This window comes from Tamandua tetradactyla, chromosome 9, assembly GCF_023851605.1.
Source record: "Tamandua tetradactyla isolate mTamTet1 chromosome 9, mTamTet1.pri, whole genome shotgun sequence".
In the NCBI taxonomy this organism is placed as follows: Eukaryota; Metazoa; Chordata; class Mammalia; order Pilosa; family Myrmecophagidae; genus Tamandua; species Tamandua tetradactyla.
The window spans coordinates 114,082,135-114,226,313 of record NC_135335.1 but is presented as its reverse complement, the minus strand read 5'-3'; the positions used below and the strand labels follow the sequence as shown (position 1 = coordinate 114,226,313).

At 38.3% G+C, this 144,179-nt stretch overlaps 1 protein-coding gene and 1 long non-coding RNA gene across 11 annotated transcripts; one reads left to right on the top strand and one right to left on the bottom strand.

Moving 5' to 3' along the window:
• Positions 1 to 45,543: 45,543 nt before the first annotated feature.
• Positions 45,544 to 103,182, bottom strand: SREK1 (splicing regulatory glutamic acid and lysine rich protein 1). 8 transcript variants are annotated; one of them, XM_077117350.1, is made up of 12 exons: positions 102,881 to 103,182; positions 96,641 to 96,774; positions 90,993 to 91,108; positions 73,134 to 73,298; positions 72,818 to 72,996; positions 71,548 to 71,678; positions 70,547 to 70,661; positions 65,657 to 65,776; positions 64,943 to 65,299; positions 60,258 to 60,353; positions 50,148 to 50,289; positions 45,544 to 48,034 (listed from the first exon to the last, which is right to left on the bottom strand). In XM_077117350.1, the coding sequence occupies exons 1-12, from the start codon at positions 103,039 to 103,041 to the stop codon at positions 47,885 to 47,887; spliced, it is 1,866 nt and encodes a 621-aa protein (XP_076973465.1). In that variant the 5' UTR covers positions 103,042 to 103,182; the 3' UTR covers positions 45,544 to 47,884. The 8 variants fall into 8 exon arrangements, with proteins under 8 accessions (XP_076973465.1, XP_076973464.1, XP_076973472.1 ...); XM_077117349.1 differs by having other exon boundaries at positions 50,148 to 50,292; positions 102,881 to 103,181; XM_077117357.1 differs by lacking the exon at positions 102,881 to 103,182 and adding an exon at positions 102,591 to 102,806 and having other exon boundaries at positions 50,148 to 50,292.
• A 30-nt stretch (positions 103,183 to 103,212) lies between these two features.
• LOC143647389 (uncharacterized) lies at positions 103,213 to 111,599 on the top strand. 3 transcript variants are annotated; one of them, XR_013158025.1, is made up of 5 exons: positions 103,213 to 103,287; positions 106,466 to 106,528; positions 107,145 to 107,236; positions 110,346 to 110,513; positions 110,816 to 111,599. It is a non-coding gene; the product is annotated as an uncharacterized LOC143647389 (long non-coding RNA). The 3 variants fall into 3 exon arrangements; XR_013158023.1 differs by having other exon boundaries at positions 106,466 to 106,573; XR_013158024.1 differs by lacking the exon at positions 106,466 to 106,528 and having other exon boundaries at positions 103,228 to 103,287.
• The last annotated feature ends 32,580 nt before the right edge of the window (positions 111,600 to 144,179 follow it).

The window sequence follows — 144,179 nt, the reverse complement described above, 5'->3', positions numbered from 1 at the left end:
GTTTCTAAAAGACTTTACCATATGAGGATTAAGGACATGTGTTTTTTAAATTATGATGATAATAATGTTGGGGGAACATTAAATCAGTGTGGTTTCAACCTTTTTCTCCCGGTCGCCCGTTGTTCTGAGCTGGATATTGTAGGTTATCTCAGGCATCCCCATTCCAACTCCCTGGAGTATGCTGTCCTGCGCATAAGAGGCTGGAAAACTGAAGTCCATGTTTCCCAGATCCCTTAAAGCTCAGAAGCCACTGGGTGAGGTGGCTCTGCTGGAAGCAAGTACAGGATTGGAGGGGTTCGGTTTTTCTGTGGCAGTTCTAATAAAAGTTCTAGTTCACGTCTCGAGCTTTGGGGGTACCAAGAGGCAGCACACAGGGTGTGCATTTGGCCAGTCTGGCTGCTGGCTGAGATGCTGAGGTCCTGCAGTTACGGGCGAAGTTTCCTGATGACCCAGAAGAGGCCGCAGCAGCCTTGGTGGGCCAATTCTGCTGCGTTGGTCTGGGAGACGTTTCTGGAAGCTCAGCCTGGAGTCTCCTCCTCTAGCCCATCCAACAACATGAATTCAATTCCTTTACGTTTAAACTAGCCAGAGTGATGGCAGGCGTCTGAAACTGAACCTGGACAAAAACTGCTCCTTTCTGAGGATCGTAGCCTACCAGTGCAGATCAAGATTCCTCCATAAGTGAAGAAGGGACTTGGAATATGACCTCAGACTAGTTCCTAGAGAACAAGGAAGAAGAGAAAATCTTGTCCTTTCCCACCGAGTGAAGTGAGAAAACAAGGAGAGAGAGTTGGTTGGAGAAGCAGGTCATAAGGCATGTGCGTTCTAACTTGCCTTTCTGCAGCAGGATACTGGGAAAGAAGGCATGTTAGGCAGACTGCAGCCAAGCCGAAACAAGGAAGCCTTTGTGTCCTGCTCCCCATGAGGAACACAGAATGGGGCACACCCCCTTGCAGGTACCCCTACATCAGCAGGAGGTGATTACAGAGCTGGCTCTAGAGTGGCTTTGAGGTTTGCAGAAGTTTCCATGCATCTGAGGATGAGGGCAAAGGGCAGTGAACAAGTTAGAGAGCAATTGCAAGGGTAGTTCAGTGGTAGAATTCTCACCTGCCATGTGGGAGACCTGGGTTTGATCCCAGGTCCATACACTTCTCCCCCCCACCCCCCCCCACCCCCGCAAACAAACAAACAAAAATTCAACAAATGGTGCTGCAATGACAGGATACGCACATGGAAAAATAATGAAATGTGACCCTACCACACAGCAAAAAAAAAAAAGGAAAAAGGTACTATCATTTTTGTATTTATAAACAGGCTCTCTATATATGTGACTTTCTGTACAACCTTTTAATTGTGCAAAGAATAGGTCTGATGACACAGATCAAATTGTGAGCAGGGGTGACCATCCAGAGGAAAGAGGAAGTGAAGGACAGGAGAGGACCTTTGCTTCTTCCATTATAACATTCGGCGTTGTACAATTTTTTTAAAGTGAACATGCACTTTTGTTTGTTGTTTACTACCTCTTCTTTCTACACAGCTGTTAGCCAAATGGAACAGGCAGGTAGGGGCAGCTGGCATCAGGACGTGTTACACAGCCATATGCTCCAGGAACTTTCTATTCAAACTTGGCTGCTACACAATGCATTAATATTCTAAAAGTTTTCCCTCTCTTGCTTCTGAGAAAAAGAACATTAGTAGCATAGGGAAGGTAGCGTGAGCCTGTGCCCTAAAACAGGGGTTCTCAACATTGTGGGGGCATCAGAACCACCTGGAAGTCTTGTTGAAATGCGGACTCTGATTTTGGAAACTGGGGAGGGGCCGTGCATTTGCGCCTCTAAAAGTTCCCGGGTGTGGCCCTTGCTGCTGACCTGGGCTCCCACTGTGAGACCCTCCGCTGTGACTCCCGCTACTCGCCGTCCAGTCCCCCAACCAGCAGCAGCAGCACCGGGCCCCGTGAGAAGTGCAGACCTGCTGAATCAGAACCTGCGTTTGAACGAGAACCCAGGATGTTCACGGGCACAGGAAAGCTGGGGAACACCTCTGCAGACAGTCCAGAGCCCGCGGCCCGGAGCACTTCTAGCTGTTTCCCCTGAGCCCCAGGCCTCCCACCAGCTCCCCCTCCAAGGCCTGGCCCTGTGGCGCTAGACAAGGCGGTGCCTGTCCGTGCTCAGGCCTCGGGGACAGGGGTGGAGGGGAGCGGGATGGAAATCCTGACCATGACAAGAGGGACCTCAGCCACATGGCAGGGGGACACCTGCTCTCCTCAGGCACATGTCCAAGGCACGTGGACTGCCTCTCCACAGGGCTGCTGAGTTGCAGCCTCCCGAGGGCGCAGAGAGGTGCAAGGTGGAGCTCAAGTGAGGCCCTAGCAGCAGGCTGGAGACTCCACCTTTAGCCCCCACACACAGAAATGCACAGTCTGCAAAGCTACTGCTCAGGCAAAATAAAAGCCTACCATGCTAAAGGCCGTCTGCACATTTCAGAGACAAAACAAGCATGATTTCTCCATTTAACTTCATCCCAGGGCCCACTAGATGAGACTGATTCTGCAGGCCACACTCCAAACGCAGTCCCATTGCTGTCTGGTGGTGAAGCCGGCCACAGTCTGGACCTTCAACGCCACTGAATAGGCCAACCAGTCTGCTCACACACACGCTTTGTTCCTCTGGTCCAGTGAGACTCAGAGAAGAGTAACTGGTCCCCACTCTCTGCGCAGACTTCCTGCCTCCAGGGGACCATCCAGCACACAGCATCCCATGCAACACCCCACGGCTGAGACCACACTACCACGTCTGCCCTTTACACCACCCAGGAGAGGTAAATGAAAATTACAAACAAACAAAAATGCTTTTAGCTAAGTAGATCGCTGTTTTCCTCTGCTAATGGACAAAGATGTGCATCTCCATAATTCATTTGAAAGGATCGATGTCATCTTGCAGAGAAACAGAGGGGTGCTGACTGTTCTCCAAAATGTGGTGCTAAGAATTCGATGATGGAAAATGTGGGCAAAGAACAAAAAAGTATTTGCAAAGTCCACTTGAGGGACTGGGAAGAAAGGAGGAAATATTCAACTTCCCCATCTGGGGAATTCCTGATATTCTCACCAGCAGTGGGGACAGCCACATCAGTGGGGGGTTGGGGGGGTGCAAGGAGAGATAGTTCAGTGGGAGAATTCTTGCCTGCCATACAGGAGACCTGGGTTTGATTTCTGGTCCATGCACTTCTCCAAAAAAAAAAAAAAATCAATAGGCTGAGCCCTCAATCTTGGGGCTATGAAGCTTATTTCTACAAAGGAGAAGCTAAGCCTACTGATAATTATGCCTAAGAGTCACCCCCAGAGAACCTCTTTTGTTGCTCAGATGTGGCCTCTCCAAGCCAACTCTACAAATAGACTCACTACCCTCCCCCCTACATAGAACATGACTCCCAGGGGTGTAAACCTCCCTGGCATCATGGGACAGAAGTCCCGGGATGAGCCAGGACCTGGCATCATCAGAATGAGAAAGCCTTCTTGACCAAAAGCAGGAAGAGAGAAATGATACCAAAGAAATTCTCAGTGGCTGAGAGATTTCAAACAAAGTTGGGAGGTTATCCTGGAAATTATTCTTACGTATTATATAGATATCCCTTTGTAGTTTATGGTGTATTGTAGAGGCTGGAGGGAAGTACTTGAAACAGTTGAACTGTATTCCAGTAGCCTAGATTCTTGAAGATGACTTTATATAGCTTTTATAATGTGACTGTGTGATTGTGAAAACCTTACATCTGATGCTCCTTTTATCCAGGGTATAGACAGATGAATAAAAATAAACAAGTAAATAATAAGGGGAAATAAAGGGAAAAATTGGGTAGATTGAAATACTGTGAGTCAATAAAAGGGAGGGGTAAGGGGTAGGGGATGTGTGAGCTCTACCTTTTTTTCTTTTTATTTGTTTTTCTGGAGTGATGCAATGCTCTAAAAATGATCATGGTGAAGAATATGCAACTATGTGATGATATTGTGGGCCACGGATTGTATAATATGGTTGGACTGAGTATGTGTGGCTATTTCTCAATAAAAACATTTTTAAAAGAAGAATTGGATGATGGAGGTGCATGGATAGTTCAGTGGTAGGATCCTCGCCTGCCATACGGGAGACCCGAGTTCTATTCTTGGACCACGCACCAAAAAAGAAAAAGTTGGGAACGAAATTCGCTATGATGTACATACTACATATTTACTTCTGTATATATATAGAGAGAGAGAGAGGGAGAGGGAGAGAGAGAGAAAGAGGCATTTAAAAAAAAAAAGAAAGGGATGATGTGCTGAATGTTTGAATAAAAATAAACTTAGGGATTTGGAAAAATGAAATCAAACAATAATTTCCCAGTAAGTTAAGCAGGTATAAGCTTTCCATATATTGTTCTGTGATTTTTTAAATCCTAACACTGTTCAGTACAACCACTGTTGACTATTTTACTGTGGGCCAGGCAACATGCTAGACGCTTTCTAGGATCACCTAATTTACTTTCACAGCAAACCTCTGCGGTGGGTATTGCTCTCTTTTATATACAGATGGGAAAATGGAAGCCTAGGGAGGTTAAGTAACTTGTCAATTTCATGCAGCTTATAACCCGACTAGGCTGACTTGGGTCTGAAGGCTTAATCTTTTGTCTATATTGGCTTCCAATTTTTGTTGCTTAATTGGCACCTTCCTTGAGGAGTAACAGAAAACCCAGTGAGGGAAGGGAGATGCAAATGCCTCTGAAAATATTGGAGGCACCATGTTGAATTTGTGCAATGGTTGCTGTGCTGGTTTGAAGCTGAGTACCCCAAAAAGGCCATATTCTTTGGATCCATTCCTGTGGGTATGGTCCTACTGTGGGTGGGACCTTTTAATTAGGCTGTTTCAACTGGATGTGCCCCACCCAACTGAAGGTAGGTCTTGATCTTTTATTGGAGTCCTTTATGAGAGGATAAAGGACACAGAAAAAGCCCAGAGAGCTTGGAGAGAAACACCCAGGGAGAGAGTTCACAGAGGATAAAAGCCCAGGAGATGCTAAGAGAGGACACACAGACACTCAGAGATAAAGCACTGTAATCAGAAGCTTTATCTGGGAGCAATGGAACCTGGGAGCAAAGGACCAGTAGATGCCAGCCATGTGCATTTCCATGTGACAGAGGTGTCCCAGACGCCAGCAGCCTTTCTTCAGAGTCCAGGCATCCTGTTAATGCCTTAATTGGGACATTTTCATGGCCTAAGAACTTTAAATTGTAAGTTAATAAAGCCCCATTGTAAAAGCCTACCCATTTCTGGTATCTTATATTCTGACAGTTTTGGCAAACCGAAACAGTAACCCAAGAATAGCAATCACTACTTCTACCTACGGTGTGGCATGCTTTGGAGTGTGGGAAGGAGAATGACTCATGTATTTCTTTGATAAATGGGAAGGCAGTCACTCCCATCATTGGACGGGAAAGCCAAGTTTTGCCTCAACTGCTGATCATCTCATCATCGCTGCCGGCTGAAGAAACCCTTCATTTGGTCATGACCCAAGCGTTAGAGCTAAATGCCTTGATGTGTGAGGAGACCCCAGGTCACCAGCCTAGACCAAGGGCACAGAAAGCTTTCTGCATCTCAGCCCTTCTATCTGTGAGACTCATTCCTCATTGCCAGAATGACAGATGGCCCTGTGTCAGGCTGAGGGAAAACCACGCGTGCGTGCACATTCAGGCAATGCCTGAAAAAGTCTCAGCTTCATTTGGAAAGCATGAGGTAATATAAATTAAAGAACTCTGCTTGCTTATAATTTTGAATGGGGAAAGATGGTTGGTTTTTATTAACTTCACTGCAGACAGAGTTACCTTTTTGTAAATGCTGGTCCTCAAAACCTTAAATCAGACATCACGTTGAGGAAAAGAAAGCAATGCCAATCAGGCATCAAATGCAGAAAACACCCAAAGTCGTAAGAGTACAAATGAAGTAGAAGGGCGACTGAAGGATAAGCAAGAGTGTTGTTCTAGTTTGCAAAAGCTGTCAGAATACGATATACCAGAAATGGAATGGCTTTTTAAAAAAGGGAATTTAACAAGTTGCAAGTTCACAGTTCTAAGGCCATAAAAATGCCCAAATTAAGGTTAGCCTATAAAAATGTCCAAATTAAGGCATCCAGAAAAAGATATCTCTGTTCAAGGAGGCCGATGATGTTCAGGGTTTCTCTCAGCTGGAAAGGCATATGGAGATGTCTGCTAGCTTTCTCTCCCAGCTTCTTGCTTCATGAAGCTTCCCTGGGGGCGTTTTCCTTCTTCATCTCCACAGGTCTCTGGCTGTGTGGACTCTGATGGTTCTGGTCACTCTAAAGCTTTTTTCAAAATGGTTCCTTCTTAAAAGGCTCCAGTAAGCAACCCCACCTTGAATGGGTAGAGGCACATCTCTATGAAAACCATCTAATTAAAAGTTACCACCCACAATTGAGTGGGTCGCATCTCCATGGAAATAATCAAAAAGGTCCCACCCAGCAATACTGAATGAGGATTAAAGGGCATGGTTTTTTTGGGGTACATAATAACTTCAAACTGGCACAGTATGGTTAGAAGGAAAAACCACATTGTGATCCATTGATTGTATAAAATGGTTGAACTGTATATGTGTTGATATTTCTCAATAAAAATATTTTTTACAAAAGAAAGAAAGAAAATCCAATTGTTTAACATTGGCCTCAAAGCAAATAATATATAGCAGAAAAATCACAAATTGACTTAAACATCTTGTGACAATACAGAGCTAAGGGAATTAAAACAATGAGCTGATTTATGAGTAGTCATACTGATAAATACCATTTATTGAGGATCTACTACATACCAAAAAATTATTGTTGGATGAACATAATTCCATTTTATGGGTGGGAAATAGAGGTTTAAAGAGGTTGAACAGCCTGCACCAGATGCACAGATGATAAATAGCAGAGTTTGGATTCAAATCAAGATTGAGCTGAATCCAAAGCATAAGAGTTTTTTTAAACGGGAAATGGCATCAAATTTGAGGTATGCCTAGCAGGGCCGGGAGTGAATGTTTCTGGTGACCTATCCAGCATCCATTTCTGCTTTCCTCCGTACCTTCAAAACTTCAATTATATTTAACCATTCAGTTTCCAGTTTCCAAAGGGGAGTCCTGATTCATGTAAAAAAGTCCTTCTTGCTGTATGGTTATACTCCTTTCAGTGGAAAAGCTGGAGAACCAGGCCTGGAAACTAGAAACCCAGGAAGATGAGGCTGCAAAGTAACAGTGAGAGCCAGAGTGCTCCAGCTCTCTAATTAGGGTGCATGCTTGCACTTCTGGTGCTGCCATGAATTATAGCTCACTAAAGACTCAAGTCTCGGTCATGTACCTGTGTTCTAGTACCAGTACTCTAGCAGAGTGTTTCAGTTTGCTAAAGCTGCTAGAATGCAATACACCAGAAATGGGTTGACTTTTACAATGAGATTTATTAGATTACAGATTTACGGTTCTAAGACTGTGAAAATGTCCCAATTAAGACATCAATACGATGATAACCTTTTCTGGAGAAAGGCTGCTGGCATCTGGGATGCCCCGTCACAAGAGAAGGCACCTGGCTGGCAGCTGCTGGTCCTTCTTTCCCAGGTTTCGTTGCTTTCAGGTTCTGGCTTCAGTGGCCTCTTCTCTTGCTCTTCTGGGGGCTTTTACTCTCCAAACTTCTCTGGGTGTTTCTCGGAGCTCTCTGTCCTTTATCATCTCAAATAACTCCAGTGAAAGGATTAAGACCCACCTTGAATGGTCTGCGTCACATCTCAACTGAAATAACCTAATCAGAGGTTTCACCCACAACAGATCTACCCTCACAGTAATGGGCTAAAAGAATACAGCCAGAAAAAAAAAAAAGTACAGACTTCTATTTGGAGATGTTTTGTCAATGGATGGTAGTGATGGTAGCATGACATAGCGAACATAATGAACAGCACTGAAGTACATACCTGAATGGGGTTAAAAGGGAAATGTTATATTGTATATATGGTAAAAGGATAAAAATTTTTAAAAAAACCATGTAACTACTATACAGTGAAATTGTAAGTTAAATCATGGTCAATAGTTAATAGTACAATTATAGAAGATGCTTTCTCTGGTCGTAGCAAATGTATCACACCAATGCAAGGTGTTAATAGGGTGATATATGCGAATCCTGCATTTTATGCATGATTTGTCTATAAGGCCACAATTTCTGTAATAAAAAGTTTTTTAAAAAGAGAAAAAAAAAAAGTCCTTCTTGGCATTCTTGAGCTGCTGACTCAACCAATTTTGAAATTATCATACTTATTTTAGTTGGCAAGCTGCCAGAATGCAATATGCCAGAAACAGAGTGGCTTTTAAAAAGGGGAACTTATTAAGCTGCTAGTTTATAGTTCTAAGGCCATGAAAATGCCCAAATTAAAGCAAGTCTGTAAAAATGTTCAATTTAAGGCATCCAGGGAAAGATGCCTTGGTCCAAGAACTGGTGATGGTCAAGGTTTCTCTCTCAGCTGGAAAGGCACATGGTAACGTCTGCTAGCTTTTGTTCCAGGAATCTCTGATGGCTTGCAGGGGTCTCTGTCCATTCTATTGCTGTTGGTTCTGGTGGCTTTCTCCAAAATGGTTCCCTCTTAAAAGGCTCCAGTAAACAAAAGTAAACTCCCACAATTGGGTGGGTCACATTTCCATGGAAACAGTCAAAAAAGATTCCACCCAGCAATGTTGATTAGGATTAAAGGACATGGCTTTTCTGGGGTACATAACAGCTTCAAATCGGCACACTTGTTACAGGAAATAATATGTCTTTATTTTTAGCTAATTTGAGGCAGAGTTTCTATCATGTGCATATGAAAATATCTGATACTGGCACCCTGCCCAAATTATCTTCTTTACTGGCCTACCAAATCCCATATTCCACCATTAGAGATTTATTACTTTGAATCTCTACTTTGAATAGTAGAAATAACTATATAATCTCGGGTAGGGTACTAATTGCTTTAGCATTGCACCAAAGATATGACTTGTAAAGGAAAATATATTAACACACTTAACTACATAAAAAGTTAAAACTTCTGCATATAATAATGCCTTAAATATTATTTGAAGGTAAATAGCAAGTTGATGAACAAATTTTCTGCATACAATATTAAGAGTTAATATCCTTTCTACACAAAAATTCTGCAAGCAGATGAATACCCCAAGAAAGATGCAAAGGACATGACAAGCAATGGCCACTAAATTTTTTTTTAATATTAACTTTTACTAGTAATCAAAAAAAAAAAAACTGGGCGGGCCGCGGTGGCTCAGCGGGCAAAGTGCTTGCCTGCTATGCCGGAGGACCTCGGTTCGATTCCCGGCCCCAGCCCATGTAACAAAAACGGAGAAACAGAATACAATAAAACAAGAAAATGTTTAAAGATGTTTCCCTTTCTTCCTTCCTTCCTTCCTTCTATCCTTCCTTCCTTCTCTCTGTCTTTCCTAAAAAAAAAAAAAAAAAAAAAAAAAAAAAAAAAAAAAAAAAAAAAAAAAAAAAAACTAAAATCCAGTATTGTGTTGGTCTACCAAATGTTCATTTTTTAAATAAGGACATGTTGGCTATCAGCTGGAGTGCCTCAGCTCTCCTCATTCTACATCAGGCTACCCGGGGCTTATTATCATGGCAAATCAGGGGTCCAAGAGAGAGTGTGGAAGCACGCAAAGTCTCTTGGGCTCAGAACTGGCCAACTACCACTTCCACTGGATTCTACTGGCCAGAGCAAGTCATAAGCTAGCATAGATTTAAGGGAAATAAACTCCACCTCTTCATGGGAGAATTTGCAAAATGATATTACAAATGTTGTGAATACAGAGGAATGGAGAATTGGGGCCAATATTCAATCAATCTACCACAAGTATCTATTGTACAATCCCAATCGTGATCTATAAAAAAATTTATATCTATTTAATACCTATACATGTATATATATATCATGTTTGTAGATAGATAAGACAGACATCCATAGAAATCTATCCCAACTGAACAACCACTATACAAAAGTGAATATCAATCAATAAATCTATGAAAACATGCTCGATAGCACCAGTCACCATGGCAATGCAAATTAAAACCACAATGAGATAATGCTACCTACTCACCAGAATAATTTTAAAAAACTTAAAAACTTTGTCAAACAGTTACTTTCATGTGTCAACTTGGCTAAGTTATGGTGTCCAGTTGTTTGGTCAAGCAAGCACTGGCCTGATTTTTACTGTAAGGGTATTTTACGGATTTAAATTATCAGTCAGTTGATTACATCTATACCTGACTATATCCACAATCAACAAAGAACATGCCTTCAGCAATAAGAGAAGTCTCATCCAATCAGTTGAAGATCTTAAAGGGAGAACTGATGATTTCAGCAGTCAGAAAGAAGAATTACTATCTCTACTTCAGTCAGCCAGCTTCTCTTAGGGAATTCATCAAACCTTCATCGGGGTTTCCCAGCTTGCAGCCTGCCCTTCAGAATTCAGACTTGTCAAGCCCCACAGTCCCATGAGCCAACCCTATAATAAGTCTCATAATATTACACACACACACATATATATTATATATCTCCTATTGGTTCTGCTTCCTGGAGAACACTAAGACACACCTTGTGCTGGTAGGGAGTGGTTGGGATTCTCATACACTGCTGGTAGGAATTTAAATTGGCAGAACTTTGGAACTTATCCGTATCTAGTCAAGTTGAAGAAATGGACACCATATGGCCCAGCAATACCATTCCCAGGTATATACCCAAAACACATGAACATACAAGGCATGTGCATTAAAGGATTCATTTAAGAATATTCATAATAGGCAAAATCTAGAAACAACCCAAATAACCATCATCAATGGAATGGATAAATAAATTGATATGAACACATATGTACATATTTTTCACAAAATATAATACTACACAGCAGTGAAGAAGAACAAATGCTGATAATAGCAAAAGCACTGATAGCCCTAGCAGACATCATATTGGGCAAAATAAACCAGATCCATCAAAGTATTATGATGCATTGATATAAAGTTCAAACGCAGATAAAACTAATCTATCATAACAGAAGTCAGAAAAGTAGCTAGCGGCAGAGGGGGTGATTCAGAAGTAGCCCAAGGGAGACCTCTACAGGTTGCTGATAACATGTACATATAAGATTTGGGTGCTTTGCTATATGTCTGTTATACATCATTAGCAATATTTATAAAATAATAGTAAGAATCAGAATTGTTTGCATGGCCCCCATTCATGGGCAAGTGCCTCTCAGAGAGATTCCTCCTTCTAACCCAGCACAGAGCTCTCCTGAAGAGGGATTGGCTGGGCACGAGCTGAATAAGCCTGCAGGGCGGCCGGAGCTGAGACGCAGCCTCTGCGGAAGCACAAGGAGAGGCGCGCCCAGGAAAGCGATCCGCACGGGCGCTTGGTAGCAGCAATGGACGAGTATGTCTGCAAAGAGCCAGCACTGATTTATAGCAAAGCCGGTGTCAGTGTTCCCTGCTCGAGACAGCTCTCGGTTACCCAGCTCCTTCCGGCCCTCCTCCCCATCCGCGGAGCATGCCGCTTGACTTTCTTTCCTGGCCGTCGGGACTCTTCTAAATCATGCAGCGTACAGCAAAGCAGAGCCCACAATGCCCGTTTCTAGAGAGGGTCAGTGCATGAGAAGTGACGGCAGGTTTTAAGGGACCCAGAGGTATCCAGCAGAAAGAGCTCTTTCTTATAGCTCTTTTCATTTTTCCTCTCCTCTTCAATTCCAATTTTCCCCGTCTAATCCCTCACTGTCAACAAGTTTAGGATTTTCTCTTTGATAAAAATGAGATCTGCGTTCCCTAGGCTTGGGACTGCCTGTTGGGCATTTGGGACGAGGTGTCAGGACACAAGGAAGGATATAAGAGATAGAACTCATTTGGGAAGACTGCCATTAGGCAGGTTATTAATATAAATTGTTGCATTTGCATAACACCTGGGGACATTCATCATTCCATTTACCCAGACTTTGGTCCAAAATATTTCAAATGGGCCACAATTTGGCCGTACAAATGTCTTATAACACATACGATTTTAACCAGTGTAATATTCGAATATGTCTAGCCCCAATCGAGGTTGATAATACATATGATTTACTAAAATAAAGCAAAGTAGGTCACTGTTGTCTACCAACATAGCTCACAATAATCAAGGGCACATAGAAAATGACAGGAAAAACAGTAATTTTCAAGGTGGACTATCAAAGATTATAGTTTTCCTAGACCGATCAAACCTGCTGTGAAAGCACAATACTGATTTGCTCTGCAGTCCCGAGGGCCTCTTCTCCCTGTAAACACCACAGAGTCCTAGGATAAGGTAAATAAAGTCAGAAACCATCAGGGGGAGCAAGGGTAGTTCAATAGTAGAATTCTCGCCTGCCATGCGGGAGACCTGGGTTGGATTCCCAGCCCGTGCATGCCCCAAAAACAAAACAAATAAACAAAAACTCCACAAATGGTGCTGCGATAACAGGATGCTCACATGGAAAAAGAATGAAATGTGACCCCTGCTATAAAAAAAAATGGCACATAGAAAGTAAGAAGAGTATATTGACCTTGTTGTTTGTCCCCTACTATGTAAGCCAAGTAACATCCCACCTGAATACTAATCTGAGTAGACAGGGGAGTATCCAAAGATTTCATAAGCCAAAGCCACAATATCTTCCCAAGTTCACCCCGAGGCATCCTACCCACCTCCCAACACAACGTCTCTTGGGGAAGTCAAGGATGCATTCAGCAGCCATCTCCCAGCCCTCCCCTAACCCTTCCTTTCCCTTCTTGCTCGTTTACGTGCAGGTGTTTGTTATGTTTCCATTTGTGCTTGTTGGCATCCAGGAGTTCATATGTTTCCAGTTTGCAAAAGAGACAGGTGGGGGAGGGGCACATGAAATCTTAACCAGTCCCAGCTACTGGTCAGCCCGTGAATGCTGCTCATTGGCAGAGACCCCACCACCTGGAGTGCATAAAAGCTCAGCACGCAGTCAAGGGCAGGCGTCTCTCATCTCCACCGAGAGGCATGCAGAGCTGCCATCCACCAACCCTGACCCTGCCCTGAGCAGTTGGCCTCCCTGGGGGACCAGCCAAGTTGGAATCTTTTCCCCTGCTCTTCTGGACCCTTTGTTCAGTGCAAGCAATAAAGCGGTAACTTATTTTTTTATTTTTTGCATGGACAGGTTCTAGGAATCAAACCCGTGTCTCCGGCACAGCAGGCGAGGATTCTGCCACGGAGCCACCATCGCACAGCCCCAGTAGAGCAGTAATTTGCCGGGAGCCTCTTTGGTGCCTGAGCCACCGTGTAGCGCCTGCCTCCATGGCACCACGTCTACCCACAGGGCAAAGGAGGGACCGTTGTCAGGAGGCCCTGCCACCTCACTGTGATCCTAGGGGAGCTGATTTCCCAAACAGGCAGCAAAACCCACCTCCTTGGTATCCCCTCGGGCACCTCAAAGACACTAAACTCATTTTACCTGCCAGGTAGGGACACATGGATTCTCCTACCCACTGTCATGTTCTAGATGGTGGAATCTAGGCCCAAGGCCTGGGCCGAGCAGCTCGTTTCAGGGCATGGGGCCGGGGGTCTGATGCAGAGGACGACAGTGAGACAGAAAAGAAACAAGTGAAGCCACGGTGCAGGTATGTGAGCATGCCAGTCCCATTTTAATTTTCATGATTAATAAGTCCTAAATAATAGCTGAGTTACAAACTCGGCTCCATGAATCTTCATTCCTTCACCCCTTCAATTTGTCCTGACCCACAGTTGTGAGCCAAGAACAGCACTGGGGGAAGGAAGCCTAAAGCAGTGATTACTCATCAGATAAAATCCTGGCTTTGACGAGCTCACCTTAGTGGGGAGAGCTGTGGGTGAGCACGGCTACCCGCAAACAGGTCATTATTATGGAGTGTTTTAAGTCCTACGGCTGAGGAGGACGCTCTGCCAGGACGCACATTTATTAGGGCATCTGACAAAGTGTGGTAGGTTGAATAGCGGCCACCCAAAATTAGGTCCCAGTCCCTTGAACCTGTAAATATCCCCCATAAGGGAAAAAGGGTGTTTGTAGATGTGATTAAACTAAGGCTCATGACCCAGGGAGATTATTGTGGGTTATGGGGGGGGAGGGGCCCAAGTCCAATCACAAGTGTTCATATGAGGGAGAGGAAGAGGAAGACTTGGCACATACATACTGTGGTAGTTAGGTTCAGGTGTCAACTTGGCCAGGTGAAGGTGCCTAGATCTGTTGCTGTGGACATGAGCCAATGATATGTGAACCTCATCTGTCACTGATTACATCTGCAGTTGGCTAGGAGGTGTACCTGCTGCAATGAATAATGCTTGATTTAATTGGCTGGTGCTTAAATAAGAGTAGCACAGCCCAAGCAGCTCAGCATACCTCATCTCAGCACTTGCAGCTCAGCCCAGGCCTTTGGAGATGCAGAAAGAAATCACCCCGGGGAATGTTGTTGGAACCTAGAGGCCTGGAGAGAAGACCAGCAGAGACCATCCTGTGCCTTCCCACGTAAGAAAGAACCTCAGTGGAAAGTTAGCTGCCTTTCCTCTGAAGAACTATATGTTTTTAACTAAACAGATCCCCTTTTATGAAAAGCCAATCCATCTCTGGCATGTTGCCTCTGGCAGCTTTGGTAAACTAGAACATACACACCCAGAGGAGGCAGAAATCGGAGCAATGCAGCCAGAAGCCAAGGATGCCAGCAGCCACCAGAAGCTGGAAGAGACAAGGGATGCTTCTCCCCCAGGGGCTCCTGAGTAAGCCCCTCTACCCTTCATTTCAGGCTTCTCGGTTCCAGCACTGTGAGAGAATAAATTCCTATTGTTTTAAGCCACAAGTGTGTGGTGATTTATAACAACAACCACAGGAGGAAACTAATACACCCAGACTTCCCAGGAAAAAAATGCCTAAGCTGAGTTTTAGGGGGTGTGAGAGTAGAAGGCAAGAAACCAGGAGCCACTGTTTGATTCTGACTGGCATGTAAAATGCAAGAGGGAAAGACATGAGACCAGCTAAAGGCTAAATGGTGGGTAGACCAGTATGTTTTTGTTAAAGTTTTGTATTGTTTGATGTTGATTCATGGTGAATGAAACAGAGCTATTGCAGGATATTAAGCCATTTGCATTTTAGATTGACATTTTAGGAAATGGACTCCACCAAGGAAGGTTTCCCTAACTGCCATACCTTGTCCATCAGGAAATTCTATGTGCTGTACATTTTAATAAATCCAGATTCTTACTTCTCTTCCCGCAGTCTCTGCTGCTGTCCTGTCCCACGTCACCACCATCTCTTCTACATTTTGAAGTAGGGTTCCTCCTCGTCCTCTCCTTTACTGCTTGCTTACAAAGCTTACGTTGGATCACGGTGCTCCTCTGCTCCCTGTTTCAGAGTAGAAACCGACGCCTGAGAATGACCCTCTGTGTGGTCCACCAGCTATACCTCTGCCCTCTACACTTCTGGTGTGACCCCCTCCATCCCTCGCTCACTCTGCTGCAGCCACCGTGGCCTTCTTCCTACGTGTCCTTGAAACACCAACACAGACCTGCCCCAGGGCCTTTTCACGACTGCTCCTTTTGTCTGGAATGATCTGTCCTCCAGATATTCACAAGGCCAACTCCTTCGCCTCCTTCAAGTCTTTGCCGAGATGTCATCTCCCCCTCAATGAGGCCCACACTGGCCACCCTATTTTAAGTTGTAACTCCTCCTCAAGAAACTTCTCACCCTCTTATCCTGATTTTCTTCTCTTTCCTTAGAACTCATCACCTTCTAGAATACTGTGATTAAATTATAGTGCACCCATTGTTTGTTTATTGTTTTTTTGTCCATCTCCTTCACTAAAATATAAGCTCCACAAGTAATCTTTGCTTTGTTCACTGCTATAACCCAAACTTCTAGCAAACAGAAGGTGCTGGCACATACGAGGTGCTCAGTAAATGTTGGATGAATGAGTAAATGTAGGAATGAATGGAGAATGGACTAGAGCAGAGGTCAGCGTGAAGGCTGGAAGGACAGATAAACTCAGGGAGAGATTGGGAAAGTATTCCTAACAACACTAAAATCGTATGTTGTAAAATTATATGATCGATGATGGGTCTTTGAAATGCAGTTTGGAAGGATGGGGAGAAGATGTCTGTAGTTCTGAAAGTAAACTAGCCCAAGGGAGGATTTGCCAAATTTCAAATAAATTTTCATAAGCATTCCAAGCATTAAGTCATTCAAAATTCATTCAACAAATATTTATTAATTTATTAAGGTGTTCTAGGATATCCAAATAGCAAATCTCAAGAACTTTGCAGTTTGAAAGGGGAGATATTGTATATAAAAGATTGTCCACATATTCAAAGGGTCTTTTAAAGTAGGCTGCTTTAATTTGCTAAAGTTGCCAAGTTGCAAAATACCAGAACTGACTCGGCTTTTACAATGGGGATTTATTAACGTACACACTTACAGTTCTGAGGCCGTGAAAATATCCAAATCTAGGCATCATCAGGACAATACCTTTTTCCTGTAGACAGGCTACTGGCGAGCCTCTGTCACATGACAAGGCACGTGGCGGTGCCTGCCGGTCTCTCCCTTCTCTTCCAGGTTTCACTGCTTCCAGGTTCTGACTTCAGTGGCTTCTTCTGTGTTTCTGTGGCTTTCTCTCTCAGTTTCTGTTATGTTTCTCGCTGTATTTCATCCTCTTATAAAGGACTCCAGTAAAAGGATTGAATGAGGTGGGTCACATCTCAGATTAATGTCCTATTCACCAAAACTCCTATTTACAATGGGTTCATACCTATGGGAATGAATTAACTTTAAGAACATACTTTCCTGGGGTACATACACCTTCAAACCATCACAGCTGTTAAAAGGATGGTCATAAAAATACAATAACTAAAAAGCAAAGAAACATTGCTGAGAAAGCCATTCTCATATACTATTTGATCATAAATTGAAGCAACATTTCTGAAAGGCATTTTGGGAATAAATACCAAGGGCTTTTAAAAAATTCATTCCCTGATCTAAGGAGAGAAAACAGAAAAAAAAATACAAAGAAAAAAATGAGAAAAAATACAGCAAAATGTTAGCAATCATTCTTTCTGAAGAATGAATCATGAATATCAGAGACTAACCTAATAAAGGTTTCTATTCTATTTATGTAACCCAGGGTTTCTGGTTAGCAGGTAGCTCTCTCTCCTCCATGCAGTGATACAGGGAGCTGGCCTCCTTCCACCTTGCAGCTCCTCACATACCCTATGGCAAAATTGCTCTAGTTTGCTAGTGGCTGGAATTTAATCCCCTTTTAAAAGGGGAATTTAATAAGTTGCCAGTTTACAGTTCTAAGGCTGTGAAAATCTCCCAGTTAAAGCAAGTCTATAAAAATGTCCAAATTAAGGCACCAACAAGAGGTTACCTTCACTTAAGAAAGGCCGATGAAGTTCAGGGTTTCGCTCTCACCTGGAGAGGCATGCAGCAAAGATGGCGACGTCTGCTGGATTCTTCTCCAGGCTTCCTGTTTCATGAAGCTCCCCCGGGGACATATTCCTTTTTCATCTCCAGAGGTCTCTGGCTGTGCCAGCACTCGGCCTTATGGCTCTCCCGGGCTTTGTTGTGACTTTCTTGCTGCCCTAAAAAGGGACTCTCTTCAAAATGTTTCCTCTTTTAAGGATTCCCGTCAAGGCCCACCTGGAATGGGCAGAGTCACTCTCCCCCTAACCAAAAGTTAACACCCACAATCGGGTGGGTCACATCTCCATGGGAACAATCAAAAAGTTCCCAGCCAGTGTTACTGAATGAGGATTAAAGGACATGGCTTTTCTGGGGTCCACCACAGATGCAAACCGGCACAGGCTATCTATGGCATCTGAGTCCTGTCAGCCGGAAGACGAAAAGATCATGACGAAAGGATACCTTTTCCTTCAAAGTCTTGGCCCGCTCTCTCTCTAAGCCAACTCCACAGGTAAACTCACTGCCCTCCCCGCTAGGTGGGACAGGACTCCCAGGAGGAGCCTGGCCCTGGCATCATGGAATTCAGAGAGCCTTCGTGACCAAAAGGGAGAAGAGAAATGAAACAAAATAAAGTTTCAGTAGCTGAGAGATTTCAAATAGAGTCAAGAGGTCATTCTGGAGGTTATTCTTATGCATAATACAGATATCCCTTTTAGTTTATGGTGTATTGGAGTAGCTAGAGGGAAGTACCTGAAATCGTGGAACTGCAATCCAATAGCCTTGATTCTTGAAGATGTTTGTATAACTAAAGAGCTTTTACAGTGTGACCATGTGATTGAGAAAACCTTGTGACTAACAATCCCTTTATCCAGTGTGTGGGCAGATGAATAAGAAAATAAAGATTAAAAATACATGCATAATACATGGGGGATAAGGGTTATGGAATGTTTTATGTGTTCTTTTTTTACTTTTATTTTTATTCTTATTTTTATGTTTATGGAGTAATGAAAATGTTCAAACATCGATTGATGAACACACAGCTATATGATGATACTGTGAACCACTGAGTACTTTGGATGATTGTATGGTATGTGAATATATATCAATAAAATCACATTAAAAAACAATCGGCCTAATTTCCTAATATAACTTATGTAGATAGTTTGATTGAACACCATACGTACTTGGAATCTCAGGTAGGACATGAGATTTTGTTGGTTTGTCCGGAGTGATGCCCCAATGAATCCCAGATTCATCATCAAATTTGATCAGTGAGTGGAAAAGTATTTGCAAAGTCCCCTTTGGGAAATGGTGAGAACGGGGAGAAATTCAACTTCCCCAAATTGAATTCTTGATATTCTCACAAGTAGTGTGGACAACCAAAGCTACAGGCTGAGCCCCCAGTCTTGGGGTTCGTTCATATGAAACTTAACCCCACAAAGGATAGGTCAAGTCACTTAAAATTTAGGCCTAAGAGTCACCCCCAAGAGAGCCTCTTTTGTTGCTCAGATGTGGCCTCTCTCTCCAGCCAACACAACAAGCAAACTCACCACCCTCCCCCTGTCTATGTGGGACATGACTCCCAGGAGTGTGGACCTCCCTGGCAATGTGGGACAGAAATCCTAGAATGAGCTGAGACCCAGCATCAAGGGATTGAGAAAACCTTCTCGACCAAAAGGGGGAAGAGTGAAATAAGACAAAGTGTCAATGGCTGAGAGATTCCAGAGTCGAGAGGTTATCCTGGAGGTTATTCTTACCCATTAAGTAGATATCACCTTGTTATTCAAGATGTAATGGAGAGGCTGGAGGGAACTGCCTGAAAATGTAGAGCTGTGTTCCAGTAGCCATGTTTCTTGGTGATGATTAAATAATGATACAGCTTTCACAATGTGACTGTGTGATTGTGAAAACCTTGTGTCTGATGCTGCTTTTATCTACCTTGTCAACAGACGAGTAGAACATATGGAATAAAAATAAATAATAGGGGGAACAAATGTTAAAATAGATTTAGTTTGAAATGCTAATGAAAGCAAGGGGTAAGGGGTATAGTATGTATAATCTTTTTTTTCTGTTTTCATTTTATTTCTTTTTCTGTTGTCTTTTTATTTCTTTTTCTGAATGGATGCAAATGTTCTAAGAAATGATGAATATGCAACTAAGTGATGATATTGTGAATTACTGATTATATATGTTAATGTTTTAGTTCGTTTGTTAAATTTTTTTTAATTAATAAATAAATTTTTAAAAAATTGACCTAAAAATGTCCTGCCACACTCCACTGGCCACACCTGGATGCAGGGTGTGAAGGTGAGGGCAAGGAAATATATCCCTAGACAAACTCTGAAAAAAAGAACAAGGATTTTAGTACACAGGAAACTATCTCTTTCAGAGGGTGATTTTCTTCTTTATTCTTAACTTAATTTTCTGAATGTTCTATAACTTACAAGTACTACACAGTAATCACAAATGTGCACACCTGTGTATATGCTCACATGTTATTATATATGATCTTTTTGGAAAAGGAGCAAAGACAGTGATCTTTAATTCGCTAACTCCAGTCTATGAATCTACAGTAAAGAAAGACTTTTCCGTAAAAAGGTAAGGTAGAACTTGTTGAAGAGTGCTTTGAAAACTATTGGTTTTTTATTTCTTTGCTTTGTATACATATTATACTATACAATAAAAAAAGTTAAAAAAAATTTTTAAGAAGGCAAGGTAGAGTGGTTCAGTGGTAGAAAGCTCACCTTACATGTGGGAGACCTGGTTCAATTCCTGAACCATGCACCCAAAAAAAAAGAAATGGTAAGGTAGATTGATGAATAGACAGAGAGATACATTTATGGCAGATTTATGTATAATAGCACAAAAATGTTCAATAATAAAAGAATTTTCCACCCATATTGTGAATCATTATTCAATTATTAAGTATTTTAGTAGTATGCAAAAATAGTAATAGATGAATTTTAATGACCTATTTTAATCTATAAAATTAGAAAATATACTTTAAATGATGATATCTAATTCGACAAAAGTGCAGAGATATGTTAATATTCTAAATAAATACACTCTCTCTCAAGGGGAATTTGGTACCAAGTATAAAATATTTTTGTTCCAACAATTATGTGTAGGGTTTATCCTAAGAATAAAAATAGGGATGCACAGAAACAGTCACTTTTACAAATGCTAAGAATGTTGACTTCATTTTTCCCTATAAAAGAAAAAATATGAGTAACAAATGTCCAACAACTTCTGATTATTTAAATATATTCTAGTACATTCATGTGATGAAATACAGTGGCAATCTTTAAAAATGTGTTGTAGAAGATTACTAAATGGTATGAAAAATACTCACAAAGTATCAAGTGAAAAAACACAAGTTTCAAAGTAGTAATTCATACACAGACATTTTTTTAAAGGCTCAGGGAGCATACATGAAGATATTAAGAATGGAACTATACATCCTTTTCCTTTTATCCCCTATCATTTTCTCCCTTTTCCAACATTTTGACAATAAGTAGGTAACACTTTTAAATCAGATTAAGATATTTTTCTATTTTAACAATATTTGGTGAAATTTTCATAATGATATTGAAAAAGTAGACTACTCAATTGTACATAGAGTGTGATTCCAAATGTGTGTGTATGTTCACAAATAAAATATACTGGAAAAAAATAGAAAATATTATCAATGTTTATTTTTGAGTGGTAGGATTACAGATTATTTTTATTTTCATTTTTATAATTTTCTTTACACAATTAGGACATAATTGTAAAGATCTTTTTAAATACTATGTTTTATCTTTAAAGATACAATTTTTTCAATTTTTATTCTGTTAACAGTTTATATAAATTAACAATTCCCCTTTTAACTTCATTAAGACGTATATTTCGGTACAGTTACTTAGGTTCACAAAGTAGCTAATGGCACCATTATAAAAATGAGCTATTATCAATTTTAACAAATGTCCCACACCCCTGAAGTTATTAGTGGTGGAGTGGTGTGTGGGGGTCCTGTATTTTGTGCATGACTGTTCTGTAATAATAAAAGTATTTAGGTAAGTTTAACTTTGCCTGTCTATTAGCACCTCCTTCCATCTCATTTGTAAATTTTTGGTAAAGATATAATCTTAAGGAAGAAAAACACTTAGACAATCCTATCAGTTATCTATTGCCAGGTAACAAACCATGCCAAAACTAATTTGACAGTTAAAAAAAAAAAATCAGGATTCCTGTTCTGGGTAAAATGGTGTAAACATAGTCTACCCTGTCTCTTTTACTGAATGTACGTATAAAACCTGGAAAGCATGCTAGGAGTAGCTATTTAAGGACTCCAAACAGTAAAGAGTAGCAGAAGGATTGGGAAAGATCAGAATTTAGGTACCACCCCACCAGAAGCTCACCATCTTTTAAAACTCCATCATTACCCTTGCCTGGACTGTGGGGAAATGAGTCCAGTGCTCTGGACTCAGTACCAAGCCAGCTCTACCAACCCTCCAATTCTGGCTGAAAGAACAATCAAGTCTCCTGTAGTGGCAACGGTGGTGTTGGGGACTGCAGTCACCTAACGGTCTTGGGAGGGGAATCTTCTTCTCTAAGCTGTGGAGCTCCATTCCCAAAGGAGTGGGGACAGATCCCCACGGCTTTTTTCTCTTCTGTCCGCTAGCTGTTTGGACCCGAATGCAAATGCACTTGCCAGAATTACAGGGAAAATAAAGCCCCAGCTTTCTGTGTGGAGAACCAGAAAAGAAGGAAATGGGGAAGTAGTAAGGAAATCACAGAGAAACAGGAGTTTAGAAAATATTCCCCATAAAGTTGCTCATGAAAATCTCGGGCTCACTGCCAAGCGGTGAGTAAAGGATCTGATCCTAATCAGCATATGAAGGATTTCAAGAGCTCTGCTGACAGGTAAGCTGCAGATCGGGCGCTGGATGGCACACGCGGAGCAGATCTGCACAGTACCACCAACACTTTGAGGACAACATTGAAACCACAACCCACAGAAGGCTGCCAGAACTTGCCACCTGAATTCAAGCTGGTCATTTGCCTGCCAAAAATAAAAAAGGCAACATACTCTATGAAAGTTAAACAATACACATGGCCTCATAACATAATAGTCAAACGTCCAGCATACAATACAAAATAACTTGGTTTATGAAGAAGCAGGAAAATTGCAACTTGCCTGGGAAAAGACAAGCAACAGATGATAATACCGAAATAACACATTGTTAGAATTATCTGATAGATTTTGAGGTAGCCATTACAAAATTCCTCCACCAAATAAGGAAAAATATTCTTGAAATGAATTGAAAGAAAGTCTCATCAATGGAATACAAGATATAAAGAACCAAGTGTGAAAATTTCAAACAAAGAAACACAATAACTGAAATTGTAAATTCTCTGAAGGGACTCAGTAGCAGAATGGAGATGACAGAAGAAAGAGTCAGTAAACATGATAGATCAATATAAATTATACGCAACCAAAAAAAAAAAGGAAAGGAATGATCACAGGGGTTCACACAGAGACCTGTGTGACAATACCAAAATGTTTAACATTTGTGTCATCTCAGTCCCAGAGGGGAAAAGAATATGGTGTAAAAAAGAAAAAAAAAAGGAAGAAATAATGGTTGAAATTTCCGGGATGTGGTGAAAGGCACAAACTTGCTGATTCAAGAAGCTCAGCAACCCCAAATCGGATAAACTCAAGCAATCCACACTCAGTCGTTCATATTCAAACCATTGAAAACCAAAAAGGAAAAAATCTTGAAAGCAGCCAGAGAACAAAGAGACCAACAATTTGAATAACTGCAGATTTCTCCTCAGAAACCATGAGAACAAAGGGAAAAAGAACACTTAATAAGTGTTGGGAAAAAAACTGTCAAAATTTTATGTCCAGTGAAAATATCCCTCAGTACCGAAGGTGAAATGCAGACATATTGACTGAAGGAAAACTAAAGTAGTTCATTGCTAGCAGACCTGGTCTAAAAGAATTGGTAAAGGGCACTCTTCAGGCAGAAGGGAAATAATGCCAGAAGGAAGCTTGGATCTTCAAGAACAAAGGAAGAGTAACAGACTATTATTCTCCTCTTAAATTCTTTAAAATATTTATGAGAGTTGAAAAAATTATAAAATTGTTTGATGTGGTTTTCATTGTCCATAAACGTAATTTATAACATGACTGTAGGATAAACCGAAGATGGTGAAAAGCACCTACATGGTGGTCAGATTAGAATAAAAAATGAATTAATGGGAAAGACAATCAGTCTCTAGAGATCTCCCAAAGAAGAGTGTTCTCCAAAACAGAGCAAGTTCTGTAACCAAAAGGCCTGTCCCCATTTCACTAGCCCCATATTCACCAACTAAAATCCAATTTTCTCCATTCTCGAAAGCCTAGAAGCCTTTCATGAAACTTTTCTCAGATCCTTCCAGGCACCCTGGGGCGGTTTAGAGCTGTAGGCACCCCCAGAAAAGCATGTTCTTAACTTTAATCCATTCCTGTGAGTGTGTTGTAAATAGGACTTTTTAATGTGGCTGCTCATGTTGTGATTCACCTCAATCAGGATGGGTCCTAATCTCATTACTACAGTCCTTTTTAAGAGGATGAAATGCAGACAAAGAGAGAGAAGGTCACTGAATCAAGGAGCTGAGAGCAACGAAACCCAGAAGTGACGGGAGAGACCAGCGGACACCACCTTGCCGTGTGCTAAGGAGCCAATATCTCTAGCGCTGGTCTTTAGGAAGAAAGCATGACCTTGATGATGTCTTGATTTGGTCATTTTCCTGGCCTCATAACCATGATCAAATAAATTCCCATTGTTTAATCTGACCCATTTCACGCTTCGAGCAGCCTAGGTAATTAAAACAAACCCCTTAGCATTTTGTTTATAACTCTTAAAAGCCCTTATAATGGACAATAATAGGTAATATTACCAACAATATTAGCAACCATTTATTAAGTATCTCTGTCTACCAGACACTCTGCTAAGTACTTTACAAATATTATTTCTAATTCTTAAAATAATGCTGTAAGGTAGGTCATATGATCCCCACTTGATAAAAGAAGAAACAGGCTCACTATCTCATAATGATTTTTAGACTTGCTTTATCCAATATAAATATAATCGGTTATGCTAAGTTTTATCTACCCTGGAGCACCTCCAGGCACAGAATCTGAGCTGCACTGACCTTAGAAACGTGTTTCTACTTTAATTGTCTAATTCCACAACTGAACAAATTGAACTTGGCTTGGTTTATTTCAAAATTGAACTCAGTTAGTAAGCCCTAAGGAAGGACAGGCCAGTAAGAGGTGTGTTAGCTGGTAGGTGCTGCCATGGCTTTCCTTTGTTGTTACTTGCTTGGGCAGGAAACTGGGAGCTGAACCCAGGTTCAGCAGGCGAGAACTCTACCTGATGAGCCACCGTGGCCCACCCTTGGCCATGGCTTTTAAGCCTCCTCTTGGATCCCAAAGAAGTTTGAGAGGTTTGCACAAACAGCAGAGCCATTTTTTATTCTCCCTGAGACCAGAGTGAAACAATTTATGTTTCTGAGCATCAGTGCCTTGGCCTGACCTTGCTGCTGAATGCTTACTGTGATTTTTGTGCTGAAGCACATTCCAAGTTCAAAGTAAGATGAATACATCTTAGTAAAAACATGTTGGAGAAAAATCAATTTCTATGATAAATGGTGTGATTCTTGTCTTTTCTTGGGGGAAGACTTGGCAGCCCTGTAGAAACACACTTCCATTGCTAAAGTCCACATGGAATGCACCATAGAACACTTGTTACCTTAGAAAGTTTTAGGCTGGGCTGCAGTGTCCAGGGAAAGAAACAGTATCTAAACATCCAATTACAATACCTGTTCTAGTTTGCTAGCTGCCAGAATGCAATATACCAGAAATGGATCGACTTTTAAAAGGGGGAATTTAATAAATTGCTAGATTATAGTTCTAAGGCCGAGAAAATGTCTCAATTAAAGCAAGTCTATAGAAATGTCCAATCAAAGGCATCCAGGGAAAGATACTTTGGTTCCAGAAGGCCGATGAAGTTCAGGGTTTCTCTCTCAAGTGGAAGGGCACATGGCAAACACAGCATTATATGCTAGCTTCGTCTCTAGCTCTCTGGGAGGCATTTTCCTTCTTCATCTCCAAAGGTCACTGGCAGATGGACTTTCTGTTTTGTGGTTCTGTTGCATTCTGTCGTCCTTCTCTGCTCTCTCTGATTCTCTCTTTTATAGGATTCCAGTAAACTAATCAAGACCCACCTGGAATGGATGGAGACACATCTCCACTTAATCTAGTTTAACAACCACTCTTGATTGAGTCACATCTCCAGGGAGATGATCTAATTAAAGTTTCAAACATACAGTACTGAATAGGGATTAGAAGAAACGGCTGCCTTTACAAAATGGGATTAGGATTAAAACATGGCTTTTCTAGGGCACATCCTTTCAAACCAGCACAATCAATACCTGAGGGAATTTTCCATGGAGAAGGCCTGTGTGTTGGGGCTTGAAGGAGAAGTGGAATTTGGACTTGTGAAAATGGGGCTGAGGAGCAAAAAAAGCAGATGGCATTCTAGGTTGAGAAATCAAGGGCAAGAAAGGGGCAACATAGTAGGAATTGAGTTGCACTCGAGCACAGATCGTATAACCAAAGGAGCAAAAAGGAATGCAGGCTTGGGAAGATTGATTGGGCCTGTGGTAGGTAGGACCTTTCAATTGAAGTAAATGAAGCCTGGTTCAAATTAGAGGAATTGGGGGTGGGGGTGGGGACAAAGAAAAGAAATTCAGATTTATGGCTAAATAAGATGGTGGTGGTAGATGCACCAGGGTGCTGTTTCCCTACAGAATCTTTGAACGTCTAGCAAAATCTGTCGGAGCCATTTCCCTCAAAATTCTGGGAAACACTGAAACTTTGGCTATGTGACACCTGAGACTCAGGGTTGGAGCTCTGAAGCCATGGAAGTCAGCAGTATCCCACACAGCAACTGTTACAAAGCTGGAAAAGTGATCAGACTTTGACTAGAGATACGATCTGGATAGGACTAAGATAAATCAAAATACGGGGTAAAAGATAATAAAAAAATACAGTCCACATTTTAAAACCTCAACATCAGTGTGAGAACAAAGGAAGAGATGTTTATTTGGTGCAAAATTTCTATTTTGGGTGGCGCATTAGCTAATTTAACTTATAATGTCAGTTTATTCGAACACCATAATTACATGGAATCTTGAATAGGGAGTGAGGTCTTATTGGTTTGTACAGGTTGGTGTGATGCCGCAGTGCATTCCAGAATGATTTGGGCAGAGAACAAAAGGGTGTTTGCAGAATCCCCTTGGGGAGCTGGGGAGAAAGGAGGAAATGTTAAACTTCCTCATCTAGGGAATTCCTGCCATTCTCACACGCAATGGGAACAACCCATTCAATGGACTGAGCCCTCGATCATTGGGCTCACACCTATGAAACTTATTCCTGCAAAGGATAGGCTAAGCTTATTTAAAATTAGGCCAAGAGTCACCCCAAGAGAACCTCTTTTGTTGTTCAGATGTGGCCTCTCTCTCCCAAGCCAACTCAGCAGACGAACTCACTGTCCTCCCAGGGGTGTAAATTTCCCCGGCAATGTGGGGCAGGGCTCTGGGCATGAGCTGGGACCCAGAATCATGGGACTGAGAAAGCCTTCTTGACCAAAAGGGGGAGGAGAGAAATGAAACAAAATTAAGTGTCAGTGGCTGAAAGATTTCAAACAGTCAAGAGGTTTTCCTGGAAATTATTTTTAAGCATTATATAGATATCCCTTTTTAGTTTGTGGTGTATTGCAGTGACTGGAGGAAAATACCTGAAACTGTCGAACTGTATTCCAGTAGACTTGATTCCTGAAGATGATTATATAATTATATACAATGTAACTATATATAATATAATTATATACACTTTTACAATGTGACCATGTGATTGTGGAAACTTTGTGTCTGATGCTCCCTTTATCCAGGGTATGGACAGATGAGAAAAATATAAGGACAAAAAATTAAAGAATAATGGGGGGGTGGCTAAGGGGTAAAAAATATGTGTAGCTTGATCCTGGTGATGAGTGCACAACTATGTAATGACAGTGTGAGCCATTGGCTGGCTGTATAGTTTGAATGGATTGTCTATGTGTGAAGATATCTCAACAAAAATATATATTTTAAAAATCTCTGGGAGGGTGGACCATGGTGGCTCAGCAGGCAAGAATGCTTGCCTGCCATGCCAGAGGACCCAGGTTCGATTCCCGGTGCCTGCCCATGTTAAAAAAAAAAGAAAACCTCTGGGAAATAGTTAAAGGGGTGCAATAATTGGGAAAATGCCCAATTTTCAAAATGCAGCTTAAAAAAGGGTAGGGAAGTTTGTGCCCTTACTGGTCCCAACCCCTTCCTCATGCGATGTGGAGCTCGCCTGTGCTCCCAGTCAGGTCCCTCACCCTGGAGTGGAGGCTGCAGAGGAAACCCTAAACACATACTCGGGTACCTCTTTGTTGGTGAGATCTATCAGGTGGCAGCCTCAAAGACTGAACCAGGAAACCAGTCTGTGGTTTGCCCTCCCAGAACTGGTCCTGCAGACTGAAGTAGCTTATGGATTGCTGAAACAGTGTCAGAAACAATAAGCTTCTTAGCTTGAAGACATGAACTAGAACGCGCTGGAGGGATGGAGTCTACCCCAAAGGGAGCAGCGAGAGCACTCCTAGCTCTGTGACAGGAGGGTCCCTACGGGCAAGAATGAGCCCAAACCCAGGACAAGACATAGGACAAGAAAACAGGAGGAGGACCACACGCTTCACTTTTGCCTTAGGTTGATCTTCTTAATAGCAGTGCTAAACTCATCAGAGGAGCTCCAGCAATGAAGAACCAGTTTACAAAGACTGTGAAGGGTGTTTTTTTTTTTCCTTCTATTTGTTTGTTTTTGTTAGCTCCTGTCACTCAAGCAAATCTGTCATATCACAAACTTAAGCTGAGGGACTAAATCCCAGCACTTAACATATTAAAATGTACAGTTTGCAAAAAAATCATTGCAATATAAACTAAGACACAGAAAATGATGGCCCATCTAATGGAACAAGATAAAAATTCAAAAATCATCAGAAAAGAAGACCAAACATTAGACATTCCAGACGAAGATTTCAAAATGGTCTTCAGTATGTGCAAGGTAAAGGGAAGCCAAATGAAATCAAGAAGACAATGAATGAACGGAGTGAAAAGGATGAACAGTATGAGACTCTCAGAGAAGAGACAAAGAACCATAAAGAACTACTGGAGTTAAAGACCACAAACACTGATACGAAAAACTCTCTAGAGGATTTCAGCAGTAATGCTATAGGGAATTCTTCAGACTGAAATGAAAGGACAATCGACAGTGAATCAAAGTGGCATAGAGAAATAAAGATCTTGGGTAAAGGTAAACTTATGGTTAATTATAAATGCCAATATTACAGTATTGAGTTTTATTTTTAGATATGTTATCTACTTTTTACTTCTTACAGGTTCTAAAATGTGAATTCATGGAAAGTAATGATAAATCTATGGTTTGGGACTTGCATTGTATGGGGTAGGGGACAGAGGAACAGCACATGTATATGCCATTGAAGTCAAGTGAATATCAAGTCAAATATGATTGTTATAGATTTAGGACGTTAAAGTTAATCCCTATGGTAACTACAAAGAAAATATATAGTGATAGAAATGAGAAGGGACTCATGTTACAAAACAAAAAAAAAATCAAATATATATGAAAATAGAAATTAGAAGAATTGAGGGAAAAAATATATAACAGTTACAAAGACTGAATAGCAAACTGGCAGAACTGGAAAATTAAGAGATATGTGGAAACTAAACAACACACTCTTAAACAACCATGGGCCAAAAAAGAAATCAGAAGAGAAATAAGGAAATATCTTGAAGCAAATGAAAATGAAAACACAATATACCAAAACTTATGAAAAGCAGCGAAAGCAGTGCTGAGAGGGATATGTATGGCCCTAAATGCTTACAATAAAAACAGAAGAAAGATCTCAAGTCATAGATCTAAACCTATAATGGAAGGATTTGGTAAAAGAGAAAACTAAACCCAGAGCGAGCCGAAGAAAGGAAAAAACAAAGAGCTGAGCAGAGATAAATGAAATAGAGAATACAAAAACAATAGAGGAAATCAACAGAACCAAATTTGTTCTTTGAAAAGATCAATAAAATTGAGAAATCTTTAGTTACACAGACAAAGAAAAAAAAAGAAACAGGACAAAAATAATCAATCAGAAATGAAAAGTAGAGTGTTACTCCTGAGCCCGTAGAAATAAAAAGGATTGTAAGAGAATACTATGAACGACTCAGTTCATAGTATTCAAAGTACAGTTTAAACCTACGATTTCTCTAATAAAAACAAGGATGTGTGTGTGTGTGTGTGTTAGGGGTTATGTTTCTCATAAGCGGAACATCCAGGGGTGCCACAAGCCTCAGGCGTGGTTGGACCAAAGTACTAGAAATGGCCTCAGTTTCTCTCCCTCCGCCTCCCTCGATGGTGCTCCAATGGGCAGTCCTGCTTCCTCCAGGTGCTCACGAAATACAGGTGTCAGCCGTTCCAGGTGCACATCCTCCCAGGTGGCAACTCTGGTGGCAGAGCCTCTCCCTTCCCACACCGGCATACCCATCCGATTGGCTTGTCCGGGACGCTTGCCTATCAATGGACCCGGGTGAGTGGGCGCTGGTGAAGGGGATGCAATGGTTGGCCAGGTCTGGGGCATATGCTTACCCTAATGCCAAAGAATAGGGTCTGTAACCCGAAGAAAGGGGTTGGAGCAACTCCCCAGGGAGACAAAAACAAGGGTTAACACAGTCTGCTCCAGGACCAGATGGAGGAAAGCTAGAATACTAGGTTTGGATTTTATTGTTTAGACAGCAGGGGACAGTGGATGTTTTGAGGTGTGAGGCATAGTCAGAAACACTGTGCTTTCAACAGAGGTACCTACTGGCAGTTTGCAGGATGGGTTGCAGTAGGCAGGGAAGAGGGGTCTCAAGGGAGCACGTCCCCTTGAAGAGAGCGGGTCCTTCAAATGGTAGCAGAGCAGAGGAGAGCTGAGCACTGGGAGAGCTGTTTTCACCCCTTGACCCTGAGAATCAACAACAGCAACAGACAGCAGGTGCCCACTGAGAAGATCATGACTCAGTGCTTTCTCTGTCAGCCTGCAACCCCATCAGACTAACAGAGCTCGTCCAGGACTTCACACCGGAAGAGAGCGAGGGGCAGGATGGGCTCTTCCCATTCATTGAGCTGGGGGCTCAGGGTCAGATTCACGTGAACATCTGTATGTTTATGGAAGAAGATCTGGAAGGACACACACAAGCTGTCAGCGGTGATTTCCAGAGGATGAAGAGAGCATTGACATTATCATTTGGACGTCTTTGCCCTGCTGCATAAAACAAATACGTTTCTATTTGTCCTAATTTCATGCACATGCAGATAAAGAAAGGGAATCGTGACTTTCTCGTGCCTTGAGCTAGTGACGTGTCACCAGAAGATTCACTGGGATGGGGGGATGAACGGGACACGGTGGGGACCCACGGGGAGAGTGGCTGGTTCTCCTGGAGGCCTTGGGAAAGTTTCATTGAGAGGATGTTGTGTGGCCAGACTGGGAAGAGGCGGAGGGTCGACTGGACCACAGGACAGGGGAGCAGGAGACGTGGGAGGCAGAGGGAACTGGGCAGGCAGATACGAGTGCCAGGAAAGCCTGGATGGCTGGAGCATGGGGTACGCGCCGAGGAGCAGAAGAGGGCAGCAGAAGAGACAGGCAGAGGCCAACTCACAGGAGGTGCGTGCCCCAGCTCGGGGCAGCTGGCAAATGTGTCAACTCACAAATGATGTTAATCCATCTACGAAACGTCCTCACAGTGTCCCTCAGGCCAGGGCTTGCTTCACCAAACAGCTAGCCACCCTAGCCCAGCTAAACTGCACATGAAATTGACCGTCACACCTTCTTTACACACCCCTCAACCTCAATCAGGGTCCTCGAGATCCGCTTCCACCCACCGTCCCCCAGTTGCTGCTGACAGCTATTAATCGGGTCCTGCAATTATTTCAGCGTGTGTGTTACTTCCTGTTTGCACGAGCTGTGCTCTGATAAGACTCTGGTTTGGGTCTGGGGCTGCGAATGGAAATCAGGGCAGACGAAGCCCCATTTTGCGAGGTCACGCAGACATAAGCGCCAGGCAGGTCCCTTCGCATGCCACATGCCATGGTCCAAAAGGATATGAACCTGAGCATAAGAAGTGCCCTCGACCGAAGGCATTTCTCAACAATTTCAAACTTAAGTACAATCATAAGATGGCAAAAGAATGCTTTAGAATTTAACCAATATTTTTGAACTGATCCTTCAGAATTTCCCGTGCTTCTGACCCACTATTTTATTTCCCTTTCTTGTTGTCCCGACCTTCATTTCCCTCCTTCCCCGCTGACAGCATTGAGTTGGCTTCCTGCCACCATGCTATCGAGCTTGGTCTGGAAAATACAGGAGCCACAGTCCTGCTCAGAACATAAAGCGGAGGCAGCTGGGCTCCGGGGAGCCCGAAAGCATACTCAGTCATTTTAAAAGCGTGTTATTTTTGAGGCTGCAAGCTCAAGAAATGAATTCAGAAAGAAAATGAAAAAATAACAAGACAGATAGCAGGAGTGCGGGCTCCTCTAACAAACGCTGTCAGCTGAAACCAATTTGGACAGCTCAGCTCAGTCTCGGCTCATGAACTTCGCTTTACCTTCAGAAAAGCCCTTCAGCACAGCACTCACACACACACACACTCACACACTCACACACACACACGCGCGCGCGCGCACACACACACGAGGCAGGACTGGGTTTCATTACTATTCAGCATGAAAGAGACAAAGGAACCCTGCTTCCTTTTATTTAAGTGACAACCTCTGTGGTTTTGACTTGAGTGGCTTCACGCCTTCTGAAGAGGTATTAGGTGGAAGCTGGCTGCTTGGCCAGCCGGGGTCTGAAGGCAGGTATTTAGGAGAAAAGAGGAAAATTTCAGACTGGGAATGGAAGCAGTTTCTGCTGCCCTCATTTACACTAGCCACTTATTCCTGAAATACCTGATCTCTCTACCCACCTTCAATTTTCTTAAGTCAGAAATGGAAGACCCAAAGTCCTCAAGTATTTAAAGTGCCCCAACCCAGAGCTCAGCAGAGTGCCTGTGTCTGCATCTCCTGAAAGGAAAACGCTTGCTCCTGGGAAGACCAAAGGTCATCTGACCGTGGGGAGGAAGACAAGGAAAGGAATGACCTTTCCCAGCCAAGTCCCATCTTCTTGCAGCCTTTAGAAAAACCCACATAGTTGCCTCAGGGTTTAGAATCCCTGCAACCCATTGGCATCTCCTCCTGACCTTGCTTCCTGGTGTCCACCCAGCAGCTTTTTTTACTTTCTCTAGCCGAGGAACACCCACTCCTCTTCAGTCCATGACATAAATAAAGCGGGGAAAAATCACTTTAATATGAAGAGTGAAAAACAAGTTCAGAGCTGAGTGTATGGCAAGCTCCTAATTGCATTGCAAGGGGAGAAAAAGTAATATAAATTCATTTGCTTGAATGTGAATCAAGTAGCTCTGCAAGGATATACAAGAAACTAATTACACTGGTTGTTTCTGAAGAGGGAAACTATGGTTTCGTGGCTTTTGAATTTTGGGCCATCTAAATGCATTACCCATTCAAAATTAACACACATTTAAAAATGCATATTTATTTTTAAAATATTTTTACTCATCAGAATGTTGAGGCAGGTTAGGGAGGGTAGACAGGCCTGACAGAAGTGTATTTGTAGGGGAGCGTATTGGTCTACAGACTGCAGAGATAAGGGGGTCAACTCTCAGGAACACGGACTTTGGGCAGACAGGGGAAGCTTGGGGGACAAGCCCAAGCAATAGAGCCCTGTGTGGTACTAAATGGCCCCAGCACCAGTCTGGTACTATTACTCCTCAAACTTCAGTAGCCTTACAAATTTGCTAAATCATGAGTTGTAATTGTTTTTCTTTTTCGGCATGGACAGGCACCGGGAATTGAACCCAGGTCTCCGGCATGGCAGGAGAGGATTCTGCCAGTGAGCCATGGTGGCCCACCCTCATGAGCGTAATCGGACTTAAAAGAAAAAAGAAAGTGAGGCTAAGGACAAGTCAAGTGCACTGGCTAGGATGGAGTCATACTGAGTCAGCACTTGGACACAGAAGCTCATTCCAGGAGACCTTGAAGGAGTAAGATTAGAAGGTCACAAAAATCCAAGGGTAGGTGTTGAACACACAGAGACAGCAAGAGATCTGATTTCCTGCTATTGCCCTGAGACCTTGAGGGAAAACTGCTTCTGAGACTCGGGTGTTAGAGGTCCACTGCTAGCCCAAACAGAACCCTACGTGATTTAGAAAATGGCACTCTTCCTCCAGATGCTTTCTGACATCTGCCAGAAAACTGTCAGATCTACGATGACTTTCCTGTGAATGGCACCCCCTAGAGTTGTGCAGTCCACGTGTTCAGCCACATGTGGCAGCAGATGACAACTCTGAGTAGAGGGCAGGGAGCCTGTGGAGACATATTTGTGCCTCTCAAATGGATGCAACATTGCCTGTTGGTAAAACAAAAGCATGCAAAGACACATGCGTGTGTGCATTCACACACACATTTCTGCCTATACAGAATAAAAAACTTAATGAGTAATTGACACTCAAAAAGTCTTTATTTTATGAAAAATATTTCTTTTAAATATTTAACTTCCGTTTTTTTTAGGTCAAAATGTGATTTACTATTAATTTTTTTTTGTATGCTGTATGGCAGGGTCACATTTCATTATTTTTCTATGTGAGTATCCCATTCTTGCAGCACCATTTGTTGAATTTTTGTTTGTTTGTTTTGGTTTGTCGGTTGTTTTTTGGGAAGTGCATGGGAATCGAACCCAGGTCTCCCGCATGGCAGGCAAGAATTCTACCACTGAACTATGCTTGCACTCTCTATTAAATTTTACTAGTGTATTTTACCTGTGCTGGTTTGAAAGGATGTATGTACCTTTGAAAAGCCATGTTTTAATCAAAATCCCATTTCGTAAAGGCAGAATAATCCCTATTCAATACTGTATGTAATTACATCATTTCACTGGAGATGTAACCCAATCAAGGGTGGTTGTTAAGCTGGATTAGGGGAGATGTGTCTCCACCCATTTGCATGGGTTTTGATTAGTTTCTGAAGTCCTATAAAAGAGAAAACATTTGGGAGACTGAGAGAGCAGAGAATGACAGCGACCTTTGGAGATGAAGAAGGAAAATGCCTCCCGGGGGGCTTCATGAAACAGGAAGCCAGGAGAAGCAGCTAGCAGATGACGCCGGGTTCACCATGTGCCCTCCCAGATGAGAGGGGAACCCTGACCACGTTTGCCATGCATGTCTTTCCAGGTGAGAGAGAAACTGTGACCATGTTGACCATGTTCACCATGTGCCCTTCCACTTGAGAGAGAAACCCTGAACTTCATCGGCCTTCTTGAACCAAGGTATCTTTCCCTGGATGCCTTAGATTGGACATTTCTATAGACTTGTTTTAATTGGGACATTATCTCGGACTTAGAACTGTAAACTAGCAACTTACTAAATTCCCCTTTTTAAAAGCCATTCCGTTTCTGGTATATTGCATTCTGGCAGCTAGCAAACTAGAACATACCCTGAGATTTTATTTGTGTCCAATTTCTCATAGTTCAAAACATTTTAGAAACTTACATTTCAAAGAATCTTAGAGTGGAAAGAGCAGAGGTAATTCATTTCCTAAGATGTGAACCTTATTTAGTGATTAAATAAGTAATTGAATAAATTATTGCTGTATTGATCTAAAAGGGATAACTTTCTTTTCAGCCTGCACAAATAGCTCTCAAATTCTCATGTGTATAAGAATCACCAGAGAAGTTTGTAAATTCAGATTCTGAGCTCCTTCCACTCCACTCACAGCCGCCCATTCTGACTTAAATGGTCCATAGATATGGTTAATGCCGGATTCAGAACCTAGTTACAGTATGAACTTCATTTCCTAGTCCAAGCTCAATGAAAACCTATCAAACAGGAACAATGACGAGTCATCTGTTATCACAGATGCCTTGTAAATAAATATGCACTGGCTCTGTCACTTACTTGAACGGGTGTCTGGGGTAATTAAATGCACATTGCACACATTAGCCCAGAGAGATGCTTGGCACTAGAGTGACTCAATAGACGTCTGCTGAGTACACAGAGGAATTTCTTTAAAGCAGATGTTTATGTTTTGTTTTGTTTCATGGCAATGCAGTGAATATGCAAAGCTGAGTTCCAAATAGCACAATGCTCAACCTCTGGAAGAAATGAAGCTGCAGTATTGCAGGTAGAAAGGGCCCTTGCTACGTAGGAGTTGGAAAGGGATGATCACCAAATTTTTATATCACAAATATACTTCATAACATCAAGGAAAGGGGCAAGGGCCAGAGGTTTTGAGACAGGACATGTGGGGGAAACAAACCTAGTATTTGTCCACTGTATTGCTATGATCAACCAAATGAAAAGTGAAAGAATATAAAAGGTGACTACACCAACAAGATGTGCATGCTATGCATATTTACTCTTCCATGGAGGCTTTGCTTCATCGTTGGCAACATAGTCAGTGATTGCATGGTTTGTTTTCTTAGGGTTTGCCCAAGGACTCTCTTCTCCTTCCGTGGCTTTAAATTCTATCTATATGCTTGAGTAGAGTTGCTTCTTCCTTGAGTATTACTTTGTAAAGTCAGTGAATATAGCTAAAGTTCAGTATAGTCAAAATAGTCTTTGATCGCTTTTTCTTCAGCTGGTTCCAGATGAAGGCATTGACTTGCATTTAAGAGCTTTGTTTAATGAAAAATACATATCATTCAACATGAGAACAACAGACAACACACAGCTTATGAAAAATAAGGAGGCGACAAATTGGGGTCTCAACTCACACCGACAGAGGGGTACAGAAACATATACTCAACAGAGGAGGAGGTCATTTTGGAGGAATCAGTTCTTCCAACTTTCTACTTTCTCCTTCTTCTATTTATTCTTTACCTCAAATATAGTCTAATTCAAGCACATATTCTTTATATAGTGATAGACTTCCAAATTTATATCACCAGTCCAGACCTTGTCTCTGAGCTCCAGATTCACATATCCGACTCCCGGGTAACATATCCACTTGGATGTCTCTTAGGTATCTTAAACTTAATATGTCAAACACGGAATTCTTTATTTACAGCCCTCTCTCCCTCTCTCTCTCCAAAAAAGTTCTTTTCCTTCCCTAGGCTTCTCCGTGGCAGCTATTGGCACTGACACCCACAAATTGCTCAAGCCAGAAAAACCCAGAGCTTCATGTTGAAGACCCTCACCCTCCCACACAATCCACTGGAAAATTATAAGTAAAAACTACTCCTCGCGACCTTCTCTACTACCACCCAGTCATGTATACACAGATTGCAAAGGTAATTCTCAGACATACAGCTGCAGTCAAAGAAGTTTGGAAATCACTCACTGCCCATCAGGTTTCGCCCTGTGCTTCCATCTTTTCTCTTATCTTCAATCATCTCCCCTGTTTTGTTCCTTCAGTCCATTCAAACCACTGTGCTCTTTCCCACCTCAGAGCCTTAGTATTTGTTGTTCCTGTCACATCGAACATTCTTTTCCTTATCTCTCCCATCTGACTCATTTTCATGCTTTCAGTCTCAGTGTCAGTGTCATATCCTCAGAGGTCTCTCCTGACCATGGAATGTAAACCTGGTCTTTTCCATCAATGCATGTATTATTTTTTTTCCCTAAGGATTACCTGTTGGTTTACTTTTATATCATCACTTTTTCCATGAGACTGTAAGCATCACAAGGACAGGAAAGGTGTGTAAGTGCTGGTTCCCTAGATTCTACTTCCGCCTACCTTAAGGAGCCCCACAGTGAGGTATTGGGTATTCTTTTTTCCGGACTCCTCTGCACCGTTCTTATATTGGCTCAGGTGTTCTTATTTAGGTTTTCATATGATTGGGTAATTCATGATTGCTTTTTGCAATTTCATCAACCTCATAATATTCTTTGCCTCAAGACAATGGTATTTGTTTTCTTCCAGGAACACTGGAATTGTAGGTGGACAGGATTCTAGTGGCTGTCCCGGCACTTACCGTGAGGGAAGTACCACAAACTGTGTGATATTGGGTAGGTTACTTCAACTCTCTGAGCCTCAGTTTCGTCAATATTCTATCAGTTAGGACTGTATAGCAGCAATTTAATTTAATATAAGGCTTTCTTTCTTACGGAACAAGAAATTGGAACTAAAAGTTTCCTTCTAGTTTCCTGCTCTGCCGCCCTTGACATGTGATTTTTGTTCCCGTGGTCTTGAGCCCCAAACAGCATTTCCATGACGTAGCAGCAGGAAGTGCAGAGGACGGCTGAATGCAAATTCACATGTGTGCTGAGTTTATTCATTTTTATCTAAAAAAAAAAAAAATAGCTTTCATTGAAGCCATTCTGCTATACATCACAGTGGCTGTTTTTAGCTGGACATATTACCAACAAAACAGAGTTCTGCTAATAATGGGGGAAGAGCGGAGGAGTAGATATTGGTAGTGTTTGTGTCCTGCATAAAATAAGAGTGAATAAATGTTCTCTGAAATGATATCTAGAAATTTCTCAGGTTTGTGGATTTTAAGAATGGTAATTAGTAAGAGATCAAAGTAAACCACTGTAAAGGATTTGGAGGACCTGGAGATGATTTCCAAAGCATGTCTCATTTCTTGAAGGCAAAATAGTGTATCCCCTACTTAAGTATTTCATCTGAACCAAAGTTACCCCAACTCTGGAACAAAAAGGTAAGACATATTTGATTCATCAATTAAATGGCTCACTAAACTTTTGCCGCCTGACCTGAGAGAAGAGAAAATTATATTACAGTGATTCTAGAAGATGTTCCTGTGTTTGTTTTAAGATCTGTAATACTTTTCTCAGGCCATATACTAATAATAAAATTACATTAGCTTAGGACATCTTTGAACACAAATCACATTAACTCAGAAGTCTCAGTTGGTTCATCAAAAGTAATGGAATTATTACTGCCAGAAGCCACAATTGCCATGGAAATGAAAATTGTATGTCTCCAAATACTACAAATGATAGTGCTTGGAAGTCCTGTCATCATTGAATCAGATAATTTCCCTTTCTACCTGTATTTTAGAGATGGGTTGTAATGTAAACAGCACTTTGGAAAAAATCCCTCCAAATTTTAACTTATAAAAGTGGTAGTTAGGTCAATACTGGAAAGGAAATTGCAGACGATTGAGGGCCAGGTCATGGAAAGACCACAGCCTGGAATGGTAGCATTCAATCCCCGTCTAGACTCTGCTACTTATTAATGGTAAGACTTGTGGTTACTCACTTCCTTTCTGAGCTTTGGGACTCCTCATCTGTAAAGTAAGAGTGGGAAGGGAAGAACTAGACTATTTCCAAGATCCTTTCAAGCTCTAAAATACTGTTGTTTGTGCACTTTTGTGTTTTCTGATTCCCCTGCAGCCTCTTTATATTGGCTCAGTGTTTTATAGTTAGGTTTTAATCTTTTTAGTAAGCCAATAAAAATCTCAGTGACCTCTCAGTTCCTCTACTGGCCAAATGGGCCAACCAGAGTCAGCAGCCAGAAGAAGGAACCTTGTTGAAGCATGGTCCTGCCACCTGTGCCCCCACAGTTGTGTAGTTTGTGTATAGCACAAAGATATCCAGTCCAGGGGACAAGGAATGCTGAATTCCAGCCTGAGTTCCACTTGCCTAGCCATGACCCATGAGACTGCATCAATTACAGGCAACATCTTTTCTTAATTTGCAAAGTTAGCAGCTGCCCTGCTCCCACATCCCCTGGATTTCATGTTTCTTTGAGAGGATGCCAGATTCCTTTCTCATTTCACAGAAGGTAGTTAAAGAATATACTTATTTTTATACTGCTATTAATTTATGACTATTTGCTATCACTGTTCTTAAGAACTTGAGGCATGCAACGATGCGAATGAACATGGGGGACATTTGGTGAGACAAAATAAGCCAGAAACAAAAAAACAACAATGGTGTGGTCACCTTTAGAAAATGCTTATAAGAAAACAGGGGCCTAGATTGTAAGCTTTTAGAGCAGACACATTAAGTCCGGAGTGGTGATTATTATTTCTGGATTCTGAGAGGCTGTTTTATATATATAACCTGATATTTAGAGATAAGAACAAAGCTGAACAGGTTGGGGTTAAAGTAATTCAGAACATAGGGGTAAGGAAGACAGTGTCTGTATTTTAGAACCACATATACACTTTGAGATCAATGAAAGAAAGGTTTATTTGATCTGGAACTGAAATTTTCTATAGTGCATAATCCAATTCAACCTAATTGTATAGCTCACTTGAACAAATGAAACACAGGGAGCACAGAATAAGAAAGAGGTCCTTCAATCCTGTATAGGTTATTGTAATGCCTAGAAACATCCTAGAGTATATTAAGCAGATCATCAAAAAGTGTTGGCAAAGTCCTCTGAGGGAGGGGAGAAAGACTATGGAATTAAACCTTACCATCAGAGAATCCCCTGATACTGTGTCAAACTTTAGGGACACCCAAATCAATAGGTCATGCCCTCGATCAGGAGGCTTACTCCTGTGAAGCTTAGGTACGTAGCATAGAAGCTTAGTCTACCTATACGTGTGCCTAAGAGTTACTTCTGGAGGACCTCTTTTGTTGCTCAGATGTGGCCTCAGTCTCTTTAAACCCAACTCTACAAGTGAAATCTTATCCTACCCCCTACATGGGACATGACATCCAGGGGTGAAAGTCTCCCTGGTGACGTGGTAGAAGATCTCCAGGGATGAATCCAGACCTGGCACCATGGGATCAAAACTTACATCCTGACCAAATGAGGGGAAAGAAGTGTAATTAATAAAGTATCAGTGGCAGATTAAGTTCAAATAGAGTCAAGAGGCTACCCTGGAAAGTTGCTCTTACGCAAGCTTCAGGCAGAACTTGCTACCTATCATAACCTACCAACCCCCAACCAGGACCATTCCAGCCAATCCTAAAGAACACCTAGGGCAATATATAAGATTCCACAAGGGTTCCATGCACTAGAGTAACTTGCCAGAAACCAACAAACTCCGGATGGGTCCCTGGTCCAGATAAGTTATGACACCTAGCCCACCCTCTCCAGAATATCAGATAGTTTCATCTCCCTACTGCATATCAGTGACAGACCCTTCCAATATAAAATATTTAGAATTCATAACCCAAACAACCCCAATGAGAGGTATGGAAAGATCAAAGGAGATGGTGCAATTATACATAGAAGATAGGATTTAACAAATGAATATGAATGCTGAATCATTAAATTGATATCTCTTTTAGTGTCCAGTATTTTAGAGTGGCTAGAAGTAAAAACCTAAAATTGTGAAACTTTAACCCATGTCAAAGTCTGAAATACATTCTGCAACTAACTGTGGTGCTTTGCTTGGAAATTTATAACTATTTTGTATATATGTTATTGTTCACAAAAAAAGAAGGAAAAAAAGTCGATTGTGATGATAAAAAAGTATGTAAGCCTTCTAGCCTCCTATATTCTGGAGCAGCTAGAGGGAAAAATATGAAAGGATGCTATGATAACCCATGACAAACTCTGGAATCTGTCCTGTGACCACTTTTTGAAGAGTGCTTTGAAAACCATTGCTTTTTTATTTCTTTACTTTGTATATATATTATACTACACAATAAAAAAAATTAAAAAAAAAAAAAATCAGGCAACACACACCCATCCCATTCAAGATGGAAGAGAGAGATGCGCTTCAGGGCTCCATATACCCCACCCCCACCCCCGCCCCAGAAGGGGATCTTTGTCAAAGCTCCAGAAAAGTTACCGGATTGCAGTAAATACAGTAAGAACTGAGTTAAGGAAAATGTCACTTAATAGTGAAGGGATCTCATGGCACCCTAGCTGGCCCCTCCTCCACCCCTCACCAGCTCAGGGCAGAGCCAGCCCACATCCCCAGTGTGTATCCCTGGGTAGAGCAGAGTAAATCCTGTGCACTAACTGGATGTATGTATGTATGGCCCAATCTGTCTGGTGGTGACTTAAAGGACTCACTTTTCCAGAGCTAACCCTGTGTGTAGATGTCAACTCAAGGTTAACGCTCCTTCAGACCACTGTGGGAAAGCAGTCACGTCATGCTGTTTGGTGTAAGGAAGCTGACTATGGGACATACAGGGGAGCACCCAAGACTGTGAGGAAACTGCCCCAGGAAAGAGGGGACATTTGAAACTATGTAAACAGGGGGATTCCTAGTGCCACAAACACATGCTTAAGACAAGATACCTATTCAGAAGAATCAGAGAGGCCCCTACACTTTGGCCTGGAACTATTCTCTAAATTCATTGTATGGATAAACCGTAAAAGAGAGCATTTTTACGGGTTGCTTGCTTGTTGTTGTTGTTGTTAATTCCCGCCAATCAAGGAATGATCTGTCATAATACTAGCTGGGTACAAGCACAAAAAACAGAGGCCTCCATGACTAAATTCCAAGTGCTAACACATGAAAATATCAAAATTTTCAGGTTTCAACAAAAGGTTATACAATATACAAAGAAATAGGAACCAATGGCCCACACAAAGGAGAAAAAAAGCATTAGAAACAATGAGTGACTACAGGACAAAAAGTTTTTTAAAATGGTCCTATATATGCTTAAGGAGAGTATATATAGTGATGGAAATTATGAAAAGGAGTCAAACAGAGCTGAAGAATACAATAACAGAAATTTAAAATTCCCAAAAGGGGTTTAACAGCAGATTGATGCTGGCAGAACAAAGAATCAGAGAACTTGTGGACAAGTGAAATCCAGTCTGAGGACTAAAAAAGAATACAGAATGAGAAGTGAAGAGAACCAGAGGAACCTGTGGTACACCACCAAGCATACAACATACACATTGTGGGAGTCCCAGGAGGAAAGGGAAAGAAAACTTTCCAAATTTAACAAGACATGAATATATACATCCAAGAAGCTCAAAGAACCCCAAACAGGATAAACCTGAACAGACCCACACTACAGCATAGTATAATAAAACAGTCCAATGTCAAAGATAGAATTCTAAAAGTTGAAAGAAAAGCAACATGTCATGTACAAGGAAACCTCAAAAAGATTAAATGACAATCTTTTATCAGAAAGCATGGAGGCAAGGCAATGGGATGACATTTAAAGTGTCGAAAAGTGAAAAAATTGCCAGCCAAGAACTCTATGTCTGTTGAAACTGTCTTTGAAGTGAGAGAGAAAGTAAGACATTCCCAGATAAACAGAATATGAGGGAATTCATCACCACCAGACTGGCCCCAAAAGAGATGCTAAAGGGAGTTTTGCAGGTGAAAGGAAAGGACACTAGACAATGGACTGAAGCTACATGAAGAAATCAAGATCTCCAGTGATGATAACAACATAAGTGAGTATGAATGCCAGTACTATTGTATTTTGGCTTCTAAATCAACTTTTTTTTTTGGCATGTGCTGTCTCCAGGAATCAAACCTGGGTCTCCAGTATGACAGGTGAGAATTCTGCCACTGAGCCACTGTTGCACTGCCCCAACTCAATTTTTTTATTTCCTACAGGAAGTAGGCAAATGCATATTGTTGCATCCCATGATGTATAAACATGTGACTAGTGATGAGAGCTACATACAGGTGAGTGGTGGGGGGTTAGGGGTACAGGAACATAATTTGTGTATACTATTGAAGATATAAGTTGGTATCAAAGCAAAGTACATTGTTATAGATTTAGAATGTTAAATTAACATACCACGGAAACTACTAAACAATATTGGAGAATATGAAGCTCACAGAGACAGAAATTAGAGTACAGGCTGCCAGGGTTGGGGAGTAGGGGAAAATGCATGAAGGGTGTAATGTCTGAGGAGTGGTAAAGTTTTAGTAATGGAAGGTGATGAGTGTACCGCAATATGTAAATGTGCTTAAGCCCATTCAATGGTATGCCTGGGAGGGGCTGAGATGGGAAAACTTATATTTATATGCTACCCCACCCCCCAAAAAAAGCAACTAAAGAGACGATGACCATTAAATGTAATACATGACCCTAGATGGGATCTAGCAAGGGAGGAGATAAGATTCAAAGGAACATTAATTGGGACACAGAAAAAAACTGGAATACAGTGTAAGCCTTACTTAAATTTCTTGAACTTGATAACTGCAATTATAGTAATTATATAAGTGAATATCCTTGTTGTGAGGAAATGTACAAGACAGTATTACATATTTAAGGATGATATATACAACTATGACTCAAATGTTTAGAAAATGGATATGTAGGTATGTAGATAGGACAGCGCAACTGTGGCAAAATGTTTAAATCAGTGGATCTGGGTATTTGGGGGTAGAGGTATGTTGAAGTTCTCTGCATAGGGTTTCTATTATTTTTCTAACCATCCTAGAAGTTTGGAAGTATTTCAAAATTAAAAGTTTAAAAGGCCATCAGGCAACAGACAACCTATTTTTAAAATCTGCATATTCTTAAGAAATGCTACATTGGATATAAACTAATTGTAAGACTGTTACAAACTATTAAAGTACCTTGGGGTAGACCGGGAAGAGATTTAATTATTATTTACTAAATACAACTTGACTAAATCATAAATAACTTTTCAGTGTTTAGGCAGAATCACCAATAAATGTGTATTAAAATAAACTCACCCATAAGCCCAAGTTAAATACGGAAGTCAACTTTATTTTAAAAGATTATTTTATTACATTTATAACTAATTTCCTGCTTCCAGTAATATAATTTAGCCCATTAAGAGCACTAAAGTTTGAAATTTGAAAATAAAAAATTTAATTTTTAAGTGGGTATTACACTAGTAAATAAACATGAGAAAATACTAAGCATTAGGTACGAAAAATAAAAATATTTAAATACATAAGGAACATATATGGTCACGGCATTCGTTTTACTTTGTGGACTGGCTCTACTTTAGAACCCACCCAGTAAAATCAGATACTATTCTTTAAGGAGAAAAAAGGAAATGATTCACCGAAATGTTAAAAGTTATTCAATGTACCCTCCAAAAGGATTCATCACAATTGCTAATTCAACAATCATGTTCTTTAATGGTGAAAACTTTTAATGAGATAATTACTCTACATGTAATCCATAAATTTAAATATCTTCAGTTGAGAGCAGGTTTGGATCAGGGTTTTTTGTTTTAGTTTTAAGATAAATATAGCAATATATATATATATATATATATATTTATAAAGACTGAGGGTCCTGAAAATTAACACCAGAAATGAAATAATTTTTTTAATCAAAAAAAAAAAAACACTTTAAATACAAATGACAGTCTTCAGTTACGTTAAAATTTAGGCTTTTGACACTTTTAAAGACCAGCATAGTCAATACTAAGCCTCTTCAATAAAAGAATTCTAAACACGGGAAAACCACAGGCTGACTAGTGTTTGCAATTAATGTTGTGAAAAATCACAACTACTAAGATCAGGAATTTATAGGCTTGTTTTCACATAGGACTGGACAGCTTCTGAAGGACCACTGTGTAGTGTGCACTGCCGAACAGTGAGAACAAGGGTGCCGACGGAATCAGACTGGAGTCATGAACAGCTGTAAGGAACAAGTGCACTCTCCGAATAATACAGCTAAAAGTTAATTTACAGTTCATATTTCGTGTAAAATGGCTGTCTTTTTTACTTCAAGTTTCCCTTACAACATCTATCTGGGATGAAAAACAAATAGTTTTAAAGTAAAACAAAATACCTCGAAAGAAAAAAACAGTTCTACAAGTGAGGAGAAAACACCGTGTGTGTGTGTGTGTGTGTGTGTGTGTGTGTGAGAGAGAGAGAGAGAGAGAGAGAGAGAGAGAGAGAGAGAACAAAGGAGAAACCAATTATCTCTAGACCTTAGAAAACTTTGCTTCCATAAGCCCATGTCAGAAATGTTAAAACCCATATAATAATCTGATTTCATTTCCCAGATCTCTTATATCCCTATTTATTGCCAACTTTTAAAAATCAATGTCTTTCAAGACTAGTACAATTATTTTAAAGCTAATAAATATCACCAGCAAGAAAAATAATTATCAGCAAGTACAAATTAAACACGTTAACTACTAACATAGGAAACATTTACTAGAGTACAAGAAAACACTCAAACTTTAAAGAACTGCTTCATAGACACAACATAAACATGCACACACCATGTCAAAACAATCTCTATGCCAACTAAAATAAGTGTACGATTAAACTAAGATGCTTTTTGAAATGCATGAACAAATATTTGCCTCTAAAATACTGAGCTTTATTAAAGAAATGGTACTAAAAATAACAAATTCAAACATTTGAGCTATTCTACTTATATATCATAAATAAAACAGCTGTTGATGCAAGACACACACTTTCACAATCTTGCCATATGCACACAAGCATTCTTGTATCAGAATAAGCTGTTTACCAGCCAACCGTATGTGGTTGAATGATTAAAATGACCATCTATACTTTACATAGTAAAGCATTTTCCAAAATTTTAATGTACACAGTGACAAAAAGAAAAAAAAAACAGTAATTCTACACACACGAAGAGTGATTAAGCAGCTTCATAATCAAACCAGGCTTCATTACTCGCAATAAGGGCAATTCTTCCCATCCCCCTACAAACACTTAAGTTTCAACAGTATCAACATTAAAAGAAAAATTAAGTTGAAACCAAGTAACTAAGGTGCCACTTGGCTTTTTGAATCCATTAAAGTAACTCTTCCCATGAGGTAAGGCAACTGAGTAATTTGATTGTATTAGGTTGCATTAAAATACTCATACTTGATTTTTAAAAATAACATGCTAATTAAAAATTATTACCTTTTTGGAAATCTAAGAATAATGGAAAGAATTCTGAAACCAAGAGCTTTAAGGAAAAACACTGGCAATACTATAATTTTAGTACTTGCATACTTTCTGCAAAAAGTCAGTCTCAGAATGACAGATGACCTACATTTTGAACTCAAGTTTTAAACATATCTTAAACATATTAACAATTAACCTCACGAATACTCCCAGTTTCCCTTTGGGTGTAATTTCTGTACATCATTTATGAGAAGATGATTGAGAGGTAATAGTTAAGGCCATCCAATATAGACAACTAAAGGGTTTTCTTTGATTTAAGTAAAATAAAACATGCATCATTTTCAATGTATCACAGTATAAAACTAATGGTCCCAAAACTGCATTTTCGTTTTAAGCTCTAAAGACATTTTTGAAAATGGGACTTCCCTCTCATGTTCGGTGAACTAAGTAAGAAGCTTTTCTTACATACCACTTTCACACTTTTCTGTGGACATAAATGGAATAGCCATCTAAATTCCATATGAATGAATGATGACTAGCACATATAAAATTCTAGAAAACAGTATACCACACTTTAGAAGGCACTAAAGCTTCAGCTTGTGCTCCCATAGCCCATTTTGAAAACTCAGTTTCCTTTTTATACGGGCATTTTTGCCACCTACAGCTGACAAGACACTGCAATATTATTCTTAATAAGATTGGAAATGTCATGAAAGTTCAAAAAGAAATGCTCACTTTGTAGGGAGACCTAATGATTCTAACACTGAATACTAATAAATTACTATTAGTATTCAACACAGTTGCTCTTCCTTTTTAAATATAACAGTACATGCATTGTCAGTTGTTTTGTAATCCACTTATTTAAGCAATTTTAATCTGCAAAACTATTTAAAGAAAAACCACTTCCTCAACAGTGAGCAAAAAAAAAACACAACAGTGAGAATTTAACTCAATCACTGTAAATCCTTTGAAGTGAATGTTAAAACTTCTTACATACTTTGCACTTAACAAGGGTGTGTATATATTTGCACTGATTTCAAGCACATCATCAAACTGTATATATAGAAATCTTAAAAAAAAAAAAAACGGTAAAACAATACAAAATTCAGTAACTAGCATTTTTTAAAAAGAGCCTCCAATGCTTATTCCAGTCTTTATGGATAGTACAAATTTGGGTCTCTGATGTTCCATTTATTTGCAATGTTTCTTGGCAAACACAAACCACATGACAAGTGTGTCAGCCACCATGGAAACACACAGATTTTAGAAGATAAGTTTGAATAACAGCTGTTATTTTCATGATGTCCATGCTTTACTTTCTTATGTAGTTACAAGATGGCCACAAAGTCACCTCACAACTGGAAAAGCTGTTAGCTCCTAAGTATATGCTCAACAGGATTTCTTCAGAGTTGACATCTTGTTGAGGAAATTAAAAGCTTTGGATTTTATTCCAGCGTTGAGATTACAGTGCGTTTGTCCGTTCTATACTGCTTCTGGTTTAGCAGAGAGGTTTTCTTCATTTGGCTGACAACTCCCATTCTGCTGTACTTTGTTTTCCTCAGTTCTCGGGGCATCCTTGTCATCTACTTCTTTGCTCACACTTGAATCTGGTTCTTTATTGTGCTCTTTCTCCTATAATGAATATTAAAGGATATATATATAACATTTTCCTCAAGAATTGCCATTTGGCTATGACTAAAATATGCTGCTTTATCTTTTGCAAATTACTAAAATTGGGTATTTTCTATTACCCTTTCAAAAAGAATATGCAAATACTTATCAATTTCTCCTTTGTGATTCCCATAAAAAATGGAGAATCCATCGAATTTTAATAAAACAGATGAATAAAAATTCTAAGAAAGTGGCCAATTAATGTTGCTGATTGGCTTGAAAAAGTGGGATGGTCTGCTGAAAGAGTAAAACAGTTCCCAAAGATGCCAGAATAGACTTGTAATCTGGACACTGAAGAAGCAAATGAGAATGTGGGAAAGTTACTCCTCCTTCTGGCAATGTCTATTCAAGAGCAGCCCTAATTCTGCCTTCAAATTAAGGGAGAAATAAATGAGAACACTCAGAAGAATGTCTAGCACTTAGTAAATGCTCAATAAATGTTTTCTACTATTACAGATGATGACAATGAACTTCTATCAGTATGAGAGCTAAATAAACCTTTAAGATGAAAGCTCCAGAATTCATAATTTTGAAACACAAATATATTTTACCAGTATGACAATAATTTAAAAAACTCACAGGTAGTTGTTTATCTAAAAATATGATTTATTGGTGGAATTTGGTTTTCCACTAATTATTCTAATGCAACAAATAGATCTAATTTTAAGTATATATTACAAAATCAACCTCAAGAAAATGTCTGTCAAATTCACTGAAACAAACTGAGAAAAAGTTAGCATAAAAGCATAAAATTGTTACTTACAGATATTCTAAAAATCATCTCACTGTATACCATTCTATGAGTCTCTAAAATGAGGAACGTAATTATTTAAATTTAGACTGGTTTTTATCTGTTCCTTTCAAAAAATATCAATTTGGGTGCACAGGTATTTTAGTGGTTAGAATGCCCACCTTCCACACAGGAGACCTGGATTCGATTCCCGGACCATGCACCCCCCCAAAAAAAACCAAAATCAATTTAACAAATATTTTAAAACACCAACAACAATGTATATAAAGCAAAAAGACACTGCTGCCTTCAAGGAGCTTTTAGTGAAAAAAATATCTCTATGCACCTAGGGAAGGACTGATATTCTCACAAGTACTGGGGACTGACAAGTTGATGAACAAGCCCTTAATCTTGGGGCTTGCCCTATAATTACACCTAAGAGTCACTCCCAGAGAACCTCTTTTGTGGCTCAGATGTGGACTCACTCTCTCTAAGCCCAACTCTGCAGGTCTGCACTCCCTCCCTATGTGGGCACAAGACTCCAAGTACAAATCTTCCTGACCGGATTCCCTGGCCCTGGCAACATGGGATGGAGGAAGCCTTCTTGACCAAAAGGGGTAAAAGAATGAAACAAAATTATTTCAGTGGCTGACAGTTTTCAAAAAGAATCTAGAGGTCATTCTGGAGGTTATTCTTATATATGTCTATAAATATTCCTTTTCAGTTTTTGGTGTACTGGAGTAGTGAGAGGGAAATACCTGATACTGCTGAGCTGTAATCCAATAGCCTTGATTCTTGAAGATGACTGGGTAACTATAGAGCTTTTAAGGTGTGACCATGTGACTGTGAAAACTTTGACTGGTAACTCCCTGCATCCAGCCAGTGTATGGACAGATAAGAGAATAAAGACAAAAAATAAATAAATAATGGAGTGGAGGTCGGGGCTATGGGATGTTTTAGGTATTCTTTCTTACTTTTACTTTTAATTTTATTCTTATCTTTATTTTTTTTTGTAGTAATGAAATCATTCAAAAATCAACTGAAATGATGAATGTGCAGCTATATGATGACACTATGAACCAGTGATTGTACACTTTGGATGATTGTATGGCTTGTGACTATATATCAATAAAATTGCATTAAAAAATTAACCAAATAAACTCCCTCCCAAGGCAAAAATACACATATATGAATTTGACAAATATTTTATGGCACCAGTAATGCATAAGACAGTAAGACACTGTTGCCTTCAAGGAGCTTTTAGTGAAAAAATACGTCTATGCAACAAAGAACAACAATCTCAACGATTAATTATTCAAAGCCTAAACACTGAATGACGCTCACTTTCAGTGAAGCACTGCTCTTCTCCAGCTTTTCTTTTCCATCTCTGTCATTAGAACTCTTTCGTGTAGAGGCTGAACGTTCTCGCTCTCTTCTTTCACTGATGTGGTCTCTTTCTTTTTCTCTCTTTTTATCTTTCTTATTTCTGCTATAAGATTGATAATATGTTAGTTAAATTCTAAAAAAATAACTAATACCTATAATATTCTTGACAAAATGTTCTCTTCTAACTCAGAGTGTCTAAACTAATGCATTATACCTAAGCACACCAGGAAGATGATTTGAGCCAATAATATAAATGAGTCCTGTAAACCCCTCTACTTCACTCCCTAGACCCAATTAATGTTTTTTTAAAGTTATACAAGTCATTTTTGCAGAGGCATTGTATATTTACATAAAATGAGTATTTACATACAACAAAATTTGGTATTGTAAACAACTGACCAGCAGAAGAGAGCCTAGAAAAAAAGCCAAGTAACATATGAAATTTACTAAGATAATGGCAGCACTCTCAAATCACCAGGGAAAGATACACTTGTTCATAAAAGTTTTTGAAATAACTGAACAATCAACTGGAAAAAAAGAACTGGGTCTGTACCTTACTCTACATATAGAAACAAATCCAAAAGCATTAGAAACCTAAATTTTTTAAACAAAATCATACAAATTCTATATGAAAATATGGATGAATTCCTTTATAACTGGCATGTAGGGAAAGATTTTTTAATCATAACAAACATCCAGAAACAATAAAAGACTGTCATGTTTAACTACATATAATTTTACAAGGCAAAAAAACTCCATTAGGATAGTCAAAAGACAAACCAAGTGAAAAATACCTGTAAAATATTTATGTGCTTCTGTAACTCTTAAAAATTAATATATAATACAGAGAGAGATATATGGGAACTCTCATTCTTCCTGCATGATTTTTCTGTAAATCTATAAGTTCTTTAATTAAAAAAAAAGAGAAAAAAAGACAAGGGAACAAAACAATATAAAAATGGTCCTCAACAAATGAAAAGATGCATGCAATCCTACTCACAAAAGAAATGCAACTAAATTCACACTAAATAGGGAATATTTCTCACCTATCAAATTAACAAAAATTCAATTTCCAAACCAAATACTGTTAGCAAAGCTGTGGTAAACAGCATGGGAATGCAAAATGGTGGATCGCTCATGGAAAAGAATCGGGAATAGCTAAGAAAAATTACATCAGCATTTCCTTTGACCAGACAATTCCACTTAAATGCAAATCATTATGGAAAAAGGTTTGCACAGTTACTCATTATGATGGTATTTACAATTGCTATATATTGGAGAAAACCTAAATACCTACATAAGGACTTAATTGAATTAACTATGGTATATCCACAATGAATACTATGCTACAAAAAAAAAGAGAGAGAGGAAAAGCTCTATCAATTAATACAAAGTGATTTCCAGAAGTAAAATTAAGCAAAGTACAAACGACACTGCAGATGACAACAGCAGGAATGGTGGAATATCTCCAAAAATTTTCTCTATAAAAGTAACACAAACAGGGCGGGCCACGGTGGCTCAGCAGGCAAGAATGCTTGTCTGCCATGCCAGAGGACCCGGGTTCGATTCCCAGTGCCTGCCCATATAAAAAAAAAAAAAAAAAAATTAACACAAACATTGGCAAAAGTTGTCAAAAGCAATTTTTCAGAGCTCTGAATATTAAGTAAAGGCTTACAACAATGCAGGAAACCTTTACCCAAGAAAATCAGCAGTATCTTGGTAAAAACACAAACTACTGTGGCACTTTAGCTCGCCCTGTTCCCATTCCCCTCTCCCAAACTCCACAGTGGCCTTCAAAACTAAAAGCTCCACCATCACCCTGTAAACCAGCAGCTTTTACTGCTACTGAAGGGGAAAGGAGGAGCTTGGAGCTCTCCAAAGCAACCTTCTCAGAACTGTCATGATCTGACCTGCCCCACAGTTCCCTAGAAAAACCCACTCTCAGGACTTGCCTATATCTGACTTGAATCAAAGCTCTCCCAGCTTTCCCCTAAGAATGTCTGTTAAAAACAATAAGCTTGAGACCAAAAAAAAGAAGCTGATTAAAAAACTTAGAAGGTAAATCTGAGCATGAGATGCTCATAGAGACAGTTTTGAAAACTCCAATATAATCCTGGGACTATAAAAGACTATATATACATATAGTTTTACAAACAGGAAGTGAAGGCAAAGGTATAGTTGTAAACCGCTTAGTTGGCCACTGAAGGTATGCTGAACAGGCACACTGAGTATCCCTGCAAAAGCTGACGAAAGTATTAGTTCCAGCCCTTTAAGGAAATCTTTATACAGTTATTTGTTACTCACAAAATTAAGCAGAGACTTAAGCCATCACACACAGAAAGAATTCAAACTTTAATAATTAGTTTAGAAATCACTAAAGAAACAAATAGCAACAACAACAAACCCTAGGGCTAAGGAAGAATGTGATATCAAGTTGTAATATTATATTACTCAATGTATACATTTTTCATTAAGAATTATGACATATATATAAAAGAAAGTATGATCCACATACAAGAAAAAAGCAGTCAACTGAAATAGTCTCTGAGGAAGCTCAGACACTGGACTTAAAGGAAATGATGTCTAAAAAACTAAAAGGAGTATAAAAATGATATCTCACCAAATACAGTAACCACACAGAAATGATTCAAAAAACAACAACAAATTTGGTCTACATATCCAATACCCACAACAAAGCCCAAAAAGGATAACCTCAAAAACTTATCATCATCAAATTCTGAGAGCCAAAGACAAAAAACATCTTGAGATCAGCACGAAAATGAATTATCACATACAAGGAATACAAAGATTAGTTTAACAGCTGATTTCTCATCAGAAACCATGGAAGCCAGAAGGCAGTGGAATGGTATTTTCTAAGTGAAGGAAAAGGACTGTAAGCAAAACTTCTAAATTCAGCAAAACCATCCTTCAAAAATGAAGGAGAAATAAGCACATTGCCAGTTAATCAAAAATTGAAAGAATCTCTTCTCTAGAAGAAATACTAGAGGGAATCTCACAGACATAAGTGAATGGACCCTAGATAATAAATCAAATCCACATGAGGAAATAAAGAGCATCAGTAAAGTATTTACATGGATAAATGTTAAAACAAAACAAATAAAAAACAGTAAAAATCTACAAGCTGTTTATATTTCTTTTTTTTTCCCCTTATCTAATTTCAAAAACAATTCAGGGCATAATTAAAAGTCTGTCATTTATATAGCAATAACAGCAAAAAGAAGGCAGGGAGAAAGGAGCTATCTAGGAGTAAAGTTTTCGTATAGATGAAATAAGGTAATTTTCATCTTAACTGGATTGTTAAAGGATAAAATTTAATTATGATCCCCAATGCAACCATTAAGAAAGTAAAATACAGTAAAAGAAATGAAGAAGCATTACAACAGTAGACTAGAAAATAACTAACACAAAAGAAAGCAGTATTGGAGGAACAGAGGATAAAGTGTATAGAAAACAAATATTAAATTGACAGGCATAAATTCTGTCTAGACAGTAATTACAATTAAATGTCAACAGATTAAACAATTCAATCAGCAGGTAGAGATTAGCCCATTAGATTCAAAAAACAACTAAACACAGTCTACAAGAACTCACACTTCAGATTCAAGGACACAAAAAAGGTTGAAAGTAAAAAGGATGGAGAAAGATACATGAGGCAAACAGTAAGAGACTTTAAATGGCCTGTTTCCAAAAGGAAGGTTTAAAGTGTAAAAAAGGCCAATCCATAAAGAATTCTTAACAGTTATAAACATATACGCACCTAACAACAGAGCCCTACATACACTGAAGTAAATAACAACGGACAGAATTGGAAAAATAGACAATTCAGTAAAAGACTTCAATACCCTACTTTCAATACTAGAATAATTAGCAAACAGAATACCAAAAAATGAGAAGAGTTAAACAACACTATATATACCAACTAGATATCTAAAGAACACTCAACACAAGAGAAGAATTCACATTTCTCTGTAATGTACATAAAAAATTCTCCAGGGGAGACCATAAACAGGTTAGACCATAAAACAAGGCTCAATAAATGTAAAGGGCAGAACTGAGGTCAAAATATGTTCTCTGACCACAATGGAATGAAATTAGAAATAAATAACAGAAGGAAATTTGGGAAAGTCACAAATATATGGATATTAAACACTATACTCCTAAATAACCAATAGCTCAAATTAAGAATCAAAAGGGAGGGTGGGCCACGGTGGCTCAGCAGGCAAGAATGCTTGCCTGCCATGCCAGAGGACCTGGGTTCGGTTCCCAGTGCCTGCCCATGTAAAAAAAAAAAAAAAAAAAGAATCAAAAGGGAAATTCAAAAATACTTTGAGATAAATAAAAAATGAAAACATAACTTGGCAAAACTTATGGGATACAGTGAAAGCAGTGTGCAGGGGGCATTTACAGGTGTAAATTCCTACATTAAAAAAGATCTCATAGCCATAAATTAATCAACCACCTAGAGAAACAAAAAAACAAGACACACAGAAAGCAGAAGAAAAAGGAAAATAAAAACAACTCAAATTACTAGAAGAGGAGATGTTACTACCAACCTTACAGAGATAAACAGGATTATATGAGAATAAGAAGAAAAACAATAAGCAAAAAACCAGTTAACCAAAATGAAATGGACAAAATTCTTATAAGGACACAAACTACCAAAACTGACAAAATAGAAAATCTGAATAAACTTACAACAAGTAAAGAGACCCTGAACTAGAAAATAATTTCTCAGATATGACACATAAAGCCCAAGCAAAGTTAAAAAAAAGATACGCTGAATTTCATAAAAATTAAAAGCATCTGTGTTTCAAAGGACATTATCAACAAAGTAAAAAACACAACCCACGAATAAAATATTTGCAAATCATTTAGTGATAAGGATTAAATATCCAGATTAAAGAATTATTGTGACTTAATACTAAAAAGACAAATAATTATAAAATGGGCAAAGAAAGAATTGGAATAGACATTTCTCCAAGGTTGCAAATAGGCACATGAAAAGATGTTTCCGCATCAGTCATTTGATTGTGATGCAAATCAAAATCATCGAGATACCACTTCATACCAATTTAAATGTATATAAAGAAAAAGAAAAAACAAGTCCTGGCCAGGATGTACAAAAACTGAATCCCTCATATACTGCTAGCGGGAATGGAAAATGTGCAACCACTTTGGAAAACCATTTGGTGGTTCCTACCGAAATTAAACAGTTACAGATGATTAAGCAACTCTAATCCTAGGTATATAACCAAGAACACTGAAGGCTTAAGTCCACACAAAAATTAGCACATGAATGTTTCTAGCAAAATTACTCATATATTTCCAAAAAAAGGAGAAACAACCCAACTACCCATCAACCAATGAATGGATAAATAAAACAGTTTTCTCCATAAAAATTAATTTTCAGCCAGATAGAGGAATGAAGTACTGATTCATGCTACAACATGGATGAAGCTTGAAAACATTACACTAAGTGAAAAAAGCCAGGCATAAAAGGCCACAAAAGGCCATTTAAATGAAATGTCCAGAATAGACAAATCCACTGAAACAGAAAGTAGAGGGAAAAAGGAATGACTGTTTAACTGGCACAGAGCTTCCATTGGAGCGATGGAAATGTTTTGGAATCAGTGTGATGGCCGCATGACTTAGTGAATATACTCAAAACCAATGAATAATATTTTAATGGAGAATTTCAGGGTATGTGATTAATATCTCAAAAAAAAAAAAAAAACTTGATGTGGAGGGTGGGCTGATTATAGTCACTAACCAAACAGAGAAAAGAAAAAGAGTATGTATTGGATGCTATCTTTGTGAAGAACGAAAGACAGGTAAGAATACATGCATATTAACTTACATCATATACAAAAATCAATTCAAAATGGATCAAAGACCTAAATATAAGAGCCAGAATTTTAAAACTCCTAGGAAAAAAACATAAGCAGGCAGCTCTCAGGACCTTCTGTTAGGCAACGGTTTAATGGTTTCTTATATTTTACACCCACAGCACAAAAAAACAGAAGAAACTTTTACTTAAAAACTTTTATGTCTCAAAGGACTTTATCATGATAATAAAACACTATAATGAACCCACACAATGGGAAAAAAAATATTTGGAAACCACATATCTGATAAGGGTTTAAAACCCAGAAGATATATAAAGAAATCCTACAACTCAACAACATAAGGACTAACAAACCAATTTAAAAATGAGCAAAAGACTTGAGTAGACAAGTATTTTGCCAAGGAAGCTATACAAATGGCAATAAACACAGGAAAAGATGTTCAACATCATTAGCCATCAAATCCACAATGAAATACTACCTCACATCCATTCGAATGGCTACTATTCAAAAAATGGAAAAAAAAAGCAAAAGATATAGAGAAACACAACTTTTGCTCATTGTTGGGGGGAATGTAAAAGGCTGTTGCCACTGTGAAAGACAGTATAGCAGTGCCTCAGAAAGTTAGGTATGGAATTAGCATATGACTCGGCAATCTCACGTCTAGATAATACTCAAAAGATTTGAAAGCAAGGAGTCAAACAGATATTTGCACACTGATATTCCTAGCAGCATTATAAACAACTGTCTAAAGACAGAAGCAATCCAAATGTCCATCAACCACTGAATGGGCAAACAAAATGTAGTAAATACACACAAAAGGAGTATTATTAAGCCACAAAAAGGAATGACGTTCTGATATATACAACAACATGGATGAATGTTGAAGACATCATGTAGAATGAAATAAGCCAGACACAAAATTACATACATTGCATGATTTCACTGTTACAAAATTATTAGAATAAACAAATTCAGAGTCCAGAAACTAGAATAGAGGCTACTAGGGGCTAGAGTGGAGACAGGGGATGGGGAATTAATGCTTAAATTGAACAGTTTCTAACTGAGGTGATGAAAAGTTTTGGTAATGGATGGTGGTGATATAAGCACAGTTTTCTGAATGTAATAAACAGCACTGAATTACATACTTTAATTTGGCTAAAAGGGGAAATTTTAGGTTGCTTATATGTTAATAAATATATTTTAAAAAAAAACCTATAGGGCTATATAACACAAACAGGAAATCCTAATGTAAACTACAGACAATGGTTTATTTATTATTTATTAGTACAATTACAATAATTTTTATGATCAACTGTAATAAATGAACCACACTAAAGTTAGGTATTAACAATGCGGGGTGGCTAATATGGGACTCTATTTTTTGCATGATTATTATGTAAAACTTAAACTCTCAGAAAAAATACATGTATCTACTTATTTATGTTAAAGGAACAACATAAGTTAAAACAGAAATGACTAATTACTTATAGAGGGTGGATGGGAACAAGATATAAGGGAAAGGAAAGGCAGTGATACTGTTTGAACATATATGTTTAATCTGAGTACCCAAATGAACACAGTATTGAAAATATATATATATACAGTATCCTCTATAGAATCCTATGCTTTCCATTATTTTCATTAGAAAACAAAAGCCCAATGTAAATAAACAAAATACATCTGCTGGCTTATGTAAGGCCTGGCCCGGTAGCCTCTGACTGGAAGGCCCCCACCCGGACTAAACCCGTGAACATCCGGACATACAGCTGTGCAAACTCAGCCAATGAGGACCTGCCCTGACCAACAAAGGATCGACCCCCCCACTGCACACGGCCTGTAGCTGTGCCCACTGCACACGGCCCGTAATTATGCACACCACCCCCTCCACACACCTGCAAACCCCCCCCCCCACTGCACATGGCCCGTAGCTATGCCCCTGGCCCTAAAGCGCGCGAAAATCCTAACCTACCACAGGAGGCCCCATAGGCATCGTCAGCACCCCCACTAGCTGGCCTATATCTAACCCCACCACTCCTAGGGGGGGGTGCAACTTCCCCAGCCCGCACCCTGAGCACCCAGACCGGGAACCTCGTCCCAGGACAGTAAAATTTTAAACTCGGACTCAGTTTCTCTGATTTCTCAGTCGGCTACCGTTTAAAACCTGACAGCTTACACTATGACAAAGCTTTCAGGAAATTTTTCTTTAAGCAAAATGCACAGAAAATCAACCGAAAAACTATGACCAATAAATAAGGTACCAGGATAAAAAATGAATATACAGAAATCAATAAATCCAATCTTCAATTAGAAGACATATTGAGAGAAAAGATCTCATTTAAAAAAGTAAAAATGCCTAGATATAAATTTAATAGGAAATATATAAAATCTGAAAGAAACAAACATTGAAACATTTCTGAAAAACACCAAAGAGGGCCTAAATGAATAAGATATACCATATTCATGGACAGCATGACTTACCAACATAGATTTAGTAACAAATCTATTTATCAATTTTCCCTTTGTTAATTTCTAAATTTAATGCAAACATAATACAAATCATCAGTTTTCTTTTCTTGAATTTAGACAACTGACTCATATATTCAAATGGAAAAATTAAACACATAAGAATGGCCAGAAAAGCTCCAAAGAAGTTTTGTGGAAGAGGGAACACAAAACTTACCAGATATTAAAAAATACTATACAATCTCAATAATTAAAACCATGTGCCACTGGTACATGAATGCTCACTCAGTCAAACCAATACAACATACAAGGACCAGAAAGAAACTCAAATAAATACAGAAAAAAGCACCCTTATTAAACCAGTGTTAAGAAAAATGGAGATGTTTATAAATGATACTGGAACAAAAGGAAAGCATCTAGGAAAAAAAAAGTGGGTCATATGCCATACTGTACATAAACTCTTAGATCAAAGATTTAAATGCAAAAAATAAAAATATAAAAGTACAAGAAGAAACAATGGGAGAATTTCATAACCTTAGAATAGGAAAGACCTTTCCAATTTTATGACTCAAAACTAGAAATCATAGTAGAAAAAATTGGAAAATAAAATCATATAAAATTAAAAACCTTTGTAAAATCAAGTGTCATATAAGCAATTTCCAAAAAGAAGTGGGAATGACATTTGAGAGCATATCACTAAAGAATAATCTCCCTAATGGAAAAAGAGCTCCTAGAACAAAATTTTTTTAAGTAACCAGCAGAAAAATGAGCAAAGTACATATACAGTTCTTAACACTTCACTCGTAAGAAAAGTATAACTAAAATCACACTGATACTATATCTCAACTATTAGATGGACAAAAGTCTCCAACTCTACTAGCGTGGTGGTGGAGGTATGGCTGCAGAGAAAGCAGGTACTTTATAGACTGTCAGACAGCAATGTGGTGCCAATCCTATGAAGTACAATTTGGAAATATCTATTACAATTACAAATACATCCTCTGACTCAGCAACACCATTTTTGTAGGAATTTAATCTACAGATAAACCTGCATACTACACGGTTTCAGTCCAAAATTATTCATTATAACATTGTATATAATAGGGAAATTCAGAAAACCCATTTAACTGCTGTCTGGTTAAATAAACCAAGGTACTATCACACAATGAAAGTCTACATAGTTATAAAAAGGAATGAAGGAACTCTCCCTGATCAATCTGGGAAGATCTCCTGGAACAGTTAGTTAGTTAAGTGATAACATGAGGATAAAAGTTAAAAATTATCTTATATTTCACATATAACACATTACTAGAAGGATAAATAAAAAAAAAAGGCATTTATATGGACAGAATAGAAGGGCATCTGGGTGTAAGTTAAGACTTCACCACATAAAACTTTTCATATTGTTTTGACCTCTGAAACATGCAAATGTATTACTCATTCAAAATATAAAGTTTAGGGCCACAGTGGCTCAGCAGGCAGAGTTCTTGCCTGTCACGCTGGAGACCCACGTTCGATTCCCAGTGTCTGCCCATGCAAAAAATTAATAATAATTAAGTTTAAAAAACAGATTGAAGGGCAGGCCACAGTGGCTCAGTGACAGAATTCTTCTTGCCTGCCATGCCAGAGACCCGGGTTCAATTCCCAGTGCCTGCCCATGCAAAAAAAAAAAAGAAGAAGAAGAAAATGTTTTTTTATTTCCTCCCCCCTCTTTAATTTACACACGCTTTCAACCTACCTCCTAGGGGACGGAGACCTAGAAGATTTTCTTTTCATGGTCTTTGATGTTCTTGGTGATCGGGAAGAACTCCTGCTCCTCCTCCTACGCCTTTCTCTGAAAGCCAAAAATAAGGTAATTTTTACAAGTATTCAAAAGCAAAAATCCCTGATGCTCTTAAGTGAATAGTATTTTTCAGAAGCCAGTTTAAATTCATGTGTTTTATGAGTACATTCTATTATTTAATACTGGTACAGATGAAACTATAAAACATAAATTGTACAGAATGATGAAAACATTTTCTATGATTTCATACTAGAAATGGTAAAGAATTTCCTCTTCATTTGGTATATTTGGACAAGACTTTCTTGAGTAGAAAAAATATAAATGATGTTTTAGATTCTCTCAAGTTAAATATACTGTTTTCTCACGTATCCAGCTCCTCGATGCAGCACTGTGGACTATTCTGTAATGAAGTAGCAAGTCTTCTTCACAAACTACAAAATAAGTTGGTTTGCACAATATAAACTTTCTAGAACCAGGTATTTAGAGTATCTCAAGCATTATATTAGTATTATTTTACAGAGAAAATGTTCTTCCCTCCAACCTCCTATGACTTTACTAATCCTATTTTATTAACTTAAAATAGAGTGCGTAATCAAAGGTCTTTATGTGGAAACCACATATCTGATAATGGTTTAATATCCAGAATAAAGAAGTCCTACATTCAACAATAAACAGACAACCCACTTTAAAAATGAAGGATGAAGAATTCTGATCAGTTAAACAGAAGCTATGCTAGAGACCTAGAATAAGTTGAACTAAATGCCAAAGAACAGAAAGAGAACACAGCCAAGCAACAAGAAAATCCTAGGTGAAAGAATGAAAATTACCTCCAAAATAAATTAATCAAGGAAATCAGATGCCTAGACACCAGCACACACACACAAACAAAGTCATACTAGGAAAAACGAAGATATGGCCCAGTCAATGGAACAAATTTTAACACTTTAAAAGAGATGCAAGAGTTGAAACAAACTAAAATGTTCAAATAAGCATGCTAAATCAATTCAAAAATCAAACCGAGCTGAGGGAGGATATGGCAAAAGAGATGAAGGATATAAGGAAGACACTGGGCAACCTAAAGAATTTGAAAGCTTGAAAAAACAAATGGTAGGACTTAAGGGAATGAAAGGCACAATAAATCAATGGATGAGAGGGAGGTGTAAGGGATATGGTATGTATGAGTTTTTTCTTTTTCTGGAGTGATGCAAATGTTTTAAAAAATGATCATGGTGATGAATAAACAACCTTGTGATGATACTGTGAGCCAATGACCGTACATCATGTAAGGAATGTACGTGTGTAAAGATTTATCAAGAATATTTTTTGAAATCACAATGGAGATTTACAACAGCAGATTTAAAGAGGCAGAAGAAAGGATTAGTGAACTAGAGGATAGGACATCTGAAATCCTACACACAAAAGAACAGATAGGAAAAAGAATGGAAAAATATGAGCAGGGTCTCAGGGAACTGAATAACAACATGAAGCGCACAAATATACATGTTATTGGTGTCCCAGAAGGAGAAGAGAAGGGAAAACGGGCAGAAAAAAATAACAGAGAAACTAATCACTGAAAATTTCCCATCTCTTATGAAACACATAAAATTACAGATCCAAGAAGCACAGCACACCCAACACAGTACTCCAAGACACTTAGCAGACTGTCAAATGTCAAAGTCAAAGAGAGGCTTCTGAGAGCGGCAAAAGAAAAGCAATTCATCACATACAAGGGAAGCGTGATAAGACTACGTGTGGATTTCTCAGCAGAAACCACGGAGGCAGAAGACAGTGGTATGAGATATCTAAGACAGTGAAAGAGAAAAACTGCCAACCAAGAATTTCACATCCTTCAAAAATAAGGGAGAGTTTAAATTTTCAGACAGAAGCTGAGAGAGTTTATGAACAACAGATCTGCCTACAGGGAATACCAAAGGAGCACTACAGGCAGATAGGAGAAGACAGAAGAGAGAGGTCTGAAAAAGAGTGTAGAAATGAAGGCTATCAATAAGGGTGAAAACAGTAAAAAAAATATGATATATCAGAATAAAGTCATGATGCATGCAACATTGTGGATGAACCTTAAGGTCATTCTATTGAATAAAGTTAGCCAGAAACAAAAGGACAAATATTGTATGGTCTCACTAATATGAACTAACATTAACGAGTGAACTTTGAGAGTTCAAGTTCAGAACACAGGTTATCAAGAGATAGAAAGAGGGAAGAGACTGGGCTTTTGATGCTGAAGGAGTATAGAATTTTCAACAGGACTGATTGTAGAGATCCAAAAATGAATAGCACAATACTATCTGATGGTAGTATGAAATTTCAATTACACTAAACAAAGCTGAGTGTGAGTGTGGTTCAAAGAAGGCGGCTAAGGGCATGTATGACTCCATACAGAAAAATAGAAGATAAAATCTAGGACTGTATAACTTAGCAAAACCTAGAGTGGAAAATGATGGTGATCAAATGTACAAATATAAAAATGTTTTACATGAGGGAGAATAAATGAATGTCAACAGTGCAAGGTGTTGAAAATGGAATGGAATATGGGGAAAATACAACCAATGCACACTAGGGTTTATAGTTAATAGCAGCAATGTTATATGCTCCATTAAGTGTCACTTAGGGTTTATAGTTAACAGCAGCAATAATATGCTTCCATTAAGTGTGACAAAGGCAATGTATCAAGCTAAATATCATTAAGAGGGAAATACAAGGAAGCGGTATGGTATTCCTGGTGGTGTTGCTTCTCCTTTTTATTTTATTTTTTAATTCTTTTTAGTTTTTTCTCCTTTTTTTTCTCTATGAACAGAAAGGCAAACTGTGGTGTATACATCCAAGGAAATACAAAGGCTGCAAGAACGAATAAAGTTGTGAGGCCATGCAACTAAGAGAATGAACCCTGAGGATAGCATGTGGAGTGAAATATGCTAGGAATGAAAAGACAGATATTATGTCTCACTTATATGGACTAAATACATCGTGTAAACTCTAAGAACTGAATTCAAGAGCACAGGTTATCAGGAGAAGGCTTATTTTGAAAGTTCCTAGATTGTAAGCAGTCACATCTAATTCTGAGTAGTAACTATTATTTCTATAATTCTGAGATGCTAAGCTGATCATTCCCTGGAACTCTGGGAATCTGTATGATACCTGAGACTCGGAGCTACAGTTCTGCAGCTATGAAAGTCAGCATTACTCCGTACAGCAACTGTTAAAAATGCTGAAAGAGAGCTCAGACTTCAATTAGAGATATGAATGACACAGATCTGGTTAGGACTAAGGTAAATCAGACTAAAGGGTAAAGGATGATACTGACTACATGTTAAAACTTCAACTCTGTAAAACTAAAGATAGAGATGTTTATTTGGTGCAAAATTTGTATTTTCTGTAGTACATTAATTTAACGTATATGATCAGTTTATTCTAATGTCATAATTACATGGAACTTCAAATAGAGAGTGAGATCTTCTTAGCTTGTACAGGTTAATATGATACCCTGATTCTTGAAAATAATTATGTAACTACATAGCTTCTGTGGTGTGACCGTGTGATTATAAAAACCTTGTAACTGACACTCCCTTTATCCAGTGTATGGACAGATTAGGAAGAAATAAATAAATAAATAAATCATAGGAGGAACAGGGGTATGGGATGTTTTAGATGTTCTTTCTTACTTGTATTTTTATTCCTATTTTTATTGTTTACGGAGTAATGAAAAGTTTAAAATCTGACAGTGATGATGAATGCACAACTATAAGATGATGCTGTGAACCACTGATTGTATACTTAGGATGATTGTATAGTGTGCGACTGTGACTATATCTCAACAAAACTGCATTAAAAAAAAGAATAAGCTATTAAAACACAAGTTAAAAAACAGGATAATCACATCTTTTATCTTAGAAATCTTTTATATGAAAAAATCTTTAAATATCTTTAAAACTGGTTAAAATACATATTTAAAATATTTTTAAGATATAGCTTAACATACATTAGGGATTCCATTTATAGACATGGTATCATCTGGGGGAAACAATCTCGTATTTTAAGGAAGGTCCTTGCAGCTGTTAATATAATAACCTTCTGCCCCCTGGTGGCAGTGTACCTATTAATTTCCTTTTCCTACTGAGAAAGGAAATTTCTTAAAACTGCCAAATAAAAGAGAACCAAAATTTAAAATTCACGCAGTCAATAAAACAGATGTAAAAATTAACTTAGATGGCAAAAAAGAGTAAGATTTCAACTTTAGACATTTTGCATATTAAAATTTGCAAAATTTGCACACCACTCCAAAGAAATACAGAAGTCTAAAAAGTCAATACATTTATATTTTTATAAAATTACCTGTCCTTGCCACTCAACCCTCCAACTCAATCAATCAGTAAAAAACAGGGTTAAAATACTAAATTACAAAGGACTCCTAAAAGTTTTCAAATAATTTTGCCCATTTCATCTCTTCCTCATCATAGTTTCAAATACTGTAGTAATTCTTAGTAATTATTACAGAAAGACCTTCTGACATTATTACATTGATTCCACTTGTAGAAAATAATCATTTTCTTCATCAGTTAAAATTTATGCTTTCATTTTGTCATAAATAAATCTACTGGTAAAAATTTTAAGCATTATCAAACCTGCTGGAACTACGAGATCTTCTTGACGCATTATAACCTCTGGGTGGTGTTCTGGATTTTTTATCCTTCTTCCTTTTTTCATCTATCTCTTTGGATCTGTCCTTTTCTCGTTCCTTTTCTTTATCTTGTTCCTTTTCCTTCTCTTTGTCTCGCTCCTTTTCATGATCTTTTTCCCGCTCTCTCTCTCTGTCCTTTTCCTTGTCCTTTTCCCGGTCTTTATCTTTGTTTTTACCCCGTTCCTTTTCTTTTTCACGTTCCTTGTCCCTCTCTCTCTCTTTATCCCTCTCCTTTTCTTTATCTTTTTCTTTCACTTTTTCTTTTTCCTTGATCTTTTCTCGAGTGTCTTTTCTCTTGTCCCTTTAAAAACAAAAGCAAATAAATAAATATGCAACTAAAATAATTCTACTCCATAAAAGCACTTCCCTCTCTTCAACAATTAATGACACAAAACAATATTTAATGGCTATAGATATCATAAATAAAATTTTAACTCATGTACATGAAGTTGCTAAATAAAACAATTACCACACTAAATCATAGTTGGAAAAACTCATGAGTGACACAATCAGATTCAAATCAATGACAATCAGTAGTAATCCTAGATTACCAATTCAGAAAAAAATTTTATTTCTCTCATTAAAAAACCTAAACCACAACAGATTTTTAACAAATGAAGCCAGTGAAAAATGTATCCTTAATCCCCCTAAAACTCACCGTGAACGTGAACGACTCCTTGACTTTCTTCTCTCCCTAGATTTAGAGCGTTTTTTATGTGGGCTCTTAGATCTACGTCTATCTTTCTGTCTTGAACGTGACCTATTATGGGATCTACTCCTAAAGAAAAAAATTGTTAGAACATCAAATCTTATTCTTAGAATTACAATTTTTAAAAATTTAAGAGAATAAATTACAGATATGAGAACTTGAGACAATTTAAAGATCTATCCCAACAATATTTATCAATATTTTAAAATTCTCTATTATACAATGCCTTAGTTATATTCATTTATTGAAAACATTACCAGATATAACAAAGACAAAAACAGAGAAAGACTCAAATTGATTGTTCAAGCATGGCCTTCTTTTGCTAATTATTATATACTTCAAATGAGAGAAAATTTCTCCCACAGTTCAAGTTTTCATACCATAAAGTGTCTTTAACTCAAATGCAGAGAACCTGACTTACATGTAATATGATAGCTTCTGGTTATAAACTCATATTGACAGAGAGTAGTGCTGATATGGTTCAAAAGTGTCTATAAATGGCTATCTGCTCTTTTGTCATAGCAAACCTATTAACGCATGAGGAAGCACAGTAATGACGGCTAGTGTGAGAGGAAAATAAAAGTCATTACCAGTGAGTTAAAACTAGAAATAATCAAATGCTGGATCTGCAATACCTTGATTTTATAACTACAACTATAAACAGCTACTAAAAGTAACCTTTATTATTACAATTCTTGCAGGAAAGTAAGTTATTTCAATTCTGAAATCTCTAGCCCTCCTCTTTTGTTTCTAATGTAATTTCTTTCATAATGAAGTATCTTAGTAACTATTACCATATAGCAAAACAGACTGCATACAATTTAGACAATGAAGTTATTAGACTCATAGGCTTTAGAATCAGACAATGTGGCTCTGAAGCTCAGCTCTGCTACCCACTAGCTGTGAGAACACCAACAGTATCACCCACACCCTGCGGAGGGAACTCGCATACAGCCCCTTCCTTCACAAGCTAACCTGGGGCTGTTCAAACAGGACAGGCCAGAGCCCCCTCTTGAAACACCAACTTTCCAGCCCCCTGAGCTCGGATTCCCAGGCCCTAGAGATAGAAGAGACTCAGAGAGGGACCTTGAGGGCTCGGACTTTCTGAATGTGGGAATCATGTGGCCAGCCCAGGCTCCTCCACAGCTCAGAGGTATAAAGCGTTAGTGGTCTGAGGCTGCACATCTATAACGCAGAGATGCCGGGCAGATGCAGGGTAGAGGCAGGAGGTCCACAGCACGATGCAGGGAAGTGAACGGGGAAGTCCACCTTGGTTAATCATTTAATCTCTCTAAAACTGAGTTTCTTCATCTATAAAGAGGAGTAAGAATCATGCCTACACTTATCAGGACTGTCATGAGGATTAAATCAGATGATATATGCAAAATGCCTACCACAGTCTTTGGTACATAGTAAATGCCCAAAGCTCCTAACGTTCAATATCATCATAATTAACAAATAACATAAATGTAAACTTTAAATTGTATCTTTACTCCAAGAGGTCAAATAAACTTTCCTAGATATTTGATTCTTTTAGGTCCTATTGTGAATGGAATTCTTTTCTTGATTTCTTTTTCCAGTTGTTGTTTGTGTATTGAAAAAGTACTGATCTAAGACTCATCTTGATAATAATATTTTCAAGAATTAAGTTAAAATTGAAACATCTATAAAAGAAGCAGTTTTTTAAATGACTATGCTTGTGGTATGCAATGAAACCAGACAATTCTCAATTAATAATAAAATCCTGTTTTAGAAATATATTTTCCAGAGTTAGACAAAATTTGTTTTCCAACAGCTAATTTTCAAGTCAACTACTTATCTTTAATTATATTTGTTTCATTGTTTGTTCATCCCTAATAACCTAAGAGACATAAAGGTCAAGCAGTAGGTATTCAAGCAAAACTGCAAATAGTTCACGTACAGATACCCACATAAGGAGCTTTTCGAGTGTCTTTGTTTCTATGTACTTAATAATGTCTTAAGGTTTCTGTTCTAGACAACCTTGCAAATATGTACACAATTATTCTCTTTTCTTCAAAGCAGTGGTTTTCAACCTTAATTAAGCAAAGAAATTCCTTTAAAAAATTAACCATAACCCTAATAAGCAAAAATAAATAAAATCAGCAGATTCCTGATGTTCGGTTTTCCATTTTATCCTGTGGATCCTCAAAGTTTCAAAGTCAGTGTCCAACAAAAATTTTGTATTTTAATAACGACACTAAATATCTGCATGTCTCTATCTCACCCTCTAATAGCCTACTAATTTTCTGAATAAGAATGCCAAAAGCTTCAAATGAAGAGCAAATCTAATCCAAAGATAAAGCTGGCTTGAGTTATTGTTAGCAGTTCTCATTTTTACAAATTTTGAAAAATTACATTTTAAAATTCAACTGTAAATAAAGGCAACTTACCAATGTTGCATCAAAGTTCATTTATAAATCAGCTGTTTCTCATTACATTATAAAAGGTCTTAGAGTTCCCATGCTGGTCTGTAAAGGTTATTTAACTTAAAACAATTACAGGTATTCTCTTTCATTTTATGTTTATTCTTAGGGAATTCTTTTTCACCTATTTTTATTCTTATGGTATTCTTTTTCATTTCTATTTTTATTTGTATTCTTATATGTATTTTTTCTGGAGTAATGAAAATGTACAAAAATGGACTGTGCTGCCACAACTATATGATGATACTGTGAACCACTGACTGTACACTTTGGATGATTATATGATAAAGGGAAAATATATCAAAAAAACTGCATTAAAAAAAGAAAACAATTACAGTACTACCCACTTTTAACAGTTTCTTTGGAAATAATAAGCATCAAAATGTACCAGGACAAGGCAGAAACACATCTCCCCAATCCTAGCCAAGGTCCCAGTGCTAAGAAACACCTTCTTCCCTCCTACCGTAGGAAGTAGAAGGAAGAGGGTTAGGATAAAAGAGGGGGTGGGGGACCCCAAAAGCATCTGAGGATGTTGAAAAGGTAGAAGAGGATGAGCCTGCAAGAGCATGAGTTTCTGCAACCCACTCCCCTGCTAGGTCTAGTGGGTGAGGGCAGAGCTCAGGATATGAAGTCCCATTAGTAACAGAGAGAAAGCCAAGAAAGAATTGTCACTCCCCATTCCTCACCACCCCCCGGCTCCTTCTTAGATGGTTCCAAATCAAGATTCCTAAGTCAAATGCTTTAGCTAAAGGATATTTTTCTCTTTATACAGAACTTGCCCTCTTTTGTATTTGTTTATGAACCCTGTCAAGAGGTCATGTGTACTTTTGTACTCTATGCATGAAAAAAAAATAGTATATGTTGACCAAAACACACACATATTTTTTTCACTTTCACAAATAAACCAAGAGCAAGTAATTTTTAATGCTACACAGTCAGACAGAGCTACAAGAAAGTACTCCGTTATACAAAAATAACAATTAACAAACTTAAGTTTAGACTGAACAACCAACCCCTTCATCCCTGAACCCCTGGAAAGAGGGGAAAAACCCAAGTATACTTAAAATGATTAAAATCAAAAACTTTGAAGTTTACAGCTATTTGCTATAATTTCAAACATCAGATAAGTCTTCACATAGATTGTCAAGGAAATAATTATGTCAATTACCAAATTTTTGGTTTTTCCAGCCTCAGAAAAGCACTAAGGTACATTATATTTAGAGCATGGCTCTTGTAATGAATGCAAAATGAGATTCCAGCCTAATTTCATATTTCCTTGATCTCTTTTACCCTTTCTATATCCTGTCAACCACAGCCAAGTACCACTGCTGTTTCTGTAATACTTTCCTTCTTCAAGTCTTGCTTCTGTTACACTGCCTTATTATACTTCATACATAACTGCCTGCAACTGGTTCTATATAATGTACCTTACTATAAGACCTTGATGGGGATAGTAAAATCATATTCCAAAGGGGATTTCAAACAAAGAACAATAGAGAAGTATAAGCTAAATAGCTACATGTATAATTTATCCTCCTTCTCTAGTAACTCCTCCCAACATGCATGCACGCACACACTCTTTCCCTCTCCAGGCATAAGTACGCTTATGTATATACATATAACATTCAATTAGGAGTCACTATATACATTTTCACACTTCAACAAAACCCTCTTCTACATCTTAGAGAAAACAAGAATTTTTTTTATCATTTTACAGTACTTCCTATCAAGATGGTGTTCCAAGTTTACATTTGGAGGGCCCTTTGTACCAAACACAAAGCAATGACAGATAAAGAGAGACAATTGAAACGAAAAATAAGATAAAAAGAACAGAAACAGAGCCTAAGCACGATAAAACAAACAGCTGAAGTTAAAATTGCAAGTTATCCCTGGATTTTAGGTCCAAAGATAAGTAGAAGAGGCTTTTATCCCTAGGAGTACCAAGGACTTAAAAGTATCTATTTAGGGTGGGCCATGGTGGCTCAGCAGCAGAGTTCTCGCCTGCCATGCCAGAGACCCGGGTTCAATTCCTGGTGCCTGCCCATGCAAAAAAAAAAAAAAAAAAAGTAAAAGTATCTATTTGACACATGGTACAAAAGATAGGTAACTGCTCAAAAAAAAAAACTAATTCTTACAAAAATTAGGACTCTGATTATATTTTAGATAGAAACCAACTTCTAAAACTTAAAATTAGTTGAAATATTAAAAATTTTAGACAAAATTTCATTTGTAACTGAAGTATTATAATTAGGGCAACATTCAATGGTAATCATACTTCCAAGATAAACTCTGCTAAAAATTTCTAAAATCTGTTATCTTGACAGAAAACTCAAGAGAATCTTAACTACTTTAAATACAAAACTGTAAAAACTTACATGATAGTAGAAATTCTCACCTGTGTTTTGACTGTGATCTTTTCCTTCTGGTATGGGATTTTGAGCTAGACCTGGATTTTGAACGAGTATGGGAACGAGATCGTCCGCCTTTTCTTTCATTGCTCTTTCCAGACTCTGAGAGGAAAAAACCACTTTGCAGTGTAAGCTCAGAACAATTAAAGATCCCAGTTAATAATCAGGCACAAGTGGAATGTACCACATATAGTGCAAGGGGCCTACTCTCTGTACATCCTCCTCCTGTGCAATTATCCTTCAGAAACATCCAAGAAAGTCATTGCATAAACTCGTTGAGTGCAGCCACCCTGCAGCAGTACATATAAACCAGATGATTATAAACAGCTGTTCGTAATATTTTGTTGCTGCCATAATGTACGATTATAACACGTCTGTAATTTCTATAACAGTAATTTTAAGTTTTTTTTTTCTCCATTTATTTTGCTAAAGTAGAGGCTTAAATTCTGAGTTAAATTTAGCAAATTTTGCTCAAAATGTTAAGGCAACTAACCTAGACATTTTTTAGAATGGATTTTATAATTATTTTAGTTAGCAGAACAAAAGTTTGAATGGGTGATCCTTTACCTTGCTAAAACAGAGAATCTGTATTTTTTCTATAAATCATGGGCTCTTATTTTTTTTTTAATTAAAGCTTTGAAAGAAAGTGAATCTGCTTAATCATAACAACATGTTAAATATATTTACTCTTTTCCAGCCTCATGATAACATTTATATTTTGCTTTAAGCAAATTAGCTGTGCGTACTCATTTTACTATTAAAATATAAAGATCTGATTAACTCAAGCTAATGTGCCTCAAACCAGTACCACAGCAACAGAGAATGTACTAAGGAGTTCTCTGACATGATTAAGTCACTTGCTCTTTCTTGAGTTTCAGTCTTACTTGTTAAATGAAGGGACTGAACAAGATAATTTCTAAAATTCCTTCCAGTTCTAAGAGTCTATGACGTTTAAACTATGGCCTATGTAACAACTCTATGGCCTTACCTGGTTCAATAGCTGCTGAGATAAACGACTGAGCCTCTCGTACTCGCTTCATAACTTCTTCTAACTCCTTAGCTGCAGCCTGAGGTGTCATCTCAGGGGGTTTTACTATTGCATTGTTGGAGTGATTTATTCTAAATTAAAAATATTAGCATATCACAAATACACACCATATTTTATAAAACATAAAATATTTATATGATACATGTATTTATAAACCTAAGAAATCTCTGAAACATTATGAATGATATACCTATATACAGAACCAAAACAGCCCAAAAACCATGATAAGTCTTCATCGCCTTCTCCCATGATCTCTTGCCAACAAAGCCAAAAACAAAGAAAAATGGAAAAACCTGGCTGATGTCTTTAACAACTAGAATAGACTAGTGTTCTCCCACATAGCTTAGAATTGTAATAAATTAATATTTTGACATCCAGTATTAAAATGAATCATTTCTGTTCTTGGGTTATAAGATTTTTGTCAATCTCTGCCCCTGGGAGGATGAAGAAGCGAAACCACAGCTGAATTCAGACACTGTTTGAATGTGGAATGTATCTGATAAAACTCTTCCCATACTAGTTAAGAACAGTTTCACTGATACATGGATCTGATGACTCACTTTATCCTTTCCACACTGAAGATAAGCATCCACCAAGAATAGTTATTTATACTTTAATAGCCAAATCCTGGTCAAACTATATAACTAAGGCAATTTCCCATGACAATCACACAAAACTGTTTTCCTCAGTAATGGGAGTGATACAGGATTTCTGAGCTTGAGCATCTCAAAGGCCACATCAATTTTTTATTTTGTAAACAGGATGTGAGCAAACTTAAAAACTAAAAAGATTTGCTATAAAACACTTCCAGGTACTTAATATTAAAATCTTTCTAGCATTTTTAATTTACTGAAGCTCCTACGACTATAAGTATTCTAATTAAATTCCCATGTCAGATGCCTAGTCATAATGCAAAAATCAAAGTTAGTGGAGAAAGATTTATAATCAATACGTAGGGTATATAAGTAACATTTTAACATTAAATTCGATCTTACAAAATTAAAAATGAGAAAATGTCTCAAATACAATTTTAGGAATTTATAGGCTAAAATGATAAACAGCTCAGGTATATCAGTTATACTTAACAAAGTCTTCCGTTCCACAAATGGCCAATTACTATTAAAAGAAAGGGGGGGAGGTGCTTAATTACATCAAAAATTCTTTAAATTTTTTCAAAAGCATTAAAATTTCTTTGTTTAGGATTTCTTACTTCAGTGGCCTGTCTCCAAACATAACTCCATTAAAAGCAAGTGCCCTTGGTACAGAATTTTGGTCTGCAAATTCCACAAAAGCAAACCGAGTTGGCTGAGTCTCATCACCTGCCATCCGTACAAACTTCACTTCTCCAACTTGTTTAAAAAATTCAAGTAGTTGATCAGCTGTCGTTGTCTGAGGAAACAAAGTCACTTAAGTTATATTCTTAGGAAAAAAAAAAGCAAGTAAATATTACTAACAGTCAATATGATTTTTAAAATATAAAAAAGAATAACAGCTACTATCACTCAGTTTCTTCTTAAATTAGTTACCTGGGAATTCAAATTTCCAACATAAACCGTTCTCCTAATTTCATCAATTTTGGAAGGATCCACATTTCCCATAAGTGGTGGCTGTGGTATCTCTCCAAGGGTTGTGATATTGGGGTCTAGCGCTGCTGCCGGTATAGCTCCCAAACTGCTAAGTGAAACACCAAGCTATATAAAAAACAGAGCACATGATCATATGTTAAGAATGTTTGTGTTTCTTTCTTGTCATATTTTTTTTACTTTAAAAATTAATAAAAAAAAGATCCTTTACAAAATAAAGATTCATTAGCATAAAAAAACAGAGCACATATTTTTATTAGTATCAAAAACATCATTCCCTAATCTTGAAAAGAATTGTTCAACTGAACAACGGAAGACCAAGCACTCGTACCTTTAAACCATGTGTATTTCTACATTACTAAGAGTGAGGCTTCATTACTTTTGAATGTAATTAGAAATATAATATATTGCTTAATGGCCTGGATATTTCAACTATTTTTTTAAAGTTATTATTTTTTATTGGAGAAGCTGTGGATTTACAGAACAATTACGCATAAAATAAAAGACTCCCATACACCACCCCACCACCAACACTTGCCTTGGTGGAAAGTTTGTCACAATTAATAACACTTTTTTTTAACCTTAGTAACATTTGCTACAATCATTATTATTTAAGTAGTATCATAACTATCGCCCATAGTTTGTTTAAATAGTGGAATTTTCCCCCATATTCCCGACCTATATTGTTTTTCCATGCATTACTCATCTACCCATACCCTGGATGAAGGGGGTGTCTATCGCAGTTTTTGCAATCACATGGTCACATCATAAAAGCTATATAGTTATACAATCATTATCAAAGATCAAAGCTACTGGATTACAGTTCAAGAACTTCAGCTATTTCCTTCTAGCTATTCTGACACACTAGGAACTAAAAAGAAATATCCACATAGTGAGCACTACTCAATCATTTTTTAAGTCCTAATTTCTCGGTTACATCTCTTCCCTCTCTCATTTGATCATTCTACCAATCTTCAGGGATATCTGGGCAATGACTGTATTAGCTGCTTCATGCTGGAAAAGGGTGTCAATCTTATGAGACTGGTTGATATTTTTGGAGAGGCTGGCATCTGTGCATTTTGGGGCTTATCTGGCATAGGAACAATCTGGAGGCCTTAAGTTTCTGAAAAAATAAACTTAGTAAAACATTTATAGAGTCTTAAATAGAGTCCAAGATATTGGCTGGGGCTTGGCATACTGTGGCAATGTGCGATACCTGGCTGAAGCTTGCATTAATAGTAACTTCCAGAATGACCTCTCAACTCTATTTGAAATCTTTTAACAACTGAAACATCACTTTATCTCATTTCTCAACTACATTTAAACTTCACACTAAAAATGTACCTTGGTCGTTCAAGAACACAGATTGTGTAAATGAGTTCTTAATAGACAATGATAATCATAGCATCTGATTTTTGCTGATTTAACTTAATCCTTCTAACAATTAAAAGAGATAGGTTTAACTATTATGTCCACTTCACAGATAAAGAAAAAGAAAAGTTAAAACAATCTGCACAAAGCCACTCATCTACCAACTGGTATAGGCAAGGTACCATCAGGAACAGACTGAAACTGAGAGGCAAAAATCAACCGCTTTGTTTTTCAATTGTTAAAGATCATAAAACATTAAACCCTTATTAATACTATGTTAGGAAAAAGTCATTAACATTACTAAATTCAGTTTTTAGTTCGAGCATTAAGGAACATGTAATTTTTAATGTGAACTTACACTAGAAGAGACAGATCTCTGAATTTGGAAAAAAAAAATTTCAGAATTAATGAAAAGGTTTTGCAAGAAAAATACACTTTCATTTCCACTTACACCATTTAGAAAATTTTGAGCACTGCCTATATATTTGCAAATAGGTTGCAAAACTACTAAAATTTAACAACTGCAAAGTAACAACACTTCATAAAGGTAAAAACAGAGTTCACGAAACCATTTTCACTTATGCCTGTCACAGAAGCTAGTAAGATTTCTTTAGAACGTGTCAAATCATGTCACATCCTTGCTTAAACCATCAATGGCTTTTAATTACCTTAAGAAATTCAAATTCTTTTCCACAGCCTAAAAGCTCTACATAATCAGGGCCCTATTTATCTCTCCAATCTCATCTCAGAACACACACCATCTTCCTCCTCACTCAGTATGCTTCAACCATACTGAGTTCCTTAAACACAAGTTTTTCCTACCTTAGGGTTTTCTAATTTGGTTCCTTGTCCCTGGAAGTTCTTCCTCCACTTTCTACCTGCCAGCTGCAGCCTTCAAATGGCAGGTCAATCATCACCACCGCTACCTCATCTTATATATAAGTGCATTTAATCTCTACTATATATCACTCTGATTTTTCTTTCATAGTATTTGTTACAATCTATGGGATCTTGCTACCGACAGAGCTCAGCTTTGTTGCTCATTATCACTATGTTGTCACAGAGTTGTAGAGAATATTCCAGTTTGAAATGAGAGCGCTCTGCGTCAAGGCTAACAGCCTGAGCCCAGCCTTTCCTCAGGAGTACTTCGGCACTCATAGCACTTTGTCTCCCACACCTACATTTCTTCTAGGGTCTAAAGTACTCAACTCAGATCATTTTTACTGTGCAAGAGAGTTATCCTTTATAGTTAAAACTAATTCACAAAGATATTTTTTATGATTTGTTAGCTTACCATGGAATAAAGGATTAACAGTCCATTCCAGGTATTCCCAGCTGTCAATTTCTTTGACCTGCAAAATTCTCCAGTGGGCCTTATAATTATAGATCTGGAAAGTGCTTTTACAAATCATCTAATCCAACCCCTTTGTTTTTCAATTGTTAAAGATCATTCAGTTCTCCCTTTAAACAATTTTTTCACATCTCGCTCCCTTTCTGCTTACACCATTTTTCCATACTTACACAGTTATAATAGCCAACAGTTACATATTAATTACAATTAAATAAAATTTAAACTTCAGTTTCTCGAAATGTGAGCCCTGTCACATTTCAAGGGCTCAATAGCTACATTATAGCTTGTAGCTACCATAACAAATAGTACAGACAGATACTTCCAATACTGCAGAAAGTTACACTGATCAGGGCTGCTCTAGAATTGTACAATTACTGTTCGTCAGATAAGTCTCTTTTATATCCCTGGTCTAAGCAACTGTATTTAGTCTTCCTTTTGTCTTTAGCAGGTGAAAGACTATCTGGATTCCAGTTGTAACAGTTTTGTCGAGGTTAGGGGCCACATTACAATGAGCTACCTTTCCACTATTTTCTAGCTGAAATTATTCTTCACATTAAAATCCCAAGAATCTACAAGAAAACTACCAGAGCTAATAAATAAGTCAACAAAATGGTGGGGATAAGATCAACATACAAAAACCAGTAATGTTTCTATACACCAGCAAGGAATAAATCGATAAAGGAAATCAAGAAAATTATTCCATTTACAGTAACTAAAAGAATGAAATATCTAGGAATAAATGTAAGCAAAGATATAAATGACTTATATGCAGAAAACTACAAGTTATTACTGAAAGGACCTGAATAAATGGAAATATATTTCAAACTCATGGATCAAAAGAGTATCGATATCAGTAATACCCAAAGAGATTCATACATTTAAGGCAATCCCAATCAAAACCCAAACAGCCTTCCTCACAGAAATGGAAAAGCTAATCATCAAACTCATATGGAAGGGCAAGGGACCCCAAGGGCCAAAATTATCTTAAAAAAGAAGAATGAATTTGGAGGGTTGGAAGACTCACATTTCCTGATTTTAAACTTATTAAAAAGCTACAATTATCAAAACAGGGTGATGGAAGTCCAGAGAGAAAGCTAGCAGACATCTCATGTGCCTTTCCAGCTGACAGAGGTGTTCTGGACCTCTCGGCCTTCTTGAGGAAAAGTATCTTTCCCTGCCTGGATGCCATAATATGGACACTCTTAGAGCCTTGCCTTAATTTGAACACTGTCATGTCCAAAATTTCAAATTAATAAATTTTCCTTTAAAAAAAAAAACTGGTATTGGGCATTAGGAGAGACATACAGACCAATGGAATAGAGTTGAGTGGGCAAATAAATCCACACATCGATGGTCAAATGATTGTGACAAAGGTGCCAAGCCCACTCAATAGGGAAAGAATAAAGAATAGTCTCCTCAACAAATGGTGTGGGGAAAATTGGATATCCACATATAAAAAAAAAAAAGGAAACTTTATCCTTTACTTTATACTACATATAAAACATAACTCAAAATAGATCAAAGACCTAAATATAAGAACCAAAGCTATAAAATTCTTAGCAGAAAACACTGAGAAATATCTTCAGGACCTCGAATTAGGCAATGGATCCTTAGACTTGACACCAAAAGCAGAAGCAATAAAAGAAAAGTTCAGATAAACCAAACTTCATCAAAATTAAAAACTTCTGTATATCAAAGGATATTACCAAGAAAGTAAAAAAACACAACATTTGGAAACCTTCTGTCTGATGAGAGTTTAAAATCCAAAATATATAAAGAATTCCTACTACTTAACAACAAAAGATAAACAGCCCAACTTAAAAATGAACAAAGGAACCAATCTTACAGAACACCTAGGGCAATATATAAGATTCTACAAAGGTTTCATGCACTATGGTAACTTTCAAGAAACCTACAACCTCCAGATGGGTCCCTGGACCCATCTGAAACCAAGCCCAGTCTCTCCAGAACATCAGACAGTTCCATCTCCCCATCCCATATTATTGACAGGCCCTTCCAACATGAAAAAGTTAGAATGGCCATAGCCCAAACACCACTAAAGAGTGGGACAGAAAGATCAAAGGTTAGAGTCATAAAGAGAAGAAAGGATTAACAAATGAATGAAGTCTCCATTATCTTAGAGCAGCTAGAAGTTAAAAACCTCAAATTGTGTAACTGTAATCCCTGTCAAACTTTGAAAAACTAATTCTGGTGTAGTGGTTTGAAATTTATTGCTTTTTTATATACATGTTATTTTTCACACACACAAAAAAAGAAGAAAAGTCAATTGTGATGATTAAAAAAATATTTATTCCTTCTAGTCTATTCTGGAGCGGCTAAAAGGAAAAATCTGAGAGGATTGTATGGTAGTCCATGATAAACTCAGGATCTGTCTACTTGTTGAAGAGTGCTCTGAAATTACTGCTTTTTTCTTTCTTTACCTTGTATATATGTTATAACATACAATTTAAAAACTAAAAAAAAAAAAAATCAATAGAGAATTAAATCAGCTTAAAATCTTCCACTGAAGTTATTTATGATCAGGAAATACAGGAAAAGAATCTAAATTTCCAAGCAGCATTGGTTAAATAAATTCAGTAATATCCATACAACGGAAAATAATATAGCTCTGAAAAAACACATTTTGGGTAGTGGTAATGACATGCAAGAAATGCTCACAATATAGTAAGTGGAAAACTCAAGACAAAATTTTTCTTATATTTTTATTTTCATAAAGAAATCTGTAAAGAAAAAAATATGTGCTTTACGAAACAGACTGGATGGAAATACAAGTTACAATGGTTATTTCTGGATAACCATTACGGTTCTTTATCTTTCTATTTTCCCAGTATTCCATACTTAACATGTACTATTTATATGATCAGATATTAAAAATATGTTTTTAAAGGTGATTTCACTATATCAACAATTCTATGAACTTGAAAAAGGAAATTTTAAATTCATTTTATCAATGAATGCCTTCTAATTGATAAAAAGTAAATTCTAACCAGAGCATGTAAAAAAAGAAAACAAAAATGAGTAAAGGACTTGAATAGACATTTCTTCAAAGATATGCAAATGTCTTTTGAAGACATGCAAAAATACTCGATATAATTAGCCATTAGCACTATGAGTAAAGGTAAAAAGAAGGAAAATTAGATATGACATATAATTAGTCATTAGGGAAATGACATCACAGTGAGATACCATTTCACACCCACTACAATGGCTATTATCAAAAAAAAATGGAAAATTACAAGTGTTAGTGAGGATATAAAAACCTTAGTACATTGTTGGTGGGAAAAAATGGTGCAGCTGCTGTGGAACAGTTTTTCAAAATACTAAATAAGAACTACTATATGACCGGTCAATCATACTTCTAGGTACATACTCAAAAAAAATGAAAGCAGGGATTCAAAAAGATATTTGTACACCAATATTTATAGCAGTGTTATTCACAATAGCTAAAAGGCAGAAACAACCTAAGTGTCCATCAACAAACGAATGAATATAAATGTGGTATATGCATACAATGGAATACCAGACTAGTCAGCCATAAGAAGAAATGAAGTTCTGATACACGCTACTATATGGGTGAACCTTGAAGACATGCTGACTAAAATAAAACAGGCCCCAAAAAAGCAAATGCTGAATGACTTCACTTACATAAAATACCAAGAATAAACAAATTCAGAGAGACAGAAAACAGACTACAGTTTGTGGGGAGGGACGGGACAGTGGGTGCAGGGTTTTCATTTGGGATGATGTGACAGTTCTGGTAACGGATGGTGGTTAGGGTAGCAGAACACTGATACTGTGATTGATCCCGCTAAATTGCACGCCTGGGACTGACTGAGATTGGAACGTTCATGTGGTATACATGTTTTCACAGTTAATAAAGAACTGTGAAATGCAATATATGATCCCCCAAAGGGCACTATTGAGACATATGAAAAAATAGGAATATAGACTGTGTTCTAGTAGTTTGCTAGCTGCCAGAATGTAATATACCAAAAACAAAACGGCTTTTAAAAAGAGGAACTTAATAAGTTGCTAGTTCAAGTGCTCATGGATCATTCTCAAGGATAGACCATATCTGGGTCGCAAAGCAAGTCTCAATGAATTTTAAAAGACTGAAATCATATGCCACACTTTTTCATATCATAAAGGAGTAAAGTTGGAGATCAATAACAGGCAGAGGGCCAGAAAATTCACAAATACATGGAGGCTCAACAACACACTCTTTGTTTTGTTTTGTTTAACTTTTTTATTGTATAGTATAACATACATACAAAGCAAAGATATAAAACAGCAATAGTTTTCAAAATACTCTTCAGCAAGTAGTTACAGGACAGATCCCAGCATTTGTCATGGGCTACCATACGATCCTCTTAGTTTTTCCTTCTAGCTGTCCAAAATGTAGGAGGCTAGAAGTCTTAAATATATTTTTATCACCCCAGTTGACATTTTTTCCTTTCTTGCGAAAAATGACATATACACAAAAAAAGCAATAAATTTCAAAGCGCAGCACCACAACTAGTTGCAAAAAATATTTCAGAGTTTGGTTACATTTCCACAATTTTAGGTTTTTATTTCTCGCTGCTCTAAGATACTGGAAACTAAAAGAGATAACAATTTAATGATTCAGCAATCACATTCAACAATGCACTCTTTAACAACCAGTGGGTCAAGGAAGAAATTACAAGAGAAATCAGTAAATATCTCAAGGCAAATGAAAATGAAAACACATCGTATCAAAATTGATGGGATGCATCAAAGGTAGTGCTAAGAGGGAAATGTACTGCCTTAAATGCCTTTATTAGAAAAGAACAGCAAATTTTGTAATGTGATTGTGTGACTGAAAACTTTGTGTCTGATGCTCCTTTTATCCACCTTATCGACAGACAAGTAAAACATATGGATTAAAAATAAATAAATAACAGGGGGAACAAATGTTAAAATAAATTTGGTAGACTGAGATGCTAATGACCAATGGGGAGGAGAGGTGAGGGGCATGGTATATATGATTTTTTTCCTGTTTTCTTTTTATTTCTTTTTCAGAACTGATACAGGTGTTTTGGGAAGTGATCATGACGATGAACATACAACTATGTGATGATATTGTGAGTCACTGATTGCATATCAAGAATGGGATGATCATATGGTAAGAATGTTTGTATGTTATATTTAATAAATAAATAAATGAATAAAAAATGAAACAAAAAAAGAACAGCAAAAACTGAGGAATTAACTGTTCACCTGAAGAATTAGAGAAAGAACAGCAAACTAACCCCAAAGCAAACAAAAGGGAAGAAATAATGAAGACTAGAGTAGAAATAAATGAAATTGAGAACATGAAAACAATCAAGAAAATCAACAAAACCAGAAGTTGGTTCTTCGAGAAAATCAATAAAATTGTTGGACCCTTAGCAAGGTTGACAAAAAATAAGAGGATGCAAATAAATAAATCAGAAATGGAAGAGGAAACATAATCACTGACCCCGCAGAAATAAAAGAGGTAATGAGAGGATACTATGAATAACTTCATGCTAACTAGACAACGTAGATAAAATGGACAACTTCCTAAAAAAGGCTGAACAACAATACTGACTAGAGAAGAGATAGATGACCTCAACAAACCAATCGCAAGTAAAGAAACTGAATCAGTCATCAAGAAGCTCCCAAAAAAGAAAAGTCCATGACTAGATGGTTTCACATGTGAATTCTATCAAGCATTCCAGAAAGAATTAGTACCAATCCTGCTCAAACTCTTCAAAAACAACTGAACAGTGAAGGTTACCTAACACATTTTATGAAGCCAGCATCACCCTCACACCAAAGCCAGACAAAGATACTATAAGAAAAGAAAATTTCTCTAATGAACATAGATGCAAAAATCCTCAACAAAATTCTTGCAAATCAAATCTAACAGCACATTAAAAGAATTATACACCATGACCAAGTGGGATTTATTCCAGGTATGCAAGGACGGTTTAACATAAGAAAATCAATTAATATATCATATCAATAAATCAAAGCAGGAAAACCACACAATCATCTCAATTGATGCAAAAAAGACATCTGACAAAATTCAATACCCTTTCTTGATGAAAATACTTCAAAGGATAGGAACAGAAGGGAACTTCCTCAACATGTTAAAGGGAATATATGAAAAACCCACAGCTAACATCATCCTCATAGGGGAGAGACTGAAAGCTTTCCCCCCAAGATCAGGAAACAAGTCAAAGATGTCCACTGTCACCACTGTTATTCAACATTGTGTTGGAAGTTCTAGCCAGAGCAATTAGACAAGAAAAAGAAATACAAAGCATCAAAATTATAAAGGAAGAAATAAAACTCTCAAGAACACTCACTGTTTGAAGATGATACGATACTTTACGTCAAAAACCCCGAAAAATCTGCAGCAATTTTAATAATAATAAATAATTTATTATTACTAGAGCTAAAAAATGAGTACAGCAAAGTGGTAGGTTACAAGATCAACATTCAAAAATCTATAGTGTTTCTATCCACTAGTAATGAGCAATCTGAGGGGGAAATCAAGAAAAAATTCCATTTACAATTGCAACCAAAAGAATAAAATAATTAGGAATAAATTTAACTAAGGATACAAAAGACCTATACAAAGAAAACTACAAGAAATTGCTAAAAGAAATCACAGAAGCCCTAAATAAATGGAAAGGCATACTGCATTCATGGATTGGAAGACTAAATATAGTTAAGATGTCAATTCTACCTAAATTAATTTATACAGTCAATGCAATACCAATTAAAATCCCAAAAACTTACTTTGCAGAAATAGAAAAACCAATAACCAAATTTATTTGGAAGGGAAGGTTGCCTGAATAGCTAAAACTTATCTTGAGAAAAAACAATGAAGTCGGAGGTCTCACATTACCTGACTTTAAGGCATATTAAGAAACTACAGTGGTCAAAACAGCATGGTGCTGGTATAAAGATAGATATTACTGATCAACAGAATCAGATACAGTGTTCAGAAATAGACCCTCTCATCCGTGGACAACTGATTTTTGATAAGGCAGTCAAGCTAACTCATCTGGGACAGAACCATCTCTTCAATAAATGGTGCTTGGAGAACTGCATATTCACATGCAGAAGAATGAAAGAAGATCCACATCTCACATCTTTTACAACAATTAATTCAAAATGGATCAAAGATCTAAACATTAGAGCTAAGTCCACAAAACTTTTAGAAGAAAATGTAGGGAAATATCCTATAAAACTTCTAATAGGAGGTAGTTTCCTAGATCTTATACCGAAAGCACGAACACTGAAAAAAGGAACAAGAAAGTAAAAAGACAGCCTACACAATGGGAGACAATATTTGGAAATGACATATCAGATAAGGGTCTAGTATCCAGAATATATAAAGAGACTCTTCAACTCAACAAAAAGACAAACAACCCAGTTACAAAATGGGCAAAAGACGTGGACACTTCTCAGAAGAGGAAATACAAATGGCTAAGAGGCACATAAAAAGATGCTCAACTTCCCTGGCTATCAGAGAAATACAAATCAAAACCAATGAGATATCATTCCACACCCATCAGAATGGCCATTATCAATAAAACAGAAAACAACAAGTGCTGGAGAGGATGTGGAGAAAGAGTCACACTTATCCACTGTTGATGGGAATGTCAAATGGTGCAACCACTGTGGAAGGCACTTTGGCAGTTCCTCAGGAAGCTAAGTATAGAATGCCATATGATCCGGCAATACCACTAAGTGTCTATTCAGAAGCCATGAGGACAAGGACACAAATGGACACTTGCACACCAATGTAAAGTTTATAGCAGTATTATTTACAATTGCCAAGAGATGGAAACAACCCAAATGTCCACCAACAGATGAGTGGCTAAACAAACTGTGGTATATACATACAATGGAATATTATGCAGCTGTTAAGACAGAATAAAGTTATGAAGTATGTAACAACATGGATGGACTTTGAGGACATTATGCTGAGTGTGATTAGCCAGAAACAGAAGGACAAATACTGTATGGTCTCATTAATATAAACTATCGTTAATGAGTGAACCTGGAGAATTTCAGAGGTTATCAAGAGACAGAAACAGAGCAGAGATTGGGTAACTGGAGCTAAAGGGATACAGATTGTGCAACAGTACTGATTATAAAAACTCAAGAAATGGATAGCACGATACTACCTGATTATAGCACAATAATGTAAGTACACTGAATGAAGTTGAATGTCAGAATGATAGAGGGAGGAGGGCTGGGGGCACATATGAAACCAGAAGGAAAGAAAGATGATAAATACTGAGATGGTATAATCTAGGAGTGCCTAGAGTATACAATGATAGTGACTAAATGTACAAATTAAAAAGCATTTTTGCATGAGGAAGAACAAAGGAATGTCAATATTGCAGGGTGTTGAAAACAGAAGGTCATTTATAAAAAACTTCAACTTCTGTGTAAGACTAAAGCAAGAAATGTTTATTCGGTACACAATTTATATTTTGACTAGTGTATTTCCTAATTTAACTTATATGGACAGTTTAATTGAACACCATAAGCACAGCAAACCTTGAACAGGGTACGAGATTTTGTAGGTTTGTCCAGGTTAGTGTGAGGATAAATCCCAGAGTGATTTGAACAGTGAATAAAGAAGTATTTGCAAAGTCCCCTTGGGGGAATGGGGAGAAAGGGGGAAAATTCAACTTCCCCATTTGGAGAATTCCGGATATCCTCACAAGCAGTGGGGACAACCAAATCAAGAGGCCAAGCCTATTGATTTCATTGCTCCTATGAAATTTATCACCACAAAGGATAGGCTAGGCCTACTTAAAGTTGGGCCTAAGAGTCACCCCTAGAGAACCTTTTTTCTTTATCAGATGTGGCCTCTCAGTCAACACGGCAAGCAAACTCACCACCCTCCCCTACTCTACGTGGGACATGACTCCCAGAGGTGTAAACCTTCCTGGCCACGTGGGACAGAAATCCTAGAATGAGCTGGGACTCAGCATCAAGGGATTGAGAAAACATTCTCGACTGAAAGGAGGGAAGAGAGAAATGAGACAAAATAAAGTGTCATGGCTGAGAGATTTCAAATAGAGCCGAGAGATTATCCTGGAGGTTATTCTTACACATTATACAGATATTCCTTTTGAGTTCATGGTGTATTAGAGTGGCAGAGGGAAGTGTCTGAAACTGTAGAGTTGTGTTCCAGTTGCCATGTTTCTTGAAGATGAATGTATAATGACATGGTTTTTGCAATGCGACTGTGTGATTGTGAAAACCTTGTGTTTGATGCTCCTTTTATCTATGGTATGGACAAATGAGTAAAAAATATGGGTAAGAAATAAATAATGGGGGGAAAAGGTTAAAATAAATTAAGTAGATTGGAATACTAGGGGCAATGAAAGGGAGTGGTAAAGGGTATGGCACGTATGAGTTTTTCTTTTTCCTTTCTTTTGCTGGAGATGCAAATGTTCGCAAAAATGATTATAGTACTCAAAAATGGACAGCACAATAATACCTAATTGTAAAGTAATCATGTTAAAACACTGAATGAAGCTGCATCTGAGCTATAGGTTTTTTTGTTTGTTTGTTTGTTTGTCTGTTTGTTTTTTTTACTATTATTATTACTTTTATTTCTTTTCTCTACACTAACATTCTATATCTTTTTCTGGTGTGTTGCTAGTTCTTCTAAACCGATGCAAATGTACTAAGAAACGATGATCATGCATCTATGTGATGATGTTAAGAATTACTGATTGCATATGTAGAATGGTATGATTTCTAAATGTTGGGTTAATTTTTTTTTTTTCCGTTAATAAAAAAAAAACAGTAAAAGAAAGAGAAAAAAAATGATTATAGTGATGAATACACAACTATTTGTGATATTGTAACCCACTGATTGTAACTATGTCAAGAATGTATGTCAAGAATGTTTGTTCATTGCTCATTGTTTTTAATAAAAATATAAAAACAAGTAGTGAGTTGCTAGTTTACAGTTCTAAAGTCATGAAAATGTCCCAACTAAAGCAAAGCTACAAAAATGCCCACTCTAAGGCATCCAGGGTTTCCTTGGGTTCAACAAGGCTGACGATGTCCAGGATTTCCCTCTCAACTGGACAGACACAAGGTGAACATGGTGATATCTGCGAGCTTTCTCTCTTGGCTTCTTTTTCATGAACCTCCCCTAGCGGCGTTTTCCTTCTTCATCTCCAAAGGTCTCTGGCTGCAAAGGCTCTGGAGCTTTTTCCAAAATGGTTCCCTCTTAAAGGGTGCCAGTAAACAACTTCACCTTGAATGGGTGGAGTCACAACTTCATGGAAACTAATCAAAAGTTACCACCCACAATTGGGTGAGCTACATTTCCCTGGGAACAATCAAAAAGCTCCCAACCAGAAAAATTGAATGAGGACTAAAAGACATGGCTTTTCTCACGTCTACCACAGATTCAAACTGGCAAAGACTGCAAGCTTTTTATCAATTTTATATTTCTTGAAGTTGATAACTGTACTTAACTTGGTTACATAAATTAATATTCCTGTTCTTAAGACATATACATGGAAGTATTATGTGTTAAAGGAGCATAACGTATACAAGCTACTCTCAAATGCTTAGGAAACAGAGAAAGAGATGGATAAATAGTTTGATATGGGGAATGTAACAAAATGTTAAAAATTGATAAATATGGGTATTTGGGGTTATGAGTATTTGGAATTCTCTATATGGGGTTTGTATTGTTTTGCAACTGTCCTGTAAGTTTCAAATTATTTCAAAATAAAAAGTTCATTTTTGAAAAAGTTTAATAATAGTTGCCTGTGCTGGTTTGAAAATGTTATGTATGCCAGAAAAGCCATGTTCTTCTAATAGAAGAACATTTCCACCGAGATGTGACCCCAGCCATTCAGGGTGATCTTAATCAGCTTACCAGAGTTCTCTATGAAGAGACTAAAAGGCAGAAAACAGAGAACTCAGAACTGATACAGAAAGCAGAAAGACACAGACTCTTGGAGATGCAAACAGAATGCCCCAAGAGATGCTAAGCTAAGAGATGAAATTCAGAGTTTTCCCCTAAGGAAGGACACATAGATGCTTAGAGAGAGAAAGCCAATGGATTCAGAAGCTGAAAGCAATGGAACTGGGAGCAAAGACCAAAAGACACCAGCCACGTGTCTTCCCATGTGACAGAGGTGTCTCAGATGCCAGCAGCCCTTCTTCAGTCAAGGTATCTATGCCAGTTTGAAAGGACTACGTACTCTAAAAAAGCCATGTTTTAATTCGTGTCTTGTGGAGGCAGCCATTTCTTTTAATCCCTATTCAGTGCTGTAGGATGGAAACTTAATTAGATTATCTCCACAGAGATGTGACACACCCAATTGTGGGTGTTAACTTTTGATTACAGGGAGATGTGACTTGACCCATTCCAGGTGGGTCTTGACTAGTTTACTGGAATTCTTCAAAATCAGAAACATTTTGGAAAAAGCTTCAGAGCCACAAGAACCATGGGAGCCCATGCAGTTCAGAAAGGCTGAACTTCAAAGGCCTTTCCTGAGTGAAGGTAACCTCTTGATGGTACCTTAATTTGGATATTTTTATAGGCTTGCTTTAATTTGGACTTTTCAGTCTTAGTACTGTAAATGTGCAATTTAATAAATTCCCCCTTATAAAAGCCTGCTGCATAAGTCCTTGGAAAGGATGGGACTGCCACTTTCAAAAGCCCCAAAGACAACCGACTCTCATACTTCGAAATTTAATGGAGTCCACCCTGCAGGTTTTCGAGACTGCTTGGGTCCAGTGACTCCTGTGTTCCTACCAAATTCTTCCTATGGAAATGGGGGTCTTTATCTTATGACTGTCCCTCATTTGTATGTTGGCAGCAAATAACTTACTCTGAATTTTATAGGTCCAGAGCCAGAGGAGAATTCTGCCTTAGAACAGACCATGCCTATAAGAGACTTCAATGAGCCTCTGTACTGGTTTTAACCTTGTATTGTATTTATATTATTACTGAAAAGGTTTAAGGCTTGTATGATATTATGATGGAGTGAGTGTATCTTCTATATGGGAAAAACACATCTTTTTAGGGTCCAGAGGGTGTAATGTGCCAGCTTGAAAGGATTATGTACCCTAGAAAAGCCATGTTTTATCCTGATTCATCTTGCGGAGGCAGCCATTTATTTTAACCCCTATTCAGTGCTGTAGGGATGGAAACTTAGATTATCTCTATGCAGATGTGACACGCCCAATCATGGTTGTTAACTTTTGATTACAGGGAGATGTGACTCCACCCGTTCCAGGTGGGTCCTGATTAATTTACTGTAAACATTTTGGAAAAACCTTCAGAGCCATGAGAAGCAGGAGAGGCCTTACAGCCAGGGACCTTTGGAGTTAAAGAAGGAATACGCCCCCAGGGGATCTTCATGAAACAAGAAGCCTGGAGAGAAAGATAGCAGAGCTGGCCATGTTAACCATGCGCCTTTTTAGTTGAGAGATGTGCTGGTCTGAAAGGATGTATGGACCCCAGAAAAGCCATGTTTTAATCAAAATTTCATTTCATAAAGGCAGAATAATCCCTATTCAATACTCTGTGTTTGACTCTATAATTAGATCATCTCCCTGGAGATGTAACCCAATCAAGAGTGGTTGTTAAACTGGATTAGGGGAGATGTGTCTCCACCCATTTGGGTGGGTCTTGATTAGTTTCTGAAGTCCTATAAAAGAGGAAACATTTTGGAGAGAGAGATTCAGAGAGAGCAGAGCAGAAACGGCATAGCCACGTGAAGCACAGTCCACCAGTCAGCAACCTTTGGAAATGAAGGAGGAAAATGCCTCCCAGGGAGCTTCATGAAACAGAAAGCCAGGAGAAGCTAGCAGATGAGGCTGTGTTTGCCACGTGCCCTTTCCAGACGAGAGAGAAACTGTGACTATGTTCACCATGTGCCTTTCCAGAATGAGAGAGGAATCCTGAACATCGTCAACCTTCCTGAACCAAGGTATCTTTTCCTCAATACCTTTGATTGGACATTTCTATAGACTTGTTTTAATTGGGCATTTTCTCAGCCTTAGAATTATAAACTAGCAACTTATTAAATTTCCCTTTTTAAAAGCCATTCTGCTTCTTGTATACTACATTTTGGCAGCTAGCAAACTTATAACAAGAGAGAAACCCTTTATTTCTTCTTGATGAATTGCCCCTTTTATTAATATGTAGTGTCCTTCTTTGTGTCATAAGATTTTTCCTTTGAGAGTCTGTTTTGTTTGATATTAGTAAAGCTTTCCCAGCTTTTTTGTTGTTGTTACCATTTTTGTGGAATAGTTTTTTCCACCCTTTCACTTTCTTTTTATTTCTTTCTTTCTTTATTCATAAATATTTTTATTGACAAATCTTCACACACATACAGTTCATACATGATGTACAATCAATGGCTTACAGTATCGTCACATAGTTGTGTATGCAGCACCATGATCATTTTTGGAATATCTGCATCACTCCAGAAAAAGGTACAAAAAGAAAAAAAATTAAAAATTAAAAAAAAAAAAAGAGAGAAACCCCGAACTTCATCAGTCTTTCCTGAGTGCCTTGGTGCTACCTTCATTTGGCATTTTTATAGATTTGCTTTAATATGAACATTATCATGGCCTTAGAACTGTAAACGTTCAACTTAAATAAATTCCTCCTTATAAAAGATATTCTGTTTCTAGATCACATTTCGGCAGCTTGCAAGAGCTAGAACAGCATCTTTCTCTAGAAGTCTTAATTGGACATTTTCATGATCTTAGAACTGTAAATTTGTAACCTACTAAATCCCCTTTGTAAAAAAGCCAATCTATTTCTGGTATATTGCAATCCAGCAGCTTTAGAAAACCAAAACAATTCCTAGAGCTAAATAAGGAAAACACTTCTCAAGGCAACATATTAAGTAATATTAGTTTAGTTAGAGTAAAGTTGCCAGAAAGCCCTCACAGATGATCAGCTATTCAATGACAAAGTATTTTCCCCATAGATCAACACAGGTTTCTAGCAGGACAATGTCATGTAAAAATTTAAAAACCCAAAACTTCGCTCTTCAAAGTTCAGAAACCATTTTCATAACTTGTGTAAGTAAACTACAATTATAAAGCTTATTATTTCCTTCCCTATTTAGCACCACAAAGATAAATGCAACTTTCAATTAAGGTGAGTTTTGCGTTTGGATTTTTGAAAAAAAAAAATGACTCTTTTAACAAAATAAATACTACCAGAATCTTTGCGGATGGTGGAAATGGTGGCACAACAACCACTAAATTACATATCTGAATGCAGCTAAAAGGGAAAATTTTAGGTTAATAGAAAATTTATTAAAAAAACACACACCTCACCATAAGACCATACAACACAATGAACCCTAATGTAAACTATGGACTATAGTCAACAGTATAATAACATTGTTTCATCTATTGTAGCAAAGGTACCACAAAATGCAAAGTGTTAATAAAATGGAAAACTGTGATGGGAGTGTATGGGAACACTATATTTTCTGCATGATTTTTCTGTAAATCTACACCTTCTCCAATTAAAAAAATACATTACAGTAATAGAAAACTCTTTTATTTAACCCCACCTTAAAACTCAAAGAGGGCATTAAATTACTACTTAATTCCTCATAGTTAATGAAGAAATACTTAGTCTTGTTTTCACCTTATTATATATTCCCAATGTCAGATTCAATGTTTCTCTGAGACGGTTTCTCCCTTTGTCAAGATTATGGATTATTTTAAATGGATTTAGTCCTGATGAAGTAGAAAATCCTGTTATGTAGATTCTCCAATTTCATATACCTTTTAAAATGCTGTATTTTAATACCTCATTTTCTAATAATCTATTTCATTTTTCAAATTTAAACAAATCCCAAATTGCTTCAGGATTAATGCCAAAAGGGAGTCAGTGATAACGAAGGAAAATTATTTAAATAGAGTTTTCAAAGCCTCTCAATTAAACAAAAATAATAGATGGAAAATGGAAATAATTTTCTAAGATCTTTTTCAACTGATTACAACCGTTTTATAAGAGGGCTTTTAGTACTTACTGTAGTCAAAGGGTTTGGAGTTGGTATGGGAAGCAATCCCGCACCAGGCATCAGACCTGTCATGGCTGGAGCAGGAGCCAGTAAAGAGAGGGCTTTGGATTCCTCTGGGATTTTACCTGCAGAGGCAAGTTCCAAACATTACAGAAAGCAGAAACACCACACAAACTTTACACTATGACTTTACAATTACCCTTGTACTTAAAAAATAATAATAATAAATGAATCTATCTATCAGATCCGTATAAAGAAATAAATAAGAACTTAAGTCTTTCCTTTTATCCTGCTCCACTAGGAAAAATAAAAGTGAGCAAAACTTCAAAGACTAACAATCTCATTAATGGAATATTATTTTAAAAACTGAATAATGTAGACAATTATTTAACACTTTGAGCTATGGGTCACCTGTACTGGAAACTTAATGTTCATGAACCAAACGATATCAAGCATGGACGCTTTCCCAGGACGGTGTTTTCGCGGTGATCGAAAGTTGTGTTACACATGACAACCGTTCGTGTTGGCTGCATCACTAATAGCACACAGAACATCAGATACAGAAAAGAAGAACATTTTTTAAAGTTTAATCCCCAGAAATGGCAAATAACCAAATTAGTCAAAAAAAAGAAAAAGAGAAAACAAATATGTGCGAATTGAAATTTGTTCCTTATGGGTGCCCCTATCCTGTTACTGAAACTACCTACTTGTGATGTAAATAATTCTGATAACACTCCAATAGATTCCATTTAATTTCAAGTAGACAGAAGACAAAAATCTACTTCATGTAATCAGCTTTCATTTAAAAGGAAGTTTTCACCCATTCAGTTAATAAGGCATCTCACTAACAACATAACAGATGCCTAAAAGAATCCAATTCCAAAGAATATGACAGGGACTCAGCTAAAAATTTTTTAGAATAACTAACAGAAAAGTTTCTAGTCTCAGGATGTTTATTTAAACTTAAGACTATTTTTAGGCCTGATTTATGTATACTTGTATGAAGAGGGAGGTTAATGCTTATATGTCTTACTTATAAACATTTTAATTGCCTAAGAGCAATACCAACAGGAACACGAAAATATCCTTAGACACTCAGAAGAAATCCTACAATCTAAAAAGTGAAAAATTACCCAGAAATAAATCCATCTATTTGCCATGTTTAATTTCTAAATTCTAGTCAATTACATTTGATAAGGACTGCAACTGGCATGCATTTTTCATGGTCCTTTGTCTTTACCAAAAAATATGTATTTCTTAAAAAGCCAACTACACATAACATTTTAGAAAAACTATTCATATTTATGTGGCAGTTGGCTACACATTTCCATTACAAGTTCTCTAAAAATGATTAAAACAGTACAAAATTATACTAAAGGGAAATACAGCATATGGAGTAAATGTTAAGTTTTAGTGGTAAAAATCCTATTTCAAACAACTATAAGTAAGCGCAGGGACAGACCTTTATTAAGAATATTATTTATCTCTAAACATGGATAGAATTCAAGAAGAATTTTAAAATGTGTTTTAAATAATGATTATGCCTTATTTATAGAAAGTTATAGTTTTAGTAAATACCTACACTTTTCTAACTTTGCAGCATCTAAGCTCATCACTAATTTCAAAAAAAGTAACTTTATTTTATGAATGTAAATTCTGCAGAAACAGATTTTTTTAACATGCATTAAGATAAACAAAAGGTAGGAAGACCATACTGAAGATAAAATAATTTATTTTATGCTTATTAGTTACTAATATTAGCACATCTATCTATGTATATCCACACATATACTACACTATTTATACTGGTATCAAATAGAATTTATCCGTTAAAAATAAATATTTTTTTAAATAACAAGTTTGTAAAACCTCAACACACCCTGATTTATCAACCGAGGTTCTCAGGTGGAAATTCTATGCTTTGCTATCCTAATTTACGTATCTAAATAACAAATTAAGAATTCCAATCTAGTAATGACCCAAATTTAGTATTATTTGTCAATTAATAAGCAAAACTATCCATAGAAGACAATGCAAAAAGACTACACAAATAAAAAGAGTATTTAAAACACAGGCCAAAAGCTGATTACTTAATATTATGACTATAAATTCTCCCACTTCTGGCTTAACTAAAATATCAGTAGGTTGACTCTCTTTCAAGGTAGTAACAAACTATTATAAATCTATAAATCTAACTGTAAGCATAATACTGTTTTCTTATTTAATTACCTTGAAAGGTAGTTAAAACAAGAAAAAAGCTTCATAGCATAATTTTCAAGACAGACTTCTATCCAAATTACTGTCACTGTATATACAAGTATAAAACAAATAAACATTTAGCATTTCCCCAACTATACTTCTCAAAGACAACTAAGGGGAAAAACATCATTGAAAGTACAAGCCCGAATCTCAAAATCCATTTAGAAGCTAGTAATATCTGAAGAATTTTCAACAAAAAACTCAAGCAAAAAAAAAAAAAAAAACACACACGCAAATAAATAATCAACAATTTCTCAAATATCTATTCCCCACATAGGCAGCTAAAACTCAAAGAAATAAGTTTTTTTCTATAATGAATAACCATCATAAAAGTGAAAGCCTCTTCTATCTCCCAGAAAAGAAATTTATTTTCCTTAATTTTGTATGCCTAAAATCTAGGGAGAATGATGGAAATTAGGAGCAATCCAATTTTATGAGAGATGCAGACTTGGAAAGAAAACTGCGAAAATATTTCATTGAGATCAGAAAGTGCTCCTAAAATTCTCATCAGTGTTACACAGTGTTTCAAGAACCAAATGTACCTGATCAATATAAAAACCAATTAAGACTCACACTGACCTTCACAGCACTGTATCCTAATTTATCTGAAGAAAATTTATTTTATTTTAAGGTTGTGCTAACTGTACTAATAATCTCCCAATATAATTTGCAACATAGTATTATGAACTCTTAATGGAATACCATTTACAAAGAACTGGAAAACCAGCTCACAAGTTAAAGTGAAAGAGATTCAACAAAACAAAAACAAAAACAAAAACAAAAAAAAAGGGACAAAATAAAGAAAAAGAAATGAAATTAAAGTAAAACAATAAAAAACAGAGACAGGGCGTCCATCTTCTGCGGTTCAGACTCCGATCTCATTTCCCCAATGAAGATTTCACTTGACGGCAGGTTTAGTGGCATGGCAAACAATGCCTAACTCAGGCAAGTGTAACAGGTCTGCCTTGGCCAGTCTAGTCATCTAATAATGCACAAATATCACATAGAGAAAACATACAAAACCAAATTAATAGTCAAAATCCATCTACTAGAAAATGTGGACATAAAGTTAAGACTGATGATTAGGCTGACACCCTTCTTATGTTTGACCTTATCTTTTTCTAAGTGTTAACATTTATAAAAAGAAATCTGAGATGCACGCAACAACAACAAAAAAAAAGTCACATTTGGACGAGTATAATGAAAGTTTATTTTGAAATGGCATGTTTTCTTAACAAAAGCTAATGCTTAGTATCTATGAAAATGTTATACATCAAACATTACTTTCACAGCTTAGGATCTTCTCACATTACCATGTGAACTTAAAACAGCAAATTGAAAGAAAGAAAACACTTTTCTTAAAACTTATTCTATGGTATTCTCATTTCTGTCATAATGCTGCTTCTATAGCAACAAGGAAAGAATGAAGACAGTGAAGTTAATAGAAAAATACTTGCAGCACATTACATCTCCTGTTAGAGAAATGACTCCACTGGAACTCTTTCCTTTTAGTTTCAGACTCCCTTTGCTATCTGTTCTAGTAAAATAACGAATAATTTCTTTGCTTGCAGTGCATAATCAGATTTTTAACAGCTCACTGTGAAATTCCTCAAGTTCTATAAATTTATCTCTATTAAAGTATTTAGTTTAACTCATGAAATATGTTCTAAATGTCTTTCTAATACCAATTATTTTAGAGGTTAGTGCTCTAAAATATATCAAAATGGTAACAGAAATATTAAATTATAATTGAGAGTGCATTTATTCATCTTATTAAGTAAAGGGAAAAAAAAAAGACCTCTACATCCCCACACCTTGAACATTTATGAAAAATCAGGGTCAGGACTCCCCAGTATGTGTGTACATATATATATGAGAAAAATTCTATGGGAATATAGCACCGGTCCAATAAAAAGACACTAATAAATTCTTTCCTCCAATTCAGTAATGAACTAATATAATACAGGAACCTGTGCACTGGGTGGTATAATTTTTCAATATAATTAATATCCCAGTTTAATAAACCTTCCATCTGATTTCTTTTCTCCCATGCAGTTTGCTCAGTATGAAATTTCAATACAAAGTATGCAGAACTAAACCATTAACCAAATCCTTTCCCATCTCATGCCCCAACTGTGAACTCGCTATACCCCTGCAGACTAGCAGACAGGATATTTGACAATAATTGACTTTAATTCATTTCTACTCTTCCTTTCCTATCCTAACCCCATGCAGGGAAAGGTGCTTTCAAATGTATCCAAAAAAGTCCAGATTGTCCTAGTCTGGGAATTCAAAAACATTAAAATCATTGTATCTGATTTTAATGTTTTTCAACATCTCAGAAATGGCAATATGAAATAAATCTAAAAACTTAAAAGTGTAGCAAACTATTAATTATATATTGTCATTTTAATTATTAATCTGGCCTCTAAAAGAAGTTTTAAAACATCACATATGAAATTTCATTAAAATGTTTCAGGTAAAAGTTTAGGTTGTAAATGTTACCACCATTCACCAGAGAAAATACATTTTAAAGACATTTAAATTATAATATCTCAACTCTAAAATCCCCATACACATGCCATAGTCAGAGCTCTGAATAAAAGTAAATTACACACCAGAACTGTCAAATTCAGCACAGCCTATTATATCTGAGAGGCTCTGTAAATAGAAGTTACTAAAAAATATTAGTAATTATTAGCTCTTAAAATAGTTTAAGGCACAAAGTTCATCAAGTAACTATAAGGCCTTTGGCCTTGTTCCTTTCTTCAACAACCATTTCCTTGATGGAAGCTTTAGTTAACTGTTTTCCATGATTTTTTTTTCAATCACAAAAAAAGCCAATAAAAGAAAAACAAATTCTAGTTGTATGGCAAACAATTATGCTGAATATGAAGTAACAGTCAGGCAGTAACAAGATAAATTACCTTAAAAGGATACTTGAAAATTACAAATATTTTTGTTATAAATATCATCAATTTATCCCAATTTGGCAGAATGTATACACTTTATTTATGTAACAGTATAAATGTTGCACACAAAGGAGTTAATACTTATGCCTTGAAAATAATTTCCCTTACCAACTTAAATTTTCTAATTTCAGAAACCTTTCTTTATAACTTGCAAATTGACTATAGAAAGCCAAAGCAAACCAGAGAAGTCGAATAATTTATGAAATTTATAAATGTTTAGCTATTAAATTACATACGAAAGTAGTACGTTAATGATTTTAACATAATTTACTTAATTAAAAATCCTTTCCTTCTCCAAATTTCATTGTTTTCTCACACACATGCACACATACACAGCACAGTTGAACTACTTGCCAATTTCTGAAAATGCCAAAGGGAATACCCGAACAGAGATTAAAAGAATAGAAAAACACCTGAGATACCAACCTTCTGCGCAAGGAACTACTATCAGAGCTCTGTCAATAAAAACCGTGTTAGTTAGATGCTGGGCCACACCAACACTTGATGAGTCACGAAACTTAACATAACATACTTTGGAGGAAAAAGCAAGAGGTGCGTTGCTGCAAGATAAAAAAAAAATTGCACTAATAAACATTTGCTTAGTTTTGTCATATTCATTTAAAATTTCTTACATGTTTACATAAGTTTACATAATCAAGACTTAACAAATGATTGTTATTAAGGATCATTAAGACACGAAATAGCAAAACTTAGTCACTTAATGGTTATGTGTCTTTAAAGAAAGAAGGCAATCTAAGAAGGACTACACTCTTATTTGTAAAAATCTGCAACTCAAATTTATCAGTTCTTAATCTAAGTAAAATGTAAAAACAGTTGATTTGACCCAAACCTGTTCATATTACGTATGATCATAAACAATCAAAATCCTTTTATAGAAACCCCAATCTTCAAGACTTCAAATTTTCTAACCACTTCCAACCCTTCCTTAATGTGATTCCCTGGCATTAAAACCACTGAAGACCTCATATCAAATAATATGAAATTAAAAGCAAGATCTTTTGCATATGCCATAGATAAAAATGTGATTTCCAGACAAAAGACGTTATAAATAAAATTTTATATTATGTGCAAAAGAGTAAACTCTCGCTAATCCTCCTTGATTCAGTTCAAGCAAGACAGGCCTACAGGAGAAAGGAATCAAACATACAGCACAGATGAAAACCAACTTTTCCATAATTTGAATCCATTTTTTTATATTCAAAAAACTGCAAAAAAAATTGCTATCTTCATGGACCTGGTGATCATTTTGTCAACTTGTCTATAATTACTTTCAAAGTAAGTCTGTAATGGTCTTTTAGTAAGGAAGAAACACCCTAAATTAAATATATAGCTAATCTACAACATAAATATACAATCCTTTAAAACATTAAGAATTTTTCACACTAAAAAAGGAGTGATTACTTAAAAAGATATCATATATGACTGTTCAACAATAATTTAGTTTACAAAACAGAAACCACTGAAACTATATTTCCTAAACTGACAGATCCTTTTAAGAAAGAATAAAAACTTAAATAATTACTATTGGAAACTAATATTTCCAAATGCCCGTAATTGAAATCCACTTCATTTTAAATTTAACATATCCACAGGAATATGAAATCTGAGCCTGGTTTCTAAATCAACTAAGACATGCCACCAAAATTTGAGAGGCACAGAACTAGCTGAAAGAGGCTGTTTCTGTCCGAAACAGCATTATTATGAGCATGTGGGTGCCAAACATGGTGACACCATTCTGCGGCTTTAAGCAATTTTCTTAATCTTCACCTCCAATTTTCCTTCTTTAAAAAGAGAGTATCAACTTATATTTGTTTTATATAAATGTAAACATTTGAGCTGTTTCAGAAGAGGTAGTAACACTATTTCATTTTGAACATTGTAAGCTTAAATATGATACAGTGGCAAGACTAAATACAAATAACAAATACCTCCGTAAACAAATGTATATTATTTCAAAATCAGTTTCCAAATATTATTAGATCTTTAGTTCTAGTATATCTAAACCATTAAATAGACTTACTTTTTAAAATTGAATGGAGCTGAGACTCAGCATCAAGGGACTGAGAAAACCTTCTCAACCAAAAGGGGGAAGAGTGAAATAAGACCAAGTGTCAATGGCTGAGAGATTCCAGAGTCCAGAGGTTATCCTGGAGGTTATTCTTAGGCATTAAGTAGATATCACCTTGTTATCCAAGATGTAATGGAGAGGCTGGAGGGAACTGCCTGAAAACGTAGAGCTGTGTTCCAGTAGTCACGTTTCTTGATGATGATGGTATAATGATATAGCTTTCACAATGTGACTGTGTGATTGTGAAAACCTGTGTCTGATGCTCCTTTTATCTACCTTGTCAACAGATGAGCAGAACATATGGAATTAAAAATGAATAATAGGGGGAATAAATGTTAAAATAAATTTAGTTTGAAATGCTGGTGAGCAATGAAAGGGAGGGGTGAGGGGTATGGTATGTATAATTTTTTTTCTGTTTTCGTTTTCTTTTTCTGAACAGATGCAAATGTTCCAAGAAATGATCATGATGATGAATATGCAACTATGTGATGATATTGTGAATTACTGATTTATATGTGGAACAGCATGATCAAAATAATAATGTTCGAGTTTATTTGGTGTTTTTTGATATTTAAAAAAAAAACTGAATGGGGTTATCATTTGAAAATATAACTCTGACCCATAGTTTTAATTTTTAAAAGGGGAGTTTCATATTCCATTTGGTCTAAATGCCTCTACAGAAAGTAGCAATACTTTCTTCCTTCAACCTCAGTTGCTAAATCAATTTTCTTCTTTTTTTTTTGCATGGGCTGGCACCAGAATCAAACCCGGGTCTCTGGCATAGCAGGCAAGAACTCTGCCCGCTGAGCCACCGCAGCCTGCACCTAAATCAATTTTTGTTTTGTCTTTTACCCCTTATATAATCATTGAAAAAACAAAAACAAAAACAATTCCTTACTGTGTGTTAAATGCACAAATCATAGAACCAACTTCTTGACCATCAGTTAAATTTCCTGGGCCCTAACTGGCTATTTTGTTTTTCATTAATCACAGTGATGGCACTGTACAACCTTTTTGAAGGTCAATTTAGTAACAGTATATCCAATATTTTAATACATTAATATATATCCTTTGAGAATCTGTCAAAAAGGATACAACTCAAATCATGGGGAAAATATAGAGAGTTTTATGTACAAAAATATTGACATATTTATTAACAGGGTGTCTCAGTGGGGCTTTGGTGATACTTTGCATAATTTTTCCTTGTGTTATGAACTGGTGACATCCACTAAATGCCAGTAGGCCCTCCAATCATTGAAAATCAAAATAAAATTTTTCATATCCTGCTTAGTGAAATCTACTAGTCATTACACAAAAAAAGCAATCAAACCATTCAACAGAACTTCAGAAACACACAAACACAGCATACTTAAGATACATTACAGTCTTTAAATATTACTTTAATAAAATGCAGCAATATGAAAAATGTTTATTAGGGGAAAACGTTCACAATCATAACGTATGAACCCTTTGATTACATTATATTAAACACATGAAAAAAGACTAAAGGGAAATACATAGGTATGGGGAGGTTTTGATAATATGGTTGGATCACAGCTTGCGTGTTTCTTTTTCTCTTTTTCATAAAGTGGCTATATTAGTTATTCTAATTTTTAAACTAAACTTAATTAGCTTATAAATTTTTACCTTTCTTAGTTCTCTTGAAGACCACAGAAGAAAACCAACAACGAAAAAAACAACATAGGCAGAATATCTGGTATCAGAAAAAAAGGTAAGAGTATCCTTTGGGGATTAGCGACTTGAAGGGGGTCACAGGGGAACTTCTAGGGTAGCAGATAACATTTCTCTGGGTGCTGGTTACATGGGTCTGTTCGCTTTGTGAAAATTCATCAAGCTGTATGTACATTTATGATCTGTGCACTTTTCTGTATGCAAATTATATTTTAATGGGAATTTACTTTAAAAAATAACAGATTTCTTACTTCTGTAAAAAGGTTTTCAGGAGCTATGAAATGCATTTATTGTACAAAAGTTAAGATAGTAATTCTGAATACTTAGCATCTGACAGCATCAAAAAGGATGACAAATTACAAAGAATTCTTAATGTTTACATTGACGGTTTACACAAATTTTTACTGTTTAAAAATGAAAAAGAAAATGAATCTGCCTTATGTCAAAAGAATTAAATTTAAAATTTGAATTTTCACCTTAGGATTTTAATGAGAAACTATTTTCACATTGTGTTAGAGAAACATATTTCCAAATTTAAAACAAATGAATTTCTAATAAGCTTCCAAAGACTAATCATAAAATACTGTTTATGTGACACTGCAAAGCAATTATTTATATCCTTAATCCAACTATTACTACTGCATTTTTATCCATTTCAGCCCAAATTTGCAAACATACCTTTGATAAATAAGAATCGGGTAATGACAACTTCATTACAGAGCAGAAAACCTGTTAATAAGGAATGTCAAGAGCTAAAAAAAATAAGAATAAGAGAACTAGTATTTTCACCAGGGTGAAAAACTAGTTAAGGGTTTTGTCTAGCACATATTTTAATTTATGTTACCATTTTGCTAAGTGTACTACAGTTTGTGATATACTAACTCCATTTCAATGCACCATAAGTTTAAAAAAGCCTAACTTTTACTAATAACATTTGATTTCAAAAAAACAACACATCAAAATGTGTCAGTTAAAAACTGACACCATATTGCACCCAAAACCTAGTTTTCAACCACATAATTGGAATTAGGATGGCCATGAAAAATACTCTATGATAATATTTCTTCCATCTATGAAACACCCTACTGCAACAACACTGAAAGCAAGGTAAACTTACAAAAGCTGTGTGCACAAAACATTATACGGACTGATTTCAATTCTTGCAGGATACAACATGCCTTCAAATACTTTCTAATTATCAAGAAATGTTCTGAGTGCTTAAATGAAAAGATGGCTGAAAGCATTTTCAAAGGTCAATACATCCAAAGCTATACAGGCCACCGCCAATCAATCAAGATGTAAGGGCAGGTGGACTTAAGCAGTATTTTTTGGAAAAAGCATATTAACTTCTAATTACAAATTAATTACTAAATACAATTTAGATAAACCCAGACTATGGGTCATTCTACAAAACAAAGTCAACTTCAAGGCTAAATGTCAATGTCATGAAACAAACAGTAAGCAAAAGGATCTGTTCTAAAGTAAATGAGGTAACGAAATGCAATGGGCGACCTCTGATTATATCCTGGCTCAAAGGGAAGAAGTATTAGAATAACCAGGAAAGTTAAAATATGAACTACATATTACATATTATTTTATCAGTGTTAAATTTCCTGGGTATAACTGTATTGTGGTTATGTAAGAGAATTTCCCTGTTCTTAAGAAATGCACCTTAAGTGTTTAGAATGAAGGGCCGTGATTGCCTGCAACTATTTTTTAAAAAGACCTGAGTTGGTAATCTATGAATGCAGGTGAAAGGAACAAGAGGGTTCAATGCACTATTCTTTCCATTTTTTCTATACATTTGAGCACTTAAAAACAAAAAAACTTAAAAAGTAAAATTCGAAAATCCAAATACCCACTTTTATTAGTATCTACACAGTATCACTATTATATAGTAACACATAAAGACGAAGAAAATTGGTTCTGATTACATCACTGAAATAAACCAAATAAAATGTAAATAAAAAATAGAAAACTTCAAAGGATTTTGAGATAATGAACAAAATATGCAAGATTTTGTGATTCTAAGCTCCACCTTAAAAATAATATTAATATAAATAAATCTTATGTGTGTAAGAAGATGAATACTCTTCAAATCCCTTACAAGTTTTGTGAGTAGATATGGTATGAGAGAAATCTTATCACTTCTAATTACACTACTTGGGAAGTGGCTGCGACCTGTGAATACTAGTCAAAATCTAGGTTTTAAAAGTATACAGCAGGGATAATCCTGCATCAATACTTTTCTGAAAGGTACGACCTTCCAGGAGGAAAATGTACCATGTTGCCAAAAGGGTGAAGAGGCTTGATGTTTAAGAGCACGGACGAGCTCGGGTGGCTAAGCCAAGATGCTATGAAGTTTCTGAACAGCACCCTCGGGACCAGAGCCCTAATTCCATCTTATCAACCGCAGGCTTTCTGCTCCGCGATAAGCGCCCGACGCTGAGGCCCTAACAACTGGGCAGGTCACGGGCGCAGCCCCCGCGGCTTCCACACGGCGAGGAGCCAGCGGGCGTTCGCCATGAGGACTGTTCTAGGCCCACCTGCGGCCATCTTAAATTCGGGAAAAAAAAAGAGGGGGTGGGCACTGACTTCGGAGACCCGGCAGCCACGACCACAAGTCCCGAAGGCACGGGAACGGCAACCTCTAAACCGTCTGTAAAGGCTCCGCGCAGAAGTGAATAACCAGAGTCTGACCCGCTAGGAGGGCAAAACCGCAGGGCCCCAGGCCACGGCGCCCTAATCAAAAATGGGCACCAAGGTAAGTCAGGGCGGTCACGTGACGAGCCCCGCGCGCCCCCGGCCGCGCTCTCCCCCACGCCTCGGGTCCTAAGGTCTCGATGGCGCCCGCGCCCCTCCCCCAACCGAGCTCGCGCACTTACTCCGGGGGGTAGAGCCGCAGCTCTTCGATTTCTCCTAGGAAAGAAAAAAGCGTCCGCATCTGCTCGCTGGTCACCGCCGACGACAGATTCGTCACCTGAATCACCGCCGTAGGGGTAAGGCCGAAGCCCAGGCCCAAACCGAAGCCACCGCCGCTGTTCATTCCGATCCCGCGGCCGCTGTCTTTCCGCTCCCCAACGTCCACGACGCGTCAGCGACGGAACCTGGAACACGGAGAACGCGCGGCCCCGAGCGCGCTCCCGCTGGCGAATTCACGGCGCCGGGCAGGTCTAGCCACCCACTTCGCAACTCTCTTGCTCCCCCGCGCCGGCCGGAAGCGTCGCCTCGGCAACGGGGCGGGTCTCGCGCGGATCTGGATGCGGGCTCCCGGGCGATTGGGCTGGAGGAGGTAGTTTCCGTTTCATCCCTGCTTTTCTCCTTCTCCCCGCCAGGATTGCCTATCGGTTAGATGCGGGTGTTCCTGCGAACACGGGCGACCCTTCTGCTTCCGGTCTTTCCTCCGGGTGGGCCTGGGAAGGCAGGGGCGCGCCGGTGGGGACCGTGAGGGCGCCGGCCCGGCCTGGGGCGCGACGTGAGCGTTTGCGGGCGGCCCCTCAGCGCGCGAGCGCTACCAAGACGCGTCGGGCCGGCGTCTCGGCTCGGAGAAAGCGCGGGACGTTTACAGATGGTGTAGACTGGAAGACGGAAGGAAGCAGTCGGATGAAGGCTGTGCGGCCGTCGTTTATATGGCCGCTCCCCAGATAGTAGTGTTTATCGAGGGTTACGCGCCGCCCAGACGGCCAGACAAAGGCGCGGAGCAGTCACGGGCCGCCTCGTGCAGCCGCAGCCGGAGGAGCAGGCATTCCGCGGGGCAGCGCGTCTCACACCCACGCAGGAGTCGGCTAGGGCAAAGTGGTCTTCAGAATACTGAGACGTTATTGGCATTTGTTCATTTCGTTGACATTTGGCCTGGGGCAGCCAAAGCAGTGGTGGGGAAAACTGCTGGCATGTTAGCAAGAATCCAGGCAGTAACAGCAAACTGCACTGGTGGTAGTGTTTTATATTCTCCACCTCCATACACTCACACACTATTAAACATTTGTCTGAATTTCAAGTAAGTTAGTTTCACTTAATTTCCTTGAGAAAGGAGTGAAAGTATTGTTAGATCTTGACCCTAATGTATTTGTCTTTTTTTTTTTTTTTTTTTTTTTTGCTGTAGGGACTCATGTAATAGAAGGGATTTTATTATCATTTTAAAATTTTGTATTTTGCAGTACTTTCAAGCTTAGAAAACGGTTGCAGAAATAATACAACCCCCAAATTGAGATGTACTTGTCTTTTGAATGATAATGTGTGAAGAAATGGAAAGTACTTATGCTCCATGCCCAAGTAGGAGGGTTGTCTTCAGAAATAGCACTTAGGCACTTGTTTTGACTTTCCATGCAAGTTTTTTTAGACTTGGGTCCACCACTTTGAGCTTGACAGCCTTCCAGTGCTTGAAGATTTTCTGCTGAAGTCATAAGTGATGTTAACAAATGTGATTTTTTGGACATTGCAAAATGAGATGTGGCAGCATGTGGAAGATCTCCATGAATCAAGGAACAACTGTTTTCCAAATGACCAATACGTGGTGTTTTTAAATCAAAAAGGTTCATTCAAAGTACGGGATAGGCCAATGGATTTTAATGTTACAGAATGTGGAAAGTTCACTAAGGGTTTCAGGCTGAAATTCCACATTGCAACTAACTCTAAGAAACTACCACTTGTCCATTTTGATATGGTATCAAAGAAGAATAGCTAGAATTATCTGGAAAGGCTATGAAGTTACTTTTCCCTTTTCTAACTGTTTACTGTGTTCAGCAAATAAGAATTAGCCAGTCAAGGAGGGAGGAAGTTTCAAATTTGGAAGTCACAGAACACATTTGAAGGTAGAAAGAAATAAAAGCTACCCGTTTGGAAATATCTGTATGGACATACGTTAGTGTGATGTCCCAATATGAGTAATTTGGGCGGTGAATAAAAAAATATATGCAAAGTCACCTTGAGGGACTGGGAAGAAAGGAGAAAATATTCAACTTTCCGTTTTGGAGAATTTCTGATATTCTCGCAAGCAGTGGGGACAACCAAATCAACAGGCTGAGGCCTCAATCTTGGGGTTTGCCCCTATGAAACTTACTCCTGCAAAGGGAAAGCTAAACTCCCCCTGGCAGTGTGGGACAGGACTCCTGGAAATAGGCTGGAACCCGGCATCATGGAATTGAGAAAGCCTTCTTGACCAAAAAGGGGAAGAGAAATGAAACAAAGTAAAAGTTCAGTGGCTGAAAAATTTCAAACGAGAGTTTGAAGGTTATTCTTTTGCATTATACAGATATCCCTTTTTAGTTTATGGTGTGTTTAGAGTGGATAGAGGAATAACTACCTGCAACTGTAGAGCTGTGTTCCAGTAGCTTTGATTCTTGAAGATGACTATATAACTATATAGCTTTTACAGTGTGACTGTGGGATTGTGAAAACGTTGTGTCTGATGCTCCTTTTATCCGGAGTATGGACAGATGAGTGAAAAACTATTATAAATAAATATTAGGGGGGATAAGGGGTAAAATAAATTGGGTAGATTGAAATACTAGTGTCAATGAGAGTGAGGGGTAAGGTCCATGGTAGGTAAGAATTTTTTCTTTTTTCTTTTTATTTATTTTTCTGGAGTGATGCAAATGTTCTAAAAATGATCATGGTAATGATACACAATTGTGTGATGATATTGTGAGCCATTGACAGCACGCATGTGAAGATTTGTCAATAAAAATAGATTTTAAGAACTATATGGAGCAGTGCAACGGTGGCTCAGTGGCAAAATTCTCCCCTGCCATGCTGGAGACCTGGGTTTGTTTCCCAGAGCCTGCCCAGGCAAAAAAAAAAATACATATACGTATATATGTGTGTGTGTGTGTGTGTGTGTGTGTGTGTGTATGTATGGACACACACTTGATTTTGGTTATACTTACCAGTGATTTTGGTGCTCCTGAAATCCAACCATGGATCCCTAAACAATTAACAACCAATTGTTTAGAACAGTTATTCTCAGACCTTGGTGTGCATTAGAATCACCTAGAAGGCTTGTTAAGACACAGATTGCTGCTCCCCTCCCCAGAGTTTCTAATTCATAGATCTGGAGTGAGTGGGACCTGAGATTTTTAATTTCTAGAAAGTTTTCACCTGCTGTTTCTGGTTGTGGCCTGGGAACCCCACTTTGAGAACCACTGGTTTAGAAGGTTGTCAAAACAGCACAATGAGCAGAGTTTAATAATCAACTGTTGATGACAAAGCAGAGAGAGGAATTTAGGTCTCTTCCATGGGAGATTGGGTAAACAGTGCCATAACTAGGACCAATAATACAAAGATAAATGGCTTTGTGAGGAAAGACCAGAAAATACTGAGATGTGTTATGAACAGGTTTCTGAAATGAAATTTAGGAAAAATGTCTAGACCTAGTATATGTTTTGTAATTTAAGCTTAAGAGTAGATACAGTTAGTCCAGGAACATGCATAGCTTCAGTACAGTGACTAGCATTTTAAATTTGTTCTTATAGGACAAACTCAAGAAACAGCCCAAAGCAAGCAAAACAGAGCCAGGAGGAAACCCAGGAGAGAGGGTAATCACAGAAGTCAAGGGAGAAGAAAGTTTTAAATAGGAAAAAGTAAGAAGTGGGGAGGAAAAAATGGTGAAAGGTACAAAATGCTGCCAAGATGGCAAGATCAGGGATATAAAGTGTCCCTGGGTGGAGACAATGTGACCATTGCAGAGAATAGCAGCATGCAACAGTTTAAAAGCAAGAACAACAGTCTCACTTCCTTTGACCTCCTCTATGAACCTCCCAGCGATGCTCAGCGACCCTGGTCCTGTTCCAGGCCCCTCACATTAGCCAACATCAGGTTGTTTTACCCTGGCCCCCTCAAATCTGTTTTAGAATTCTAACTTCCATGCCCCATCCTAGCCTCTAACCTCTGTAATTATGATCATGACCCCAGTTTACAGCAGGTTCCTCAGCACCAGTCCTCCTGGCTCCATCTGCTTCCTGACCCAACACCTTCTAAAACAAAAAAAGACACGCAGTAACAAAAGTTTCAGTAAAGGAGGCGAGGGCACCATAAGAGAAGGCTCTGGCCCATTGCAGCAAACCAGAAACCAAAAATAAGAAAGATAAACTCCAGTAAATAACAAAATGAGAAAAATATGTATTAAAATGTTTGTGTATTTATTAACTTTAGACCGAGGAGATGACCTTGGAGGGAGCAGTTCTGAGGCGTGCAGAGACAGGAATAGGACACTTGAGTGATGTATAAGCTGAGGAGTATGCCCAGTAAGTGAGGCTTTGGTGCCTGTGCCGGTTTGAAACTGTTGTGTACCCCAGAAAAACCATGTTCTTTAATCCTCATTCAGTATTGCTGGGATCTTTTTTATTGTTTCTGTGGAGTTGCGACCCACCCAATTGTGGATGGGACCTTTTGATTAGGTGGCTTCCAGGGAGATGTGTCTCCACCCGTTCAAGGTGGGATTGCTTACTGGAGCCTTTAAGAGGGGACCATTTTGAGACAGCTTCAATGTGACTTCCACCAACAAAGACCTTGGAGAGGCAGAAGGAAAATATCTCCAGGGAAGTCCTTTGAAACGAGAAGGCAGAGACCCCAGCAGATTCCATCTACTAGCTGACAGGTGCTCCAGACCCATCAGCCTTTCTTGAACCAAGATATCTTTATATGGATGCCCTAGTTTGGACATTTTTATAGCCTTAGATCTTTAAACTTGCAACTTAATAATTATCTTTTTAAAAGCCATTCCGTTTCTGGTATATTCCATTCTGGCAGCTTTAACAAACTAAAACAGTGCCTTTGTTTAGTCTTCTTGTTTTGCGTCTCTAACAGATGAGATCTGTACAGTTCTACTCTATGGAATTTGAGAGGAAATTTTAACAGTAGGGAATATTGAGCAACAATTTCCGGTAGCAGGGGTCTATGAGTAACCCTGTATTCGAAGGAAGAGAGCTGGCTATAGCTCAGGGCGACAGGAAAGCCCTAGGAATAAAAGAAAATTCATTGTGCTAGAAACAATCGGAAAAGGAGAGCTTGAGGTGTTTGTGCGTGTATGCAATGTGCTTTGGAGTTGGATTCTTCTAGAAATAAAGCTGAAACTCTTAGTCTTTCCCTGTGCGAACCCACATAGCCCTCTTCTTTCAGAATCCAGAATGCAACATCAGCTTATGATATGTCTAGTGAGCTGGATTTAAAAACATCTGTTTGGCATTACAGTTTTTGTTGTATTACTAACAAATGACAGCTAGCTTAGAAAAGAAAATGTTAACAATGATGTCAAGAGTATTTCAAGGAGTAGAAGAAATATTTGCACACAAAAAATCTTGAGAAGGAATGTGACTAGAGCAGCTTTAGGAACTTTAATAGACTTTGACCAGTCTAAAAACACAAAAATATATAAGGTGTTAAATAGAGTTTCTGGAAGAATTGCACAAACAAATCTTAGGAAGGGAAGTAAAAAGAGAAACTCTGAGAACTTCAGCAGCAGACATTCAAAAACCATCTCCAGAGTACAGCCAATAAGGTTAATCCACTCCAATATTTCCCTAGTTCCTTGCAACCATTGATCTGCTTTCTATTTCTATGCATGTGCTTTTTCTGGAAATTAATAGAATATTGGAACAGAAATAAATACAATCACACAATGTAGGGTATTTCATGTCCCATTTCTAACACTGAGCATTGTGCTTGGAGGTTCATTTATGCTGGAGCATTTACAATGCTGCATGAATATTCAACATTTTATTTTCTGTTCAACAGTTGATGGCAATTTAGACTGTTTCCATTTTTTTGTATTGTGAATAATGCTAGTGTGAACATTCATGCACAAGTCTCATTTCATTGGGTAGATGCCAAGGGGTGGAATTTCTGGGTCATATGTTACGTTTAGGTTTAACTTTTAAGAACGTTTTCCAAAGTGACTGTACCATTTTTCATTCCCACTAGCAGTTTATGAGGGTTTCAGCTGCTCTGCGTCCTTGCCTACTCTTAGTATTGTTATTCTTTTTTATTATAGCCATTCTAGTGCATGTGAAATGGCACCTCATTATGGTTTTGATTTGCATTTCCCTAAAGGCTAATACTGTTGAGTAACTTTTCATGTGCTTATTGTCCACTCATATATCTTCTCTAGTGAAATGTTTATTCAAATATTCAAATCTTTTGTCATTTTTAAATTGGATTATTTATCTTTTTTTATAGAATTCAAAGAGTCCTTTATACTTCTGGATACAAGTCTTTTCTCAGGCATATGATTTGCAAATATGTCTTTCCGTTCTGTAATTTGTCTTTTCATTTTTATAATGGTATCTTTTAAAAAGGCAAAAGTTATTTATTTTTATGAAATCCAAATTACAAATGTTTTCTTTATGCATTGTGCTTTTATTATCACCTCTAATAAATCTTTGCCTAACCCAAGTTCACAAAGATATTTGCCTGTGTTTTTTTTTCTAGAAGTTTTATAGTTTTAGTCTTTATATTTAGGTCTCTCATCCATTTTTAGCTATATTTTATATATGATGTGAGGTACAGGTCTATATTTAGTTTGTTTGTTTTTGTATCTGATATCAAATTGTTCTAATACCATTTATTGAAAAGTCTATACTTTACCTCCTGACTTGTCTGGGCACCTTTCTCAAAATTCAGTTGACTGTAAATTCACGAGTTTGTTTCTGCGCTCTCAATTCTGTTCCACTGATCTATAGTTCTATCCTTATACTAATACCACAGCCTTAATTATTATAGGTTTATTTTAAAATTGAGTAGATTAAGCCATCCAAATTTATTCTTTTCCAATTTTTTTTTACTATTCTGGGTCCTTTTAATTTCCTAATAACTTTTGAGATCAGGTTATCCATTTCTAAAAGCAAAACAAAACAGTTTTCTGGGATTGTGTGAGGAATTATATTGAATCTAAATGTCAGGTTGGGAACAAATTTAAGCACTCCAATCCATAAATATGGACTATATCTCCGTTTATTTAATTTTTAAAAATTAATCTCAGCAGTGTTTTGGGGAGCGTTCCAGAGTGTTTTGCATTTCTTTATTTTTTCCTAAGTATTTTATCCCTTTTGATGCTATTGGAAATGGAATTGTTTTCTTAGTTTCATTTTTAAATTGTTCATAGCTATTACATAGAAAAAAATTATATTTGCATATTGATCTTATATCCCTAGGCCTTGTTATACCAGTAGCTTTTTTGTAGACTCTTTTGAATTTTTTACATAGAGGATCATGATTTGTGAAGAGTATTTCTTTTTTCCAGTCTGTATGCCTTCATTTTTTCTTTTGTTATTGTATTGGCTAGGACCTCCAGAATATTGTTGAGTAGAAATGGTGAGAACAGACATCCTTATGTATCTGTGTATGCTTGTGTTTTAGTTTCCTAAGCTGCTTAAAGCAATATCATGAAATGGGTTCAGCTTAAGCAATGGAAATGTATTCGCTTCCAGTTAAAGTCTGGGAAAATGTCCAAATCAAGCCATTATCAAGGCAATGCTTTCTTCCTGAAGGTTGGCTGCCAATGATCCTTGGCTCTTCTGACATATGGTAAGGCACATGGTGGCATCTGATAATCTCTCCCTTCTCTTGCAAGTTTTGCCCCTTTCCACGTCCGCCCCTCTCCCCCACCCCCTTCATTCCATTTATAAAGAAATGCAGTAAGAGGACTAAGACTCATCCTGAGTGAGGCGGGTCACATCTTAACTGAAGCCGCCTTGTCAAAGGTCCTACTTACAATGAGTCCACACCCAGAGGAATTTATTAAATTTAAGAGCATGTCTTTTAGGGGTACATACAGCTTCAAACCACCACAGCTTTTATCCTAGCATGTCTCTATCCTTGTATTTCAGCAGTAGAGAAGCTGCTCACCCAGCAAGAGCACAGTGCTGGGCAACTGTATGACTGCGGGAGCATAAGCCCTAGTGAAGCCACACAATTCTACAGGTCTTCCCAGCGAAGACGCCAAAACCAGGAAGGAAAAGCCCTGCCTCTTGCAGTGACTCTCCAGCACCCTCTATTGACAAAGTTTAGCATTGTGCCAGCTGGCAAAGAAAAAAAATATGTATAAGAGGCCAGATTCATTTTCACAGAGAAGGTAATGAAGGATAAATTTGAAGCCAAGAAGCAATAAATTAATAACTGCATCTGTCTCTTCTGTTGTGTGTGGGTATTAATGTCCCTGCACACTTTTTTCTTATTTAAAAATTTTAGCTTGCTTCCTACATGTTACCCCTCTTGTCTGAATAGCATGGTTGTCATCCAGTGATTGGCCTGAGATTGTGCTAAAATAGTTAAAGCCAGTAAGGTTTCTGGTTCTTGCAATGGGTTTGGATATGGGTTGATGAATAAATTCAAAGTTTAGGTAGTTTTCAACTCTGTCCCAGTTTTGCTTCTTATCAGTCCCTCTCGGATGTCCCCTGTGCATGCATACAGCCCACCAGTTAGGCAGGGCATGTAGAAAACTTGGCTAGCCTTGCTGTGGCTCTCTTATTACCAAGATATCCCTGTTAAATTTCTTACTAATCATCTGGTCTGCCACTCAACCCAACCAGACCTAAGTTTACAGAATTTCAGATAGTCCCCATTCATTTCCTATCAAATTTACTACTTTTGCTGACTACACTGTTGGTATCCGATTTCAGCCCTTTGTTCCAAATCAAGTCAGCCCCTTCTGGCAATGAAGATACCAGTTTCCATGACCAGCTCCAACCTCATAAAACTTCCATGGCATTGCTGAAGGGGGTGAGATTGGGAGCAGCTCCAGGCAACAAAACCACACACTACCACTGTTCTTACCTGTGGTTCAGCAATTTTTCATGAATAAATACTTCACCAATCATTCTTTGACTTTGATCTATTTCCAGAGCCTTTACATGGCTGATTTTCACAGCTTTGTCCAGTTTTGGGGAGGATAATTTTTGCCATCCCCTTTACTTCCCCATGACAAGAAGTCCCTGCCAGTGTACTTTCAAATGGACAGTTTTTCACCACTAGTAATAGTTTCATGATAAAATACTGTCATTTCTTTGAGGTTCCCAAGGGGGCAGCACCCTGTATGAACAAGCTCTAGAAACCTGAAGTCTGAATTTAAATAATAATAGTTTCCCTCATTTCATATCAAATTGTTCACAGATGAAGAAATTAAAGCACAGAGAGATCCATTCAACAAATATTTATTGAGTACAGACTATGTGTCAGGCACAGTTCTAGGTGTTGGGGACACAATGGTGAACAAAACAATCCCTACCACATAAATGACTGTACTATTATGTTTTTGGTTTGTAACTCTACTTTTTTATTTCCTACAGGATCTAAAATGCAAATGCCATGAAAAACATGATAAATCAATGGTTTTGAACCCATACTGTATAAATATATACTTTTCTATTTTAAAATATAAAATTGTATTTTAATTTATGACAAGAATTACATAAAAGTGCAGGAACAGATGGGTATAGACGCATAGTTTGTATACGCTATTGAAGTTGCTATCAAACAAGCAAAATGCAGGTGGTTCCGTGGTAGAATGCTCACCTATCAGGCAGGAAGCCCAGGTGCAATTCCCAGCCCATGCACCCAAAACAAACAAACAAACCAAATTTTTGAAGATTTAGGTTAGTAACTTTAAGCCCCATGGTAACTACAAAGAAAATATCTGAGAATATGCCAACTCATAGCACCAGACAAGAGTGTACAGATTACCAGAGACAGGGCAGTAGGAATGAAGGGTTAATGCATAAGAGGTATAAGGTTTCTCTTTGGGGCAATCAGAAAGTGCTAGCAATGGATAGAGTGAGGATAGCACAACATTGCAAATGTGATTAATCTCACTCAATGGTATGCTTGGGAGTGGTCAAGACAGAAAAATTTGTTATTTGTATGTTTCCACAATTTTTTTAAAAACAGCAACTTAGAAAATCACAATTAAATGCAATAAATGATCCTGGGCAGGATCTAATAATGGAGGTGATGTATCTCAAAATGACATTATGGGAAATATGAAAAAATGGAATATAGACTATAGACTTTATATCAATACTAAATTTATTAAACTTTAAAGCTGCACTTAAAATGGTTGTATAAATGAATATGCTTTTTCTTAGGATTATTTGTTCAAGGAGCATGCGTATGCAGTCTACTCTTAAATGTTCAGAAAACAGACAAATGTATAAATTGACGGATAGACAAATACGTAGATAGACTGATTGATAGAATTATATGGCAAATTTGACAAAATGTTAATATTGATGGATGTGGGTAGCTGGGGTAACTATGAAAAAGACTGCACTTCTCTTAGTAGGCTAGTTTTATTATATTGTTTTGAATCATTCTTTGATTTATAGCTTAGATACTGTTCCTCCAGAACTTATAATGATTTTATAAGTACCAAATTCCTTGTACTAAATTTCTTTCAGCTCAAAATAACTATTGTAGGGCTTCCAACTAACCACCATGGTGGTCTAAGAGCTCCAGAATGCCATCCCCCAAGAGTCTTTGAACAATTATCCATAGCTAGAAAAGCCATCCTCCCCAAAACTCCAGAAAATAGTTAAGGGTTCAGTAACTGGGAAAGTGATCCCCAACCCCCTCCCTGGCACAGTGTGAGACCAACTTGTGCTACCATTGTTTGTCCCTGACCCTGTTCCAGAAGGAGCAGAGTAAACCCTATGTACATACTACAGTACCTGTATATTAATGCCAATTTATTGATTGGCAACCTGAAATACTGAATCAGGAATCTCTTCCCTGGCTCACCCTGCCAGAACTTGCCATACATGCAGATACAGCTTGTGGATAGGTAAAGCATTTTAAGAAATAAGTAAGTCAAAGCAACCTGGAGCAAAGTACTACCTAATTTAAGTCATACGATAGAGCTTGGGTGGGGTTAGGGGGAGAAAGTCTATTTCACAGGAAACAGAGCACTGGGTGGGAGGGGGTCTATCTCACAGGGAGTAAAGGGAGAATTTGAATTTCTGAAAATGGGTGCATTTCTGAGGTCATGAGGAAGAATAAGCCTGGGACTGGACACTGGCTCAGATAACATGGAAAGGATCCTATACTTCAAATTCACCTCATGCTGATCTTCTCGATAGGAAGGCTAAAGTCTGAAGGACAGCAACAGCCATCACAGAGCCATTTACAAAGACTATGACTGGTGCTTACTGTGTTGGTTTTTGTTAGCTTCTGGTACTCAAGAACTAAATACCAGAGTTAAACTTTAAATGATTAGATGTACAATGTGAAAAAAAAAAGATTATAAGACAAATGAAGAACTAGGAAATGATGGCCTATCCAAAGAATCAAGATGAAAATTGAGAAGCCATCAATGAAGAAGATCAGATTTGGACATACCAGACAAAGACTTTCAAAAAATGATCCTGATTAAGCTCAAGAAGATAAATGAAAACACAGAGAAGGAATGAAAGGATATTAGAAAATTAGTGAATAAGTAATAAGAGAATCTCACTGAAGAAATAGAAATTTTAAAAGGCACCAAAGAGAAATGATTGAGTTAAAGAACAAAATATGGAAATGTCTAGAGGCTTTCACCAGCAAATTGCAGCTGGCAGAAGAAAGAAGCTGTTAATTTGAGACAAGGCAATTGAGATGATTCAAGCTGAGAAGAATGAAGAAAAAAAATGAAAAAAGGCAACCAGGGCCTAAGAAAACTCTTGGACACTATCAAGCATAATGGGAGTTCCAAAAGGAAAAGAAAGAGAGAGTGGGGAATATGGAATATACAAAGAATAATGGCAGAAAACATCCAAAACTTAACGAAATATATGAATATGCACATTCAAAAATCCCAACAAAACCCAAACAGGATAAACTCAGAGAAAACCATGCCAGATAATGGTAGGCAAACTGTCAAATGTAAAGTACAGGAAAGAGTTCTAAAAGCTACAAGAAAAAAGCATTGTGTTATGTACAAAGGAGTTCTAATAAAATTAATTTACAATTTCTCATCAGAAACCATGGAATCAAGAAGGCAGTGGGACAAAATATCTAAAATACTGAAAGAAAACAATTGCTAAACAAGAATTTTATATCCAGCAAGACTTTCTTTCACAAATGAAGGATGATTAAGATATTCTCAGATAACCAAAAGTTAAGTGAGTTCATACCACTAGATCTACCCTACAAGCTATAATTAAGGGAGTTCTTTAGGATGAAAGGAAAGAATACTAGATAGTGACGTGAAAGAGCATAAAGAATTAAGATTTCCAGTAAAGGCAATTGTGGTAGGTCAATTCAGGTGTCAACTTGGCCAGGTGAAGGTGCCTAGTTCTATTGTTGTGGACATGAGCCAATGGCATGTGAACCTCATCTGTTGCTGATTACATCTGCAGTCAGTTAGGAGGTGTGCCTGCTGCAATGAGTGATGTTTGATTTAATTGCCTGGTGCTTAAATGAGAGAGCGCAACGTAACACAGCCCAAGCAGCTCAGCATACCTTGTATCAGCACTTGCAGCTCAGCCCAGGCCTTTGGAGATGCAGAGAAGAATCACCCCAGGGAAAGTTGTTGGAATCCAGAGGTTGGCAGAGAAGGCCAGCAGAGATCACCCCGTGCTTTCCCATGTAAGAAAGAACCTCAGTTGAAAGTTAGCTGCCTTTTCTCTGAAGAACTCTACGTTAACTAAATAAATTCCCTTTTATTGAAAGCCAATCCATCTCTGGTGTGTTGCATTCCAGCAGCTAGCAAACTAGAACAGCAATCATATGGGAAATTATAAATGCCAGTACCATTGTATTGTTTTTGGTATGTAATTCCATTTTTCTTAACAGGTTCTGAAATGCAAATGCAGAAAAAGTTTTGATAAATCTATGGCGCTGGACACACAATTTATAATGATATAATTTGTAACTAGTACCTCAAAAAGGTAGGGGGACAGAGGTGTATAAGAACAGTGTATCTGTATGCTATTGAAGTTAAGTTGATAGTAACCAAATGTGATTGGTTTAGATTTAGGATTTTAAATTTTAGTCCCATGGTAGCCCCCCCAAAAAATGTGAAAAATATATACAGAAAGAAATGGGGAAGCACTCAAAATGGAATGATTAAAAAAAAATTTTAATATGAAAGTGGGCATTAAAAGAAGAGTTGAGGAACAAAAAAGGTATGAGACTTACAAAGACCAACTAGCAACATTGCAGGAAAAAACCCTGCATTATCAGTAGTTATTTTCAATGTAAATAGATGAAACTCCCCAGTCAAAAGTCAGAGATTGGCAGAATGGATTGAAAAGCATGACCCAACTATATTCTGTAGACAAGAAAGTTACCTTAAATTTAAAGACACTAACAGGTTGAAAGTGAAAGGATGGGGAAAAAATATGTCATGCAAATAGTAATCAAAAGAGAATTGAGGTAGCTAAACTAATATTGGATAAAATATACTCAAATCCATTTTTAAAGTAAAAAGATTGTTAGGAGGGGCACAGCTCACTACATAATGCTAAAAGTCTCTGTCATGGTCAGGTTCATGTGTCAACGTGGCCAGGTAGCGGTGCCTGTTGCCTGGTTGGGCAAAGGCTGGCCTGTCTGTTGCTATGAAGATATTTCATAGAATTAAATCATGATCACGTCAGCTACATCCACAGCTGATTCCATTTGTAATCAGCCAGGGGCGTGCCTTCTTTAATGAGTGATGCTTAATCTACACTGGGAGCCTTTTAAGAAGGATTCAGAAGAGACAGGCTCTCTTCCCACTTTGGTCGGTGAGCCTCTCCTGTGGAGTTCGTCCATACCCTCCATCGGAATCATCAGCTACACAGACTGCCCTACAGATTTTGGACTCTATGTTCCCACAGCTATGTGGGACAATTTTATAAATTTTATATTTACAAATATTTCCTCTTGATTCTGTTTCTCTAGAGAACCCTAACTAATACAACTTGGTACCAGTTGTGATTCTTAAGAAACAGAATCTTAAAATGGGTTTTTGTGAATGGTTTTCTAAACTGACTGGACTCAAAAGCACCTAAGGACTCTGATTTCCATAACTGAATGACATTGCCAATCCATGGAGTGAGTTGCAAAAAAGATAATCAAAATATCACCATTCAATTCTTCTAACGCTTCACTTGTATGAAGCCAGGCTCTGGGGAATAATGTTTTTGACACATTTACAGAGTTTTGTGGAAATATTAAGTATAGAGATGTTGTCTGGTTGTTGTTAGATACACTGGATACATTAAGGAGTGAAAGGGATGGGCTTAAGGCTTCAAACGAGAAACTTAAGCACTATCCGACAAATGTAGAAGTTTCTGTGAGTGTCCTGAAGGAAAATCTTATTACCTGTAGCTGTAGACTTGAGATCTCTGAAAATCAGACTCGGAATCTTACTGTTAGAGTAACAACTTTACAATGTAAACTGAAATCTCAGTGTTGCATGGTGTCTGCTGTTGAAGTGAGGGCATTAATTAGAAAGGAGTGGGACCCTGAAAAATGGGATGGCAACATATGGATGGATAATGATGTCATTGGCAAGGTTGAAACACTAGGTCATGCTGAGTCTTCTCTAGATAACCCTGTAATAGTCTGCCCTGAGGACATAGCCACCCCACCTCCAGCTTGCCCTGAAGAGTTGGCCACCCAACCTCCGCCTGAAGGGATTAGCCCTGGAGTGATTAATCCTGTTTCACCAGATGAAACTGCAAATGAAGGCCCTGAAGCAAATGGCTTGGAAGATGTTTCTAATTCTTTTCATGACCCACCTCCCCCACCCTCATCTCTTCCAGACCTATAACTAGACTTAAGTCCCAACAGTCCCCTAAAGGTGAGGTACTAAGTGTCACACATGAGGAAGTACATTATACTCTAAAAGAACTGTGTGAGTTTTCCAATTTATATAGACAGAAATTGGGGGAATATGTGTGGCAATGGATTTTAAGGGTGTGGGATAATGGTGGGAGGAATATAAGGCTGGATCAGGCTGAATTTATTGATATGGGCCCACTAAGCAGAGATTCTGCATTTAATGTTATAGCTTGAGGGGTTAAAAAGGCATTTACAGTTTATTTGGATGGTTGGTTGAAATATCGATCAAAAGGTGGTCAACATTACCTGAGGTTGAAATGCCAGAACTGCCCTGGTGTAATGTAGATGAGGGGACCCAGAGGCTTAGAGAGATTGGAATGTTAGAGTGGATTTATCATGCAAAGCCTGCTTTTACATCCCAGGAATGTCCAGAGAATGCACCTTTTACCAGAAGAGTGAAAAATAAATTTGTGAGACTCGCACCATCATCCCTGAAGAGCTCTTTAGTTGCACTTCTCTGTACATCAGATATTACTGTGGGAACTGCTGTCACTGAGCTGGAATCCTTAAACACAATGGGGATGATTGGATCCCGGGTTGGCAGAAGCCAGGCGGCAGCTCTTAATCACCAAAGACAAGGTGAATGTGGCTTTTATAATAGACAGCAAATTCAAAGCCGGCGTCAAAATAATCTGACTCACAGAGATTTGTGGCATTGACTAGTAAATCATGAGATACCTAGAAATACAATAGATGGGCAGTCTACTAAATTCTTTTTTGAGCTGTATAAACAAAAGACTTCTAGGTCAAGTGAACAGAAGTCTAATGTGAATTACAAAGGGACAGAGTCATGGCCCCTTAATCAATTTCTAGACTTGAAACAGTTTACAGACCCAGAGGCCCTTGAATGAAGGGGAGGCCACGTCCCTTTGGGGGAGAATCCTGTTACACTGCCACAAAATTATACTGTTACTCTTCCTTCAAGCCTTCCCCCAAGGAAACCAACGGCCTTTTACCAGGGTAACTGTGCTTGGGGAAAAGGAAATGATCAGATATTTTGGGGATTATTAGACACTGGTTCAGAAGTGACATTAATTCCAGGGGACCCAAAACATCACTCTGGTCCACCAGTCAGAGTGGGGACTTTTGGAGGTCAGGTGATCAATGGAGTTTTAGCTCAGGTCTGTCTCACAGTGGGTCCTGTGGGCCCTCGGACCCATTCTGTAGTTATTTCCCGGTTCCAGAATGCATAATTGGAATAGACATACAGAGCAACTGGCAGAATCCCCACATTGGCTCTCTGACTCGTGCAGTGAGGGCTATTATAGTGGATAAAGCCAAGTGAAAGCCACTAGAACTGCCCCTACCTAGCAAAATGGTAAATCAGAAGCAATACCGGATTGCTGGAGGGATTGCAGAGATTACTGCCACTCTTAAGGACTTGAAGGGTGCAGGGCTGGTGATTCCCACAACATCCCCCATTCAACTCTCCTATTTGGCCTGTGCAGAAAACAGATGGGTCTTGGAGGATGACAGTGAAATATCGTAAGCTCAACCAGGTAGTAACTGCAAATTGCAGCTGCTGTTCCAGATGTGGTATCACTGCTTGAGCAAATCAATACATCCCTGGTACCTGATATGTTGCTATTGATCTGGCACATGCTTTATTCTCAATAGCTGTTAGTAAGGACCACCAGAAACAGTCTGCTTTCAGCTAGCAAAGTCAGCAATATACTTTCACTGTCCTACCTCAGGGGTGTATCAACTCTCCAGCCCTATGTCATAATCTTGTCCACAGGGATCTTGATCATTTCTCCCTCCCACAAGACATCACACTGGTCCATTATATTGATGATATCATGTTGATTGGACCTAGTGAGCAACACGTAGCAACTACTTTAGACTTATTGGTAAGGCATTTGCATATCAGACGATGGGAGATAAATCCAACAAAAATACAGGGGACTTACACCTCAGTGAAATTTCTAGATGTCCAGTGGTGTGGGGCATGTCAACATATCCCTTCTAAGGTGAAGGATAAGTTGCTGCATCTGGCCCCTCCTACAACCGAAAAAGAGGCACAGTGCCTAGTTGGTCTCTTTGGATTTTAGCAACAACATATTCCTCATTTGGGTGTGGTACTCTGGACCATTTATTGAGTGACCAGAAAATCTGCTAATTTTGAGTGGGTACCTAAACAAGAGGAGGCTCTGTGACAGGTCCAGGCTGCTGTACAAGCTGCTCTGCCACTTGGATCATATAATCCAGCATATCCAATGGTCCTGAAAGTTCGGTGGTAAATATAGATGCTGTTTAGAGCCTTTGGCAGGCCCCTATAGGAGAATTGCAACACAGAACCTTAGGATTTTGGAGCAAAGCCTTACCATCTGCTGCAGATAACAACTATCCTTTTGAGAAACAGCTTTTGGCCTTCTACTGGGCCTTAGTGGAGACTGAACACTTAACCTTGGGCCACCAAGTTACCATGAGACCTGAGTTGCCTATCATGAGCTGGGAGTTGTCTGACCCACCAAGCCATAAAGTTGGGCATGCACAGCAGCACTCCATCATAAAATGGAAATGATATATACAAGATAGAGCCAGAGCAGGTCCTGAAGGCACAAGTAAGTTACATGAGGAAGTGACCCAAATGCCCATGGTCTCCACTCCTGCAACATTACCTTCTCTTTCTCAGACCAGAGCTATGGCCACTTGGGGAGTTCCTTACAGTGAATTGACTGAGGAAGAGAAAACTCGGGCCTGGTGTACAGATGGTTCAGCACCATATGCAGGTACCACCCAAAAGTGGACAGCTGCAGCACTACAACCCCTTTCTGGGGTGTCCTTGAAGGACAGTGGTGAGGGGAAATCCTCCCAATGGGCGGATTCGAGCAGTGCACCTGGCTGTTCATTTTGCTTGGAAGAAGAACTGGCCAGAGGTGTGTTTATATACTGACTCATGGGCTGTTGCTAATGGTTTGGCTGGATGGTCAGGGATGTGGAAAGACTATAATTGGAAAATTGGTGACAAAGGGGTCTGGGGAAGAAGTATGTGGATAGACCTTTATCAGTGGGCTAAAAACATGAACATATTTGTGTCCCATGTGAATGCACACCAGAGGGTGACTTCAGCAGAGGAAGGTTTTAATAATCAAGTGGATAAGATGACCTGTTCTGTGGACCAGTCAGCTTCTTTCCCCAGCAACTCCTGTCATTGCCCAATGGGCTCATGAACAAAGTGGCCATGGTGGTAGGGATGGAGGTTTTGCATGGGCTCAGCAACATGGATTTCCACTCACCAGGGCTAACCTGGCTACAGCCACCATTGAGTGCCCAATCTGCCAGCAACAGAGACCCATGCTCAGCCCCCGATATGGCACCATTCCCCTAGGTGACCAGCCAGCTACATGGTGGCAGGTTAATTACATTGGACCACTCCTTCGTGGAAGGGCAGCGATTTGTTCTAACTGGAATAGACACATACTCTGGATATGGGTTTGCTTTCCCTGCACGCAATGCTTCCAAAACTACCATCCATGAGGAACGCTTTATCCATCATCATGGTATTCCACACAGCATTGCTTCTGATCAGGGAACACACTTCGCAGCAAATGAAATGCAGGAATGGGCACATGCTCATGGAATTCTCTGGTCTTACCATGTTCCCCATCAGCCAGAATCAGCTGGATTGATAGAACAGTGGAATGGTCTTTTAAAAACTCAATGACGGTGCCGACTAGGTGGCGATACCTTGAAGGGCTGGGGTAATGTTCTCCAGGAAGCTGTGTATGCTCTGAATCAGCATCCGCTGTATGGTGCTGTTTCTCTCATAGCCAGGATCCATGGGTCCAGGAACCAAGGGGTGGAAATGGGGGTGGCACCACTCACTATTACCCCTAGTGATCCACTAGGAAAGTTTTTGCTTCCTGTCCCTGCAACCCTGAGATGTACAGGTTTTAGTTCCAAGAGGGGGAGTGCTTCCACCAGGAGAAACAACAGTGATTCCATTTAACTGGAATCTAAGACTGCCACCTGGTCACTTCAGGCTACTCATGCCCATGGATCAACAAGCCAAGAAGGGGATTACATTACTGGCTGGGGTGATTGACACTGACTATCAGGGGGAAATAGGACTGCAACTAGGCAATGGAGATAAAGAAGAGTTTTCTTGGAATATAGGAGATCCCCTAGGGCATCTTTTAGTACTACCATGCCCTGTGATTAAAATCAATGGAAAACTGCAACAACCCAATACAGGCAGGGCTACCAATGGCTCTGAAACTTCAGGAATGAAGGTTTTAGTCACCTCACTAGGCAAAGAACCACGGCCAGCTGAAGTGCTTGCTGAGGGTAAAGGGAACATGGGATGGTTAGTGGAAGAAGGTAGTGATAAATATGAACTATGGCCACATGATCAGTTATAGAAATGAGGACTGTAATGCTGTTTTGTTCATGTTATACTATTTAACTTGTAAGATATCAAGTTTAAGAATGAGTATAACACAAGGTCTTACACCCTATTCTGGAGAGATTTAATGTGTGTTCAGTTATATGCAGGACAGTTGAATATTGTTAGGTGAGAGAAAAAAATATGTCTTTTATGTTTTTTTACTTAGAAATTAGGTATGCTTTAAGGTGATGAATATAACTGCCAAGTTGACAAGGGGTGGATTTTCATGGCCAGGTTCATGTGTCAACTTGGCCAGGTGGTGGTACCTGTTTGTTTGGTTGGGCAAGTGCTGTCCGGTTTGTTGCAATGAGGACATTTCATAGAATTAAGTCATGATCACGTTGGCTACATCCACAGCTGATTCCGTTTGTAATCAGCCAAGGTGAGTGTCTACTGCACTGAGTGATGTTTGATCTAATCACTGGAAGCCTTTTAAGGAGGATTCAGAGGAGACAGGCTCTCTTCCTGCTTTGGCTGATGAGCCTCTCCTGTGGAGTTCATCCAGACCCTCCATCAGAATCATCAGCTACACAGCCTGCCCTGCAGATTTTGGACTCTACGTTCCCATGGTTACATGAGACACTTTTATAAATTTTATATTTGTGAATATTTCCTGTTGATTCTGTTTCTCTAGAGAACCCTAACCAATACAGTGTCCACTCAACAATGAAACTTTTAATTTATAAATATACATGCACCAATAGCAGAGCCCCAAAATATATGATGCAAATATTGAAAGAATGAAGGGAGAAATAGATAGTTTTATATTAAAAGTAGGAGACTTTGATACACTTCTTTCAATAATAGATAGACTGTCTAGACAGAAGATCAATATGGAAATAGTAGGATTGAATGACACCATATACCAACTAGACCTCACAGGCATATATGTAATGCTTCACCCAAGAGAAGCACAATACACATTCTTCTCTGGTGCATATGGCTCGTTCTCCAGGATAGACCATATATGAGGTCACAAAACAAATCTAAATAAATTCAAAACTATTGAAATTACACAATGTATCTTCTGCAGCCATAATGAAATGAAGGTAGAAATCAATAACAGAAGGAGGACTGGAAAATTAACATGTGTATAAATTGAACAATGTACTCTTAAACAAGAGCACATGAAAAGATGCTCAACACCATTAACCATTAAGGAAATGTAAATCAAAACCACAATGGGATACCTTACAGACACTAGAAAGGCTACTATTAAAAAACAGAAAATAAAAAATGTTGGAGGGGATGTAGGGAAATAGGAACACTCCATTGTTGGTGGGAATGTAAAATGGTACAGCCACTATAGAATACTATTTGGTAGTTCCTCAGAAAGTTAAGTACAAAATTAACATATGACACAGCAGTCCCACTATTAAGAATAATGGCTGATTGCTCATTAGAAATAATACAAATCAGAAGGTATGCTAATTTGAAAGCATTATGTACCCATAGAAAAGCCATGTTTTAATCTTGAGTTGATCTTGTGAGGGGCGGCCATTTCTTTTAATCCTGATTCAATACTATAGGTTGGAAACTTTTGATTAGATTATCTCCATGGAGATGTGCCGTGCCCAATTGTGGGTGTTTGATTAGATGGAGATGTGACTCTACCCATTCCAGGTGGGTCTTGATTAGTTTACTACAGTCTTTAAAAGGGGAAACATTTTGGAGAAATGACAGAGCCAACAGAGCTGATCGAGAGTGAGAGCTGAAAGAAATTTTAGAACAGAGCTGACACAGATGCTGACATTTGAAGAACAGAGGCATGGATGCCTGAAGATGCTTGGAGCCCAGTAGACATTGCCATGAGATGTTAAACAAGTCAGAATCTTGGGAAAAACATGGGAAGCCAAGAGATGAAAGGCAGCCCCAGAGAAGCAAAGTGAGGAATCCACACAGGAACAGAGGCTGAAAGCAACAGAGCCCCAGGGACCAGTAAGGGACCAGTGTGCTTTCCCAGCTGACAGAGGTGTTCCAGATGCATCAGCCTTTCCTGAATTAAGGTATCTTTCCTGGGATGCCTTAGTTTGGACATTTTTATAGGCTTAGAACTGTAAACATGTAACTTACTGAATTTCCTTTTTAAAAGCTTTTCCAGTTCTAGGATACTGTATTCTAGCAGCTGGCAAACTAATACAGAAGCAGTGGGAAAATAATAGTTTTGAAGGAACCACTGACAAATTGGAATCATAAAGCCCATGAAAATAGAATTTTTAAAATGAAAGTAAAATAAAGACATTTCAGCAAATGAAAGCTGAAAGAAATTGTATTCAGTAGACCTCATTCTTTAAAATACTTTTTCTAAGAATAAAAACCACTCATTCTGGCTGAGAAGTAGATTGGTGAACAATGGTGTATACATATGATCAAACATTGTGCTGCTGCTGAAATGAACGAAGTTGTGAGGCATGCAACATGTGAATGAACCTGTGGGACATTGGATGAGACAAAATAAGCTAGAAACAAAAAAGCAAATATTGTACAATCTCATTTAGAAAATATTTTTAAGAAAACTGAGGCCTAGATTCTAAGCTCTTATAGAAGGTATATTTAGCCCAGAGTGGTAATTGCTGTTTCTGGATTTTGAGGGGGCTGTTTTTTAAATGTACAATTTGGTATTTAGAAATAAGAAAGAAGCTGACCAGGTCGGGATGAAGGTAATTCAGAATACAGGGGTAAGGAAGACATTGTCGGTATTTTAGAACTTCACCTACTCTTTCAGAGCAAAGGAAGAAAGGTTTATTTTGTCCAGAGCCTAAATTTTCTGTAGCACATAATTTAACTCAACCTGTCTACATAGATCATTTAAACAATCCCCACACAGGGAGCCCAGAATAACAATGAGGGCCTTTAATCCTATACAGCCTATGACTATTAATAGCTCTGTGTTTGTGTATTGAAAATGTCATCCTGTAAGTTTCAATAGGGTGAACAAGCAGTGAACCCACAATCAGAATGAATGCCAGGATGCATAAAGGCTTTATGTCTGGAATAAATACTGGGTTACTGGCACCTGTGAACCAATAGTGGGGTGGGGATAAGGTCAGTTATTTCATATATAGCCAAACAATTAATTTAGACCCCTGTGATATGGTCTGATGATATGCTGTTGCCATGGTAATCCTATTCAATATAAGAAGAAACACAAGTTCAGACATTTGGTGTATGTGCATGGCCAAGGAACCAATGGAGTGACGTTACCCTCTATGGGATTATGACTGAATGTCTACGAGTAAGAATCCTGCACAAGTTCAACAATAGTTTTTCACTTACAAGATGAGGTAAGGAATTTGTCCCCAAGATGGTCTCACTTATGGCACCAAGCACCTGGTTACAGTGGCTGAGCATGACCTGTTTGAGGGACCATGCCATGTGGGGTATTTGACTGGGACTGTTAACTGTAAAATAGTAATTCAGGTCAAGTACAAGATGTAGGAAGAAGCCTTCTATGGAACAGAAGGGCAAAAGCTCACTTGATCTTGATTTTCAATATTAATACAGATTTTGGTACCAGAAGTGGGGTGCTGGTCTAACAACTACTTAAAATGGGGGACTGGCTTTAGAACCAGATGGTGGGAAAAGGGTGGGAAAATTCTGAGAAGCATGATAGAAAATGCCTTGAACATACTGCTATTTGAAATCTGGACTTGGAAGATAGTGCCAGTAATGAGTCAGAAGAAAGCATTATTAGAAACTGAAAAGAAAGGGGGATCAGTTTTACACTGTGGCAACAGTGTCTGATTGTCCCCTATAGTTATGTGGAAATCAGAAATTATAAGTAATGAACTTAGTTATATAGTTCAAAAGATTACCAAGCAAAGTATTAAGATGTTACCTGGTTTCTCCTTGCCTTTTTATAGTAAAATTCAAGAGGAGACAGATAAATTAAGGGAAGTGTCAAACAAAAGAAACCATAAGTTGATTTTGGAAATTCCCACTTCTCCATATGGCAAAGGATACTAAAATTCAGAAATGGCTTCCCAAAGCTGAGAGTGTGATTATATAACCTTTTATTTGAACCTCAGGAAGATCAAAAGATCAGAGTATTTAGTCATGCAAAAGGCCCTTTTAAGAGATTAAAGTTTTACCCCCCAGCCACCTTAGCAGACTATATAGGGCTACAGAAATGCTTATCTCGAAGAGATATTTGGTTGTGGCTTTTGTCTAATGGAGTGAATCCCATTTGCATCCATAGGAGACCCATTAAATTCTTAAGAAAAAAATTTTCAGCAGAAACACTGTCATCTTGGACCAAAAGGGACAGACAGTGTACACAATGAAAGAGGTTCTCAGACTTCCAAAATTCTACTGGAAGAAAATGAGTTGATAAAACTACTCAGCTGCACACGTGCTACCTTTCATGAAAAAAGAAGAATGATACGGAGGGGGAAAAAGCAAAAGCCCAGAAAGTAGAATCAATAGCCACAGAGTATTACTCCCAGTCTTTGAAATATCATCAAAGAACTCTCAAAACTTTCCCAAAGGGATTTCAGAACTGATATGAAATCCCTGTGACTCATTTTTACCTTCCATGTTCTCCCTTTAAAAATCATAATGTCTATAACTGTTTTCCTATGCCTGACTACCATTATATTTGGGGTGTGTTGGGAAAAGATAACTTGTCTGTTTAGTTCCACAGGTCCACAGATAGAGAGTAATTGTGCCCCAGAAGCTACACTTAATTTATCATAAGGATCTTCATCTAAACTTAGGCCTGACTTAAATGATGAGCTCCTGGACTTTGAGCTGATGTTATGATAGGTAAAGGAATCTTGGAAGGGGTAGATAAATTCTGAACATGGGAGGGGTGTGAATTAATGGGGACCAGAGGCCAGATGGTAGTGGAGATCCTAAGGTGAGTTCCATGATCCTATCTCCTGTTTTCACCTTTATAAAATCCCCTCCCACTGAGTATGTGTGGGAACTGTTATTTGCTTTAACCCATAAAATAATGACAAAATCATGGAGTATGTGATGTATGGAGGTTTTATGGACCCCAGAAAAAATCACATTCTTAAAGTTAACCCATTCCTGTGGGTGTAGACATATTGTGGATGAGACCTTTGGATTAGGTTATTTCAGTTGAGGCATGCCCCAGGTGGATCTTACAGTCATACTGGAGTCATCTGTAAGAGGATGAGAAACAGAGAGAAAAACAGAGAAGCTAAGATAGACAGAAGCTAAAAGAGAGAAACACACAGGAGCTCAGAAAGAATGCCACAGATGGAAAAGCCAGGAGCTGAAAGCAACAATCCCAGGAGAGAAGGACCAGCAGATGCCATCATATGCCTTGCCATGGATAAAGGAGTCCTGGGTGGCCAGCAGCCTTTCTTTAGGAAGATGCTATCATCCTGTTGATGTATTGCTTTAGACATTTTCACACAGCCTCAGAACTGTAAACTTATAAACTAATAAATCCCCATTGTTAAAAGTCAGTCCATTTCTGGTATATTGCATCTCAGTAAACTTTAAAAATTTACACAGGATATAACTCCTCTGATATATATATATATATATATACCTGTACATAAATATATATATATTGTTTTTGTTCCTAAAGATAATAAATATATCATAGAATTGTGAAGAAACTGAGAATAGACAGCAGATGGGATTTTTGGCAAACTGTAGGCAAGTCTGATTGTTGGGCACAGGAGTTGGCTAATGCTCTAGCATATGGTGCTGATAATACCTCAGTCAATTAAAGAGGTGTCATCCCAGATTTGTCAGGCAGAAGACATCTTAACTACTTTTTCATAAAGCCAAGAGCAGCTCCATTATAACCTCTTATGGGGCCAAGCAGCCAATTTAGGATTCACTTTTGACTGTCTGCTGGTATTGGTTTTTCAATGAATGTATATTCATGCCTGGAAACATTGCTAATGTTAAAATTTTCTATTTTATATGCTACCATGTCACCATTGGTGCAGCATATGTAAAATTTATTCATGCATCCAAAAATATTTATTGAACTCAAATGTTGAAAGCGTTAATATTTACATAACAGAAGGAAAACTAATATTGAATGCCATGGCCTATAGTTAACAGGAAGACAGCAACAGTACCATAGCAATACCAGGGGTAAATAATTGGGGGGAGGGACAAAAAATTAAGGGAAGTTTTTTTTCCCATGGGCAAACATCGGGAATCAAAACCAAGTCTACGTCATGGCAGGTGAGAGCTCTGCCACTGAGCCACCATTGCCTGCCTAGAGAGGTTTTGATTTGATACTTGGTGAGGCTGGGTTTATCACTTCTTTGTCTCTTTGGACCAAGGAAAATTGTCTAAAATTGAGAATGTTACTCATTGTACAACCATGTGAGGACACTGTAAGACATGGTTGTTTATTTTGGACATTATCCATAATGCCCAACAGGTGGAGGAGGCTGAAAGTTGCAATCACTGAGAAGCTGAAAGGCAAACTGTGATATATATACATATGAGGAAATGCTATATGGCTGCAAGAAAGAATGATGCCATGAGGCACACAATGAACCAAATGAACCTTGAGGACAATATGTTGTGCAAAATAAGCCAGCAACAAAAGAACAAATATGCTATGGTCTCTTTCAGAAAATACTTATAAGAAAACTGAAACCTAGATTGTAAGCTCATAGCAGCCACACTTACTCCTAAGCTGTGAGTTATTTCTAATTATGAGGCATAGAGCTCTATGTGTATCAGCTGGTATTTCCCTGGAACTCTGAGTACCTCTGTGACACCTATGATGCAGAGCTAGAGCGCTGCAGCTCTGAAAGTCATTGTTACATACAATAACAGTTAAACTAACTGAAAAAGAGATCTGGCTTCTACTTATAGGTATGCCTAAGAGTTACTTCTGGAGGACCTCTTTTCTTCTTTACATTTTTTTTCTGGTGTGCATGTGGCGGGGTAGGGGGTGGGTGGGTAACATGGGCCAGGAACCAAACCAGAGTCTCTGACATGACAGGAGAGCATTCTACCACTGAACCACCCGTGCACCCTCGAAAGAACCTCTTTTGTTGCTCAGATGTGGCCTCACTCTCTCTAAGCCCAACTCTGCAAGTGAAATCACTGCCCTCCCCACTACATGAGATATGACATCCAGGGGTGAAAGTCTCCCTAGCAGTGTGGGAGATGACTCCCAGGGATGAACCTGGCCCAGGCACCATGGGATCAATAATGTCATCCTGACAAAAAGGGGGAAAACAACTATAACAAATAAGGTATCAGTGGCTGAGAAAGTTCAAATAGAATTGAGAAGCTACTCAGGAGGTCTCTCTTATGCAAGCTTCAGTTAGACATTGCTAACCTTCATAACTTGCCAACCCCCAGCCATAGCCATTCCAGCCAGTCCTAACGAACACCTAGGATGCTGTATAAGATTCTACAAAGGTTCCATGCATTAGGGTAATTTTACAGAAAACTACAACCCCAGATAGGTCCCTGGACCAGATAAATCCTGAAATGCAGAGGGCCCAGCCTCTCCAGAATATCAACTAATTCCAACCCCCTATCTCTTAACTATCAACAGCCACTTCCAACATAAAAAAGTTAGAATGGGCATAGCCCAAATACCCCGAAAGAGTGGGAGAAAGATCAAAGGTGATGGTGAATTTATACAAAGAAGTTAGGGTTTAACAAATGAGTATGATTGCTGAATCATTATATTGATATTTCTTTTAGTCTCCAGAACCTTAGATCAGGTAGAAGTAAAAACCTGAAATTGTAGAATTGTAAGCCATACCAAACTCTGAAATCTGTTCTACAGCTAATTGTTGTGATGCACTTTGAAATTTATTGTTTTTTTGTGTATATTTTATTTTTCACAAAAAAAGAAAAATAACTCAATTATAATAAATACACAGCTATATGTTGATACTGTGAATTACTGATTGTACACTTTGGATAATTACATAATATACATCAATAAAAAAATCAATGAAGAAAAGAGATCAGGCTTCAATTAGAGATAAAGTGAAGTTGACCTGGTTGGAACTCAGTTAAATAAAATACAGGGCAAAAGATGATATTGTATTCCTCTAGAGCTTCACCTACTGTATAAGACCAAAGGCAGAGAGGTTCATTGTGTCTAGAACCTAAATCTTCTGTAATGCAAATCTAAATCAATCTGTCTAGATAGCTCATTTAAACGACCCCAACACATGGAGACCAGAACAGGACTGAGGCTTGTAATTCTGTATAGCTTAATGGAATATTCAGAGACGTTCCAGACTATGATGAGCTGATTAGTTAAAACTATTGGTAGAGTCCCTTGAGGAACTGGAGGAAAAATATCACTGTTAAACTTTCCCATCTGGGAAACCCATGGCATTCTCTCAAACATTATGGACTCACCCAAAAATAGGCCCTTGATTTTGAGGCTTGCCCTTATGAAATCTATTTCTGCAGTAGAGAAGCTAAGACTACCTATAATTTATTATACTTAAGATTTGCTTCCAGGAAACCGCTCTAGTTGCTCAGATATGGTCTCTCTTTCTCTCTCAGCTCAACTCTGCAAAGAAAATCATCACTCACCCCCCGCTACAGGGGATGTGATTTTCAGGGGTGACAGTCTCCCTGACAACATGGGATATCCCTCCCAGGGATGAGCCAGCCCTGATCCCATGGGATCAATAATGCCTTCTAGACCTAAAGGGAGGAAAGAAAGGTAACAAAACAAGATATCAGTGGCCAAGAAAGTATGAATAGAGTTGAGAGGCTGTTCTGAAGGCTATTCTTATGCAAGCTTCAGTTAGATATTGTTAATTGCCATGGTTTGCCATATCCCAACCAACATCATGCCTATTAACCCTAAAGAACACCTAGGGATCCAACTGAGACTCTACAAAAGTTTCATGCACTAAACTTTTTTAGTTTAAAAACTAAAATGGGTTTCAGGTTTTTTATTTTGAGGCTTGCCCTTATGAAACTTATTTCTGTAGTGGAGAAGCTAAGAACCTATAATTTATACCTAAGATTTGCTTCCAAGAAACTTCTTTAGTTGCTCAGATGTGGTTTTCCTCTCTCTCTCAGCTCAACTCTGCAAGGAAAATCATTACCCTGCTGAAACCCATTACCTCCAGAGGGTTCCTAAGCTAGATAACCCTGAAACCCAGAGGGTCTAGCCTCTCTAAGAATATCAGCTAATTCCATCCCCCCATCCTATATTATCGACACCCCTTTACAACATGAAAATGTTAGAAAGGGCATAGCCCAAAGATCCTTACAGAGTGCGGAAAGGATCAAAGGAAAAGGAGTTACAACAGAGAAGATTGGATTTCACAAATGAGTATGACTGCAGAATCATGATATTGATACTTCTTTTAGCCTCCAGTGTTTTGAGCAGCTAGAAGGAAAAACCTGAAACTGGAATGGTAACCCATACCAAACTATGAAAACTGTTCCGTAGCTGCTTGTTGAAGCGTGCTTTGAAAATTAATGCTTTTTCTTTATATTTTTATTTTCTGTATATATGTAATATTTCACAATAAAAACATTTTTAGGAAGTACAATACAATACTACTAACATTTCTAATTATTCATATGGTTTCTGTGCTGGTTTGAAACTGTTATGTACCCCAGAAAAGCCATGGTTTTATAATCCTAATACAATCTTGTGGGGTAGCCCTATTGCTTAGGGTGGAACCTTCTGATTAGGTTGTTTCCATGAAGATTTTACACACCCAAGTACTACTGTGGCCTTTTGATTAGATTATTTCCATGGAGGTGTGAGTCAGCCCATTCAAAATGGGTCTTAATTAGTTTACTGGAGTCCTTTAAAAGGGGAAACATTTTGGAGAAAACTCAGATGCAGGTGTTTGGAAATGCAGAGGAAAATGTCAGAAGGACCTACAGGATCTGCGCGAACCATTTGAAACCAAAAGCTGGGTGAGGAGCCCAGCAGACATTGCCGTGTGCCTTCCCACAGGACAGATACTGGTCTTTCTTTGGAGTCAAGGTGTTTTTCTCCAGATGCCCTAATTTGGACATTTTTTTAAAATTTATTTTTATACTTAAATTTATTTATTTATTAATTTAAAAAATTAAGAATAAACAAAAACATTAACATATCATTCCATTCTACATCTATAATCAGTAATTCTCAATATCATCACATAGTTGCATATTCATCATTTCTTAGAACATTTGCATCAGTTCGGAAAAAGAAATAAAAAGACAACAGAAAAAGAAATAAAATGATAATAGAGAGAAAAAAAAGATTATATATACCATACCCCTTACCCCTCGCTTTCATTTATCACTAGCATTTCAAACTAAATTTATTTTAACATTTGTTCCCCCTATTTATTTGTATTCCATATATTCTATTCGTCTGTTGACAAGGTAGATAAAAGGAGCATCAGACACAAGGTTTTCACAATCACACAGTCACATTGTGCAAGCTATATCATTATTCAATCATCTTCAAGAAACATGGCTACTGGAACACAGCTCTACATTTTCAGGCACTTCTCTCCAGCCTCTCCATTACATCTTGGTTAACAAGGTGATATCTACTTAATGCGTAAGAATAACCTCCAGGATAACCTCTTGACTCTGTTTGGAATCTCTCAGCCATTGACACTTTGTCTCATTTCACTCTTCCCCCTTTTGGTCGAGAAGGTTTTCTTAATCCCTTGATGCTAAATCTCAGCTCATTCTAGAGTTTTTCTCAATCCCTTGATGCTGAATCTCAGCTCATCCTGGGATTTCTGTCCCACGCTGCCAGGAAGATCCACACCCCTGGGAGTCATGTCCCACGTAGAAAGGGGAAGGGTGGTGAGTTTGCTCGTTGTGTTGGCTGGAGAGAGAGGTCACATCTGAGCAACAAAAGAGGCTCTCTTGGGGGTGACTCTTAGGCCTAAATTTTAAGTAGGCTTGACCTATCCCCTGTGGGGTTAAGTTTCATATGAACAAACCCCAAGACTGTGGGCTCAGCCTATAGCTCTGATTGCCCACACTGCTTGTGAGAATATCAAGAATTCAACTTGGGGAAGTTGAGTTATCCCCCATTCTCACCATTCCCCAAAGGGGACTTTGCAAATACTTTTCCACTCACTGATCAAATCACTCTGGGATTCATCAGGACATCACCTGGACAAACCAACAAAATCTCATGTCCTATACAAACTTCCATGTACTTAAGGTGTTCAACCAACTATCTACATAAGTTATATTAGGAGATGCACTAGTCAAAGTATAAATTTGTACCAAATAAACATTTTTTGTTTTAGTCTCACACGTAAGTTGAAATTTTAAAATATTAATTACCATCTATTTTCAGCACCGTGCAGTAATGACATTCCTTTGTTCTTCCTCATGCAAAAGCATTTTTTTAATTTGTACATTTAGTCACTATCATTATACACTCTAGGCATTCCTAGATTATACCATCTCAATCTTTATCGTCTATCTTTCTTTGTGATTTCATTTATGCCCCAGCCCTCCTCCCTCTATTATTCTCATATGCAGCTTCATTCAGTGTTAACATAATTGTATTACAGTTAGGTAATAGCGTGCTGTCCATTTCTGAGTTTTTATATTCAGTCCTGTTGCACAATCTGTATCCCTTCAGCTCCAATTACCCAATATCTTACCCTATTTCTATCTCCTGATGGTCTCTGTTACCGATGACATATTCCAAGTTTATTCTCTAATGTCGGTTCACATCAGTGGGACCATACAGTATTTGTCCTTTTGTTTCTGGCTAATCACACTCAGCATAATGTCCTTAAGGTCCATTCATGTTGTTACATACTTCATAACTTTATTCTGTCTTACAGCTGCATAATATTCCATCTATGTAAATGCCACAGTTTATTTAGCCAACCGTCTGTTGATGGGCATTTTGGCTGCTTCCATCTCTTGGTAATTGTAAATAATGCTGCTATAAACATTGCTGTGTAAATGTCCATTTGTGTCCTTGCCCTCATGTCCTTTGAGTAGAGACAGCATATAGTTGGGTCCTATTTTTTAATCCATTCTGCCAGACTATGTCTTTTGATTAGAGAGTTTAATCCATTAATATTCAGTGTTATTACTGCATGGGTAATATTTTCTTCTACTATTTTGTCTTCTGGATTTTATATGTCATACTTAATTTTCCTTCTTTTTACCTTTACTCATAGTCTTCCTTTCTACACTCTTCTCCACACCTCTCTCTTCTGTCTTCATATCTGTCTCTAGTGCTACCTTTAGTATTTCTTGCAGAGCTGGTCTCTTGGTCACAAATTTTCTCAGTGATTTTTTTGTCTGAAAGTGTTTTAATTTCTCCCTCATTTTTGAAGGACAATTTTGCTGGATATAGAATTCTTGGTTGGCAGATTTTCTCTTTTAGTAATTTAAATATATCATCCCACTGTCTTCTTGCCTCCATGGTTTCTGCTGAGAGATCTGCGCATAGTCTTATTGGGCTTCCCTTGTATGTGATGGATTGCTCTTTTCTCTTGCTGCTTTCAAGATTCTCTCTTTCTCTTTGACATCTGACATTCTGATTAGTACATGTCTTGGAGTACATCTATTTGGATCTATTCTGTTTGGGGTACACTGCACTTCTTGGATCTGTCATTTTAAGTCTTTCATAAGAGCTGGAAATTTTTCAGTGATAATTTCCTCCATTAGTTTTTCTCCTCCTTTTCCCTTCTTCTCTCCTTCTGGGACACTCACAATATGTATATTCGTGCACTTCATATTGTCCTTCAATTCCCTGAGTCCCTGCTCATATTTTTCCATTTTTTCCCTATATTTTCTTTTTCTTGCTGGATTTCAGATGTTCCATCCTCCAGTTCACTAATCCTATTAAAATCTACCATTTTATGTCTCTCAAAATCTACCATTGTAGGTTTCCATTGTTTTTTTCATCTCTTCTACCTTGCCTTTCATTCCCATAAGTTCTGTGATTTGTTTTTTCAGACTTTCAATTTCTTCTTTTTGTTCATTCCTTGCCTTCTTTATATCCTCCCTCAATTCATTGATTTTGTTTTTGATGAGGTTTTCCACATCTGTTTGTATATTCTGAATTAATTGTTTCAGTTCCTGTATGTCATTTGAATTGTTGGTTTTTTCCTTTGACTGAGCCATATCTTCAATTTTCCTAGTGTGATTTGTTATTTTTTACTGGCATCTAGGCATTTAATTACCTTAATTAGTTTATTCTGGAGATTGCTTGCACTACTTTTACGTAGGGTTTTCTTGCTGGATGAATTTGTTGTCTATCTGTTCTTTGACGTTCAATTCAGTTTTATCTGGACCTCTAGCTTAAGTTTTGTTTAACAGAGGAGAATTTTTCAGTTCTTGTTTTCTTGTTTCTTGCCCTGCTTGTATGGTGCCTTTCCCCCCACTACATACCCTTAGGAGGGTCTACTTAGGTATTATAGACCCCAGCCATATTTTCCCAGACCAAAATGGCCTCCTATCAGGAGGAAAGAGTCACCTGTATCTGTTTTCCCTGAGGGTGAGACCCAGCAGGTTGAAAGACTTTCCTGTGAAGTCTCTGGACTCTGTTTTTCTTGTCCTGCCCAGTATATAGTGCTTGTCTGACTGCAGGTCCCACCAGCATAAGATGATGCGGTACCTTTAACTTTGGGAGACTCTCCCTGCTGGGGGTGTGGTGGAGACAGAGGAGAGGTTGTAGGCTGGTTTTAATGGCTTCAAATGACCAAACCCTGGTGTCTGACTTCCTTGAGAGAGGGATTCCACCTGAGTTGGGCTTCACCCCTTCCCTGGGGAAGGTACAGGCTCCAGACAAGCCCTCAAATGAGGTTCTTTCTGCCTATGCCTGGGGCAGTTGCAGCCTAAGAAGTTCTGCTGCTGTATCCAAAGGCAGTCAAGCCTTAGTAGAAACACAGCCACAAAAACCTCTGTTTCCTTCTTTTTTTTACCCTTTTTCTGTCAGCCCTGCCCCCTTGGTGCCGGGGCAAAAATGAGCAACCTCCACTTTGACCAGGTTTACCTAAGCTGGGGGCCTATTTTTAGTGGTCAGAATTTGTTAATTAATTCCACAATTGGGTTTTAATTGTGCTCAGTCCCTGCCGCTGGTAAATTTCCTTTCCTTTCCCCTTTGGAAAGCAGCCTGTGGGGGAGGGGCGCTGGCCACCGCAGCTTTGGGAACTCACGGTTCTGGGGGGGCTCACAGCTGATCCAGCTGGTCCAGACTGGGGTATGCTGTGTGTCCGGTCACTGACGTGGCCCCAGGAGCTGTTCTGTACTGTTTCTGGTTATTTAGTAGTTGTTCTGGAGGACGAACTAAAATGCACACATTGTTAAGCCGCCATCTTGACCCAGAACCTGTTTCCTGGACATTTTTAAACCCTAGAACTGTAAAGTTGTGACTTAATAAATTCCCTTTATAAAAGCTGAAAAAATATCTACATAACAAGTCCTTCATTTTCAAAGCAGATTAGGCTGCAAGTCAGCATGGGACGCAATGCGAATGCCTGTAGCTCTTCCTCCTGTACCCCATTTTCTGGCATTTATTGCTTTCCTGTTATATTCCCTCCCTCAGAGTGAAGGCCAAAGTCTTTTCAATGGCCCAAAAGACCCTCCACCAACAAACCTCCCTTATGTATCTGAACTCATGACTTCTTTCTTTTTCTTCTTTCTCCTTTGCTCTTTCCTTTCTCCCTTTCTTTCTTTCTCTCTCTCTCTCTCTTTCTTTTTTTTTCTTCCTTCTTTCTCCCCCACTTCACTTCCTTTCTTTTTCCTCCTGGCTTACTCCACTCCAATTACATTTGCCCTACTAACTGTGCCTTAAAAATACCAGGCCCTTTCCACCTAAGGACTTTTGTATCTGTCGTTTCCTCTGTATAGAATGTGCTTCTCCCTTTCTACATTGCCCTCTTCCTCATCTCCTGGAGACCTTTGCCCATCTGTCACTGTTGCAGGGAGGTCTCCCCTGCAGCCCTGTATAGAGCAGCCTCCTCCCTCCATTCCAGGAACTCCTATCCTTCTACCCACTTTGCTTTTCTCCACAACACTTATCACCATCATCTATAATTAACTTGTTTATTAATTGTCTCTTCCCCCAATTAGAATATAAACTCCACGTCTGTCTGGTTTGCTACTATTTCCTGAGCACTTAGAATAGGTCTTGGCATATAGTAGATGCTCAGTGAATATCTGCTGTGTGATTACTCACTGCAGGTCTATGACATCCCTAATTTGATCTTGCTTCATGAACTGGGACTTGTCATATGGTATTAATAATAGTAATCATACAGCTAATATTTATCCATGCCTGCTAGGTGCTTTGCATTCATTGTTCTAAGTGGTTTACATTCATTAACTCCTTCAATCCTCACAACCACCTGGTAACTAGTGTTGGTTGGAGCTCTGTGTAGCCCAGAAAAACATTCTTAAACTAATTCTATTCCTGTGGGGATAAACCCATTTTAAGGAGGGCCTTTTTTTTTTAACCATGTATTTTTATTTTATTTCATTTCATTTAACATTTTTATTATGAGATATAGCATATATACAAAAATCAATAAATTTCCAAGTACATTTTAACAGGTAGTTCTAGAACAGATTTTAAAGTTTGGTATGGGTTACAGTTCCACGATTTTTTAAGGAGGGCCTTTTGATAAAGCTACTTACGAGGCATGTGGCCCAGCCTAATCAGGATGGGTCTTCATCCTGTTACTGAGGGACTTCATAAGCAGAATGAAATTTAGATAGGAGAGAAAGCCACGAAGGGGGACCCGGAAGGCAAGGGGGAGACCGGAGGATGCTTCCCGATGCCGTGCCACGTGACAAGCTAAGCTCAAAGGATCACAGGCAGCCAGCCACAGTCTTCAGTGAGAAAATATCACCCCGATGATACCTTGGTTTGGACTTTCTTTTAGTCTCAAAACCATGAGCTAATACATTCCCGTTGTTTAAGCTGACCCATTGCATGGGATTTGCTTGAGCAGTTTAGGAAACTAGAACAGGCAGGTACTACTATCGATCACATTTTATAGATGAGGAAACAGGCACAGAGAGAACATAGGTATTTTACTCAAAGTTTTATGGCTGGAAGTGGCAGAGCTGGAATTCAATGCCAAGAATTTTGGCTCTGAGCCAGGAATATTGGAATCTTTTTGCTAAATTTCTTCTTAAAAAGATTACTGAACAAGGAATTGGATAGTGATCAGGTTTTTTATGTGTACATGAAATGTAAAATCCCACTGTAGGAAAACAAATGCTTCTTTCCATAGTATTGACAACCTATTGCAAACCCAGTACCCTAGAGTGGATATAAAAGACCCTTTCATAAAGTAGTTTCCAATAGTTTGGGAAATAAAACTAAATTACATATATGACAATATTTCCAGATAATATTCTGGATCCTCTGATTGCTGCTGGAAGAAATCAGTGGTGACCTCCTAGTTATCAGGTCTAACACCAGGCCCATCCCAATCAAAGGATCTGATCCAAGGAAGTGGCATGGAGTCTGGAGGAGGCACTTGGGAAATGTGGTTCTAGGTACTAAGCCAAGACTCACAGGTTTCAGGCTCTAGAACATGCTCCATTCCAGCCCTGTTGGGTAGGGATGGAAACGTTATGAAAAGGGGAAGCAGAAAATTAAACCATGGCCAGTTGTATTAGCTTTCTATTGCTGTGTAACATATTACCATACACTAAGCAGCTCAAAAAACCTCATTTATCTTATCTCATAGTGTCTCTGGTCTGGAGTCTTGGAACCTTTACTCAGGGCCCCACAAGGCTGCAATCAAAGTGTCAGCCAGGGCTGTCGCTCTTAGCTGCAGCTTGGGTCCTCCTCCAAGTTCATTCCAGTTATGGGATGAGTTCAGTGCCCTGGAGTTACGGGACTGAGACTCTCAGCTCCCAGCATCCACCTCTCTCCATAGGCGATTCACAACCTGGCTATTTGCTTTTTCAAGGTGAATGTCTCTATTGCTTCAAGTCTTTCTTTCAGGGAAGTCCTAGATCATCCTTTTTAACATCTCTTAATTCCATAGCTCCTCCATTTTACCATCCCTTCCTCTCTGCTATTAGCTGTAAAAATGCTATATAAGAGGGGTGTTCTCATTTGCTAGCTGCCAGAATGCAATATACCAGAAACGGAATGGCTTTTAACAAGGGGAATTTAATGAGTCGCTAGTTTACAGTTCTAAGGCTGAGAAAATGTCCCAATTAAAACAAGTCTATAGAAATGTCCAGTCAAAGGCATCCAGGGAAAGATACCTTGGTCCAAGAAGGCCGATGAAGTTCAGGGTTTCTCTCTCAAGTGAGAAGGCACATGGCTAACACAGTCAGGGCTTCTCTCTTGGCTGGAAGGGCACGTGGCGGATATGGTGTCATCCGCTAGCTTTCTCCCCTGGCTTCCGGCTTCATGAAGCTCCCCAGGAGGCGTTTTCCTTCTCATCTCCAAAGGTCACTGGTTGGTGGACTCTCTGCTTCGTAGTGTTGCTCTCTCTGAATTTTTCTCTCCAAAATGTTTCCTCTTTTATAGGACTTCAGAAACTAATCAAGACCCACTCAAATGGGTGGAGACATGTCATCCCCTAATTCATTTTAACAACCATTCTTAACTAAATCACATCATCCAGGGAGATGATCTCATTACAGTTTCAAACACACAGCATTGAATAGAGATTATTCTGCCTTTATGAAATGGGATTTATATTAAAACATGGCTTTTCTTAGGGGGCATGCTTCCTCTCAAACCAGCACAAGGGGGCTTTGCTTTCCTTTCCTTTTTTTTTTTTTTGGCAACTTGTTGAATGATTACTATCACCCATTAACTTATTTATTAGGTTCTATTTACTATCCCTATTTCACAGATGGCAAAATGACAAATGGAAACATTAAAGAACTTGTCCAAGTTCATACAACCAAAATTAGGCAAATCACAGATCTGGAATTCAAGACAACTGGGAAGGAAATAATTGGGTAGCTTACTTCCTGCCCCCAGTGGCCCTAAATGGAAAAGAATGAAGGAGGAAGCATAGCTGGAGACAGAGTTGACTTTCTCAGTGGAGAAGGGTGTGTGGGCGTTAGGAGGGAAGGCACGGAGAGCAATGATGTCAACCTGGGATTGCCTCTGAAATGTGGCTAAATTTACCCTTGAGCCTGGCATCCAAACAGAATCTATAATCCAGGGATAATGAGGCTAGAATGAGCATGAGGAACCTTGCTAACAGGGAGGACCTGGGAGTGTAATCCTCTGCAATGAAAGGATAGAATGAAGAACAAACCACAATGCATTTTTGCTAGTGATTCAGATGAAAAACAGAAGGCATGCATACCATTTTTCATGGGTGGCAAGGATTTAGAGGGAACAACGACTGCATCAGCTTGCAGAATGAGGATTCAGAAACATCTCAATAGGCCGGAGTGATAAACTGCAGCATACAAGGTGAAATTCATTTGTAATAAATGTAAGCTTCTGCCTTGGGACTTGACTGTCTTTTCAAAGGCTCGCTTAATTAGGTCAGCCCCACCCAGGATAATTTCCCTTTTCATTAAGTCAAAGTTAACTGATTTAAGACCTTAATTACATCCACAACATTTCTTTTTCTTAACCTTTGCCATACTCTATTGTCACAGATTCTGCCTGGGCTCAAGGGAGAGGATTGTACAAATTTGTGGAGAGCAGTGGACAAAAGTCATAGGGACCATATTAGAATTCTGCCTGTCATACTAGTCCTATCTTAATAGGGAACAGGGGGTCTTAGATAAGAGGCTATAGCCTAACTTCAAGAGTTTCCAGGGTCGAAATTCAATCTTGGCACAGACGTGCTTTTGACCCCAGTTGATGGTTGTTTATAACTATCAAATTTTCTGTGTGTGCTGCCTCAGCAGCCATTTTATTTCGGCTAAACCACTTGCCTTAACACTGATCTTTAATATAGATTATCTCTGGCCACCCCATGTACCACCCACACAATTCAGCAAAACCCAAATTATAAGCTAATAATCCCCACTGCCCTTAGACTCTCAGTATCTTTCACCATCTGTATATATTTGCTTTAAACTTACCAATGCTTGAGTGTGCAGGAAATCAAACCCCCCACTGCTGGACCACAATGTAAAATGGCACCGCTGCTGTGGCAAACGATCTGGGGGTTGCTCAGAAAGCTAAGTATAGAACTGTCCTATGACCCTGTTATTAGGTGTTTCAGTTTGCTAATGCTGCTGGAACGCAATATACCCGAAATGGATTGACTCTTACAAAGGGATTTATTAGACCACAAATTTACAGTTTCTAAGGCCATGAAAATGTCAAAGGAAGGCATCAACAAGAGGATGCCTTCACTCAGGAAGGCCAACTGCATCTGTGCTTTCTCCGTCACATGGCGACGTGTGCTGGGCCTACTCTCCTGGGTTGGTTTCTGTCATGGTCAGGTTCATGTGCCAACTTGGCCAGGTGGTGGTGCCTGTTTGTCTGGTTGGGCAAGTGCTGGCCTGTCTGTTGCGATGAGGACATTTCATAGAATTAGATCATGATCATGTCAGCTGCATCCACAGCTGATTCCATTTGTAATCAGCCAAGGGGAGTGTCTTCTGCAATGAGTGATGCTTAATCTAATCACGGGAAGCCTTTTAAGGGGGATTCAGAAGAGACGGGCTCTTCCTGCTTTGGCTAACGAGCCTCTGCTGTGGGGTTCGTCCAGACCCTCCATCGGAGTTGTAGGCTTCACAGCCTGCCCTGAGGATTTTGGACTCGGTGTTCCCGTGGTCACGTGAGACACTTTTATAAATTTTATATTTGCAAGTGTTCCCTGTTGATTCTGTTTCTCTAGAGAACACTAACTAATACAGTTTCCAGAATGGTTCTCTCAGGTGCTGCTTTTCACCTTTCCTGGGGCATTTTCCCTCTCTAAGCATGTAGAGTCCTCTCTAAGCTTCTAAGGGGCAAACTCTGGATTTCATCTCTTAGCTTTGCATCCCCCGGGGCACTTTCTGTCTCCAAACATCTGTCAACTCTCTCCTTTCTATATTGGCTCTCTCTTTTTTTATATACATTATTTTATTTATTCTTGTAATCATGTCTTCATAAAGTTGTCTTTTCAATATGTCTTGTTAATGTGAAATTAAGTGGTAGTTATAAGCAAAAGTTGGTTGCAAAGGGAACAATAATTGTATATTTGATTTACCAGAAATAAAATAATATTTGTGTTAAAATGCAAGATTTTGTTTTATATAGCCTCTTTGCCCTGAAATTATATTATTAAAATAATTAATTTTTAAAAGCGAAAAGTATTTGTGCTGTTTGACCTTTATGAGTTGGAATGTTTAAGCGCAACATCAATATCAATTCCTTAAAGAAAAAGCAAAGTGATTTATGCTATGTCTCCCCTGCAAGAAGGAATTTAGATCTGCAATCCATACGAAAATCATGTATAAGACTCCTCCTGCAGGAGATTCTTCAGCATACCTTATCCGGCTCTTCTGCCCAGCCCTAATATATAGCTTTGAAGAGTCCTGGTAAGTATTTCTCCTTAGTAGCCCCACTTTCCTGCATCATGAAAGCACACGTTTGCACATATACATAACATGATGATTAAAAATAAGATATAATAAATTAGATTTCTAAATTTCCGTTCTTAGCTCCTTGTTGACACGGGTAGATAAGTATGCAGGCGATGATACTGCTCAAAGAAATGCAGACAGCAAAAAATATGTATCTTCGACGGTTTTGGAGGCAGTTGAGGGAAAACAAAAGCACTGATCAGCGTAGCTGCAATCAATAAACAGGTTCAGCTTCCAGCGGTTAAGCCAATGATTCAGTCCCGGGCCGACGTCTCCCGCGCTCGCGCTCCGGGCGGCCGAGACCGCCGACCGCAGAGCCACCCTCGGGGCTTCCCGGAGCGGCTCCCCCCAGGACCGACACGCCCCCGAACGCCGCCCTGGACGTCCTCGGAGGCGGGGCCGGGCGCTGCCGGGGCGAGGGCCGTGACTGGCCTCGCTCCTTCCCCGGTTCGGGCAATCAGCCCTCCGCAGCAGGGACGAGCTGCCCGCTGTGTGCTTCGCGTCGGCTCCCCTCCCTGGCAAAGCGCCGCGCCCCGCAGGACAGGTGCGAACACACCTGCGCCAGGGCAGGACCGGCCGCGGTGAGGGGTCCGGCCCCGCCTCTCCACCACCTGCCCAACGTGCAGACACCACCAGGACCAGCTCAGCGGGAAACCGCGGTGGAGCTCTTGTTGGACAGCGTGGTGCACCGAGGTTGAAAACCACACCTGGACAGCCACAGAGCCCCGTGCCGGTGTCCTTATGAAGAAAAACCCATTTCTAAAGAAGATGCTGACGGCTGGTTACAGCAGATGACGACAAGGAAACTCACCTCGAACAGGAACTAATGTTTTTACAGCGTAAAGCGGCCGTATTTTCTAAAAGGATTATTTTAAGACATACAAGTCTTTATATATATATTTTAAATTTATTTATTAATTTAAAAAAAATTAACAAACGAACTAAACATTAACATATATGATCAGTACAAGTCTTTATATTTTGACATTAAATCCTCAAGCTAAAAAAAAAAAAAAAAGCGGAGAATGGATGAGGAGGTCACCCTTCCCTTCCAGGTATCTTCCTGGGTGATGCAGCCTTAGTATGCCAAATTGTCTCAACCCAGCCCAGAAGGCGGTGTGTGTTAGAGGGGAGACGTTTTGAGAAGAGAAGGTCTGCAACTCCGTAATTGCAACTGTGTTTATTTAAAAAAAAAAAAAAGGAGGTCAAATGTAAAATGTATCACTGTAAGATACATTCAACATTATCAACATTACCTCATTTAGAAATATGGGAAAACACTTCCTTAGATATTTGTTTACTACGAAATTTTCAGATACTTACACATGTATGCCTGGAAGCCTCTGACTTACTTTTTTCTCTATTTTTATTACCCATAATATGGTATTTCTTTACAACCCTTTTAGCTTATGAATATGCCACGTTGCTGTTAATGATAGGAGTAGTTAGACAGGTTTCCGCGTGTGTTTCTCCTGTATACCTGGAACCCATTAGCCAGTAACCTCTCAGGGAGAACCAGGGCACATTTGTGTTATGTAACA

Coding starts and splice junctions, on each gene's coding strand:
- SREK1 (XM_077117349.1), bottom strand. CDS start 103,041: ATGAACAGCGGCGGTGGCTTCGGTTTGGGCCTGGGCTTCGGCCTTACC. Junction 96,775..102,880: donor CTGCGGCTCTACCCCCCGGA/GTAAGTGCGCGA, acceptor TTTATCTTGCAG/CAACGCACCTCTTGCTTTTT. Junction 70,662..71,547: donor CTCAGCAGCTATTGAACCAG/GTAAGGCCATAG, acceptor TTTTCCTCTCAG/AGTCTGGAAAGAGCAATGAA.